This window comes from Rhipicephalus sanguineus, chromosome 2, assembly GCF_013339695.2.
Source record: "Rhipicephalus sanguineus isolate Rsan-2018 chromosome 2, BIME_Rsan_1.4, whole genome shotgun sequence".
Lineage (NCBI taxonomy): Eukaryota > Metazoa > Arthropoda > Arachnida > Ixodida > Ixodidae > Rhipicephalus > Rhipicephalus sanguineus.
The window spans coordinates 51,853,451-51,964,134 of record NC_051177.1 but is presented as its reverse complement, the minus strand read 5'-3'; the positions used below and the strand labels follow the sequence as shown (position 1 = coordinate 51,964,134).

At 47.8% G+C, this 110,684-nt stretch overlaps 3 protein-coding genes across 4 annotated transcripts in view; all 3 read left to right on the top strand.

Moving 5' to 3' along the window:
- Positions 1-2,564: 2,564 nt before the first annotated feature.
- On the top strand, positions 2,565-65,421 carry LOC119381581 (kelch-like protein 41). The gene is made up of 12 exons (XM_049412831.1): positions 2,565-2,835; positions 8,614-8,820; positions 15,281-15,489; positions 21,432-21,775; positions 25,745-25,940; positions 27,155-27,354; positions 28,372-28,482; positions 30,277-30,468; positions 31,158-31,280; positions 60,785-60,907; positions 61,165-61,308; positions 65,317-65,421. Exons 1-12 carry the CDS (start codon positions 2,608-2,610, stop codon positions 65,352-65,354), a joined length of 2,115 nt encoding a protein of 704 aa, XP_049268788.1. The 5' UTR covers positions 2,565-2,607; the 3' UTR covers positions 65,355-65,421.
- Positions 65,422-70,743: 5,322 nt separating this feature from the next.
- Positions 70,744-91,286, top strand: LOC119381579 (kelch-like protein 10). The gene is made up of 11 exons (XM_037649354.2): positions 70,744-71,079; positions 72,792-72,998; positions 73,953-74,161; positions 75,519-75,868; positions 80,524-80,719; positions 82,580-82,779; positions 85,213-85,323; positions 87,642-87,833; positions 88,678-88,800; positions 89,023-89,166; positions 90,472-91,286. The coding sequence occupies exons 1-11, from the start codon at positions 70,852-70,854 to the stop codon at positions 90,507-90,509; spliced, it is 1,998 nt and encodes a 665-aa protein (XP_037505282.1). The 5' UTR covers positions 70,744-70,851; the 3' UTR covers positions 90,510-91,286.
- An 11,596-nt stretch (positions 91,287-102,882) lies between these two features.
- Positions 102,883-110,684, top strand: part of LOC119382947 (beta-galactosidase-like) — a 25,290-nt gene continuing 17,488 nt past the window's right edge. For both annotated transcript variants that reach the window (XM_037650884.2, XM_037650883.2), the window contains exons 1-5: positions 102,883-103,035; positions 103,713-103,863; positions 104,686-104,749; positions 106,328-106,422; positions 108,696-108,879. In XM_037650884.2, coding sequence (XP_037506812.1) covers positions 102,917-103,035; positions 103,713-103,863; positions 104,686-104,749; positions 106,328-106,422; positions 108,696-108,879 — 613 coding nt within the window. In that variant the 5' untranslated portion in view covers positions 102,883-102,916. The remainder of the gene's footprint in view (positions 103,036-103,712; positions 103,864-104,685; positions 104,750-106,327; positions 106,423-108,695; positions 108,880-110,684) is intronic.

Sequence of the window (110,684 nt, the reverse complement as noted above, 5' to 3'; positions counted from 1 at the left end):
CTACCCCTTTCCACATAGTTGTTAGGATTACAAAATAAATAAAAAAATATATATACATATATAAAGTCCTACAAGTTCAAGAACTCAGCCATCGCAAATATTAGTGTCTTCAAAAAAACGCTGGAGCACTTTCATTGCTTTGCGGTTATTTGGCTTCTTATTCTTGACAGTTTCTCCCTTAATGCTCGCCATAACCGTTAAAAACCACGGCGGAAAGACGCGGTCAGCGCGGCGGGCGCGCTTTGGCTCCCGTTTCTTGCCTATGGCAAGATGCCCGCCATCTTGCCTATGGCTCGCCTATGGCAAGATGGCCCATTGGTAAGCATAGGCGGCCTCCACTCCAGCAAGTTTTATTTAAACCTCCTTGGTGAGTGGCACATCGTGAGCGCGGTGAAGTTGAATGCGAGACATCGTAGCCACGTGATGACGTAAACTTTAGTTCTTCGTGCGTGTGTGCATAGCCTGTGCGATTAAGCTGATAGAATAATCGTGCCGCTCGCTGGCGTTGCGCCGTGAGCACTGCTCCGCCGCAAGAGCAAACACGGTGGGCGGACCCGATCTTCGCCTCGGGCGTCTGTCAATCAAATTGATTGACGTGCGAACTCAGGCACAAACTCGTTAATTCTGAAAAGGCCCCAGTTCAACTCGGGAATGTCACAGTGCCGGTGTGCCTGCCAAGCGTTTCATGCAGTGGACGCTACTCAGCAGCTTCTTTGCATATAAAATAATTTGGTCAGCTTGCACTACTTGTGCAAGGCTGGGGCCATCGGAGGAGCTTGTGGTCACCTAGCTTCTTCGTGCTTATTACGTGGCTCGTCTTCAGTATGCTTGGCCTGCTTCGGAGTAATGACCGTGTCAGTTCGGTCTCAATATTTGTGCTAGTGATTAGCTAGGCCTTAATTAATATGGCAGTGAATAGTTATGTCTTAATTCGTTATGTTTTAGTTAACACGCTATTAATTATTCGGATTTAATTATCAAGGTCCTCATTAGCACGAATGTACTTAATATAATGCTAGAGTGATCATAATTACCGCGTACTTGGCGAGGAAGTTTCTAATTAGCTTGTTTTGAATTAGCGTGCTCCTAATTAGCGTCATGTTAACTAGCGTGACCCTAATTAGCTCGGTCTTAACTAACATGATACTGAAAAGTCTTGTATTGATTGTTAATGTTTCAATTACCACGACATTATTAACTCAGGTTTCATTCGCAAGGTCCTGAATAGTACAGAGGTAATTAGCATAATCCTAATTAGCACTATATTAACATGATCTCGGTGAGGAAGGTCTTGATTATCTTGGTTTTAAATACACGCACCCTCGGTGCGTGTATACATACATACACCCTCGGCGATTAGCGACGACGCGTTTAGACAACGTGCCGTTGCTGGATCTAATCGCGGAGGCCGCGGCCGATAGCCTCAACACCGGCGGCGTCACGGTAGGTGACGCAGCAATGCAGTTTTTCGTCGCTCCGCCACGCGCTGCAGATCCCGCAAAATTTTGCGGCCGACAGTACATTGACAGCATGTCGCCGAGCGTGCGGTTAAAGCGTTCAGTTAGGCCATTCGTCTGCGGGTGGTAAGCAGTAGTTTTGCGGTGAACAGCATGGCACTCTTTCAGAATGGCTTCCACGACTTCCGATAAGAAGATACGGCCTCGATCGCTGAGAAGCTCTTGGGGTGGACCGTGACGCAGTATGAATCTGTGTAGTAGGAAGGAGGCAACATCGCGCGCTGTAGCCGCTGGGAGGGCGGCGGTTTCGGCGTATCGCGTTAGATGGTCAACAGCGACGATGGCCCAGCGGTTACCAGCCGAAGTCAGAGGAAGGGGTCCATACAAATCGATGCCCACGCGCCCAAACGGACGGTTAGGGCAAGGTAATGGTTGTAGTCCTGCTGGCGACACGTGCGTTGCAGGTTTTCGGCGTTGGCAATCGAGGCAGGAGCGAACGAACTTCCGAACTTCCCAGCACCTCCACCAATTTGTTAAGCGGTTTATTGGACGGGACTCGGCGACAATTCGCTATGGCGACAGTCCAGGCCAAAACACGGGCTCCGAGAGCGAGCGGCGTTTACGAGAGGACGACCCACTAGGAGCCGCTGGAGAACGCAACCGTTTAACAGTACCAATTGCTTCGCCACACCTCGTTCAAAAGGGGGTGTCGCCAGAGCTCGGAAAGATCCCGAGTTTCGCCAAACTAAGGCCATCCTGCATAGCACCCCTGGGTGACACAAGGAAATTTCCTTGCTTATTCATTGATCAGCATTAATTCTCTGGTACTTTGAAGAACGATTTATTTTTTCAGTCATGTATTTGGTGTATTTACTTATTTATTTACTTGTTTACTTGTCAATAAGATTACGGTATTCTATTTTTTTGTGTGACTTTTCCTTTTCCCTGCCTTTATCCTAATATTTTCGTTTACATTACCCGCCGGCTTCTTGGCCAATCCCCCGTACTGGGTACGAGCCACGAATCAAGGCACAAGCGAGCGAGCAAGCAAGCGCGAGCGGTGCGTGCATCGCGTGCAGCACACGCGAGAGTTTCTGGGCCCGGCGCTGCAGCTAGCCGGCATCCCGGGAGCAGAACAGCCGCCGCCGCCATGTTCTCCGGCAGCGTGCTGCTGCCTGGCGGCGATGCAACGGGCGACTGCACGCTGCGCACCTTGGATGGCGGCTCGTTCGAGGCGCAGCGTGCTTACCTGTCCACCGTCAGCCCGTACTTCGCGGCGGTGTTCCGCGAGCAGTTCGGCGCCCAGAGGGACGTCGTCGTCAGCGGGGTCAGCGCCGCTGTGCTCGACGCTCTCCTGACGTTCCAGTACACAGACCAGGTAGGCAACTTCCCGAGTTAGCCATTAAAGCGGCAGCTTCGAGAGTGCGCTAACTCGCGTTCACTTTGCCTGAAGCTTCATTCAGTTCTAAGTATGGCATGCTTTTAGCTCCCGTTGTCGGTGGCCTTCAATGACCTCTAGCCAAAACCCAATGCCGTTATCCGGGCACTTAAAGCGAGACATACGGGCTCTCAAACGAGATCATCCGGGCACCGTTGCGAAATCGGAACAAAGCCTAAAAGTTAAAGAATGCGATCTTTGGCAGTCAAGCCTTCGTACGGAACCGCATTACATATGCTAAGTAAGGTCCAAATGAATTGGAAAAAAATATCGCTTCAGAGTTATTAGCGCTTATCCACACTATTACTGAAGCTGTAACTTCTTCTACGCTGCGATTTTTTTACTGCACCTACGTATAGAAATTACTGAAAGGGATTCCTAAGTAAACAAGACACACGGGTGGACTTTTAATGTCACAAAAACAGTCGTACTGTTGAAAAGACGGAACAAGATATTCGTAGTATTAGCGAAAAAAAAATACAGAATAAAAATACAGGCAATTTAAGCTATGATCCAAATATTAATTCATGGATAGTGCAAACTTACGTAATTTGGGAACACAAAGCGACAGAGCTAGGGTTGTCACAGGGCTGCGATGACGCCTCGACAGTGATTCGTTTGAAAACTGCATGACTATGGGAAAGAAAAATCCTACCCGAGTGCGTCTCTTCTGGCGAAATTATTTAAACTGCTCAATGTGATAACATTCTTGGGCCCTGTAACCAAGTTTTTAATGTGATAGCATTCTTGGGCCCTGTAACGAAGTTTTTAAATGCGAAGCATTTCTTAGCGAACCTATGGCGCTTTGAGCGTTTCTATCTATCTATCTATCTATCTATCTATCTATCCGCCTACGTCTGGGTGCTCTCATGATCGCCTCCTTAACTTGGTGTAGACCAAAACTGGCATGGGAGGGTAAGATGATTTGACGAATATGAAGGTCGGGTCATGAGATGAATAACGTGAAAATCATGTGAAGTAAGTCATCGAACCCTTTTCTCCAGACACGTGTGGCACATACCCGTTTTCCACGGGCCGCTATGTACCGGTATGCGTCACAGGTGATTGAGAGTTTGTCTGCCCAGGAACGGCGAGAACAGACATTGGGAATTTAAGTTCGAGAGCGTTAAGAAAAACCGACATCATCAGCGTTGACCCGACGAATGGAAAGAATAAAGATTAGGGTCCGAGCAGGAATCGAACCCAAGCATTCTGCGTGGCAGTAAGGTATTCTACCACAGAGCTAGGATAGGTCTATAAACTAGTTTGGGAAAACAGCCTATGCAGGCGTAATGTCTGTGCAACGTCACTTGTGTTTGTGGTGTTGGCTATCTAATTTTATAACAAAGCAATAAACAATACATATGTACTCCTACGATATAGGCGTCATATCAGATTAACGTCTGTGATTCCAGTGTTGGCTCCGCGTTGCAGTCTGATAAACATTACAGTTGTATTCCTATGATTCAGCAAGCTATATTGAAACATTGCTCGATCCCGGATGACTACATTAACGAAAGTTTGATTGCACCATAAAGTGCACTTAGTTTTGATAATAGTAACGTATGTACTCTTACGCGAGGGCTGACGTTACGTCGCACCATAGTTACTCAACAGTGTTTACACGCCTGGTAAGCCGATGTGCACACAGCTACTAGACTTACAAAAACACGTCGATCCACCTCGTAACGCTTCGCTCAAAGCCCTAAATTACAGAATAGAAGTACTTGCTGAAGGCTTCTCATGAAATCGATTCCCACAACGCGCCTAGTCTGACGAAAAATTTTTCTCGTTAGTGGAGCTGAAACACCCTTCCCTACATGCTTCGCCCGTCCGCAGTTTTTGTCGTTGTCTGACTGTTTGCTAGCTGAAAAGCCGACAGCGGCAAAAAGCCACATTTACTGAACTGTGTACGTACAGTTCCGTCCACTCTTAGGGTGAACACGGCTCAGCGTGGCCGCGCTCTGCGGAGCGCCAGTGCATCCAGCCAACGCCGGTGCTGGCACGCCCGTGATCGCTTCCCTGTAGTACAGCAAGAGGAGCACGTTCCCAAGCGTCTGCGCCGTTTCGTTTCGATGCGCAGAGCGCGGCCATGCTGATCCGTGTTCACCCTAAGAGTGGACGACACTGTACATGTACGTGCATGTACAGGGGTGGTCAAAAGTTCCCAGGCCGCAACGCCCGGCCGCGGAGCAGCGGCTCGCTGTTATCGGGGCGCTGTGATCGCAATCACGCCTTGGCGCACGCTGGCGTCGAGCGTGTGCGTGGGGGGAGGGGGGATGCATCTCTCTCTCCTTTCCTCGCTCTCCTTGATAAGAAACCGACGTATAAACTTGGTGCGTCATGTTCTCTCACCCACGGCTCTTCGATGCTTTACTACCGTGCAGCGTGTAGCGAGGCGGCAGTCTTCCGGAAAACTGACGCATCATGATTGCGGCCACATTTAGCTAGACACCATATACATTACCGTGGTTTTGGGCTTCTTGGAAAATATCGTGCGTTTAACTTTCCATTTTCACTGCGGTGGCTCTCTCAGCCGTCTGTGCAGGCCAATTCGCTGCATACGAACACGGTCGGAGCCTTATCAAGGAGAGCAACAAAGAGAGAGGAATACCCCCCCCCCCTCACCACCACGCACACGCTGGACACCAGCGTGCGCCAAGGCGTGATTGTGATGACAGCGCCCCGATAGCAGCGAGCCGCTGCTCCGCGGCCGGGCGTTGCGGCCTGGGAATTTTTGACCACCCCTGTACGTGCATGTGTGCCTACACAGATGAGCTGGTGGTTGACTTTTTATTGTGCACAACTACCCAGTAGAACGATCAACGGTATATTAATATCCTCAGCGCAAGAGGTAATCAATGGCGCAATACTTTTAAAAAGACCCTCTCAATGCATCTATTCCCAGAGTTTGTGACGCAGTAGCAAGGGGAACTTTGGTGTAAGCAAAAACATGCGGCAGGGGTGTTCGTTGTATTTGCTGTTATGTAGATGGCGAGAGTGGAAAGAGCGCTAGAGAGTAGCAACGGTGGTTTTAATTGGTTACACAATCGTGCCGGCCTTGTGATAAAGCAACAACTCCGGAGCTTGCTTCATGCGGCCGATATTATGCTGTTCGCTGACAAGCAAGGGAATGAAAATACCGTGTCTGGTTGATATAGGGAACCAGCGCTGGAGTTTCCGCGGCCGCCCTGGTGGCCAAAGCGCGCATACTCCAGCCGCTCCCGCGGACGAGAGTGGCGACTGGTTGAGGCGATGCGGGCGCGTATCGCCGAAACAAAACAAGAGGATGCTGGCGGTACTGTTGCGCATTCAACTGCCACAATACGTAGAAATGGGGGAGGACGTATCCTTCTATGTTTTTCCTTCTAAAACGTATGAATATGAACGGATGCGGCGTTGCATCCCGGCAGTCAGGCGAGCACAGTATGTTCTGCTCTTGCTCTACTGCCTAGTGGCGTCGGGCTGGTTTCTAAACCGAATTGCGCGTGTCTGCTAGATTTATTCGATAGTAAGGGCCACCAGTGGAAACCGGGGCCAACGAGAGGAATTTAATCGGTGTTTTGTCGTAAAAAAACGTACATATTATGCAGGATGCAACACATGTAACAATTTTTTCATCTGACCACCACCAAGTTCATTTCTGATGCCACCGCGTGCAATGAATGATACGATAGGCAGGTAGTCTGCATCATTTGCAAACAGTTACGCAGAAGGAAAGCTGTCTGTCTACGAGATGTGTACGGGGGCACGTTCGCGCCGAAGCCGCTGCAAAGTTATAAGAAATACGCCCGCGATGGATGCCTCCGTTGAACTTTACTTGTGCTACAGACAGAGTTGTCACGAACAAATCAGCGGACTACTCGAAGCTTAGCTTACTGGAGTCAGCCGATGCGGTAAAGCTTCTTTGTTTATTGGCTGCCGCGGCGAAGTGCCATCGCAATTATATGCCTCGCTAGAAAAGGGTCAAATATCTTGGATCTTTACTCGCCGTTTAATTCGCCTAACGTACTGTGTTAGTTTTTTCGCTTGCCTGTGCCTGCTTAGAATAAACGTGTTTGATCAACATCGACACTTGCTATAGCGTTTTACGTGCCAAACAAGGTATGATTATGAGGCACGCCAAAGTGTGGGAATCAGGATTATTTTTGACAACCTGGGGTTCTTTAATGTGCACATAAATCTCAGTACGCGGGTGTTCTTTGTATTTCAACCCCATCGAAATGCGGCCACCGTGGCCGGGAATCTGTCCCGCGCCCTCGAGCATAACAGCGCGACACCATACATGCTATGCTAGCACGGTGGTTTGCTTGATCAACGTCCGCGTGCATACATACTGCGGGCTGGGCATACATACCACGGCAGAAAAACGTTGACGCAGATACTCCTTGCCTCTTATTTTTTTTTTTTTTACTGCAGTAGTGGGCAGCTGGTATCGACGCAGCACGTACTTATCAATGGAGGCTGTGAGCCTGCACTAGCTTGACACAAATCCCAGGGCGTAATCAGAAAATGGTGACGACGGAGTCGCCACCAAGGCACAGCACTGTCTCTTTGACGCCGTATGCACAGACGTAGTCTGCTCTGTAGGACTTGTCTTCGTTTTCCAATGCTTTCTTGAGAAAGTAGCCTTCAGACAAAGTTATTTTTTTTCTAAACCATAGAGCAGTATCATTGGCGCAATGGCTGCTCGAGCTGTTCGCGCCAAAATGAAGCACGGGAACGGCACACGCGCGTGCGCTCACCGCGGTACAGTGCGGCCGGTCGTTTGAGTGCGAGCGGCATTGCCTCCGAGATTAGCCGGCGGCGCGGAGGCCATGCGAGCGGCTGAGTTATGTCGCGACTCCCCGCCAGGCGCCCTTTTTCGGCGCGCCACCTATCCAGCGCTGGTCTCCCATATGCGGGCAAGAAAGTGGAGCGCTAGGACTATTTTTAGTCGGATAAACTGCGCATTCATGGCGTTCAGTGATAGCACTAATTCACGTGTTATCAATGCAAGGCCACGAGATATCCCAGGTAAGAGGATACAAGTATGTCAGAGTGTGGTTAAGTAAGGGAATACCTAAATGGAGGCGCGCGAAAAACCCGACACAGGTACGCGAAAAAAACATCATTCCATATATTTTCCGTATCATTTTTGGGGTAAATTCATGAATTCTATGTATCACTGTATATTTCCATAAATATCTAAAATGGCGTTATTTGGATGGCGTAGGGAAGGTTTGAGGGTGGACCTCATGGGTATTTCTCTAAGAGCAACCTTAGTAGTCATACTATGTAATTCGGATGTCGCGAAATCCTGCGCATGCCTAGTAATGCTATATAACATATTCGTAAATGCGGATGGCAGCAGGTCTACCGAGACTGCTTGAGCCATCTTATTTTTTTTTTCATTTTCGAAAGCATGCTTTTGTATCAATACATGAGTGTGCAAAATGCACGAACTGATCTGATTCGTACAGAAATTCCAGAAAGCATTCATGAGTTGGCCCATAAATCCAAGGATCGAGGTTGCGTGGTCGGCCAGGTCTGAGCCATGTCGCTCGGAGGTGGCGAAGACGGCTTAAGCGAAGACCCGATCAAATCCAAAGCGAGTGTATCACTGTCTAAATGTTGATTCTGGGGTCACAAGATGACCACGATTTACCGTAGAAGCCGCGGTACTGTTGCAACCCGAGTCACATTTGTGATGACGACTCTGCGTCCCAACTCTTGCAGCTATGCGTGAATGCTCACAACATCCTGGAGGTACTGCGGGCGGCCGACATGCTCCTGCTGGAAGAAGCTCGAAAACAGTGTCTAATGCTGCTGCTGAAGACGATGGGGATCAACAACTGTCTGGGCCTGGCCACCCTCACACGCCAGTACTACTTCCCGAACTTCTCGGATACCGTGTTCGCCTTCTTGCGCGGGAACTTTGATGAGGTGAGCGTTTGGGAGCCGTGGAATAATGTACAGTTAAGAGCAACGTCAATTTAGTTTAAAATGGCAAGGAGTTAGTTCGAGCAGATACTATATTATCGAATCATGATAAATGACTATGTGCAGCAAAAATAATTACTTATCAGCTGCCGTTACAGTTAAACAAACTGTATTTCGCAGGTATTAATGTAACAAACGTCCCACTTTCTCAACTTCGCCAATATCTTAGCTCCCATGATCTTTAAGAGCTCTTCCTCAAATTTCGTGCCAGGAAGAGAAAAAGAGCACCACTGTTATGCATAAATTTTGTATTTAGTGTATTTGTAATTTAGGTAGTCTGAATTTTCATCTGTGCTTGTATGCGTTTTGCTGCCGTTTGCAGTGTGTTTAATTTATGTATTCTCTATTTTGGTTAGTGTTGTGTACTTTCACCATATCTTGTGTTCTGTTGTCTCTGTTTAATATAGGGTGTTGAAGACTTAATCAACCGGATAGTCGCTTTTCTTCTCACCCTCTCTATCAACTTTGTATTGGTGAAATTAAAACTATTATTATTATTATTATTATTATTATTATTATTATTATTATTATTATTATTATTATTATTATTATTATTATTATTATTATTATTATTATTGTTGTTGTTGTTGTTGTTGTTGTTGTTGTTGTTGTTGTTATTATTATTATTATTCATTTGACAGAAAGATAGTTATCGTTTAGAAAGTAGACTATTCAGTGGTTGGTACTTCGTGATTCTTGGTGGTTTGTTATTCAGCGTACGGTAGACACTGCCTGACCTACCAAAAGTTATGATAAGATACAGCGCAGTTTGCCTGCTACCAGTTGTTTCCTACCAGTCCACGTATGTGGGCGTGGGTTCGTACCCCACTTCTGACTCCATGTTTCGTGCCGTTCGCGCAAAGAATACAATCCAGCCAAGTGCCAGTCAACAAAGAACAACGTTGCTTTATTTGCTCAGCTGTTTACGCGTTGTAGGCAGGAGAGGGAACACGTTTATTATAGCTTTCTGAGGGTTTGTTTGTTGATTCCACCTTTAGTGGGCGTGCGCCAAAACGCTTCGTTGCAAAACATACTTACATGAACGCTTATCTTTATCAAGAACGATACACCGATGGTAGTTGCAACGTGCCTTTATTGCGAATCGTTTACTTAGACGGCAGACCTCAAGGTCATGCAAAATAACTTGGTCATTGCAAATCACGTATTTCACGCAATTTTTATTCCAGAAATTATTTTGTAACGAAAAGAAAATGAAGTTCCTAAAGTAGCAACCTTTATTACAGTCGTCATGCCAAATAGATAAAAGGTTACCAAGCCCAGAATTCCGCCCCCTCTTTGCGAGTAAGAAGCTTTGATGTATTATCTGGTCAAGACGATTTTTCTCAGATCGACCTCCACGGTGGTACACTGGTAACGGTACTCTGCTCATGACCCGAAGCTCACGGGTTCGATCCTAGCCGCGGCGGTCGCATTTCGATGGAGGCGAATTGCTACAGGCCCGTCTATTGTACGATGCCAATGCACATAAAGAGCACCCGATGGTCGAAATTTCCGGAGCCCTCTACTACGGCATACCTCACATTTGTATCGGGGTTTCGGCAAGTAAAATCCCAGATGTTATCATATTACTAACGCGACAGCGTTAAACTGCTCGTTTCGCAGAAATTGCGGTGTCTGGGTCGGCGTCGCCGTCAGTGTCGCCGTTAGTGTCACCGTCGGTGACGGCGTCGGTGACGGCGTCGTTGACGGCGTCGGTGACGGCGCCGTTGGTTGTGAGCGAAAAATCTTGTCCGTGACCGAAAAAATTGGGAAAGATGCAAATAAGATAAATAATACAAATCCCAGGTTTGAGTGAGAATTGTATCCAAGCCGTCTGCGTGCCAAGCAGGTGTTCTACCACGGAGCCACGCTATTCTTGAAACTTCTTCGAAAAAAAAGAACACTATATTAATGTCTGCCATGTTGTACCGTTCTAAATCCATGAATGTCATGTAGTGGAAGGAGTATCTTTAGCGCATATAAAAATTGGGGGACGCTTAAGCTTCGCCTTTAAGAGTTGAACGCGATAGCGATATCCTGGCCCTGCACTTCGAACATTACGAGTGTTTAACAGAGTGCGCGCAATAAGGTGTGTGGCTTATGTAATGGCTAGCATGCTTTAAACCAGGAGCAATTATGCGCGAGAAACTTTTTTCGAAGCTGCGATGCACCCACTACGTGGTCTTAAGGGAATACGCGCAGTAATGTGTGTGCCTTTTGTAATGGGTGGCTGTCTTTAAACCACGAAGTCGTTATGACATTGACATGGTGTGACGCCCGATGGCAATGTACGCTTGTACCACGCAATATTACTGCGATATTACATCTCGTATTGTGACAACTGTATACAGGACGCGTATTTTTGGGAAGCATGAAAGTTGCTTTCAGTGCAGCTCCAAGCAGATGCGTGGCTGTGTGGTAGAACGCCTTCTTGCCACGCAGACGGCCTGGGTTCAATTCTCACTCGGGCCCAACATTTTTATTATTTATTTTATTTGCAGTTTTTTCTATTTTTTCGGTCACGGACAAGATGATGATTTTTCGCTCACAACCAACGGTGCCGGCGCCGACGCCGATGGCGGAATTTCTGCGATACGAGCTCTTTAACGCTATCGCGTCAATATTGCTTGGAAGAAGCGTAGAGTCGTGCCAGGCGCATGGATGGATGGATGGATGCTATGAGCGTCCCTTTTATAACGGGGCGGTGACAAGTGTGCCACCAGGCTCGACAAAAAAAAAACTTTACTCTTTTTCTTAGCGTTAGCATATGTCTTTGTTTCAATTAAGACTATTTTACTCCAGAAGAAAATAAAACTTAAGTTTTCAGCTCCGTTCTCTGCCCTTTACGGCAGAATGTCCTTATTTTTTCCAATATTTATTTTTGTCCTTTCTCTCTAGTTTTCTGCCACCAATACTCTAACCGTCTCTTACTTATTTCAATCGCTGGTGTGTTCAGCTTTCCATTGTCTCTAAAACCCAAGGCGTCATGTAGGCTCGTGCCCAAACGTACACCTGGGTGGATGTCTCCACATTCAATCAGAACATGCTCCGCCGTTTCCTGATCTTCTCCGCTGCACGTGCATTGTTCTTCTTCTTTACTGAATCTCCCTTTATAACTACCCGTTCTAAGGCAACCCGATCTCGCTTCAAACAGTAAAGCGCTTCCCATTGAACTGTCGTAAAATGCCTCCCTCCTTATTTCATTTTTGCCCTTTCGGTAGTTACTCAAAGCCGGTTTTTTCTCCATAGCTGCCATCCAGTAAATCCTCTCCGCCTCTCTGACTTTTCGCTTAACGCTCTTTGTTGACATACGGCTTACACTACCAGCCGTATATTTACTAGTGAGCCTCCTAGTTCTTTCTCTCCACTGTGTGTCCACGCTCTTCCTATACAAGAAAAACATGTGAACTGCGCAACGAATGGGCGTTTTAAAGGCCCACCCATTAAAAAGCGCCGAGACATATTTAATCATCATCAGCTGCAAAAGCATCAACAAAGGGAACAGCTGCGTAGGATCGCGTGTTGCCTTACGAACGCGTAGTGGCCCCTTCGCTGATTCTCAAAATGAATAACTATGGTGTAGTAACAACTGTACTTGCAGTAGGCATTCTAGGATGCTTTGAAATGGCCAATGTTACGCGCACAGTCGTTCGTTTCCTGACGGCACGGTTGAGGCATGCGCCGAGAACCGAAGCGAAGCTAGCACTTGAGAAGGCGATGCACACGGGGACCGATTAAGCCATCGCATTCTACTTTTGAAGGCGAAGCTCAAGCGTCCACTAAGTTCTTTTTTTCTTAAGATCTGTATTCCCCACCCAACCTAACCCCTTTTCGGAAGTTTAGTGTTAATAACTCATCTACAGTCCTGGCACCAACTCTCTAGTTATGACCTACCCGAAGCTGCTTTTATGCGCGATTGCAAATTTTCTTGCAGTTTGCTTTTACTAGAATATGGTGACACATTCTTGACTTTCTCCAGATCGCCCTATTTAATGTTTACGGAACACAAGGTACGCGAAGGATATGCATATACTTGCTAATGAGTTCTAGTCGGTGGCCATTAATATTTTCTGTAGTACGTACCCACCGCCTCTGTTCAGGAATGGGCAAACGTTTGAAACCCGTCAAAGAATTGTGCACGCAGTTTTCAGCATTTCAGTGAACGAAACCTCTTTAAGACAACCGGAAGTTCACAAAATGTTAACAGAACACCAGAGCGTTGATGCTTGAAAAGACAAATCCGGTGTACGAAGGGCTGAGAGACGAACCATATACTTTATAAATTTATTTCTTGCAAGAATATTGCCAATTTCTTGTTTCCACACTCACTCCACACACTTCGGTAGCCTTCCACGAACATTCCAGAAGCAACATTCACGTCACGGTGAAACTGACGTCAATATAATCACTCCATTGGAGAGAACCTTGCCTAATCATCGCCTATTGATCGGCGAACTCGTTCACGTCTGTCCTGGAGTGATAGCGTAAACCCCGTGAGCCTATTGTTTGCGTCGAAAGCTTTCTTAACTTTTTTTTGTCCTAGAAACGTCCGAGATATTGCTGCGGCGGTGCTCGAATAAACTAGCACATGTTTGTTGTTACATTTTATCAAGGCAGCTTTGTGTCGCTGTGGTTGTTGTTGTTGTTGTTGTTGTTGTTGTTGTTGTTGTTGTTGTTGTTGTTGTTGTTGTTGTTGTTGTTGTTGTTGTTGTTGTTGTTGTTGTTGTTGTTGTTGTTGTTGTTGTTGTTGTTGTTGTTGTTGTTGTTGTTGTTGTTGTTGTTGTTCAGTGCATCTGGTTGGCCCAACACCCTTTATTACAACGCCTTACTTAGGGCCACAGCTATAGATTGATTCACAACACCTTGCAACTCCGAGTGAAGGCTTAGGACGTTCTTCAAAAGTTCGAATGGGTTGATGATTGTGATGACGATGGTAATCATCGTCCCGAAGAAAGTAATCCGCAGTCGCTCTGGTTGCATGGGTAGCGAATGTGGAGCGATCTGTGTGTAGTATTTTATCGGATTGATATGTACGCGAGCACTTCTTTTGTTTTTGCATTTCACCTGCGCGACGGTCGCTGACTGGAATCGAACACGCGATCTCTTCACAAGAGCAATTAAATAAAGACAGAGTCGGACGCACCTTTCTCTATATTGTTAAGCATTTTTGTAAAAGCCGTTAGATTTCCTTCAATGTAATTCCGAAAAAAAGCCCGCAGAAGGTGCGTTTCGGCACAACATCGAGGCCAATACCAATCGAACTGACACCACCCTGTTTAGTTCGCGCATTCGCGAATTAGTGCTTGCACGGGGCTTTCGAGGACATGATGCTGACGCTGCCATGATCGAGGTGATAGTTCGATATCAGTGTGAGCGTATGAGCTTGCGCAGGAGAGGGCAAATTGGAGATCATTGGAAGGTACTTTCGTCCTGCAGCGAGCATGAGAGAGGCTGACCATGATAATGACGAACCCTATAGAAAGTAATCCACGGTCGCTCTGGTTGCATGGGTGGCTATTGTGGAGCGGTCTGCGCGTCTTGCCGGTCGCAGCATTGCGAAGCGTGCGGCAGATGGGAAACCTTCCATACATCACGTATCCCAGTAATGTATCGTGTATTGTATAAAGCCACTGCTGTACCATAAAAAAATTGTTAAAATCATTGTATGGAGAATTGAGACAATGTTGACGTTACGGCGGCGGATTGCCAGCACTATTCAACAATATCCATCACTTAGCCAGCATTTGCCACTACTAACGAGTGCTGGTAGTACGTAGATGAACACGGTAGTTGAAGCCACGGGACTGAGGGAGATCAATAACGTATGCTGTCGGGCTAGTTGATGCATAGCTGGTAAGAAAATCGTTGGCGCAAAACAAGAACGAGGACGAAGAAGTAACACGGACAAGTGCACTTGTCCGTGTTACTTCTTCGTCCTCGTTTTGCGCCAACGATTTTCTAACCAACTGAGGGAGATGCTTTGCCATATTGTCCTACCGTCGAGATCGGCCCATACTTAAATAATTGTTGGGGTTTTCCATCCCAAAACCACGATATGATTATGAGGGACACCGTAGCGGAGGGCTCCGGAAACTTTGACATCCATCTCATGTTCTTTAACGTGCTCCTAAATCTAAGTACACAGGCCTCAAGCATGTCGACTTCATTGAAATGCGGCTCGGTCAGGACCGAACCCGCGACCTTCGGGTCGGCACTCGAGCACCACAACCACTACACCACCGTGGCGGGTGATCAGCCCATACGTGTCAGAAATCGTACGCCGTGTATCCCGTCACAGAACGTAGATGTAAGCAGCCAGAAAAGACAACGTCTCGCTGTACGCTTCTATTGTTGCACGCTCATCCATCGCTTCTGCACACTGAAACCCTGACGGTGAATGCAGATCTGGCAGCGCAGCGAGGAGTTCCCGGACACGCCCGCATGGCTCATGTATGATCTCCTCTCGTCGCCGGAGCTGAATGTTGAGCGCGAAGAGAACGTGCTTCACGCCATAGCAAAATGGTGGACGTCAGGCTCATCAGCCGCAGCGCCCGACGCCAACGTGTTGCTGCAGCTGCTTCAGTGTGTGCGCATTGGCCGATGCGGCAAAGAGTGAGTTGGCCTTATCGCTTCGCGACACCTAATCAATTGATAATTTACTTGATCCGGTTCAGTATAAACAAGCGTCGTTATATATATATGCGTGGTATGAACTCTTCATTCATTCATTCATTCATTCATTCATTCATTCATTCATTCATTCATTCATTCATTCATTCATTCATTCATTCATTTCACAATATTACGAGTCTTAGAGTTGCAAACGGACAGCATGCACGTAGTACACGCAACGTGCGCCCGTCTCAAGCAAAAGCAGAGAAAGAAAAGAGCGCTTGGTGAAAGCCTACGCATTGAAAGTGAGTTCTGCGGAATCCCGCAGTGTGACGAAAGGGTAATTATCCCTTTCATAACCCTTCTGCCACCGTGCGGAATTCCCTGGAACTCGTTTGCAACATTCCGTGTCCATGTGCTTCGAGTTGTCTAATTCGCCCTCGCGCTGCGAATATCTAGCGTACCCGGAAAGGCGTTGGTCCTGGGTTCGATCCCCGGACCAGGACGAACTTTTCTTCAACTAGAAGCTTTCCTTTCTCAAAAATCCTTATGGATTTCCTTGTGGCTTCGTGCTGCAAACAGGTGGTTGTCAATTATTCCTTTCATAAAGCCTATGCAGCGTTCACCGCCTTCATTTAAACGGTTAAAGTAGTAGTAATAACAATAGTAAGCTTGCCCTTTCTTTAGTTACCTATGCAGTTTCTTCTTGGTACCTTATGATGTCAACGGAGTAACGCATGAACGTCACGTGACAAAGATCACTTGAAATCATCTTCCTCGTGCACGAACCGATCGGCACGCACCATGGCTGTATGGAAATGTCATTTCCATGCAGCCTTTGCCGTGCCGTGTTGGCCCGCCTGCTCTTCTCTGAAGCCTTGTTTGCATCGCATGCGTAATCGAAAGGGTTTGACCTCGTTTGGCGTGTTTTCTACTGCACGTACGCCCGATACGACCCGCAGGGTAGACGCAAATGCTGATAAGCGGAAGGTAACGTTTTTTTCAAGATAAAGGCACTTACATAGAGTGCGTGCCTTCTACATATGCAGGCAGTAGGATGGATGATTACTTTCTTTTTCTTCAGGTAGTTTTCTGAAGTTTACAGAATGCGGCCTTGTAAGCTCGTATTCGTGCATCAACATGTGTATATATGTAATTATTTGGCGACGTTATTCTCCGCGCCTCCACCACCATCAATGCTGCAGATTAAAACGACCTCTTGACAGCCATACTTTGCTCGCATGAAGGTAGATACGTGGCCTCCGAGATGGGCTCCGGATGCGCTGCGAGCAGCCGGAGCCAATCTCGGATGCCGCGCTAGATGTATCGTTGTACCTATGTATACCATCATCGATCATGAAGTACAGTTGTCCGTTGTACCGCTACCTGGTTTATCTACAGTAACTTATAGCGCGACAAGACAATAGAAAAACGACAGGACACAGAACCATTGTTTACTATTTAACCATAAATATAAACGTATTTCTGTGGCAGCTAAAGTGAGAGCTCGGTATTGTTTCGAGTGATTCAGACTGGATGCTCAGAATCACAAGATTGAGAAACAGGCGACACGAGAGCAAGCTCCTAACTTTCAGGTGCAACTTGGCAATCACGATGTACAATGAACTAGCCCAAGTGTGCCTTGTTAAAATAATAAAAAAATACATTCAAAACGAGGATACCTAAACAAGCATCGATAATCAAAACGATCTCGTCAAGCCATGTTTATACGCTCTAACCACTAAGCCACATGCGTCCTTTTTTTTCTCCGGTGCAGCATTTAACATAACGAGTAAGAACATACTCGCTAACTTTCGAGCTTAGCATCGTGGCTTAGGGGTTAATGGCCGTGAGAAAGCAGTACCACTCCAAGGTTTTTTTTTTTTCTTTTTTTTGCAAGCTTGGAGTGCTTCGATGACACGTTTAAAAATGGTTGAGTAAACCTGGGAGAATACTGCCAGCACACATGGTTCTCCTATTACGTTAAGGAAATGTCTAGAAATTGTATTACGCCATTCTGAGGCAACTCTTCGGTTAACTCTATAACCCTCTTCCGTTTATTTAAATTGCAAATTGTTTGCTCACTAAGACAAGTGGGGATTCAAATTCGTCAGCACTACAAAAAAAATCAAGTAGTCGTCCGCGTAACGAAATACCTTGGTAAATTAAATTACCTAAGGTGCCCTCCTTGTGCCTGTGAGCCTTACGGAGATATAAATCGCTAAAGATTCGAGCAACCTTGGCTTTCCAAATTTCTGCTTTCTGCACAAAAATGCCTCCGCAACCAACCAGCGTCGACTTCAAATACTTTGAAAGTATTTCTAGAAGAGACCCCGTAGAAACACCACGTTTATCTGTGAAAACCGTTTCCCGCAGTTGTCCATTAATACAGTCCAACACACTTTTACAGCCCATCATGCGGCAGGGAGTCATAAAGGTCATCAATGCCCATACTAGAAACGTTACATCCGTCTGGATTCCCCTCTGTCAGAAACTGAAGTAAAGCCTGGGAATTACGCATACGAAGAGGATTTGAGAACTAACTTTAGTGATGTCGAGCAGTTCTGCAGGTAGCTAGCTGCATCAAAATACAGACAGTCAAATACAACGAGAGCGGTTTTCTTCCGGAACTAAATAGTTATACAGCGCGGCAGGCTTAAAACGTTGACAGCTTTTAGGTGAGGCTTAAAGCAGAATTTTGGACCTAAGGCTAGGGTTTGACTCATCTAAGACAACTTGATTGTCTACTTGACTGACGCTCACGAAGTTTAACCATCCGCAAGAATTCCGAGTGTTGGTCAGGTGTTCTCAACCAGTCGGCGCACAGGGGCTTCTGGCGATGTCCAAGAGAAGTTAAGCAACAGACCTTGAAGCACTCCTGGTAGAACCTAACTTGCCGCCAGGATTACGCTGAAAGAATAGAAATCCGGATGTCCGGTGGATGGTTGCAGAAAGCCGAACACAAGCTGCTGAACTTCAACAGGACACACTCCATTACTAGAAAACCAAGACATCATCCTATCACGGAGCAAGTGTACAGAGCAATTATTGAAGCCAAAGAAGCAGTATTGATAGCTTCGACGTGACTTCATGAACGCACAACATAGCTTCAACATGACGGCTTAGATGACGTCAGGGCAGTATAAACGTAACTTAAAAGAACTAGCGGTGTGCTAATATTCGAGTTTCGAATTCGAATCAAATACTACCTATAGAATAATTCGATTCGACTTTCGAATAGGTAGGATTCGAACACTGACCACTCGTTCAGAAACTCCGTTCTATCAAAAGCTCCCATCGTTTCGGCGCGCAATCAAAACGCTGCTCTGAGCGGGCGCCCGAAGATTTTCGGGCCCAGAGCACCCATGGCGATGGAGCACAAAAACGTGACCGTTGTCAGATGAGCCGTATTGCACGGTTATAGGAAAAACATGTTTGATGCCTCTGTCATAGGAATCGGTATAACACGAAAGTAAAACGTCTCTTCACAGACGTAGTTGAGCGTTTGTTGTGGATTGTTTCGCCCCGAGAGCGAAGGAATGAATGCTATAGCAACAAGTTGTAATGTTACGCGAAGAACGGCAAGCAGCTCGAAACTTGTAACGCGCTGCTCAAGCAGAAAGAACGCACGGAACGAACATACACAGGATGCGCGCGAACTGTCACAGCTCGACAGTTAAAGCGCGCTGGTCAAACACAAAGGAGGACTCACGAAACGAACGCACAAGTATACGCAGGATGAGCGCGAACTGTCACAGTTGTAACTTATTTGTTGGTGAGCAGCGCACTCCTTTCGCAAAAGCGGCCGCTGCAGTGAGCGAAGCGACCTTCATGCTTTCTGTAACTTCAGCGCAAACTTGCGGTGACAGCGCAAGACGTACAAGATAAGCGCGCGCGCAGGAGCGACCGCGCCCTGTAGAGGCGCCCGCTCATCTCAACGCGTGAGGCGGCGCGCGCCGTTCCGCCGTTCGAGCCCTTGGCGCCATCTCGCTAGTGATAACGAAAACACGCTGATGTACCGCGATCTCTGAGTACAGCCACCGGCAAATGGTGTATACAAATATAGCACGCCGTTAGTATGTCGAAGAACGTACCGTCTGTGGCGGAGTCGTTTCGCGCTGCGCGCTGGGGATCGAGGGGTCGTAAGTTCGACTCCCGGTGACGGAACTTTCTCTTCTAGTTTTTTCTTTGCCATACGTTAGTTTTTATATTTTAGAACGTCACATCTGTGACGGAAATGCGTCAGTGGAGCCGTGGTGGATCCCGGCATAAAAAACTTTCGTGTTAAAAGAAAACTATCTACCGTACCACCCTCTGTTACCCAGTAGCAGGCTAAAGTGGCGCTGCTGACTAGAATGGTGGTTCTTCTATCAACATGGTTGCACGCCCATAAAAGCTGGAAAAAGAAAAAGACTCCCGAACAAGCGCGCAACAAGGCTGTCACTACGCCGTAGCTTCCTTGATTTTTTTTTTTTGTCTTTCCGTAACTTCCGGTGCACGCTTCGATACTATTCGATAGTTGATTCGATATTCGATATTTCCGGCCACTATTCGGCACTGTTCCATTCGAATTCGATTCGAGATGAAATTTCACTGTTCGCACACCCCTAAAAGGAACTTGTTGTTAGTTGGTCACTTGTCATATTGAAGAATTCGGCGCAACTTTGCATTCACTCGAAAAACACTCACATTCACACACCCCACACACTGTGTGTGTGGGGTGTGTTAGTGGAAGCGTGTGTGAATATATGGGTGGTGTTTTTCGAGTGAATGCCAAGTTGCGCCGAATTCTTCGCTATAATCAGGCGGCGATTAACCTGATTCAGTGTGATAACGACATCGCTGGAACGTCACTGCGCCTCTGTGCATGAATAACGAAGGAACCAGCATGCGATGAACTGACAACGCTAACGTGACATCACAACATTCGCCTCCCACCATGTTGGTGCTCCAACGTGATCCTTTCAAAGACGTCAGTGCAAGCTATCTTGTTCAGATAAGTATGGTAACACGGAAAATGGCTTTAAGTACTAGAAAGGAAGCTTAGAACGAAAGTAGAAAGCTCGAAGCTGAGCTGTTTTGTACGAATAAGCTGGCGCGCAGACAGACACAAGAGATTAGAACACCAGAAATGCCGACTAACTGAAACTGCGTGCTGCCGAAATCGACATAGACTTATCTGCGCATGCGCAGACATGCATCGCTACCTGTCAAACCGGCGCGCGTGGGGGTGTAGGCTAGAGATAACTAGTCGGGCATTTCATTTCTTTCTATGCAGGTTCATCGACGGCTGGCTCACGCCTGCGCTACAACTAACCTCTAAAAAGAAATGAAATGCCTGATATAGTTCTCTCGCGTAGACCCACTCGTGTGCCGGAGTGACAGGTACCGATGCACGCCTGCGCATGCGCGCATAAGTTTTCCACCACAGCGCTCTCTTTCAGTAGTTAGTCGGCGTTTGCTTTGTTCTCTTCTCTTCTGTTCGTGTCTGCACGTCAACTTCATTTATCATGTTTCTGGTTTGGAATGTGTTTGCAGTCTTCAAATGTTATACGCATAAACTTCAGCAATCACCGTTTGGTGGTTTCTGCGGTATTCTTTATCTGGTATTTCGTTAAATGAAATAGCCACGGTGGCCAAGTGGTTATGGTGCTCGACGAAATGTGGCCGTGACCGGGATTCGATCCCGTCACGGCCGGGATCGAATCCCGGCTGTGACGGCCACATTTCCATGGAGGCCGATCTCTTGAGGTCCGTGTACTTAAATTTAAGTGCACGTTAAAGAACACCAGGTGATGGAAACTTCCGGAGCCCTCCACTACTGCGTCCCTCATAACCACATCATGGTTTTGGGGCGTAGAACACCAACAATTATTATTAACCGTCAAACGAGTAAGTTTTGTGGAAGCAGGGCTAATCGCTCGGCCTCAACTTTTGCTCAGGGCCTTGGACCAGTTTGCCACTCGGTGGCCTTTGCTGGTCGACGGAGCCCAGTACCAGGCGGCGATCGTGCAGGCCTTGAGAATAGGTCCCTGCATGTGCACGCCCAACAAGCTGCTGCGCGCACTGACTGAACCAGAAAACCCACCACAGCCGGCTCCTCCAGCAAACATGGCTCCGAATCCGGCGGTGGCAGCCGGCATGGCTGTCAACGAGGCCGGCAACCCAGTAATCGCTCAAATGGCTTTTTTCAATGCACCTGTGATGTTCGGACAGCCAAACCCGCTAATAAACCCGGCAGCAATGGCTGTACCAGCCGCGGAGCAAGAGCCCGAACCAGAATACGGTGAGCTTTCAATATATCGATGCGTGGGGTTTTGCTCGGTACATGCGTCACTGCAAGGGGAATTGGCCTATCGTGCATTGTTCCGCAACTGCCCGGAACCCTCGCCTACTCTAGTTAGTAACGTTTACGAAATACGCAGAGTCTTCACATGCATCGGGTACCCATATATTCTTGAGATGTGGTGCGGTGTGTATTGTTTATTTATTTCTAATGCGTGAAGGTGCTTTCGCTATGTCTCCAAGGAAAAGCACGACCGCTGCAGCGAGCAATGCGACCTTCGTGCTGTCGATCACATAATCGCAAGCCGAGCGGCGAGACCGCTCGCTTTGAGATACCAGCCGACATATCAAAGGTGACATATCGAGTGGCGTGCCCGCTTGCGCGCCGCGATTGCAGTGCTCCCTAATAACAGTCGAGTGCGACATGAACGTTATCGCGCGAACGTCTGTTGGCCTAGCGTCCCAGGGGCCTAGCGGCACGTTTCGGAGCAGTGAAAATCAAGATCACGCATTCTTCTCTCCCTTCTTGGTTTTTCCATGCTACAACAATCGCCCCTACGACGAACTATATACCCTTTCTATTTTAAGCTCTCCATTCGTTGCGATCAAGTGTAGGTTTCTCGTCGGCTCTTACCTCCGCGGAGGATAACAAAATTGCTGGGAAAGATCTGGTAAAGCTGGTGCTTGGCATTGCTTCGTTCGAATGGCTTGTCTCTTGCTCAGACGGGAGTGATCGCACCTTAAGGAAGAGCAAAAAGAGTGTGAATCTTGCATGATACCTCCCTCTCCTCGTGGGACGCGGCGCTGTTGTAGTTATTGGTCGGCGCGCGCGCGATAATCTTCAAATCGCGCTCGACTGTGCATGTAAAAACGACCATAGCATTTGGCCGGGTGTGTTGCTGCTTAAAACGCGACAGGGCAGCAACGATGGTGGTGGCTGTGCGATGATACACCTGTTGCTTGATAACTGCTGCGTCTGCTTGTCGCTGTCATGAACTTCGGCAAGGAAAGCATATCGTTTGTACGCGGAACGTTAGGGAGCGCTGCAATCGCGGCGCGCCAGCGGGCATGTCACGCGGTACACTTCTGTATTTCGTGGGCATCTGCAGTAAGCAGAACAACACTAATACTTCGTGGATAGAAAGTTGGCAACTCTAATCATAGTTTTCCAAACGTTTTGCCGAGCTTCGTTGCTTCAAAAGTAGGTTAACTAATCTTGCCTAATTAAGCAAAACACAAATATAGTGTCGCCTGCTCCTTTCAGTAGTCAGCAGCATGCATTTGGTCGCGTCGTCATTGAGTGCATCGGCTAATTTTAGAACACTGGCTAGCGTTAACTGGCAGGGGCGTAGGCAGAAATTTTTTTCGGGGGGAGAGGGGGGGCCACCTCCATGATCAGAAGTGGGGGCAGGCAGATGTGGTCGGGTGTCATTTTTTGCTGTGTATGCTTTGGCACAAAAAAAACTCGGCAGATCCCACGTACCGTGGCAATCTATGTTATGCGAAGCATGAGCGGGATGGTGACTGTGGCGTAATTTTTCTCATTGAGCGAAACGTTACGGAATGACGCTAGAGAAATATGGAAGTAGTATACGCACACTCATATGTTGAAGAGTAGCATATGTTGTTTTGAGTTGCGTAACGATGGCAATAGCAACATGGGTGTTACCAACACCAGGCGCGGTAAGCTGATATGTAGTGCTTATCTTCAATACTGGATAGCGCGAATCCGAACAGGACAAAGAAGGAACACAGATGCGCAGGAGAGGCGTTACTCGCAACCAAGCTTCATTCAGCATAGTTTCCCTAGATATATGCACAGCAAAGTGGCACGGGCAGGCGCACTGCACGTATGTTACAATCACAGTTACAGTTGTTATGATTATACTTGTCCGTTATGACAGACAATGCACGCACGTTGCACGAACCCGTGTGCATGTGTGGAAGGCGTTCTTGACAGTTCTTGAACAAGGTCATCATCACCGTGATCAGTGAGCACCAGCAGCTGGACTGCAGTTGTTAATCGGATCTCTCTGTGATCGCGGCTATGAAGAGTCTTAGTGAAGTGCGAGTTTCTATATAGTGCAGCTGGTGGAAATCCTGGATGCCTCTTACGTTGAATTGATATATGATGCCTCCTGTTGTGGACGTGGCAGCGAGGTCTTTTGATGCCCTGTCCACATCCAATCAGTCTTTCACGCACTATAGGGAGCAAGCGGAACATGATTGGCGGAACATGGGAGAGGCCTTTGCCCTGCAGTGGGCGTAGACAGGCTGATGATGATGATGATGATGAAGGGAGCAAGCGTTGTTGGGTCTTGATAAATCGATGTTGAAGTCACCGGTAATGATGAGAGGCCTGGTTCTCTCGGCAAATTTATTGTAAGAAGCATTGACGCCGGTTTTCGCGTAATCTACATGGTCCACGTTGCGGACATGGACGAGGGGATGGTAGCTGAGCGTCTTCCAGGGGTGTTCTGTCTTCCTCGCTTTCCTTGCGTCCGCCGCGGTGGTGTAGCGGTTAAGGTGCTCGGCTGCTGACCCGAAGGTCGCGGGTTCGATGCCGGCCGCGGTGGTCGCATTTTGATGGAGGCAAAATGATAGATGCCCGTGTTCTGTGTGACATCGGTACACACAGAACACGGGCACCATGGAGTTAAATAATACTCCATGGTCAAAATTTCCGGAGCCCTTCGCTACGTCGTCTTTCATAATCATATCGTGGTTTTGGGACATAAAACCCCAACAATTATTATTATCACTTTCCTTGCGTGTCAATGTGCCTGTTCGCGGTTACTGTGTTGGTTGAGACTCTGTATCACCTGTGGCACATACCCGCATAATATCGACTCTGGTTAACGGGTATGTGCCACACGGAACTGAGAGAAAGGGTTTCATGACGTACGCGACAGGTATTTTGCGTTATACATGTCATGACTAGTGAATCCCCTGTTATGCCAATTTTGGTATATTACAAGTTATGGAGACGACCAGAAGAGCGCCCAGACGTAGGCGGCTAGATAGATAGATAGATAGATAGATAGATAGATAGATAGATAGATAGATAGACAGATAGATAGATAGATAGATAGATAGATAGATAGATAGATAGATAGATAGATAGATAGATAGATAGATAGATAGATAGATAGATAGATAGATAGATAGATAGATAGATAGATAGATAGATAGATAGATAGATAGATAGATAGATAGATAGATAGATAGATAGATAGATAGATAGATAGATAGATAGATAGATAGATAGATAGATAGATAGATAGATAGATAGATAGATAGATAGATAGATAGATAGATAGATAGATAGATAGATAGATAGATAGATAGATAGATAGATAGATAGATAGATAGATAGATAGATAGATAGATGCGTGCAAAGTGCCTGAAGTTCGCTAAGAAATGCTTCGCATTAAAAAAAATTCGGGGGGGGGGGGGGGCAGCGTTAAGAAAAGCCTACAGCGGCGGCGTTGACCCGACGAATGGAAAGAATAAAAATTAGTATCCCAGAAGGAATCGAACCCAAGCATTCTGCGTGGCTGTAAGGTATTCTACCACAGAGCCACGCCAGGTCTTGAAGCTGCTTTGGAAAAACACCATGTGCAAGCGTAATGTCTATGCAACGCGAATTGTGGTTGTGATCCTGGCTATCTAATTTTACAAGAAAGCAACAAGAGCACCATAAAGTGCACTTAGTTTCGATAATAGTGACGTATGTACCTTAACCTGAGTGCTGACATTACGTCACATATAAGTTACCCTTTGAACGCCAGTGTTGTCGACGTGCCTGCTAAGCCCACGATGTGCACACATCTACTACACTTACAAAAACACGTCGATCCACCTCGTAACGCTTGACTGAAATCCATAAAATACAGCATAGAAGTACTCACTTACTGCTTCGCATGAAACTGATTCCCACAACGCGTGGGATCTGCCAATGTTCTTTCAGTGCCCATGGATCTGAGGCAGGCGAGCTGTGAGCAGTGCGGCCTTACGAACCCCGAGCGCTGGCTGCCACGGTTGCCGAGTGAGTTGATCGTCGTGTTCGGCGGCTGGAGTAACGGCCAGCCCCGAGCCACCATTGAGACGTACGACCCGCGTGTCAACCGGTGGTTTCAGCACAAGGACGCAGACTTTACTGCAAGGTGCGTCCGGGATCGCTCAACATTGACTGCAATGAACAATGTCACTCAATGGAGGTGGTTGACCAGTGAAGCTGCGACGCACACACACACACGCACACACCATACACCATACATAGTTGACCAAAGACGGAATTTGTCAACATGGTGAAATTCCGCGATATCCGGAATGGCACCCTCCGCCTTTTTGTTGCCACACCGCGCAAACAACCGAGACAAAGACGAAAGGAAGGAGGAGGAACAAGTCGCTGACGGCGTGCTCAGACGGCATCCGCCGTCCCTCCCGGCCGGAGCGATCTTTGAAAGGGGGGTAGCTTCGGAAACCTTCCTTTCCTCTTCTCTCTACGTCCGAGTTTTCGCACACGGACGATACCACGGAAGCCTGGATTTTAACACATATAGAGCTTCGCAAAAAAAAAAAAGACACGCAGGCCAGATACATCAAATTGGGCGATTGAGCGTCATCAACGAGCACATGTCTTACCTTAAAGGGACACTAAAGAGAAACAATGAATTGATTTAGATTGATAAAATGTGCTCGGAGAACTCTTGTGTAGTTTATTTCACCACCATAGGTTAATTATTAGAGGAGAAAACCAAGTTCAAAGTTTCATTTTTAAATTTCGCGCCGAACTTTGTAATTCGTGACGTAAAAGATTTTAAAGAGCATTTAGCGTATTTTGGCGCTACTGGCTCGACGAAATTTCCACAAACTCCTTATGTCAAGTCTCTGGCCCCCTCAGAGGACAATGTACTTCGATTTAACCGATTAGGAACTACGTAGGCCCAAGCAGGCGCCGTAAAAAATATGTGACGTCACGGCAAATGGTGCGGGAATTCCAAGGTGGCGTCGCCACCTGCATTTTCTTTTTTTGCGCGTTTTCTCGCTTATTAAGCGTCTTCTCGCAGAAAGCGTGGTGTTTTTGGTATCGTGGAAGACTACTTTACTAATGCGAGAAAAATCGTTTTGCTCTTTAGTGTCCGTTTAAGCGGTCGCGTGATAAGCCGTGGAAGGGGAGAAAACGAGACACTTTGAATTAAACCTAATCGGTCGTCTATTTCATCCGCGCATTCTATTCGCACATCCTATTCACACATCCTATTCGCAGCACATTTGTGTCATTCATGTCTTTCTACCACACTAACCACGTAAACGCTTGTGCGCTGCTCCGATGAGACGCGTATTCGTTGCCGCTGACCTGAAAAAGCACTTGCAGAGCCTACCACGGCGTGGTGCTGTTCCGGCGGCGCCTATACGTTCTGGGCGGCATGAAACTGCGCCTGTACCTGCGCTCAATCGAAAGCTACGACCTGGACCGCGGCCAGTGGAACCACCACTCGCCGATGCACGTGCCGCGGGCTTACGTGGCTGCGGCGGCGCTCGGAGAGCACATCTACGCCATGGGTGGCCACACCGGTACGTCACTTCCTGCGGTGACGCAAGTTTAGTTATTAGATAGTCCTTATAGTCTTGTCATTGACTACGTGTTACAGAAAAACACTGCGGGGGAAACAAAGCTGGCAGCGACGTCTAATGGTGCGGAGCCTAACCAGAGGCAGGCGGAGTCGATATTGCAGCGGCTTACATGTTGTTTAACTGTTGATGTGAAGAATGGGCGGACATGAAAAATCTTTGAACGGGGGTGTGCCGACGTTTCTCCAAATGGTTTTGTCTTCTTCACGGCGTCAATGCAGACATGGAGGACAAAAAAAGCACGTTGAACTTCTTTTCAAAGAAAGTTATACAGTCATAAATAAATTCGGGAGTGTTCTGTGTTACTTTCAAACAAACATTGGTATATGGAAAGCGTTATATTAAAGCGTTCTATACCTCATGTCGGACCTTATCTATGCGGACATTGTCTTACCGAATAGCCAACATGTCGGTTCGTTGGGCAGGTGTTCATTCATTACCGATTCCCCCATATGATTATGTTTCACACTAACTGTGACAAACGTATGCAAGCCTTACATGTATTAAGATATGTTCTCGAGCAGCGCTTATTGTCCCACCCAGATTACAGCACATATGAACGCGCATTTGCTTAACGTACACAAAACGAAGCTCCTTCGCATCCTCGTCTTGCTCAGACGCGGGAGGACCGCTTTCTGTAATTGTTTATGATGTCCACAATTTCGAGGATCCTTTCTTTCGGAACTCGCTCAGAGGCCTTCCTTAGTTGGGCTGTTAGGCAGCAGTAGGGCGGTAGAGTGTTAAGTACAGGCCAGAAGTAGGGGAACGTAGGATCGCAAGTGTGTACTTTCAATTCCTTTGGCCGACTAGAAGCGACACAACACAAGTGTGGCCCTCGTGTGGCCCACTCTCGAAGACACTATCAAGGTCACAAAAACTCGGAGAGGTCAGCAAGAAAGGCTTCGCTATGACGTTCCCTCATTCCACGGATATCATTCCGTTTCTCATTTTCTGACGCAGGCGTCGAGCGCACGTCAACTGTGGAGCGATACAGCGTCCGTACAAACCAGTGGACCATGGTTGCGCGTATGATGAGACGACGAAGCGACGGCGCGGCCTGTGCTTTCAAAGGTGAGAGCTTCCTTTCATATTTAGCAGTGTGGGTTTCTTGGCTTTCATGTTTCTCTATCGGCCGTTCACATCTGGTTTACGACTGAGAAAAATGTTCGGGAACCCACAACAGTGTTTGTCAATGTACGCGAATAACCAAATTCACTTCTAGAAAACTGTTAGAAGGAAGGATGTACCTACTCCTAGAATGACTGCCTGTTGGGCGTTTTGGTATGCGTTCACGATGGCGAAGCGCTAAAGAGAACGGAAACTTTTTTGGAGAACACAGCGCCTTGCCCTCTGTTCTTCAAAAGATTCCGTTCTTTTTAACGCTTCACCATCATGAAGGACGTACTCGCAGGCTTGGATCTATAACACTGAGGACAGATAGGCACCGTTTATTTCATCGCAATAGAGATCGCAGGGTACAGAGCTTTTAAACAGTGTGCTTCTGTAGCGGCAATATACGCTGACAGGAATCAGTCAATGAAAACGGGCGAAAGAGTCAAATACGTTAGCTTCGCTTTAATGAACTGCGTAAGTAGACCAAAGTACCCTAGCTCGCGTCGTGTCATGAATCTTGCATTGCTAGTTTGCCAGGCAAGCCGTGTGTTGGATTATACCGTCAGGTCGCTTTTTGTTTCTTGCTTTCTCGTTATATCTCAACAGTCTTCTTTTACCGGTAGCCCTACACTTGAAACACTCGAATTCGAAAAGGGATCTGACATAAGTCACGCACCGGATTAGATGTGCTGACGACACTTTTCGAAGCTCAGGGGACTTCGACGCAATAGCATATATGGAGTTTTCAGTTTAAATAAGGCCTGTACGTAAGCGTGAGTGATTCGTTTCTGTTCGCCTAAAGGATCTTTCCCTTTGGGGCGAAAAATATAATCGAATAAGCCAAGTGTGTCGAACAGTGCTTTTTATTCAAAGCTTTTAAGTGCATCAGCGTGATTTCCCTCATACTTCGCAAAATAATCACGTCTGTGTCGTTGTCGTGGAAACAAGATTAAACCGGTCGTGTGTTTGTATTCGTTGAAGTTATTTCAAAGTATATTAAGTATTAAGCTTGGTGGTCTTGAATCTACGTCTACCATTTACGGTTCTCGGTCGGCACGTCCGCAGAAGCCAGTACTTGGCCGTGGTAAAGGTAAAATTTGCCAGACAGGGGCGATCTTGCCATACAAACGCACGCACGAACATACATAAAGTATGACTCAAAACTACCTCCCGCGCCGAAAAAAAAAATTTCAGGCTACGTTACTGTTGCCAGGTAAACCTCAATTCCCGCTTTGCTTGCTGACAATCCTGCCTGTCGCTATTCGCCACTTTACGACTGTTGCTCTTCTGGCCTGGCGATACGTGCTCGCGGTGCGACAGAAACGACCGTGCAACTACGCGAAAAGAACGCCGCAAAACAGTGTCTGAAGCTGTAGTTTTCGTGGTGTATGCTCGTTTAAAAAAACAGCACTATATAAATAAGACTATAGGCCGCCGCGGCGGTACAATGGTTACTATACTTGGCTGCTGACTCGTAAGACGCGGGGTCGACCCCAGCCGCAGCTGCCGCATTTCGATGGAGACGAAATGCTAGAGGCCCGTGTACTTACATTTATGGGCACGTTGAAGAACCCCAGGTTGTCGAAATTCCCGGAATGCTCCACTAAAGCCTGCCTCACAACCATATTGCGGAATTGTGACACGTAAAACACCGTCAATCCTTATTAATTAGAAACACGACTACGGCGCGTAGAAAGAAGGGCACTGTACCGTCCTTTAAAACAGTCTTAACCGTGTTCACTCTGCGCGTAGGTCGGCTCTACATTAGCGGCGGCTTCAACGGCCGTAAAGTACTCGAGAGCGTGGAGGAGTACAATCCATCGCTGGACGCATGGTCACTGGTGCGACCGCTGCCCTATCCTCGCTGCAGCCACCGCATGTTCAACCACGGCGGCCGGCTATACGTCATTGGGGGCTTCGACGGACGCCGCCGGCTGCACACAGGTATGGCACTATCGCCTGCTTTCACGCTACTCCGTCATTTATAACTACCGGACCCGTACGTCACGCGAGATGGCACCCACGGGTGTCTGGGCATGGCGACATGGCGACGTTGTGTTTAAATGTAAATGCCAGCGAAGTGTACACCATTGTGACGACATTTGTGGATCTGAGCCACTTGTTAAGCCAACATTATTTATAGGGGCCCTGCAACACGTCTCCGAGTAATCATCGAATGGCTTCATTAAAGGAGTTTATTGCCTCGCGAATCGACTACCGCAAACATTTTTAGAATCCGTCAAGTACGAGCGGACTTACGGAGATTTGTCGCACGCCGTTAGCGCTTTCTCTCTTATGTCTTTAACCATCTTAAGATGCCTACAGCTACAGAAAGGCAGTTGTGAAGGCAGAGAGCAAATATCGCATCTTCTTTATTTTTGAGGACTTTCGGACGCATTTCTTGAAACACCCTTTATGTTACGCGTAGCGACTGAGCATCAGTAGCGCATGAAGCTGCTGTGGGGTGCTTTTGTAAGCAGCGCGACCACTTGTGATTTCGTGCACCCCGTTGCAACACTCCACAATATTACGCCTTCTTCCCATTCATTGCCACTATGCGAGCCACAAGAATATTATTACTAATACAGGAAGCACTCACTGTGTGCCCTCGCTCCGAATGTATTCTTTCGCAGTGCTCAAAAGCGACGAAAACCTTCCACTGAGGTGGCACAAGGCACCATCGCTGAACTGCGCCCGCAGCACGTTTGGCGTGGCGACGCTCGGAGACGTCATCTACGTCATTGGCGGCTTCAACGGTATTTATTTTTAAGGAGGAAGCTTGAAGTGTCTCGTTTAGGCGAATGCAGTGGTACAGAACCCATGAACCTGCGTCATTATTGTCATGTGACGTAATCATGCGACGTCATAACGACGTCTTAGATCGCCAGAACTTCATCGCTTGGTCAAGGAGCGGGGGGCGGGGCTGCAATCCTGGAGGTCGTGAAACACCATGTGAGGTGCAGAAAGCTTCGGTTGGGGAGGAACAACGCAATCGACATCGAACGTCAACGTGATTTAATGCGCGTCTCACATTGTGGCTCGGTATCTCTTGCATGAAGTCTGGTATAACACTTACTGTATAACACAATGCGTTACCAGGTGTGCAACATGCTTTCGCTTTCAAGTGTTTCAGAGAATGTAGCATATTGCAAACGTTATTTATTTATTTATTTATTTATTTATTTATTTATTTATTTATTTATTTATTTATTTATTTATTTATTTATTTATTTATTTATTTATTTATTTATTCCGCAATGGGTGTGGAGCATTCTCCTAAAGCTAATCGAACTGAAACATGCCATATATAAGTGACAAACGGCTAGCTTCGTAGCACTCTATGTCGATAAACTTGACAATTCATCGCGAGTTATTAGCACGAGGTCTTCCTTCTTTTTCACCGCCCTCAAACGCAGGGACGTCAATTGTGGCAAGCGTGGAGTGCTACACGCCTGGAGAAAGGCATTGGAACAAGGCCAAGCCGCTCAACGGGCCCGTCAGTGCGTTGGCTGGCTGCGTCCTCAGCGGTATCAATGTGGCGCGAAAGTTCTCGGCCCGGGGTGAGTGCTTTACATTGGAATTCAACCGAATTCCCCGTGGCGAGGGTCAATAAAGTGCAGCGCTTCCGTGGCACCTAACTCTAGAGGACAGACAGAGGGCCCTACATCACCTCCGATATTTCTTTTTTTTTAACGTTTCAAGTAAACGCGCGCACCGAGTTAAGAATGCCGTCACGATCAACGGTGCCAAATGCGGCAGCGCTACGAGCCGCGGGCGCGCCATGAGTTCCAAGAACAGAATCCCTTGTCCTCTCCGGGCCTTTTGGTATCTCCAGCGTTGGCCGTGACGTCACCATTAGCGTCTGCTCGCAGGTACGCGCGCTCGCCGCACTTTCTGCTTGTCGTGCGAAGAGGAGCACTCGGCCAGAAGAAGAGACGAGCCGATGAACGGAGCGTAGCGAGGGAAACAGCGAAGCGAGCCAGGGCCTCTTTCGGATCACAAAACGCGTATACCGCTATTACGGCACCGTTTTGCAAAATTTTCGCGCTGCGTGTTGGTTGAAGACTCGTGCAATACTGCAACGCCACAAATAAATTTCGACCTCTGGGTGGTTTAAGGGCCCCTTAACAGGTGTTGGCAATACACTGAGAGGTTGCCCTTACACCAACCGTGATCCGGGAGTACGCAGCCTAATTTGGTGCAGACTAGTTTTCCCTAACCACGAGCAATTAGATTACTGGTGGTCTTGGAAGGCCGTAGTATACTCGCTAGCATGGAAAGCTTGCCCGACCAATGCTACGGAGCGATGAATATACTAAAAGACAAATAGCGAACATCGCATGCAATTCGGGGCACCAGGAAATGGAGAGCTCATCGGAGTGATATGATTAAATGTCTTGTTAGACATGGCTGTGGCAAAATTGTCTGGATAGTGGAGCCCCAAATTTCGAACAGAATGCGAGTGTTGCAAAGAAGGAAAGTGACTCTTTCTTTAGTAAAACGAACGAATCGCTAAGCCGTTTTTCTTATTGCATGAGTTAACAAAGAAATAATACTTGAAGCTGTACATCGAAGTTTTGGGGGGCTTCCACAACTGTTATTACTCCATGCATATGTCCGTTAACAAATATTCGAGCGTGTTGAATATTCGACCATCGATGCGGATGCATGTAAATACAGAATAGCAGGCAGATATAACCGTGATTGGTGCGTGCTCAGAGCTCTGAAAGCCAAGCTTCAACGAAGACAACAAGCGTAATACTGCAAAATAATAAATTTAATACAGTTGTAACGTAATGAAAACGTATACAGATTGATATGTATTATGGAACACCGAAAGGGGGCTCCGGTGAAGCCTTGTCCCCTTAACGGAGAATACCTGCGCATGCCTATATTTGAAGTGTCGAAGTAAGATTGATTTGACATGCAGATGTAGAGCCTGAGATTTTTTGCTCTCACCCACTCTCCCTGGAGGATGAGCAAATAATCTGGCAACAATGAAATATTTAACATGTCACTGATTACTCATTTTCTCTTTTTCCTTCCATAGGGGCTTTGCTACCGCCTGCGAATCCACAGGCTTCCCCATAAGTCGCACCGGAGCAACCGTGTGTAACACGCGGCAACACAACGCGCTGGCGCTTACACGAAGCAGCGCCTGTACTTAAATTAACCTTAACTTACATGTGCCCAAAGTATTAAAGTGCAACAATAAGGCATTAGTAGGTATCGACGGAAGTTCTGATGTACTATTCGCTCTTAAAGTGTGTGTGTGTGTGTGTGTGTGTGTGTGTGTGTGTGTGTGTGTGTGTGTGTGTGTGTTATATTGTATATATATATATATATATATATATATATATATATATATATATATATATATATATATATATATATATATATATATATATATATATATAATATTAAGGTCTGCATCATTTTCTGCGAGTATTCGCTTCAGAAAGGACTGCAACAGTTGATGTCTCGTGCGGGTTCCGTACTGTGTCTCTATATGCCGTATCCGTGGTTTTATTATCGATCGACTGTCATTGCATAAATAATACGTGCGTTCGCAAATAAAACGTTTATCTGAAAGTTAGCGCTGTGTACGTATGAGAGTGTTGAATGCTGGCATTTCGTACTCCCGGGCTCATAGATATCCTCGCATTTGCTTCCACGTCGCCGCGTTTCACAGCCGCAGCGCAAATGCCAAGGAAGCTTTAATCTGAAGCAGAAACCTATTGGGTGCAGGATATCCTGCCATACGGAAAGCGTGAACGCTAGACAGGAAGGAAATGTTTGCTGGCTCGACCTCACGTTCGAATGAATATCAAATAAATCTTGTTCTGTCCTACTCGCAGGGCGTTGCCTCATTTTGTCAACTCTTCAACGGTATGCAACAAAGCAGCCATTTGTGAATTGTCTTTGCTCACCCGCCGATAGTCGTTTGCCGTCGTGGGAGAAATTTCAGGGACTCTTCGTCTGACATAAAGCGCCATACTGCTTACATGTACTGTTTATATGCGTCGCTTACATGTTGCACTGTGACGTCTGTAATGTGCAACACATGGGGCAGCATTCATAGTAGGTTAGAAAACAAGCTTCCAGGAATAAGAAAATCGACAACTGATCTAGTTGGTTGAAATGCATGGTTTAACTGAACTAAGCGCACTACAGACAAATACGAAAAGGGAAAGGCAACAGGACAAGCGTTTAGTTCAGTCGAATTAGTTCAATTAAAACATGCATTCACAGAACGATCACCGCTCAGCCGCTCAGTTGAACCATATTTGTTATTCTTCGTCGTCTGGCTCTTTTAGCAACCATATATAATATAAAGTGGCGAGTAGAAGTTCCTCACTGAAGTGTAGTAAAAAAAAAGGAAAAAAATCTTTTTGAATATCTTATTAACCGCCGGTTTCATGGCCGATCCCCCGTAGTGGGTAAGAGCCAACACAAGGAACACGCAAGCAAGCAAGTAATTGACGTAATACGAACGAAATTAATGCGGAAGGCAAAAACTTGCCGTCATAATGACCGAACCTACAACGTTCGGATTACGCGTCTCGTAGCGCGTCCGATAACGGGGCCTGTTTCGTCCTTTCCGTATGTGTCATTGCTACGCTGCAGTTGAAAATTGAAGGTATTGTCCTCTACGCATAGTTTCATAGTTCATTGGTTTCATTAGGCTGTGTATAAGAAGCCCTTCATCGATTGCCCTTCTTAAGCAAGAAAGCGGTGAGCTAGGCGAGAACGTTTTACAGCAGAGCTGTTATGCTGGAGGTTGGCCGTATGTCTTATATTGAAAATTATCATCGTCATGAACCGGCACGTGCCAAATAAGTGAGAAGGAAGCGTTACAAGTCAAGTCAATACCACAACAGGTCAAGAGAGGGTGCTACAGGTCATGTTGGTTGGTAACAACTTATTGGTAGTCCTGCAGAGCTTTAGCCGACCGGGCCTTAGGTTTCCCTAGTCAGTACCAAAAAACGTAGGTCAAAAGAGGGCGTCACTGCATCACAAATGAAGGTTTCCTTTCCCGCCAAATGGGAGCGGGAATGGGGCATCAGTAAAGTTTATTCCTCCTCCTCCTTTCCCACCATGGACGCTGAGCAGGCTGCACGCGTTTCAAAACGCCAGAGCGCGCTTGCCCGTGAACGCCAGCGCCGCCGGACTAATTCGTCTGTCCGAGCCAGCGAGGAATAGGGACTCGTAGAGCGTGAAAGGAAAAGGCTCCCTTTTCTTCGCTGGACGCCATGCCCCTAGGTCAGCCTGGAAAGCGGGTTTCCAGCCTACTACTCTTCCGGGGCTAAGGGGGAAAGGGAGAGAAGAAAAAGAAAACATGTTCTGCGCTGGGACGTGTACTACGCGCGAAAGTTCTTATACCGTAGCACGTACTCTAAAGACTAGTATCTAAACCTGTCTCGCTTAGAACTATTAATAGGCGCTTTAAACTGCGTTGGGCATTGGAGGCAGATCCACGGAAAAAGCGGAGGCGAAACGCCAGCGAGTGCGAGGAAGCCCTCATCTTCGGAAGACGAAGACGCTACCGAGTGCCTAGAAAGACAGGTGAACCCGCAGCTTCGACTCGGACAAACACACGCCAAGCGTCAACAAAGGCACGCGAATCCTCAGTTCTGCTTTGCAGTTCACGGTGTGGAACTGGCTGGATTTTAGGGGCGAAGCTCCTTAAGGCGGCACCCGTTCGTCCCTCGTAGTCGTAGTCGTAGTAGTCGTAGTGCGTAACCAGTCTTACGCTTTGACCTCCAAGGTGGTGCCGGTGGGAGATTTTTCCTGTGCGTTGTTGCACAATAAAAAATTCGCAGCGTGCGCGTTAACTAAAAGCCGAATTCTTCTGTCTCTCATTCCCCATTAGCAGCCATTGGCATGTTCCAGTAGGAAACGTTAGTAGAAGTAGAAGTGTAAGTGTTAGCTAAAATTCGACTTCTTCTGTCTCTCATTCCCATTAGCAGCCATTGTTTACCTCCAAGGTAGTGCCTGGTGAGATTTCTCCTGTGCGTGATTAAACAATAAAAATTTTGTTCAAAACGCCGTTGATTGATGAAATAAACCAACGAAAGACGCCAGATGTTTTCTAAAAGCAAAAGGAAAGAACGCCAGATGTTTCTAAAGCAAAACGAAAAGACGCCAGCTGCTTAACGAAAGACGCCAGATGTTTTCTAAAGCAATGGTTTTCTAAACAATGAAAATTCACAGCGTACATGTAAAATTAAAGTGAGCTGCAAGTCGTCATAACTCATCGAACCTTTAGTATAAACGCGCCCGATCTCACGTCGGTGATGATGTACTGGGCAGAATTCACGGAAGATTCACGGTTTACCGATGAACCTCCGCAGCTTCGCCCACTCACCATCATTCACTCCGTGGATATGCTGTGATTTTTTTCTTGGGGAGGAGGCGGGAATCGCACTTATATGCGCCCGATTCGTCAGTATTGCAGAGCGGGTAGGTTTCAATGTTCCCAAGAGTACCATCACCACCATCATCCCCATCATCTGCAGATGCCCTGCTCTTCAGCATGTACTCGAGTACCTAGAGTACACTTTCATACAAGGCACGAATATATATATATATATATATATATATATATATATATATATATATATATATATATATATATATATATATATATATATACACACGCCAATGCAGGCGATCATCAGTGGCAGTGGGTGCAGTGCGTGCAGGGGTCTCTGGAAACGGCGCTGCAGGTGGCTGGCATCTCGGAAGGGAACGGACAACGCCTCCTCGAAAAAGGAGGCGTTGGAGCAGAGCAGCGGCCGCCATGTTCTCCGGCAGAGTGCTGCTGCCCGGCGGCGAAGCGGCGGGCGACTGCACACTGCGTACCTCGGACGGCGGTTCGTTCGAGGCGCACCGCAGCTACCTCTCCAACATGAGCCCGTACTTCGCGGGAGTGTTCCGTGAGAAGTTCGGCTCGCAGAAGGACGTCTTCGTCAGCGGGGTCAGTGCCGCCGTGCTCGACACGCTCCTCACGTTCCAGTACACAAACCAGGTGGGCAACTTTCTGAGAAGTGCAGTGTTGTGTTCTGTTGGCTAGAAACGGCCTATTCCTCTTGTGGGTTGGCAACATTTCGAATGTTCTTCTATGTTAGCAACTGTGCATAGTAATTTTTTTATTAAAGCCACTTTTCGTCGCGCTCGTCAACATGAGTAGTTCGGCGTCCGTGTCTCCCTTGTTCGTGCCGGTTTCTCTGCTACGCGATACATAAGTGGCGACGAGAGTCAACGGAGAAGCCACCAAGTTCAACTGCAGCCCGCCGCTACCATTCCTTGCTACGCTAGGTTCTGCGAGCGTGCCCTGGATAGGGTGGCTAGAGATTACCCTGGATGCAGTTGAAGCGAGCAGCCCTCGTCGGAGAGGAGCTCTCGAAGAAACGCTGTAGAGCGATGCTGCTCAAAGCACTTGGCCTGGAGGGACAGCGGGTCTATTATACAGTCTAGTGCCGGACACCACGGACGCAAGCAGCAGAAAGGAGGGCAAAGAAGGCGGCACCGATGTTTTCGAAGACGCGCTTGCAGTGCTAGACAAGCATTTCGCCGCAACGGTGAACTGATGGAGCGGCACCGTTTTCGGAAACGGCGACAGCTACCGGGGGAAACCATCCAGGCTTACTCCGTTGCGTTACGTGAGTAGGCTGCATGCTGCAACTTTGGAGACGCGACGGAAAAGGCGGTGCGCGACCAAGCTCTTGGAAAGAACGGCATCGCAGCACATACGTGAGCGTCTTTTGTTTGAAGGCTCCAGTCTGACGTTCACTCGAGCGGTTGAAGTAGGCAAGCATATTGAGCAGACGCAAGGCGAACTAAAGGAGTTCAACGATGATACAGCGGTGCATCAGTTTATCAATAAGCTGGCAAGTGCGAACGCTGTTAAGGCTTCAGGTTCGTGCTACCGCTGTGGGTCGAACGCGCATCGCGCCAACGCTCCCGGAGTGCCCTGCCAGGCCGAAAGTGCAAGATGATGCAGTTTTTACTTCGGTGTGTCAGTCCGAAAACAAGCGTTGGGATGACGGCGAAAAAAGACAATCATCTGTAGTAACGAACGCTGTTACCGTTCTGACCCCGGATGCAGTGCATTGGAGTCTGCACCGACAGACTCCAGCCATGGGGAACGTGAAGTGTCCGTGCTGCCGTCAGTTCCTGGACAGGAGGACAACCTTGGTGAAGCCCAAACTGAGGATGTTGTTGTTCGAAGAGAACCGTCAGCTTGTGGTTCGAAAGATTGATGGGTTTTCCCAATCTTCTCCGAGCCAGCTCCTCAATCATCATTCACTTCGTGGATAGGACGTGATTTTAGATGCGAAGCATCTTATAGCGGAGTTCAAACCGGTGGTGGTGGTGATGGTGTGCGGCGTGACCACCCTTACTGCGCATGCGCAAACCCTCTCCACACACCTTCTCTCCACACCCCCTTCCCTCTCCACTTCCCTTTCCCCTCTCTACTCACCCTCTCCCCTCCCCCTCTCCTCTCCTCCTCTGAAACGCGGGCTCGACATGCCGAAATTCTCTCCTGCGCAAAGCCGCGATGAGCGCCAGCGCATGCGCGTTCCGTCCCCTTCTCCTCTCCTACGCTGCCCCCCTCTCGCGTGCCTGTCGACCGCGTTCCCCGCTCGCCCTGTGAGAATTAACGGCCAGGCTAGAAGGAAGACACGACGCACGTAGCGTTCTTCTTCGCGTTCCACGGCGCGAGGTCGGTAGCATGCCCAGCGAACGCCAACGGAACGCGATCGTGCAAGTGCTCCGGCCTCGCATTGCCTCATGGTCCCCTTTAGCGGGAGATGGTGTACTTTTTAAGAGATAACGTAGAGCGGTAACGCGTTCCTTTTTTGTTGGCGCAACGAGTAACGTATTTAGTGCCTTTTCTTTCGGTAACGCCTACAACACTAGTTGTAACGTACTCTAGAGCCCCAGCGGCTCACAATCCTTCAATGAACCCAATCGATTAATTTTCATTGATTATCCTGACAGTTCATTGACGCTTATCGTAGTTTTCTTCCGATACATGTATCCATTATAACTCTTAACTTCAACCAGAACTATCGCTTTCTATTTTTAGGCGACTTTAGGGCAGGGGGGGGGGGCGCCCCCTTTAATCATCTACAGTGGGGCGCCAATTCTTCCCAATACCTTTATTCAGTCGGACCTTTCAAGTCATTTTTTTAATGCACAGGGTTATGGCTACGCATGTTTTTTGACAATAATGGCGTCCAAGTACCCCTGATGTTGCATTCAAAGAACTGTTTACTTCTCACCTTTACCCCGGAAAGCAGGGGACCAATTACAGACATGCATTTGTGAGAAGCACGTAATCGCTGTTTTCATTTTTGTATCCAACTGCAGAGCTAGTTTTCTTTTGGACCTTGACCACAGGAGCAGGAAAGGGGGGGGGGGGGGGCGCTGCGGCGAAACTTGGGCCCCTCCTATGGCCACAATGCTGGCACTGTTGCGGCCACAGAGTGGTCACGCATGTGGTGACAACCCTGCATTCCAACGCGTGCAGCTATTCGTGGAGGCTAACGACATCCTGGAGGTGCTGCGGGCGGCCGACATGCTCCTGCTGGAAGCAGCTCGAGAAAAGTGTCTGACGGTGCTGCTGAATTCAATGGGTATCAACAACTGTCTGGGCCTGGCCACCTTCACGCGCCAGTACTACTTCCCGAGCTTCGAGGATGCCGTGTTCACATTTGTGCGCGGAAACTTCGACGAGGTGAGCTGTTTGGGAGGCGTAGCATAACTGACATTAAAGGGACACTAAAGAGAAAAAAGTTTTAAAGACGATAGTCTTTCTTGGGGAACTTAAACGCAGAAATTTTGGTCTGTCTGTCTGTCTTCCTGTTTGTCTGTCACCCGATTCAGCTACCCGGCCAAAGTCGAACCACTTGCCCAAGGCCCAGCCATCTTGAAGTGGTGGGTAGGTTCATACTTGTGTACATTGTCGATCAAAAAGCAAACATTACGCATATCTGAGGCGCAACATCACTAGGTAAGTATTACGTGGTGTGTTCCTTTAATAGAAAATACATAGATACGTAATTCTAAAGACCCTAGTTTCTTAAGCAGCGCTGAAAATGCGGCTGCGCTGAAAATGCGACGCTATCTAGCGCCGACGAACGCCCTCTGCCACGGAGGAAGGAAACCCTGTGCACAAGCTCGTGTTTCCCGACGTATGCCAGATGGCGCCCATATCTCACGCAGCGCTCTTCTATCGTCTTTCGACGGCATCTGCAGCGAAGCACGCAGATACGCGGCCATTTTTTTTTTATTTTCCCGCATTAGTGAAGTAGTATTTCACGATACCGAAAACGCTTGCTGCGAAAAGTCGCTTGGTAAGCAGGAGAAGCCGCTAAAAGGAAATGTGGGTGGCGACGCCACGTTGAACTTCCCGCACCACTCGCCGTGAAATCATTGATTTTGACGGCGTCTACTAAGGCCTACAAAATTCCCAATCGGTGAAAAGGAAGTACATTGTCTTCTGAAGAAGCCAAAGGCTTACCATGCCAAGTTTCAGAAAACTTAGTTGAGGGACTGGGACCAAAATACGGAAAAACTCCTCGAAATTGGTGACGTCACCATCGCAGATTTCGGCGGGAAATTTAAAAGCGTAACTTTCGAGATTCATTTTCTCACCTATTAGTAAAGGTACTGTGGTGAAATTAATGGCACTAGAGTCTTCAGAGTATAATTTATCAGTATAGACAGATTTGCTGATTCACTTTAGTGTCCCTTTAAATAGCAACGTTACCTTAGTTTAAACAAACAAAGTATTTCAGTAATATAATTGATATATTTGTCGAGAAGATATAGTTATCTGCGGACAAAGGAAACGTAACAGTTTCTTTCTTTTTTTTTCTTTGAGAAAATTGAGCGGTAATGTACGAGTCAGTTGTTCTGTATACATTGCCAAAAATCTGGGATCACCGTCACTGCAGGCATAATAAGGCTGTAGAATACCCCAGAAACCGGCCCATTTTACCGTGATGAGAAGACTCTTAACAGCATCCGCTCGGGACCGATCGAAGTGACACGATCCCTTTCAGTTCCTAGATTCTCGGGTTACTTGCACGAAACCTTTCAGTGCAACCGGATGCTATAGGATAACATGATTCTGACGCTACCATGACGGCAGCGGGGGTGATCCTGGCTTAGTTTAATATTAGAGTAAGAGTATTCCAGAGGAAGTTTTCGGCATATATATTGGTCACATAGGTGGCGTGTTATCAAACAATCTTCGCGTCTTACCTTCTGGGCATTGCTAAACGTAGTGCAGATGGTGAATCTTATATGCATCACGTATGACTGTAACGCCGTATTGTAGGAAGTCACTACTGTCCTATCAATACAATCTGTATTATAGGAAGCCACTACTGCCCTATAAATAATCCTTAGACAACTCAGATTATTCGATTAGGATTGGATGAAAACAATGTTGAAGTTGCATCAACAGATAACCAGCTGTAGCCATCATTATCCATCATTTAGCCGCGTCAGCCACTGCTAACTAGTGCTTGTAGTATGCAAGGGAACACGGTAGATAAAACGTGATTTAGTGAGACGCTCTGCTATACTGCGCTGCCTTCGAGATCGGCCCATACATGTCAAGAATCGGACGACGGAGGCCGTTACACGATGCAAATTCCAGTAGCCAGGAAAGACTTTGTCTTGCTGTGCACTTCTGTGGTCGCACGTACATCTATCCCATCTTATACGCTGAACCCGGTCGGTGAATGCAGATCTGGCAACACAGCGAGGAGTTTCCGGACACGCCTGCATGGCTCATGTATGATCTGCTCTCGTCGCCGGAGCTGAACGTTGAGCGCGAAGAGAACGTGCTTCACGCCATAGCACGATGGTGCACGTCAGGCTCGCCAGCCGCTGCGCCCTACGGTACCGCGCTGCTGGAACTGCTCCAGTGCGTCCGCATTGGCCGATGCAGCAAAGAGTGAGTTGGCCTTCTCACTTCTTGACACTTATCATTGGATCATTCGCTTGATCCGTAAATTTCTGTGATTTTCCTGTTAGTCTTTTTCTTAACACGAAAGTGTTTTATGCCGGGGTCCACCACGGCTCCACTGACGTATTTCCGTCACGGAAATGACGTTGTAAAATATAAAGACTAACAGTGGGCAAAGGAAAAAACCAGAAGAAAAAGTTCCGTCACCGGGAATCGAACTTACGACACCTCGCGTCGCAGCGCGAAACGATTCGGCCACGGACGGTGCGTTCTTCACAGTGCTAACGGCGAGCTATTTATATGCACCATTTGCCGGTGGCGGTACTCAAAGATCGCTGCTACAGCGTGTTTTCGTTATCACTAGCGAGATGGCGCGAAGGGCTCGAACAGCGTATTAGAGCGCGCTTGAAAGGTCGTCGCCGTTGCGACGAGCGCCCGCGTCGACAGGGCGTGGTCGCTCGTGCGTGCGCTTATCTCGTGATTTGTACGTCTCGCATTGAGAGCACGAAGGTCACTTGGCTCACTGCAGCGGCCGCTTTTTCGAAAAGAGCGCGGTGCTTACGCAGAAATAAGTTACAAATGTGACAGTTCGCGCTCATCCTGTGTATGTTCGTTCCGTGCTTCCTTTCTGCTTGAGCAGCGCGTTGCAAGTTTCGAGCTGCTTGCCGTTCTTCGCGTGGCATTACAATTTGTTGCTGTAGCATTCATTCCTTCGCCCTTGGGGCGAAAGAATGCGCAACAAGCGCTCAACTACGTCTGTGAACACACGTTTCACTTTCGTGTTATACCGATTCCTATGACAGAGGGATCAGCCATGTTTTTATAGGTTGACAAAGTGTTTATTTAGGTGTGGAGCAGCCTTTCAAACAAAGTAAACACGGAAACGTCGAGCATCGCAATTATAACTGCCCGACGGCTTCGCTGTATAAAGTGTAGGCCAAGAAGGAGAAGTAGCATGTCATATCTTAAGATTAAGAAGTATTTACCTCCTACACCATACGGGATTTAAATTCGTATATTTATTTAGTTACATCCCAGCCATATTTCCAAACCGACCAACAGATATGGGGTATATAGCCGAGTGACGTCGCACTACAAACATACACTAGTGACGCGGTCGCAGCGCGTAGGTGCTGACGGCTATACACACTAAACCAAAGGCGTTTTTTAGTTTGTTTGTTGTTTTCAGTGCAACATTTTAAACACCAGCAAGAACATACCCACGAAGCTTCAAGCGTAGCCTTGTGGCTTCCAGTAAAAGATCCACTTCGTTCAAAACAACTTCAGATAACGCATTTCGTCTACAGCCTCAAGTACTTCGTCGTCGTGGAGCAGCCTTTCAAACAAAGTAAACACGGAAACGTCGAGCATCGCAATTATAACTGCCCGACGGCTTCGCTGTATAAAGTGTAGGCCAAGAAGGAGAAGTAGCATGTCATATTTTAAGATTAAAAAGTATTTACCTCCTACACCATACGGGATTCGTTCCTTCCATAGAACTGGAACCTCTAAGCACCAGATGGGTCTTGAACAGAACGCCCTAAGAGAACGTCCTTTGCGCAACCCAAACGCGTTCAGGTCCACACATGCGCTTCTTACTAACTCCGTTCTTATCGCTGACTACCGGATTGACGACGTCAAGCTCAAGCGTGTAGATAAGTACAAATATCTCGGAATATTGTTTACACCTGATTTGCGATGGAATTCCCATATTGACCATGTCTGCTCGAAGGCAACTAAGGCACTACACAGTCTCCGGCGTAACCTTTATCGGGGTCCCCCTGATATAAAGTGCCTTGCTTACCAGAAAAAAATAATTATTGATTATTCCAAAATTGTATGGGAGCCTTATACTCAGTCGAACTGCAATAAAATAGCAAGGGTACAACGACTTAGCGCTAGGTTCATATTTAATAAATATCGTCGGCAATATTCTCCTTCCGAGCTCTGTGCGCAAGCGGGTCTAGAAAGTTTGGAAATTAGGACGAAGATTGAGAGACTAAAATTTATTTTCCAGTTAATTCATAATCAGTTTAAACTTACCCATACAGGTTTCTTTCAGGTTAGCACGCAGGAACATTCCAGGCATCGCCATAGTATGTACATCGTGCCCCTTGCCTCTCGCAATGACTGCTTTAGGTTCAGTTACTTCCCCCGTGTTATCGATGAATGGAATATGTTACCCGATTCCACTATCAGATGTACTTCGCTAACGTCATTTGAAGAAAGTGTCAAACGGCATTTCAGTGTATAACATTGTGGCTGCATGTAACTTTTGTTCTGCGTATATGCTTTGAACAGTCTCGCGATGCTGCCTACGCTTGTCCTTTGCTTTTGAACACGATGCATTTTACCCTGCTCTCTGCTTGTACTCTTTAGTATGCTTTTCTCATTTCTTTTTGTATATTTTCGCTGTTGTTCGTAACAACCCTGCGAAATATCACTAGAATTTTGTAGCAAATTTTGCCTGTAAACTATGTGTACCTTCCACCCTGTAACGGCCCTCTTCAGGGCTAACAGTATCAATAAATGAAAATGAAAAAATGAACACAACAAACTCTATTGGTGAATGAAGTGAGTGCAAGAAATGTCGTCGAGAAAACAGTTCTGTTCGTAAAGAAATTCTCTCCTGTGCCTTTTCCGGAGCTTCTGGTTCATAGTATGTGTGCAATGCTCAAATACTACCTGTAAATGTGTGCGTTTCACGATGTGTTCTCTTCACGATGTGCAAATGTGTGCGCTTCACTCTACTCCTTTCGTCTAACGTCCAAGCATCATGAAGCGCACACATTTACAAGTAGCGAATCCCTACGAACTCGCTCAAGCTCCTATTTTAAAGCCCAAATACTGTACCACCAGCTTCGCACAGGGATCTAACCAGAGGTCAAGAAATCGCCTTTCGCTTAATCCAAACGGAGACGTTCCCATCACCGGCCTACGTGGCCTTGTATACAGATATTTCCCCCAACCGTCCTGACTGCGGCCGATTGGCTGCATTGCAGCACCTTAAGTGGCGGTACCCCCGCTCATGCGACAAAATAGAAAGACGCCACGTCACCGAGGCAGGCATTTACCAATGCATTTCTAGCACTGCCTCGGTAGGCCAACTCGGCAGGGGACCTGCGAAGCTGTCGGGAACCTCTGGCTCCCTCCCCCGTCGCAGGCGACGCCCTCGGTGGGCTCCTAGGAGTCCCTCCCCAGGACTGTAATGAAGTTCGTCTGACTTAATGTACGCACAAACGTTGCCAGTCGTCGTTAGGTAGTTTCTGCGGTATTCTTTGTTTATTTTGGTGTAACACTAAACAAGTAAAATTTGTAGAAGCAGGGCTAATCGCGTGTCCTCAACTTTCGCTTAGGGCCCTGGAGCAGTTTGCCAGTCGGTGGCCTTCACTGGTCGACAGCGCCGAGTACCAGGCGGCGATCACGCAGGCCTTGAGATTGGGCCCCTGCATGTGCACGCCCAACAAGCTGATGCGCGCACTGACTGGACCGGAAAAGCCACCCCCGCCGACTCCTCCAGCAAACGCGGCTAAAAAGCCGGCTAGGGCTGCCGCCCTGCCTGTCAACGAGGCCGGCAACCAGTTGTTCGCTGAACTTGCCTTTGCCCACGCAGCGCAACTGCAAGCAAACGCGCTTGCAGCCGCTCAAGCAGCCGGACCAGCAGCCGGGCCAGCAGCCGGGCCAGCAGCCCCTGTACCAGCCCTGCCGAAAGCGCCCGAACCTGAAATTGGTGAGCGTTCATTTACCGATGGGTGTCTGTCTGCTCACATCAGACGTCACTGTGGAATCGGCCTACTGTGCATTTTCCCGCAACTGCCTGGAACTCTCACCTGTTCTCCTTAGTAAAGTTTACTAATTGCGCAGGTTTTTCACGTTCACTGCATGGGTACCTGTTGTTCCTAGACATGTGGTGCAGCGCATTTTGTATGTTTTAGTGCGTAAGGGCGTTTTCGCTAGGTCTCCAAGCGCGCGCGCGTGTGTGTTAATGATGCAGAACTATCGGTAAATTGACTATCGATAGCATCGGTAGTTTTTTTTTTTTTTTAACTATCGATAGTGTAGACAAACTATCGACTGTACTGCTATCGACAAACTATCGATAGTGCAATTGGTAGTACCATGGCTAATATTACTAACGATGTTACTGCCACGCGTGTTTATTGCTTTGTTTTGATATATTCGGGTTTCACCGACAAAGACTTAGCAACGCATGACGCAGACCGCGCCGTAATGTTTGAGTAGCTTCACGATTATTTGAGATCATTCTGTTAAGATTACGCGCCGGACGCGAATATAGTCAAGTTGATTCGAGAGCTCGGTGACAATTCTACCGATAGTGTTGTGAATGATGATGCTGTTGCTGGCCGGCCATATTGCCAAAATATTTGCGATAGCCCACTATTAGCTTCGCTTAATTTATGAACAATTTTTAGCAAACGAAATAATTTCCGCAGTGAAATTGGCAGAATATATTCATCTGTAAATTCACATCCAAAAGCAACCAGTTACACCTTACAATTAACAAACGTAGTTCATGATATTTTTTTTATTTTGAAATCGTAAAATGCAATATAAATTTGAAGCCGCGCACTTCCACCACATGTAACGCCTTTCTTTCCGCTACGGCTGAACAGTTTGACTGTATGATCATGTGCCAGCAAAGCACTCAGGTGAAGAACACAAACATGTGAACTTTCTTGCCCTTCAGCCGGCTCCTTCGGCTCTACCATGTACCACGCGCGCGGGGAACATGGTAGAGCGCGGTGGAACATGGTATTCTCCAATGAGTGTTTGCTGTTGATTTTATACTATAGATAGTACCATCGAATTTTTTACTATCAATAGCGCTATCGATAGCATTTTTTACCATTGACAATTCGACAGTGACACAGCTATCGATAGTATCGATAGTACCATCGCTAGTTCTGCATCACTGGACTGTGTGTGTTTGTGTGTTCATGTGTGCGTGCGTGTGGTCATGTGCGTATGTGTGTGTTCGTGTGTGTGTGTGTGCGACCCTGCCTGCCTGCGTGCGCGTGTAATAAAAAGATACCTTTAAAAACAACGTGACAGAAACAGATAAAAACGCCCACAGTGTTCTGTTGCCATTCATTGCGGCATACGAAATTGACGAGTAACAAATGTCGCATAAATTCGTTCGTGGGCGTCAACGGTTGTGAGCGAAAAGAATCGCAATTGACGCAAATAGTAAAACTATCGGGTTCCGATCAAATCGGATCAAATCGCTCACAACGAAGCGCTTGCGTGCGTTTCTATACGTGCCGACAACCGCCCATCCGCACTAGCGCGGCGACGGTGCTACTTGTTGCCCGATCTCGCGGCGAATAGCTCCACAGCTGTGTACGCTTTTCGTGATTTTGCGGGAGCGAGGAATGAGGTGAAACCGAATGTGCTGGATTGTTAAACAGGTGAAGGCATCGAAGCCGTCTGGGTCTTCTATGGCACACGTGGTACTCTCTAAATATTTCAGTGCCCATGGATCTGAAGCAGGCGTGCTGTCAGAAGTGCGGTCTTACGAACCCCGAGCGCTGGCTGCCACGGTTGCCGAATGAGGTGATCTTCATTATCGGCGGCTGGGTTAACCGCCAGCCCCGAGCCACCATCGTGACGTACGACCCGCGAGTCGACCGTTGGTTCCAGCACAAGAACGATGGCTTCAGTGCAAGGTGCGTCAGCATTCACTCAAGATTGAATTAACTGAAGGAAAACGAATACGAGACGCATTAGATTGGTCCATTGCGATTGACGAATTACCGTATAAATCGAAAGTCAAGGTGGGAGCCGACAGATGAAAATACAATGTGCGGATAGGTTGAATCAACAGTAGGTGTCGCAGACAGGCCGCCCGCCGTTTCGACCTGTCTTTGTCAAAAGGCCCCTTGTATGTCAAATCTGAGTGCAGCGCACGTGTAGACAACAGAGACAGACAGACCGACGAAAGCGTGCGATGGCTTTCAACTAAAATTTCATTGCGAAGAACAAGCGTATCAGACAAAGACAGTATGATAAAAAGCGGCCCCTTCCAAAACACGAAGCCATTATACGCAGTGCGGCCTGGAACATTATGGCGCAGCACGCGGGGTGGAATTTACAATTAATTTTCAAGGTCGGCTAGATAGAAATCGTGAAATCGCTCGCTTTTCTATCGACAAATGATGCCATAAACCCCAATTACCGCGCCATAGACACAAAGTGCACGGCCATTGGTTGATTTGAGCATCGTGAGCTGCATAGTCACAGCGGCAGCCGCGTGATGCCGCGACGTGCTCGCGCGCTCGCCCGCGATCACACTGGAAGTCGCGCGTTCGAAAAGAAAAATGGAAACAACGGGCTCAAGGTCACGACGCGCGCTGTCGTCGCTTCTTGCCCCCTTGTCGACCCCGCCCCTCCCTGTGTAGCTTTCAGCGCGCTCGCTAGTACGAAAGGAGAGAAAAAAAAGCGCCTAAAGGGGTATTCACACGAGGGAGAAATTCACGGGGGACACGGGGGGATTGCGGATCACGTGAGCGCGACCCCCCGCGCCTCTTCGGGGGACACGGGGACCTTTTTCTCGACAGGACAAACGATCCCCCGGCGGTGCGGGTTATAGCGAAATTTCGGGCTCTTGTTTGGCCACATTGTTGCACTTGCTGCTGCAGGGAGCGGCAGTGGTTGTCTAGTCTGCAGCTAGTCGTCTGCAGCTCGTCGTCAGCAAGAGTATGAAGTTGGGCATGTTGGTAATGCATAACTGATCACGTAGCGCAAAATTTGACACTGGACAAGAGAGGGACGAAGAAGAGGGCTTACTTCGAAGTGCTGGCTGGTTGGAAGTAAGCGCTCGTCGTCCCTCTCTTGTCCAGTGTCAAATTTTGCGCTACGTGATCAGATCGTCGTCAGCAGCTGGTGAAACGGGCGGTACAAGCCACCAGAGTAGTCTGGTAACACTGGTCTCTCCTTCCATTCGCCTCGTCCGTGTGAGAGACGTCAGACTCTGGAGTTTCTAAGATGTGTGGCGCCACCTGTCGGAGAAGTATTGAGTAGTGCATAGGCCGACTCTCTCGCACAGTTTGCTATGGGACCAGGTGCAACTAGCGAGTGCGAAACAACGATTGAGCTTAATATCGCGTGTGTTTGCGCATTTAGCACTCAGAACGAGAGCTGTGAATTGCTCTCCGCTAGTTGGACACGCCACCGAGCCGTCGTGAAGTGCTTGCTGGATCACTCGCCTAACGACGGCGAAAACAGCAGCAGACGAGAGCACGCTACGAAGAAACTCCGCAAAAGACGCACTCTTGCGTTGTGAATTGCCACGGACGTAAAAGACCGAATAACAACGTTCAGTTTTACCGATTTCCATAGTTGTCGTACGAAGACGAAAGGCGAGAGCGCTGGATACGGGCCGTTGCGAGCGTGTTGGGTAAGCGAAGTACCCGCGTTCTCCACAGCCGGTGGCATGAATGTGTGGCTCTGCTGTTGTTTTGCGTAGCCCTGATGCAAAACCGTGGTAACCTTGACTATGAAGCTCAGCAGAGGCTCTGACCGCGGTGCTTGTCGTGTAACACGAAGTGTGCAGCTAGAGGCAGACTGGAGATGCGTGATACTCACACCGCGACGAGTTGGTCGTCACAACACAGCGTCGCGGGCGTACGTACGTTTTGAAGGCTCAGAGTTCTGGTTCTAACTAGCTAACACCACGTGCGTCATGCAAGTAAATCGCAGAATGTTGGTCGTGACCCCCTTCAGGTTTGTTTCGCCCGTGTCCTCCGCGGTTGCCGTAGCTTTCTCGGAGGCCACGGTTTTGCCTTTGGTTGTACCCCGCGAAAGTGGACACGCACGTATCCCCATTTGCAATACATACAAACGGAAGACGACCATCAAGAGACCATTTGAGGATGCGTAATAAAACACTCCAATGCACAGGAAGCGAGATATGAATTAAGGGAGAATGCAGCTGAAAAGGCGAAAATCGCCGGAGCCATTCGCCCCTGATGAACCGAGTTTTGCACCACTGATCGTAAGATGCATAGCTAAGTAAATTGATCGTGTATGTAGGTACATTATCGCTGTGGCATACGTATATACCCGATTTTAACGCATTTAGGCTCTAGAGAACGGATGTCGGAGGGCTTGCCTCGAACTCGGTGTCGTGTGATGCTCGCTTGTACTTGCGAGTTGCAGCGCGCGGGAATAACTAAATCTTATTTTGCATTGTACTCGCAGTTCGCTTTGATCAGCTTCCTTTGTTTCTGAAGCGTGGATTGGCGGAAGAAGCTTTCCAGGTCCTTGATTTTCAGGAAACCGCGCCTCGACACCAACGAAAGAGGAGGGTTATATTGCGGCCTATGCACATTCGCTTGCGGGCGGCTCTCTTTGCACTACCCAGTTAGTGCCAGGGCTACGATGAGGGCGCTGGTGGCGGTGTTTTTCGCAGCGCCGCCTGGGCAGAGTCTGACGTCTAGTGGGGGACATTTGTGGGTGTGATGAGTGAGTGCGCGAACAATGCGAGCGTCGTGTATTCAGTGTGTGTCTTGGTGTTGGTGGCGCAAGGGCTCGAAACGCGGTGGGTGACGCTATAGAAGCACCGCGCAACGGACACGTGCGACACATCAAAGAGGAAGACGTCGGCGGGGCATGGCACGTGTGGCCGCCGCCAATAGGAAGATGGCACGGCAGACGGGTGAGAAGAGGAAGAGGAGGAGATAGAAGGCAGCCAGTCTGACTCGGACAGCTCGGACGAGACGCTGGTGTCAGGGTCTGTGCCGTCGGGTTTCGGACTCGAGCACAAAGGGCCCGACAGCGTCTGCCTCCAGACGTCCTCGGAGATGGGCAATCCTGGAAATTGGTCGTTCCCATCGTCCGAGCAGTGGATCCGGGCAGCTGAGCCACCGTGGAGCGCAGAAATCACCGTCCCGGCTGCCGAGAGGACTCCTGCTGCCAGTTGCTAGCCACGGGACGAGCCCGGGTGCCTGCCGCCAGATTCCACGCTCGGTACGTGGGCAGGAAGGTGGCCAGCCGCTTTGCCAAGGCCGCACCCTCCGGTAACCTCTGCGCCGACTCGACCCATCGTCCGCTCCACGAGCGCCGTCGCCGTCAACGTGTCAGCAACGACTCCGCCGCCCGTGCATAACCTGCATAACAGTGGGGAATTCTTTTCCCCTGCCTTTCCGAGGTAGTGGTTCTACCAATGGAGCTAACCGGGAAGCTTCCACGTTGGTCAGACAAGAGCTCTGAGGAACACCCGTACGGCGAAAGAGCAAGACGGGACAAAGCGCTTTGCCCCGTCTTGCTCTTTCGTCGTCCGTGTGTCCTTCCTGGTTAGCTTCCTGGCGAAGGGAGGGTCAATTATACTTTGTGTGTGCCTGCGTGCGTTTGTATGTGTGCGTGCATACATACACATGCGAAACAAAATTTTCGGGGAGGTTTCAACACCCTCTCCCTGGATACGCCAGTGAATCATTCGTATTTAAAGAGTTCTGTACAATCAAAGATTCTGCTTATCTGTTCCTTATTAGTTAAAAAGATCCCACTGCAGTTTTTTACTATGGGACCGCCTTCTGCATATTGTATAGATGCTGAAGCACACAGGCTAATAAAACAAGCGTATTTATTAAGGGCGAACCTGTGTCCACAACTCAAAGGGACTGCGGTCGTAAAACTGCGAGTCAGTCGAACACCAAAGATGTCGTTCAGCTGTTCTCCTCTTCTTTTTCCCCCGAGAGGCACACGAGCGCGTGGCGCATGCGAGCCGCGTCCGGCCAGGTGCTCGTGCCACGATAGTCGCTGCACGGCACTACGATACGGCGCGCAGTGCCCGGTGTGCATGTTGACGGGCGCGCTATTTGAATGCGGCCAATACGTCGCGGCAATATTAACATCGTGTATTCTTCTTAATCATCACAATAAACTGATTCCGGTTCTCTATTTGTGGTTTTATAGTTAAACTTGTTTGATATTATATGCAAACATAGTTTGATATTAATTGCAAAAATGGCTGTTCAATATCCTAAACCACTCCAACGGTGTTCGATTCGCTTCTGGTACTATTTTATTAGTATACGAGTTTGTCTCAAAAATTGCTATTTGCACACCCATAAAACTTGTGCTTAAAACCACCTCTCGTCCGGCACATTTATGTAGTTCACGCTCACAGGCGTGCGCGCGTAGGGGCATCAAGAGGGGAGGGGGCGCAGCCCCCTCCTCTAATCGCCTAAGAGGGGCTCAAAGTCTGCCGCATGTATACTTTCACTCAGTCGGACCCGTTCCGTGATTGTTTAAAGAGCAGGGTTATGGCTATGCAGGTTTCTGACAATGACTGCTGAAGTACCCTGATGTTTGTCGGGATCGGAGGCGCGCCCGAAGCCTCTGCGCGGACGTTCCGCCATTTCTGCTAATCCATTTATTCTCCCGTTCACACCGCTCTCCCGCGACGGCAAGTGGCGCCAACTTTAGCCATGCGCCGGTTCTCGTAGTGGCGCGCAGCGCCACCACGATTGTTACTTTCGTGTTACTCTCGTGGTGGCGCTGCGCGCGTTCTCGGAGCCGCGAGATTTGGCGTGAACCGAGACGCGCGCGCGATATACGCGCTACGCGCGGGTCGGGATCTGGCTCTCTCTCCTCCGGCGGCGCACGGTAAGCGCGTGTTTCCCTATGTCCGACGGCCCCTTTGCGAATCGCCGGATTGCATCCTGCTTACGGTGCCTTGGCACCCTCGGAGGGCGCGTTTGCCTTTCTGATATAGCTCTGGTTCCGTACGATAAGCCAAAGCCTGGCGCTCGTGCGGGGTCGTACTACGCTGAGCCGCACTGGCCGGAGGCACACGCGTAAGATTTGCCCTAGCTTTCGCGACCAGGCCCAATGGTCATCGCGAGAGTGCGCAGCATGGTCGCGAGGGACCTTTTCCCGAGCGGCGTGTCAAAGCTCGCCTGCCAGCTGCGACGTGCTTGCGGTTCCCCTTTGTATACCGTCCGCGCGCGGAAGCCCTTTGCTTTCCCGCTTCCTGGGAGCGGACGTTGTGCGGTCTGTCGGGATGCCGCCAAAGGCAATAAAGTGCTTGTATTGTTGTTAGATCGAACACCGTGGCGCTCGGCGCCTTTGCTAGCTGAGCGCGCGCTACACCTGTGCAGGCGACGGCGGACGCGGCCCTGTGGCTCGCTAAGCCTTAACCTTCGGTGGTCTCGACCCCGGAGAGTACCGAGGCTACCACATGTTACGTTCCAAGAACTGTTTCCTTCTTATTATGTACTCCCGGAGAGCCAGGGTCCAAAGGCAGGCCACTCTGAGAAGCACGACATCGCTTCAGTTTCCTTTTCTTTCTTTTTTTTCATCCATCGTGAAGCACGTGGGCTTGTCATTTGGACCTAGGATCAACAAATAAATGTGTGTGTTTGAGGTGGTTGCGATGTAACCTTTGTCCCCCCCCCCCCTCCTCCAATGGGGAACCCTGCCTATCTTCTCTCCTATGTTCAAGCACTACCGCACTAACTACGTAAACGCTCGAGCGCTGCTCGGATGAGGCACGTGTACGTTCTCCTCTGATCTGTATAAAACGCGTGCAGAGCGTACCACGGCGTGGTGCTGTTACGGCGTCGCATCTACGTAATGGGCGGTCTCAAGCTGCGCGCCTACCTGCGCACCATTGATAGCTACGACCTGGACAGTGGCAAGTGGACCCATCACTCGCCGATGAACGTGCCGCGGGCCTACGTGGCAGCGGCGGCGCTCGGAGAGTACGTCTACGCTATGGGCGGCCACACCGGTACGCCACTTCTGCGGCAACGCTTGTTTGCTCATTAGACAGTCGTTAGTGTTGTCCGTAGACTGCTTACCGTTGCCGGACTACGGTTTGCCCAAAAACAGTACGAGGGCAACAACGCTGGCAGTGAAGTCTTATGAAGGCATGAGTGCCTGATCGTGTGTTACATGAGCGCGCTCTGGTGTCCCTCGATACTATTTCCTAACGTATCTTTGCCATGTACAAATTTTATGCTCTCGCGCATCTATTTGGCGCATACGCATATTCCTTCAATAAAATATTGTTTTTCTGCGTCTATGCATTGTATGTCCCGTTGCCTCAACGAGCGCCTCCGGAAACATGCGAGGTCTCTGTACACAGGGCGAGGCAGCAACTTGGTGATCCATGCTTCATCGTGCGTCTGCGCGCCGGTATTTTTGAAATGCCAGCGATTCTTAGCCGATACAGGGACCAAGAACGCGTGAAATAGTTCTTTTGAAGAAAGAACATATTCAAATGAAATAGTTGAGGCGTGTCTTATCGTATGTTACGTGTGCGTGCTGTGGTGTTCCTCGATACTAACTCCTTACGTGTCGTTACAGCGGACAAATTTTATGCATTTCAGTATCTCTTTTGCGTAAATATATTCCCGCAATAAAATTTTTAGTCTGGTTCTCGTCTCATCGTCTCGCGCTTCTCAGAACTAACTCTCACTGACCATCGGTCATCTGTCCTGCGCATTATATAAACCAACGCATTGGGTGGCTAGCCTAGTTCCGTTGCCGACCTATTCTGCTGTCTTCCGATCGCGCTCTGCGTTGTCCTTACCAGTTTCTGTGTTATTTCAAGCTTCAGCCCTATATATCAGTACTCGCAGGATGGAATGACTGTACACTTTTTTTACTTTAGAGACAGCGATAAATTACCCTTCGTTATTCGGGAATACCTGCCGTGTGTGCCAACCCGTCATTATTCGTCAGTGAATTCGTGACAGGACCTGCTAAGGCCTTACTGCTACAGATGACGAGGGTGTGGTCGTGTCATCGCAGGGAGTACAGGTAGGAAATGTATCCTTAAAGCTAATATCTTTTACAAGGATTAACAGGTTATAGCATATCCAACACGTCCTTCATGCAATGTACACAAGCGAAGCTCCGTTGCATCTTCACCTTTCACTCAATGCTCAGATGCGCTTGAACCGACCTGTCCTCCTGCACCTTCTGTGGCAGGCTATGACGCCCACAACGTCGACGACCATTCCTGAGCGAAGTTGTCTCAGAAGTCTTCTTTAGCGAGGTTATAACAGGAAGTGAATAGCTGAGTGGTAGAAAGTTAAACAAAAGCCCGAAAGGAACGCAAAGCCGTAAGTGTGTACCCTTAAGTCCCTGGACCAACTGGATGCGGCTTAACAGAAGTATAAGGCAACACCTGTCTTAACTATTGCAAGCGAATCTAAGCCTGCTGTATATATGGTGTGACTTATTCGGGAAGATAGCACCACCACCACCCACGGTCACAAAAACGCGGAGAGACCAGCACAGAAAACCTCGCTTTAATGCCCCCCTCGTGTCACAGATCTCATTGCGTTTCTTATTTTCCGACGCAGGCGTTGAGCGCACGCCCACCGCGGAGCGTTTCTGCCCCCGTACAAACCAGTGGACTATGGTTGCGCGTATGATGAGAAGGCGAAGCGACGCCGCTGTGTGTGCTTTCAAAGGTGAGCGCTTCTTTTGATATTTCACTATCGGCCGTTAGGATGTGGCTTACGACTGAGAAAGATGTTCCGCTAAAACCAACGGTGACTGTTCTTGTTGAATAGATAGAACAGGAGAAACGGTGCGAACAACACGACAAGACCAAGGCATATACTGCCTCGTGTGCGATAAAGCATCGGTTGTAAGTCAGCGCTTAGTCCGTCTTTGTCTTGTCCTGTTGTTCGCGATGTTGCTTGTTTTCTACGGACATAAACGGCCCATTTAAGCACTCTGCTATAGAAAGCGAATAGCTGAACTCGCTTCAAGGGAACTGATGTGATCATTTAGTCAGAGGCTTGCACTTGCAGCGGTGAGAATACTTAGGCATGGTTTATTTCATCTCAGTATATCGCAAATAACAGATCCGTTAAGCAGTATGCGTATGTAGCGGTAGCTTAGGTTGACAGGAACACCATGAAACGGGCGAAAGATCCAAATACATCAATTTGGCTTTAGTACAACTGGTTAATTAGTGCAGAGTACCCTAGCTCGTATGGTGTCATAGATCCCACACTGCCTGGCAAGCCGTGTGTTGGTTTATACCGTCAGGTCGCTTCTTGATTCTTGCTTTCTCGTTGAATCTTCAATATTATTTGCCAGGTAGCGCTACATTTTAAACACTTGAATTCGATCAGCGATGTGATATAAGTCACGTTGTAAGATTAGATGTGCTGACGACACCTTTGGGAGCTCAGGTGGCTTATATATATATATATATATATATATATATATATATATATATATATATATATATATATATATATATATATATATATATATATATATATATATATATATATATTAAGCAAGTGTGCTGCACAATAATTTTTTGTTCAATGCTTTCAAGTCCGTTTGTTTGGTTTCCGTTAGAGTTCGTAACGTATTCATTCGCTGCTGTAGCAGCAAGATGAAACATGTCGTATGTTTGTATTTATTGACATTACTTCAAAGTAGAATAACTGTTACGCTTTGTGCTCTGGAAATTACGTCTGACATTTACGGTCGCTTGGCCGGCAGACGCAAGTACTTGGCGCTCGTAAAAGGCAGACTTTGCCAGGTAAACTACGATTTCCACTTTACTTGCTGACAAGCTCGCCTGTAACTATTTGTGTCTCATGCGATATCGCTTCCGACTTGGTGTTACGTGGCCACGCTGCTACTGAAGTGACCGCGCAACTACGTGAAAAGAATGCTACTATACAATGCTCAAAGCCGTAGTTTTCCTAGTGTATACACTTTTTGACACACCGCAGTAATAATGCAATGCGTAGAACGAAGGGCACTGTATACCGTCCTTCAAACCGGCCTTCGACCATCTTCACTGTGCGCGTAGGTCGGCTGTATATTAGCGGCGGCTACAACGGCCGCCAGCTGCTCCAGAGCGTGGAGGAGTACAATCCGTCGCTGGACTCCTGGTCGCTGGTGCGACCCCTACCCTATGCCAGCTGCAGCCACCGCATGATCGGGCTTGGCGGTCGGCTCTACGTCATTGGAGGCTTCGACGGACGCCGTCGGCTGTACACAGGTCTGGTACAAGAGCCTGCTTCAACGCTAGTCCATAATTTCTAACTAACGTTCCCACATGTTATATTACAGAGCGCCCACGAGGATCGGGGCATGGCGACGCGGTATTTATGTGTAAATGCTAGTGAAGCGTACGCTGTTGTGACACTTATGGATCAGAAGGTAGAAGTTCAACTTATGATGGAAGCTTGAAGACTAGAAATCATTGAACACGGGTTGTCACTAGAGCCAACGTTTCGACAAGTGGACTTGTTACCTTCAAGGCAGCGCCTGTCTACCTTAGCGCATCTATGTGTACCCTCTTTCCCAACCAAAACAAAAGAGGAGGAGAGGGCGAGTGAGGCTTGCCCTCTCCTCCTCTTCCTGGCCTCTATTATGCCACTTCCAGTCGGTCTGGGGACTGAACAGGAGGAGAGGGCAAGTGCGCACTCGTCTCGTCGACTCCAGCGACACCCCCTGTTCAAGGATTTTTTTTGTTTCTGGATCAGAGTTACTTGTTAGGTAAACATTCTTCGTAAAGGGACAGCGTAAAATAAGGAGATGAGCGAGCTACAAGAGCACACATTACGTACTGCCCGCATGTTTTGCCTGTCGGTTGTCCAGTCTTTCGCGCTGTTCCTTTCGGAAAATGGCATTATAGTCATTGCACGCGATGCATACAGATATGGAAGTTGGCTAAGAGGTGTTGGTACACATGTGTACCGCTGTCCTCAGGTGGTATCAAATGAAAAACAATTTTGAACAGGAACATTCTTTATAAATTCAAGGGGGCTGTTTACGTTTAGAATTGTTTCAAGCATTCAGTGCGCAGCGGAACTTGGTATTTCCTTCACAGATAGCTGCTGCGCAATATGGCTAGCACACGCGAAAGCGACTTGCGACAGGTACAGTAAAACCTCGGTGATACGATCACGGCTCGTACGAATTTCGGGGTCATACGAATTTTTCTGTGGTCCCGGCTAAGGCTCATTAGCATGCAATGTATTGGAGTACGGTTGTTGCGAACCGATTTTTACACCGCGACGTTTGATACGAACGTACGCTAACGCACAGGTGCGAACAGGTGCTGCCCGCGCTGTCGGGGAAGGCACGGCAGTCACGCGCGGGAGCGGCCATGCGCGCTGCGCGAATCAGCGGTGCGTCGTTGCCTCCGAGATAGTGCGCGAGAATTTTGGAGGCTTTTATGCGCCTTCGAGTTTAGATTACAGGTGACGTTGACGTCATGTTTTTTTTTTTTCCCGACGCGTTGACGCGTGCTCCTGTACTCGAGGCAGCAGCGTCTTTGTACTGTGTTAACACGTGACTGCCATGTCGATGCAAGCGATGTCCACGAAATCAGGCATTCTATGAAACAAGACAAACTTGGGCTTCGGGTCCGTCATGAAGTCTCATGAAAGGTGGACGAGGACCCAAAGAGACGAAGCGGACGGTCTTGTCGAAGGAGCTAGGCCTCGCAACGTACGCAGACATTTGCCAACTCTCCGATTTGCACGGGAGACTCCCTAATTTTGAGCAAATCTCCCGATTGTGCGGGCGTGGCCGTAAATCTCCCGAAAAGCACCCCCAACACCACCGGGATAAGAAAATAAAAGCACCAAAGGACAGCGATTTTAAAAATGTCTTTCCTTCATTTATCGCGTGCAAAGCGCTTCTTGAGTCACTTTCGCCGCAGTACTCTAGTGTCATGCAGAAAGGCGTAGTAAGATTAGGAAGGGGCTGCCAGCGGTTACGGGTCAAAACACATATGGTACATTAATTACACACGCGCGCATGCGCCGTATATTTACGAGTACAAGTATGATTGCTGACGTCTAAAAACTTTACTGGCAATCATTCAGAGCTGTTCATAACGTCGCTACGGCCCTGAGAAACACTGAATCAAAACCTATGCCAACTTTCTTTTGTCGCACACTAATTTTCCATGTTTTCTGGTGATACGAATTTCGGATGATACGAATATTTTAGGTCACCCTGCGAGATTCGTATCCCCGAGGTTTTACTGTATATATATCAAAAGTGGACTGCGATTGACGCCGCATCTGGAAGTAAAACCTGCGCTACAATAAAAATGAAAATACTGCATATGTGCAATTGTACCGGTGCGATAGCTGTCCTATTAGGGCTAATACCACCAGCCAAAATCAAGCCCGAGAATGGTTCTTTGAAGAAAACTCAATAATAAGCGCAGCGAAAATCTCTTTCTGTGTTGCAAGTGAGTCACTTGGCTCTGTTTGGTAAACAGGTAAAATGGGACACTTCACAGGCATGTTGAAGCAATGTTTCCAAGGCGCTCATTTAGGCCACTGTAGCGCATAGTGAGCAGTAATCAAGGCAAGCGCAATATTCAACTTGCTGTCCGTTCCACGTGTCGTAGCGAAGTAAAAACTCATAATTGCCTTCTTCAATGCCTCAGTAGATGATACCACCAGTAAGAGTGGCGACAATTTGGACCGTTTTTTTTTTATTGTGAGTGTTGGAAACGCAGTAAAAAAGTGGTATACATTTGTACAACTGCGAAAGGTTAAGCACCATTTAGATAGCTGTAGTTTGCTAGCAACTTACCAAACTTTAACTTCTTCTCATAATGTTATTATTATCTGTGCCATAAGCAAACGCTGTCAAGCAACGTTCCGAGTGGTCCAGTGCTATCGGCGTCAGATGAAACCCGAACAGCGGCAAGCATACTTATCTGAACAAGATAGTTTGCACTGACGTCTTTGAACAGATCACGTTGGAGCACCAACACGGTGGGAGGCGAACGTTGTGATGTCACGTTAGCGTTGTCAGTCCATCGCATGCTGATTCCTTTATTAATTAATGCACAGAGGCCCAATAACGTTCCAGCGATGTCGTTATTATACTGAAGCAGTTTAAACGCCACGTGATTATACTCATAGGCGTGCGCAGAGGGGGGGGGGGGGGGGCAGGGGACGCCGCCCGCTCCTCTTGTCACCTAAGAAGAGGGGGGGGGGGCGCAAAGTCTGCCCTATACATTGACTTAATAGGGAGGGGGGGGCGCGGTGATGAACCTTCGACCCCCTTGAAGGGGAACCCTGCGCACGCCTATGATTATACTGCCTTGACATCGTCTAAGCCGCCATGTTGAAGCAGTGTTGCGCGTCTATGACGTAACGTGCAAGCTATCTATATTTCATTTTAAGCCTTGTTCCCATTTACTGTACTGTTCGAGACACAACAGTGTTATAACTCAAACAGGAAGCACTCATTGCGTACCGTCGCGCCCCATGTGTTCTTGCGCAGTGCTCCGAAGCGACGAAAGCCTTCCACTCAAATGGCACAAGGCACCTCCACTGACCTGCGCCCGCAGCACGTGCGCCGTGGCGACGCTTGGAGGTGTCATCTATGTCATTGGCGGCTTCAACGGTATTTATTTATTTATTTACCTATTTATTTTTATTTATTTATTTATTTATTTATTTATTTATTTATTTATTTATTTATTTATTTATTTATTTATTTATATTACTCCTCAAAGTGCGTGAAACATTTTCTTAAGGCCAGTCGCATTAAACCATGCGAAATACAAATGGCAGATGGGTAGCTTTACAGCACTCTCTATTGACATAGCGAGCTATTATTAGCTCGAGGTCTTCCTTCTTTTTGGCCGCCCTCAAACGCAGGGACGGCAATTGTGGCGGACGTGGAGTGCTACACGCCGGGAGACACGAGCTGGAAGAAGGCCAAGCCACTCAAAGTGCCTGTTACCGGGATGTCTGCGGTCGTTCTCAGCGGTATCAATGTGACGCGAAAGTTCTCCGCCCGGGGTGAGTGCTTGACATTGGAATTCAACCGAATTCTCCTTGGCGAGGGTCAATACCGTGCAGCGTTTCCGTGGCGCCTAACTCTAGGGATAGATAAAGTAATGTTAACGGCTGTGGACAGCACATTGAGAGGTCGACCTTGCACCAATCGGGATCTGTGTGTACGCAGTCTAATTCGCTGCAAACAGTTTTAAGGCGAAAGCCTGAGACGCCTCATGAAACGAGAAAATCGACCGTTGGCGTTGGCGCTAACACGAGTAATGCAAAAAGCATCACGTGATGACGCCACCATAGGGAACCCAAGCTCAAGTTTGCGGCACGACGACAGCGCCGCGCTGCGGCTCCGGAGAGAAGCTCTGGTGCAACTGGGTGCATGCGCGGCCGGCTCAGCCTGTTTGTCGGCAGCGGGTATACGCGCGCGCGCGCGTTCTCAGTCGGTGCGGGGAACTGGGGCGCCGTGCCGACAGCTTGGCACGCTGATCCGAGAGGCTTGCAGTGCGAAGCTGCAGTTCCACGTTGGCAGAAGCGACACCGCGGAAGCGCAAGCGAGGTCCGAAGTATTGCTGTGTCGTGGCCTGCCACAAATGTGCAGACAACACCAAGAAGGCACGTGATTCACGTGTGACACTGTATCGGTTCCCGGGCATGTCGCACGAGAAATAAAGGCGGCAAGCGTGGATAGCTGACAGCGCTGTCTCGCCTTCTATTTTGGCTGTGTGAGTTCATCGCTTTTATTCGTTTCGACTACATGAATCAGTACGTAACTCGGCGCATGCACGCAGCGACTACAATAATGATTACTCGTTGTCTTCTCGCATTGTGGAAGTCCAGTTACGGGTGAAGGTGAAACAACATTGTGTTTTGACTCCCCGTGTTCGTGAGACCTGCCCGTCGTTGTTGAACGTTCACGCTCGCGTTATACCAAGCGTTGCGCAGTTGGTTGAATTCAATTGAACTCGGCACATTGTCAGAAGTTCGGCGCCTGCAATTCACGAGTCGGGAAGGCTGCTTTATCACGCCGGAACGGATGTCTGTGCATTTTCAGCAAGCTTTGACATCGTTCTGCAGGTTTGCTTTGTTTTTGTCACTTTATTAGGGTGATATTAAAACCGCTAAATATAACTGGCACTTAATACATGCTTTGCAATTGCAACCTTGAAGTAACCACCTTCTGACTTTGTGCGATTCTCTAGCCATGTTCACGCAACAGGTTTTATACGCCTGTCAAGTCGATATCATAAAAAGAGACTGCAAGCATGACGCGAGAGCCGAAAAAACGAGGCGAGCAGTTCATCTTGCTTCACAGTGATTAAAGCTCAGCTGGCTGCCTCGCGTCTTAATCGGCGGGTGATTCTCCAGCGGCACGGAGGACTTGACTCTAACCTTCTCAGGAAACAGTGCTATGGCCGTATAATTTCTTTTTTTCGCACGCCACAAACGTTTGTACACGAAAAGTGCACGGCTGCTACTGCAAGCATGCCATCAAAACAATCATATGATTCGTAGTTCGCACCGCAGAACATCGATAGCGTGCACGGCTTCATTTCGGAATGCACGTGGACCATTACGCATCTTTAACGTGACAGAATGAGACTTACCTCGAGGTATACGTCCTACACGGTGTAATCGCGACTTGGGAAATGTATTTCGCTTTGAGTCGGGCGTCGTTGTCGTCGATCGTCTGCTCTGCACCGTAAACGTGATGGACGAGCCTTTCTCCTTTTATCAAGTTCGCTTTTCGGAAGTGCCAGTCAAGCTTGAAGATCCATTTGAAGCCGCACTACAAGCGGTACATTGTGAGACGCCGAAAGTGCACCGCGAGAGCTCTGCACGTGCACGGAAGCAAGCGGCAGCGCATTGAAGAGAAGGGAAAACGCGCGTTGCTGGCACCCAGTTTGTATTTTTATGCCAGAGATGGCGCTGCCTGTCAAGAGCAGCAGCGCCACTAAGCGATGCTTGGGGAGCCTATATGACATCATCATGACCACAAGTTGCCAAAATTTGTGACGTCATCACATGTCATCGTCGCTTGGTTAAAGGAGGTGGACCCATCACGGAGGCAATGCAAAACCGGATGAGGTGAGACAGCTTGCACTGCCTCCGATCCTGGACGCAATGCAAAACCACGTTAGCCGCAGACGGCTTTCGGAAGAGGGGCGGGGAGGATCCAAAACTTGGAGGACGCTTGAGCTTCGCTTTCAAGAGCAGAACGCGATAGCGTAATCGTGACCCGTGCGCATCGGCTTCAACCGTGCCGCAAAGAAAGGAACGCTTTTGTGCGTAACATTGGCCGTTTCAAATTATCCTAGAATGCTTGCTGCAAGTACAGTTACGGAATGCTCACTACGCCATAATTATTCCTTTTACAAATTGGCGAAGTGCTCACTACGCGTTCGTAAGGTGCCACGCGTACCTGCACAGCTGCAGAAATGGGTTGGCAGCTTTAAAGCAACCACTCGTTGCGCAATTCACATGTTTTGACGCCTGGTGCGATTCTAAGATTTTGTTAAGGAGACTCAATCCTCCCACTACATGACATTCTTATAGCGTTTTTTTTACGAAGCAGTTTAAAGCACTGGCGGGGCGCTGTGGTAGAACACTGCTTGCCACTCAGTACGCCTGGGTTCACTTCTCACTCATACCGAAGATTTTTTTATTATTTTTTTATTTGCATCTATCTCGAATTTTCGCTGACGGACAACGTCAATTTTGCGCTCACAAGCAAAGACACCGACGTCGACACCTACACCCATACGTCGGCAAAATATGTGGGGCTCACTCAGACTCACTCAAGAAATATATTTTGCTCTTAGCGCTCAATCGGACTCAGACTCACCAAAGTCTTCCTCAGCTGGACTCACTCGAACTCAGGCTGACTAAAATTTGTCTCAACCGGACTCACTCGGACTCCAACTCACCAGAATATTACTCACACGGACCCACTCGGACTCAGACTCACGGCTCGATCCTGGTCTGAGTGAGCCTGTGTGAGTCGACTCATGAGTGAGTTTGTCGACCTATGCCTACACCAGAATTTCTGCGAAACGAGCTCTTTAACGCTGTCTCGTTAATACATCGACTGAGAGGGAAAAGAAGATGGCTTTCGCCTTCGAGTCATCTTAGGCGAGTGCATGAGGGACCCTTTCGGTATTTCCCTAGACCCGAGTAACTATATTATTGTGGTCTTGGGAGCCGTACACTCGCTAGCACGGAAATTTTAACCGTCCAACGGTACGGAGCGATGGATATGCTGAAAGACAAATCGAGAACCGTGAATGCAATACGTTGCGCCGGGGAATGGACAGCTCCTCGGAGTGCTATGGTTGAATGTGTTAAACTGCGGCAACAACATCACTGTCACAAAATCGTCTGGGTGGTGGGCCCAAATTTTGAATAGAATGCCAGTGTTGCAAGGAAGGAAATTGCCTTAGCAAAATAAAAGTTTCACTAAGCCAATTCTCTCTTATTCTGGCTCATGTATTAACAAAGAAAGAATACTTGAAGCTGTATAGCGAAGTTGTGGGGGCTTCGACAACCATAATTATTCTATACATACGTACATTAACAAATATTCGAGCGTGTTGAATATTTGACCACTGATGTGAATGCATGGAATTATAAAATAGTAGACTGTTTTATTCTCGTACGATCTTCGAGTATTCGCGACTTCTCAAATATAACCGGGATCGGTGCGTGCTAAAAGCTCTGAAAGCCAAGCTTCAACGAGGATAGCAAGAGAAATATTGGAAAATAATAATTTTGATAAAGTTTTAATGTAACGAAGACGTATACACACTTATAGATGTACCGAGATACCGAAAGGGGGCTCCGGTGAAACCCTGCGCATGCTTGTGCTTGAAGTGTCGAAGTAACACTGATTTCACATGCAGGTTTAGACCCTCAGATTTTTTGTTCACACCCACCTTTCCTGGGCGATGGGCAAAGAAAGGGCTAATAATGATTATTTATTTAACGTGTCACTCTTCACTCTTTTCTTCTTCCTTTTTATAGGGGCTTTGCTGCCGCCTGTGAATCCACAGGCTTCCTGACAAGTCGCACCGGAGCAACCGCGTGTATCACACGACAGCACAACACTGGCGCTTACGCGTAACAGCGCCTATACATAAATTACCTTAACTTACATGTGCTAAGGTATTTAAATGAAACAATAAGGCATTAGTAGGTATCGACAGGAGTTCTTATTTCCTTTTCCTGTTTTACGCGTTATTCATATTCCCTCTTAAGGTACAAATATATACATTTGTTTCGCTCCTTAAGGCCTGATGGCAGGCAGTCGAGTCTCATATCGAAGCCAGAAAGTCAAGGAAGTCTTAACTCGTGGAGAGCGCAAGCACATCTGCGAAGTTTAAACGGACGATTTTGCGCGAAGGGCTGCATCTTTTTCTGTGCGTATTCGCTTCATAAATGATTGCAACAGCGATGACACGTGCGTGTTATGTACTGTTTCTTTTTCTGTACTGTAGCTTTATATGCCGTCCCCTTGGTTTTATTATCGATGCGCTGTCATTGCAACAAGACGGCGAGATGGGCTACTTGGTGAACATTCGTGTTTAAAGAAACTTCTGTCCCCGTTTCTTCTGTTTTCTGTCTCCGTTTTCTTCTGTCCCCGTTCTTCTATCCCCGCTTTTCGTGCGCTTAAAAAGCTTTTGCTTTAAACATGAGCGCTGTCATTGTATAAATAGCGCGTACGATCGCAAATAAAACGTTTTGCTGTGTATGTGCTATGCTGAAAACAACACTTCTTAACATCTTGTCAGCGATAACACAGTGCAAGGGAGCGGTTGTGCACGGGACGCATAGTACCATGAGCTATGTTATTTGCATTGTTTTGTAAATCTTTGCTGATATTTTTTTCTTCATTTTGCTCTTCATACATATTTGATAATGTTCTTTGGACACGTGCGCATTTCGCCTAAGCACATCTGTGCGCTCCCTCCTGTGGTGTCTGCAGGCAACTTTGCGGCGTGAACACGTAGTTTTCTTTTAACTTCGGGAAACAGACGCCCATTTGCGTTCCCGAGCCTTTCTGGTAGTATTTATTTATTTCATTTTAATAGCAAAGCTGTTTAAGCTATCGTTAGCTTGTGCTCCGTCGTGCAAAACTCCACGGATGGTTATGCGCCAAAGCACTATAGGGCAAGCCCCACTACCGAGTAGAGCAGGGGTGAGCGTTAAACGAAAACTCTGCTCGGCGAAGTGGAGCACGTGAAAGACAAAGAGAATGAGAAAATAGAGAGAAAAAGAGAGAGAAAGTGATCGAAAGAAAGTGAAAGAAAAATAGAGAGATGGAACAAACACAAAAAGATAGAAAGACTTAGAAAGAGAAAGAAACGGACACAAAGAGTAGAGAAAAAAATTCAACCAGCTCCGCTTCGCGGACACCAATGAAGCTGGTGGCGTTCCCTTCGTCATGCTAACGCATTTCTGTTTTGCAAGTTGTTCATATATGTTGTATCACTGGTCTTTATTAAACACTCTTTGTTAAGTTTTGAGGTGGTAGTATAGTTTTCATGTATTTTGACCACACAACTCTTATACACAGGTTTACAAAGAAGCCTTCGTTTAAGATGCTCCGATAGGTTGTGTCACTGCTCCTTATTAAACAGTCTTTGTTAAGCTTAGAGGTGGTAGTATAGCCACCACCTTTTATAACCGCAAAGTATCACGTGGCAGTGGTGTTACTGGGGTAACGCGCGCGCCATTTGTTGGGCTAACTGTTGCCTTCTTCTTTTGTAGTGGAAGTTGTGTGTAGTGGTATTTAATTGCTGTGGCACGTACCCGTTTGTTGGGCTAACTGTTGCCTTCATCTTTAGTGGACAAGTGGTGAGTAGTGGGATTTACCCGATGTCTGTGGCGCATACCCGTTTGTGATGCCCACAAGCGTTACCACGGATCCCGGACATGAAAGGCTCGACCCAAGAACAGCCTCGCTGTTAAAAAACGGAGCAAGGCTGAAAGAAAAAGAAATCAATCCCGTCCCCCGTGCGCCGCCAGTCGCCACACCGAGAACGGGAAGGATCCGCACAGAGAGAAATAAACAGAAACAGGAAAATAGAGAAAGAAAGAAATAAATAAAGATAGAACGAGAAAGAGAAACACGTAGAGAAAGAAATAAAGAAATAGAAATAGACGCAACAAAGAGAAAGAAAGAGAAGAAAGAAAAATGTATAACCTAGCGCTAAGCTTCATTCTCAACGACGACTGGCTTAAGCCTGTTTCACATGACAGCGATTTTGCTCCAAGAGCGGAGTGGCTGCCGTCGCAGGAGCCCAAAATTTGCAGTGGCTTAGCTCGGCTATGCCAGCATATACGTAGCGTTAGCAAAAGTTCAGCTGATTATTATTAGCTTTCCAGATTGTCTAGGATTATTAGCCTTCTTCTGTTCATTTTTCGTACGCTGAACCGCTAATTGCTAGGCAACTACTACGGGATCCGATGAGATAAGCTTCTCGCCTCTTCTGCGCCGTTGAGCAGCATTTGCGCTCCCCTTCTCCATGGCGTTACCCACCTGCAAACGCCAGTCAGAGGCGCTATCACGCGGCTCCAGCGCTGTGTCGGACGGCGACTGCACAGCGAAGGCGAATAGATGCGCGCGCGCTGGCGCCAGTGTGTCTGTCATGGCTACGACGTCACTCCTCTCGAATGCGCAGACCAGCAGCGGCGAGTCGCGCGCGGCGGTGGCGGAGAGAGCGCGGTGTCGGAGAGCGGTGAGCCAGCTGTGTGAAATCACTTAATATTGCGCATGCGCAGCACGGCTCATGAGGATCCACGCGAAATCGGATCCGGCTAGGCAAGTGTAGCTAACGCTACAAAAAGTGAAGACAAACAAGGAAGGTCACCCAGCTGCGCTCTTCCTTCAGGCTTGGCACAACTAGTTCGAAGCTGCCATAATTTTCTGTACCTTTCCCCTTTTTCTATCCTTCTTTTTTACAGCGAAGCCGTATATGGCTAGGGAAACCAGAATTAGTCCATTCTGTGTGGTCAGAGACTCCGTATGTGCCACAGAACTCGGTCAAGCGCCCTACTCGCCACTGGTTCACTAAAAAGGAAGAAGGAAACACACGGGTGACAAACCCCAACTATTCTGTACAGGCGTAACCATTACGGTTCATCAAATTGCTTCTCAATTACTGTGGCACAATAATTACTTTGATGAACCGTCGGGATTAGCCCAGTGACAAACACCGGGGCCACACGTTTGGTCTTCGCTGGTTATAGCCACGTGAACGCGTTATTACGTACATTTTCTTGGAAGTTGGGGAAGAGTTCAAGACAAATCTCTCACCTTCTGTCATATCGGTCAGTTCACTCGAAGGTCGGACCGCCGACCGAGACGTCGAGGAATAAACTAGCGATTACCGTTCAGTTGTGAGTCATCTATTCTTCATCGTCTGGCCCGTTAAATGAACAAACATGTATATAATGCACACACAACGTGAGAAAGTGACGAGCAGCACTTTCACTGTAGTGTCGTAATTATGACATAAATGGAAGGGACGGAATGAACGTGGAAGAAAAAAGGTAACTTGCCGTCGTAGGGACCGAACCTACAAACTTCGAATAATGCGCGCGATAGCGCGGCCTGTTTTTTCGTCTTCTCCGTATGTGTCATCATTACTACACTACAGTTGAAAACTACAAGTAATGTGTAGCATCATTAGGTTAACAAAGAAGCAAGTCTTGAATCCATTCCCCTTCTTACGCAAGGAAGTGCTGAGCTAGGCGAAAACATTGATCTTAGAACAAATGGCGTCATATCCCACGCGTAGTCGTAAAAATGAAGGAAGGGAATCTTTAGGGCTCGTTTCTTTATTTGACACAACCATAATGAAAGCCAGCAGATAATGAAGCCAATGAATGTATAGGGGACGTTAACCAAACTGTTTTAAGTGTGTTCTAGTAATTCTGATTTAGATGTGAAGAAAGTAAAGCGGACGAAAAGACGACTTGCCGCCGGCAGAGACCGAACCTGCAACCTTCAGATGCAGATTCGAAGGTTGCAAGTTCGGTCCCTGGTTGGCAGAAAGTCGTCTATTCATTCGCCCGCTTTACTTTCTTCACATCTAAATCAGAATTACTAGAACACACTTAAAACAGTTTGGTTAACGTCCCCTATACATTCATTGGCTTCATTATCTGCTGGCTTTCATTATGGTTGCGTAGTAGTAAGAGATGTTATGCGAAACAGACAGTAGCGAGTTGGCTTTAGAACATCAATATTGAACCAAGTGTTACAAGGCGGGTTGGAGTCCTTGTGTCATAGAAGCGAAGCTTGGGCGAGTCGGTGGTAATCCATACTTGAAAGGCTACAACCTTCTGTCCTTTCCTCTAACGTCGTCTGTTTAGCGCTGTAGCCTGTGGAGTACTTGCGTAAATCGAGTTGCGGACCTGACGCGGGCTTACGAGATCCGTCGATTACACCGCTGTGACAAGTACGGACGGCGACACCAGGTGGCGTGACGTCACTGACTAGCCCTTTCCAAACTAACACGCCAAGGGTGACGAGGCACCTTGAACGAAGATAGGTGCACCTATCGAAACGTCAGCCAGCCTGTGTGAGGCCCTCGTTCCTGTTCATACTTTGTGTTTCCATCTGTCGGTTCCCACTACTCTGGATTTCCTAGAGGGTATGCAGCTTATAGCTAGATGTAACGTCGGCACACGTGTCCGAGCACACGTGTTCGGCACACATGTATATAGCAGCAGACATGCTTCGATAATGGAGTTCGGGTTCGTTCGGGCTGCGCTTGAGTCGTGAATCATACTTACATGCGCCCGATTTTTGGTCAATATTCCTGAGTGAATAGGTGTCAAAGTTCACAGGCATAGGTGTGCGCACAAAAAAGGAAGAAGAGGGGGGCAGCCGCCCTCCCTAATCGTCTAAAAGGAGGCGCCAAGTCTGCCCTGTACCATTGCTCAGTCGGACATATCCCGTCCTTGTTTAAAGCGCAGGGCTATAGCCACACCGGTTTTTGACGATAACGGCGGCTGAAGGTCCATGATATGTGCCGTTTACTTCGCACCTCTAACCCCTGAAAGCCGGAGGCCAAAGACGGGCCATTGTCAGAAGCGCGCTTCATCTCCATGTCTCCATCCATTGCGAAGCTTCCTTTGTCTTGGACTCGTGCTTAACCGATTGAAAGGAGGGGGCTGGAGATTGCGGTGAAACTTGCATCCCCCACTTATTGTGAAGAAGGCGCACGCCTATCATCATCGCGCCAGCAGTGCGTATCACCATCATTATCATCTACAGATGCCCTCCACTTCAGCATGTACTGTAGTGCCTAGAATATACTATTATCGCCACACTGAGGATGAGGAAGCCACCCACCTTTTGGCTGAAGCCTGGTCGCACAATAAAGTTTATTTCTCTCTTTATATATACATATACGCCAATGCAGGTGATCATCATCGGCGGCAGCGCGTGCAGTGCGTGCAGGGGTGTCTGGAACCGGCGGTGCAGTTGGCTGGCATCCCGGGAGCGGACAACGCCTCCGCTAAGAAGGAGGTGCTGGAGCGGCCGCCATGTTCTCCGGCAGAGTGCTGCTGCCCGGCGGCGACGCGGCGGGCGACTGCACGCTGCGTACCTCCGATGGCGGTTCGTTCGAGGCGCACCGCAGCTATCTTTCCAACATGAGCCCGTACTTCGCGGGACTGTTCCGCGAGCAATTCGGCTCGCACCAGGACGTCGTCGTCAGCGGGGTCAGTGCCGCCGTGCTCGACGCGCTCCTCACGTTCCAGTACACAGACCAGGTGGGGAACTTCCGGAGAAGTGCAGCTATACATTTAAGCGGCAACTTTGAGAGGACGCTGACTCGTGTCATGATTGAAGTTGGGATGTTCTATCCACAGCGAAACGCTGTAGTTTGACCAGCATGTTTTTTTTTTTTTTTACTATTTCGCTTAATCACCGGAAATGCAGCAAAATTCTATCGGATTTGTTTATTATCTGTTAATGCGATAGAACGCTTGATCTCTGTCAAAGAGCTTTTTTTTTTTTTCGTCGTGGTCTGATTGTCTGTCTGCTCGTCGAAAACCCACGACAGCGTGCGAAAAGCCGCATTTATTGAACTGCGCACGCGCGTGGTTTATACGTGCTCCCATAAGAACTACCTCTACACAGATGCGCTGGGTATTTACTCTGATCTGTACTCAGCTGCGTAGTACTACGATAAACTGTACCGTAGTGTCATCAGAGCAAAAAAAAATGCATGTAATCAAGGGTACAATCACTTTAACAACCAGGACCTCTTCATGCATCATTTCTCGGTGTTCTTAGGAGAATAGCAAGGAGTACATTGAATCGCAAACAGCTAACAGACAGTAAAGCGCAGAAAAGCAATTCCTCAATTCTTTATTGATCATTAGTAAAGAAGGAGGTTCCGGAGTTTCAAAACTGTCAGAGGGACCTCCTATTAGTATAATTTGACAATATCAGTAAATTGTACGTTATGGCCACATAGCTGTCACATAATGATAGGTAATAGAGTAGTGAGGAAATAATGAAGTAGGACATAGCAATAATGGAATGAAGCAAAAAAAAAAAACAAGGAAAGTGTTTAGAATACATGACAGTCATTTACAAGATGTTTCAGGAGTTACTTCTGCACGGGTGGCCCCGATAGTCATATACCGCAACTTCGCTGTCCCAAAATCTCGGGAGTGTCTAGCATAGATGCTAAGTAGTTTTAGCTGAATTGCCTAGTAATTACAATATACAAGAAATAAAAGTAGACGAGATAAACAACTTTCCGTCAGTTGGGACCGAAGCGCAGCCTTCGTGTTACGTTTTCGATGCATTACAAGTTCTGTTACGGTAGCAGGACGCTCCGCATGCCACTCCTATATTTCAATATATTTTCCGCATAATTATTAGGGAAAATGTTCACTTTCTATGTATAATTATGTATGTTTCCATAAATGTCGAACTTAAATAATGGCTTTATTTCGAACGGCATGCGGAACGTCTCGGGGGTTATCTTATGAGTATTTCAGCACTTGTGAACCCGGTAATTGTCTACTCTAACTGGCCTTTCCCGAAGTATTGGGAATGTCAAGTAATAGTCGTTGTGCATGCTGTTGGCAGAAAGATAGCACCGAGAGTGCTTGAGCCATTCATTTTTTTTCCAATCTCGAAAGCTTTCTCGTAGGCATAATATATAAGCTTGAGAGAAATGCACGAACAAATATGATTCGGGCAGAAAGTCTAAAAGGGAATGATGAAATGTCCCATGAATCAAACGATAAGAGTCCCGTTGTCTGCCAGGCCCGAGGCCTAGCTGTTGGTCGGAGGTGGCAAAGACTGCCTAAACGAAGACCTGAGCAAATCCACAGCAAACGTGACACTGTCACATTGCGGACTGTGGCGTCACGAAACTCATACGACGTGGCGTAGCGGTCGCGGTACGGTTTCTGCCAGAGGGGTCGCCTTTGTGTGACAACTCTCTGCACCTCAACTCGTGCAGCTATGCGTGAATGCTCACAACATCCTGGAGGTGCTGCGGGCGGCCGACATGCTCCTGCTGGAAGCAGCTCGAAAACAATGCCTGAAGCTGCTGCTGAATTCAATGGGGATCGACAACTGTCTAAGCCTGGCCGCCCTCACGCGCCAGTACTACTGCCCGAGCTTCGAGGATGCCGTGTTCACCTTCGTGCGCGGAAACTTTGACGAGGTGAGCGTAGCACAATGGACATTAAAGAGGAACGCTAACTTAGTTTAAAATGGCAAAGTGTTATTTAAAACAACCTTAATGAAAGCCAAAAGATAATGAAGCCAGGGAAGGTATAGAGGACGTTAATTGTACTGTTTTAACTGTATTGTAGTAGTTAAGTTATAAATGTGAACAAAGTAAAGTGGACGAAAAGATTTGCCGCCGGCAGGGACCAAACCTGCAACATTCGGATAACGCGCCCGATGCTCTACCAATTGAGCTACGGCGGCGGCCGTCCTCTCGTCCACTTTATCGAGTACCAAAGCTGGTAGTGATAGTCGGCGTGACTCGCAACGATGACGGCGAGTGTGGAACACTTTTTTTACCATCTGGCGTCAGCGTCACGCCAGCTGGCACAATCGGAGGCCGCAAGGCCGATCCTTGCGATAGTTCAATATTAGAGCGGGCCTATTCCAGAAGTAATCGGCGAATACATTGGTCGCATAGGCGGCGTGTTTGCGAGCCATCTACGCGTTTTGCAGGCTGGGCATGGCTATAGCGGGTGCAGATGGTGAATCTTGTATGCATCACGTGTCGCTGTAATGCACTGCGTATTGTAGGACGCCATTACTACACTATAAATAAATGTTAGACCACGCAAAGTATTCGACTGAGATTGGATGAAAGCAATGTTGCAGTTGTGTCAACAGATAATCAGCTGTAGTCAACATTATCCATCATTTAGCCAGCATGAGCCACTGCTAACGAGTGCTGATAGTATGCAAGTGAACACGGTAGTCGAAGCCACGTGACCTAGTGAAATGCTGTACTATATTGCGCTGCCTTCGAGATTGTCCCATACGTGTTGAGAAATCAGTTGGAAGCAGCCAGGAAAGACGTTGTCTTGCTGTACGCTTCTGTTGTCGCACGCGCACCCATCGCGTCTGTACGCTGAACCCCACTCGGTGAATGCAGATCTGGCAACGCAGCGAGGAGTTCCTGGACACTCCTGCATGGCTCATGTATGACCTGCTCTCGTCGCCGGAGCTGAACGTTGAGCACGAAGATAACGTGCTTCACGCCGTAGCAAAATGGTGCACGTCAGGCTCGCCTGCCTCGGTGCCCCACGGCACCGTGTTGCTACAGCTGCTTCAGTGTGTCCGCATTGGCCGATTCAGGAAAGAGTGAGTTGGCCTTCCCACTTCTTGATGCCTAATCACTAGATCATTAACTTGATCCGAAAGCTTCTGTGATTTCCCGGTCAGCTTCTTTTTTTCTTTATCTGTTGTTAACGTGTTGATTTAGGTTCTTTAAATGTGTGTATATTTTATTAGTTACCTCCCAGCCATATTTCCTGATCGACCAACCGATGTGCTATGCAGCCGAGTGACTTCACACTACAATCACACAGTAGTGACGCCATCGCAGCGCATATGTACTGACGGTTCTATCCAATATGCCCCGGGCGTTTTCGTTTTGTTTGTTTGTTGTCTTCAGTGCAACATTTAAGATCAAGAACATACCCTCTTAGCTTCAAGCTTAGCGTCGTGGCTTCCAGTAAAAGATCCCTTGCGTTACGCACGTCACGCACGTTACGTTCGTTACGCACGTCGTCCACAGCCTTGAGCACAGGCGTACGCACGGGGAGGGCAAGGAGGGGGAATGGGGGAATCACGCCCCTCACATCACCATTGGTCGGGGGGGTGGGGAGGAGAGAAGAGTCTGCCCCGTAATTTGACCGAGTCGGACCTGTCCCGGCATTGTTATAGCCACGCAGGTTTTTGACGATAATGTTGGCTGAAGGAGCACGATCTTGCATTCCAAGAACTGTTTACTTCCCATCTTTATTCCTATAAAGCCAGGGACCAAAGGCAGGCCATAGCGAGAAGCATGTCATCGCACCATTTTCATTTTCGCATCCATTGTGAAGCACGTTGTCTTTTGGACATTACCATCAGGAAGGGGGGGGGGGAGCGCTGCGATGAATCTTGGCGCCCCCCTCCTCCCCCGCCCCTAATGGGGAACCCTGCGCACGCCAATGGCCTTGAGTACTTCGTCGTCATGGAGCAGCCTTTCAAACACTCCGCAGATCTTGGGCATTTGCTCGATAAGGTAAACACGGACGCGTCGAACATCACAATCCCATACCGCCGAATGGCTTCGCCATTTACTGTGTACGCAAAGGAGGAGAAAGAGCAGGTCATGTATTAAACTCAAGAAGGATTTACCTCTTATACCACACGGGTTCTTTTCTTCCATAAAACGTAACACCTAAGCATCAGATGCTTGTGGAACAGAATGCCTCGAAAAAAAGAATCTCCTGTGCATAACTCAAACGCATTCAATTTCACACATGCGCTTTTATGTCTTCCTTTCCGGATTTTCTTGCTCGTAGGGTATGTGTAGTGCTCAAATGCATACGCATAAACCTTGGCGATCATCGTTGAATGGTTTCTGCGGTATTTTGTTTGTTTGCTGTTTCGTCAAACGAGTTAGTTTCGTAGAAGCAGGACTAATCGCTTAGCATCAACTTTCGTTTAGGGCTCTGGACCAGTTTGCCAGTCGGTGGCCTTCGCTGATCGACACAGCCGAGTACCGGGCCGCAATCTCTCAGGCCTTGAGATTAGGCCCCTGCATGTGCGCGCCCAACAAGCTGATGCGCGCATTGACTGAACCAGAAAAGCCGCCACCGCCGACTCCTCCAGCAAACGCGGCTCCGAAACCGGCCGTGGCTGGCGCCCTGGCTGTCAATGAGGCCGGCAACCAGTGGTTCGCTGAAATTGCTTTTGGCCAAGCAGCGCAAATGCAAGCAAACGCGCTTGCAGCCGGGCAAGCAGCCGGGCCAGCAGCCCCTGTAGCAGCCCCGCCGAAAGCGCCCGAACCTGAAATCGGTGAGTTTTCATTTATCGATGGGTGTCCCACTCCTCAGTGCACTGTGGAATCAGCATGTTATGCATTGTTTAGCAACTACCTAGAACTCTCGCCTACTCCACTTAGGGACGTTTACTAGTTGCGCAGGTTTTTCACATACACTGCATGGGTACCTTTTGTTTGTAGACATGGGATGCAGCGCATTGTGTGTGTTTTATTGCGTAAGCGCGCTTTGATCTCCAGGCGTGTGTGTGTGTGTGTGTGTGTGTGTGTGTGTGTGTGTGTGTGTGTGTGTGTGTGTGTGTGTGTGTGTGTGTGTGTGTGTGTGTGTGTGTGTGTGTGTGTGTGTGTGTGTGTGTGTGTGTGTGTGTGTGTGTGTTACTAAAAAGATACCTTTCTAAACTACGTGGCAGAAGCAGATGAAAACGACCACACAGTTCTGTCGCGATTAATTGTGACATACGAAGTTGACGTGTAAGTAATACGTGACCTCCATTTGTCGCTGTTATTGACCCGATAACGTTCAAAAGCCCGTGCTCGCAAAAATTCCTTTTTAGGCGGCGTCGATTGTGAGCTAATAATCGTAATTGATGCAAATAATAAAGATCGGGGGGTCAAGCCGGAATCGAACCTAGATCTTCTGCGTGGCGTTACATCCTATACCACACAGCCAGGCCTGTGCTTGAAACTGCTTTAAGAATACGGTGCATGACGGCGACGGCGACGGCAAAATTCAGCCGAGACTGTCCATATAATTGCTATCGCAATAAAAGAAAAAAAGAACTATACAGGCGTCATGTAGTGGGATGAGTATCGTTAGAAAATGTGGCATGTAGAAACGTACAAATGTTCCTTTTCTCGCGGCGCGGTTTAGGTGTCCACCGACAAGCGAATCGTGTCAAGCGAATGAGAAGACAATGCAAGCGGGGCGTTATTACGCTTTCGCCTTTCGGTCTTGATGGCGAAACTCAAGCGTCCTCCAATTTCTTAACCTTCAGTGTAGCAATATAAACGCTTCTATGACGTTCTCAGAACATGTTATTCTGAATATACTCACTGAGGGTTTTTTATTCCGACTGAAAGGGTTTCAGGAGAGAACACAACCTAACCTCGTAAATCTGTAAAGTACAGAATCAGCAGTAACCACAGGTCGGCAAACTAACTTGTGAGTCGACTCACTCGGACTCTCTCAGACTCGGATCGGGCCGCGAGTCTTGAGTCTGAGTCAGTCCGGGTAAGCAGTATTTGGTGAGTTGGAATCCGAGTGAGTCCGGTTAACAAAAATTTTTAGTGAATCGAGTCCGAGTGAGTCCGGTTGAGGAGAATATTGGTGCATCTGAACCTGAGCGAGCCCTACGCGCAAATTATATTTCTTGAATAGGTCTGAGTGTGTTTCACTTTTTTTGCCGACCTATGGTCCTATCTATTCATCTTCAGCATTACTATCAGCGTTATATCGGCTCTTGTTTATACTCCCGCCTGCTCACACATATTTTAAAGCACCAGCGTTCATACGCCACCCCAATATTTATTGATCGGAGGCGTGATTTAAGCGGGCTGGGGGGGGGGGGGGGGGAGTGCCTTGACTTCACCCCCCGCAAGCTCTTTCACGGGAAGTTCTTGACAAAAATAACTCGTGCGAGTCGTGCGAGTCGCAGCCACTGTTAACTCGTATCTGAAGGTACGAGATCAAATGTCACCACGTAGGGCACCGATTGTGTGAGATATTGGCGTTAAAGAGCATTGACACTATGATTGAAACAGCTAATTTACCCGAACGCACTCATGAGTCGACTAACTCAGGCTCACTCAGATTCAGATCGAGCCGTGAGTCTGAGTCCTAGTGAGTCCTGTTGAGAAAAAGTTGAGTCGGAGTCCGAGTGAGTCCGACTGAAGAAAAGTTTGGCGAGTGTGAGTCCGAGGGAGCCCTAAGAGCAAAATATATTTCTTGAGTGAGTCTGAGTGAACTCCAGTATTTTTTTCCCGGTCTATGGTGGTAACAGTGGAGCAAAAGGTGCTGCAAGCAAGTGCATTAAAAAAAAAAAAACTCACAGGGTCCCTTATGCATTCTCTTAAGACGACTCGAAGGCGAAAGTCATCTTCTTTTTTTCTTTTCAGTAGATGTATTGCGACGCGCACTTCTTTTTGTATTTTCATGTAACCGGTCCGTTACACATTTAACCACTGCCTTGCGCAAACCGTTCCCGAATGTCTGGGAACCTTCAACATTATTTTAAACTCTTCTGATAAGCTTGAGCGCGCAACGCGAACAGTAGAGTTTATTCTGGAACTGGCCCGGCCACCACCGATAACACTGGAACCTTCGATGCCACACGTATAAAACGCCGACGGGCTTTACTGCTGATTAGATTAGTGACGACCGACAACAATGCTTGACGCTATCAGCGTACAGCGTGCATTTCTTATGCTTTAACTTTTTATTTCTTGGGCACAAGTTCGCTCGAGCAGAAAGCTTCGTCTTGAACATGCCAAATGCTCCCTTCTTCACCGTCACGACCACGTGACAGTATTGACCTTCCCGCACTCGCCTCCGAAAGCTTTCAGCCCCTAACGTGGTTCTGCACTGCCTCCGTGATCGGCCCACCTTTGACCATGCGACGATGTCATGTGGTGGCTCATAGTGACGTCATGAGAACGTCACTATTAATGATCTGTGACGTCATGATGACGTCATGTGGTAACGTAATCAGGTGATAATGATTTCTTGTATCACTCGTGTTGATGCCGACGCCGCCGATGGTCAATTTTCGTGTTTGACGAGGCATCTAAGGATTTCGCCTTAGTAAATAAGTCTACCCTCTTCGAGTGAACCCTTTCATATGGGCCGACAAGCTGTGCCAGTGTAGCTTCAATATGTAGCGTGGTCAGATAGGCGTGGTACGTGCATCCTACCGAGTCAGTCACGTTTAGTGCGGCGTTGCATGCTCCGTTGCTCTCGTCTTACAAAGCATGCTTATTCCTATCTGCTTATTTCCTATCAAGCCAGGCTGCATCAGTGCAGAAAAAGCAATAGCACTGATGAAAACAATGATTAAAACGTGCCACATACACCAAAAAATACTTTTATTTTATTTGACTTTATTTTATTTTATTTATACAAGTACTTTCAGGGCCACGAGGGCATTATTGCAGGCGGGCAACTCGAGAAGAAATTTTCACAAAACAACATATATGTATACACACATACAAAGATGAAAATATGAGCTAATCACAGAGCGGTGGATACAGCATGGAAAAGTGGCAGTACATACAAACGAAGAAATGTACTTCAACTCAGGCATAATCATATCAAAAGAGAGAAAAAATACAAAGTGTAGAGTAATTTTATAGCTCACGGGAGACTAGAACGTAAAAGCGATTGGAACTGGGATAGTGTTTTACAACTGGATACAGCGCCCTTAGGAAGTATGTTCCAGTGCATAGAGGTGTGCGGAAAAGAATGAATTTTGAAACACAATCGTACGACAGCGCATTTCAAGTACCTTACAATCATGATCACAACGCCATAGGCGTGCGCAGGGTTCCCCATTAGGGGGGCAAAGGGTCGTCGCAGCACCCCCCCCCCCTTCTAAGTCAATGTATGGGGCAGATTTTGCGCCCCCCCCCCCTCTTAGGTGACTAGAAGGGTCAATGTACGGGGCAGATTTTGCGCCCCCCCCCCCTCTTAGGTGACTAGAAGGGTCAATGTACGGGGCAGATTTTGCGCCCCCCCTCTTAGGTGATTAGGGGGGGCGGCCGCCCCCCCTTCCCCCCCTGTGCGCACGCCTATGCACAACGCGTAGATGAGGTGAGGGGGGAATTGGTACAAGCTTTTATGAATTCCTCTGAGATCAGAGTAAGTTCCGAAAAATAGTAGTAATTTCGTTGTTAAGCGGCGCTGAGCTATAGTGTTTTCCAGCCAAGGTTGTCTTTAATTAATGAAATGCTGCTTTTATAGTTGTCATTACCAGAGACAAACGTGGCTGCGCGAGTCTGGATACGCTCAAGTTTATTCATAAGACAAGATGCGTTGGGGTCCCATGCTGCGCAAGCGTATTCAAGTATTGGGCGAACATTTGTATTATAAAGTTGTTCGTCAATGTGTTTTATGAGGTTAATCATTGATGAAGATTTTAAGTTGACATGTTCAATGTGTCTAGTCCAGGTCAGATTTTCTGAAAAATATAGCCCAAGATATTTGTAATGTTGCACCCGTGCTTCATCATCTCACTAGACGTGTTTAGCAAGTTGAAACATGTGTAAAATATATTAGTAAAACGAGTTGAAAGGACAACTGTTGGATGTTTATTCTCTATGTTGTACATAGTTCATCCTACAGTGAATTCGTCCCACTGTTTCTCTTTTCTTAATATTTTGCATCAGGTCCATTATTCAAGTGGATAGGTGCTTTGCAATAATTTAAAACGGAAAACAGCTGACATCATATCTGACGTCGTTGTGGTGTTCTCATACGCAGTCCACATCCGTTAACCATGACAAAACTGTGAATTCATCATTCGCAATAAGCTATAGTTACGCAGCTATGTACGCCTTTCGGGATGTTACGTGAGCGAGTAATGAGGTAAAACCGAATGTGCAGGAATGTTAAACAAGTGAAGGTATCGAAGCCGTCTGGGTCTTCTATGGCACACGTGGTACTCTCTAAATATTTCAGTGCCCATGGATCTGAAGCAGGCGTGCTGTCAGAAGTGCGGTCTTACGAACCCCGAGCGCTGGCTGCCGCGGTTGCCGAGTGAGGTGATCTTCATTATCGGTGGCTGGACTAACCGCCAGCCCCGAGCCACCATCGAGACGTACGACCCGCGAGTCGACCGTTGGTTTCAGCACAAGGACGACGCCTTCAGTGCAAGGTGCGTGCGGATTCCCTTAACACCTAATCAATTGAAGAAACACGCTGACAAGATTCATTAGATTGGTTGATTGCGCGTGGGTAATTACGGTATAAATCAAAAGTCAAGGTATACGAGTCGACAGACGGAAGCACAATGTGCGGATAGGTTGAAACCGCGGGCAGGGTGTCCGACGCTTCGATGGGGGGACCTATCTTTGTCTAGGGGCGCCTTGTCATCTCAAATGTAGTAAGGTTGAACTCTGAGTCAACATTCTGAAAGAATGAACCAGTCAAAAGGATGAAGCACAAAGGACTGTGTGCCACTTCTCTCCTTTGTCCTTCGTCCTTTTCACTTATTCATTCTTTCAGCATCTCAAGTATGACTGCAGCGCATGGGAAGACGACAGAGAGACAGACCGACGAAGACGAGCGCTGACCTCCATATATTTATATGACAAAGACAGTACGATAAAAAGCGGCCCCTTCCTAAACGCGAAGCCGACATGTGGAAGCACTCGAAAAACAACCAAAGCATGGACAGCCCTCTCAAGGTGAACAAGTGCACATGTGTGGACTCTAGGAAGCAGGCTACTTATCAGTTAAAGCTAATGAGGGCCTAATGACCGAATCACCTTCAGCAATTGCCGCAAATTCTCGATGAGACTTGTATTTTCGTTAGGATGCCTAGCTAATAAACCCATCTCTTCAAGGAACGGAATACAGCCACATTGTGTGCGATGCACACCAGGGAAACTATGCCACCCTTTTCGCACTTTGAAGCTATGCTCCTGCACTCGAATGTAGGCAGGCAGGCAGGCAGGCAGGCAGGCAGGCAGGCAGGCAGGCAGGCGGGCGGGCGGGCGGGCGGGCGGGCAGGCAGGCAGGCAGGCAGGCAGGCAGGCAGGCAGGCAGGCAGGCAGGCGGGCGGGTGGGCGGGTGGGCGGGCAGGCAGGCAGGCAGGCAGGCATGCAGGCAGGCGGGCGGGTGGGCGGGCGGGCAGGCGGGCAGGCAGGCGGTCGGGCGGGCAGGCGGTCATGCCTCTCACCGCGATGACATCGGCAGCCCGAGTCACCGCAGCAAGTTGCAACGCCGGGTCCCCAGACGAGAGCAGGACCTCCCAGTCCTCCCAGCTGGAGATGGCAGGCTGTCCCCGCTGGGGAGGATCAGCGCGGCAGCCGAAAAGAATATGGGAAAGGGTGGCGTGAGTTTCGCCACACAGGGAACATTCAGGGAAGTGCCACAGTAGTGGGACAGCAGCTGAAGGGAAGGAAGAGTGCGGGTCTGTAAACGTCTCCATAGGATTTGTTTGGAGTGGGTAAGGGAGGGATTTGGGGGAGGGTATGTCCGACGGTTCAAACGGGGTATTTGCATGAGCTCGGCAAAAGTGTGCGCCCGCTCCTTCGAGAAGCCCGAATCCTCGAATGTTGAGACACCTATATCTGCCAGGCCTACGCAGGACAGACCGCATGACGGGGTATCTTATACACTTCCCCTTTTGAACAGGCAGTGGACGGATAACAAAGGCTTAGGGGAAAAAAGGGAATGGGGGTTGGGGGGGGGGGATGTACACATGCTTACACAAGTTATATCATTAAGCGGACGAAAGGGGAATACAAGGGATTGTTTTTTTCTTTGTTAGACACAGCCTTAGCCGAAGAAGATGTTTCTTTTTTTTTTTACGGTATTCCTGGTCTGTGTAAATTTGCCTAGCCGGGTACATTTATTCGTCCAGTCACGACACTTTTAACGCGATAGCGTTAAAGAGCTCGTTTCGCAGAAATTTTCACGTTTTTCTACCGCACTAACTACGTAAACGCTCGAGCGCTGCTCGGATGAGGCACGTGTACGTTCTCCTCTGATCTGTATAAAACGCGCGCAGAGCGTACCACGGCGTGGTGCTGTTACGGCGTCGCATCTACATACTGGGCGGCCTCAAGCTGCGCGCCTACCTGCGCACCATTGATAGCTACGACCTGGACAGTGGCAAGTGGACCCATCACTCGCCGATGAACGTGTCGCGGGCCTACGTGGCGGCGGCGGCGCTCGGAGAGTACGTCTACGCCATGGGCGGCCACACCGGTACGCCACTTCTGCGGCAACGCTTGTTTGCTCATTAGACAGTCGTTAGTGTTGTCCGCAGACTGCTTACCGTTGCCGGACTACGGGTTGCCCAAAAACAATACGAGGCCAACAACGCTGGCAGTGAAGTCTAATAGAGGCATGAGTGCCTGATCGTGTGTTACATGTGTGCGCTCTGCTGTCCGTCGATACTATTTCCTAACGTATGTTTGCAATGTACAAATGTTATGCTTTTGCACATAAATTTTGCGCATACGTATATTCCTTCAATCAAATATTGTTTTTCTTCGTCTATGTCCCGTTGCCTCAACGAGTGCTTCCGGAAACATTCGAGGTCTCTGGACACAGGGCGAGGCAGCAACTTGGCGATTCATTATGCATCTTGCGGCTGTGATCTGCGATCTCCGAGACGGCATTTCAAACATGCCAGATTCTTAGCCGATACAGGGATCAAAGAACGCATGAAATAGTTGGGGCGTGTGCGAATCAGTGCGATACACAAGAAGGAAGCCGCCCCACGCACCCCCCACCCCTCCGTAAGCATGCCATCGCTTTGCCTAATTGATAAAGAACTTCGTTTCTTAACGGCATGAGTGTCTGATTGTGTGTTACATGTGCGCGCTGTGGTGTCCCTCGATACTAAATTCTCACGTGGCGTTGCAGTGGACGAATGTTAGGCGTTTCAGCATTTTATTATTATCTGGGGTTTAAAGGGGTGGTGCCATCAAATTTCGAGGGTATAACAAGCCTGTTGTGGGTTTCCTCTGTATGCAAGGACACTCCACACAAAGGTTCGGACACAGAAAACGTTTAGAATATATTTTAATTCACTTCCAAAGTGTACCTAAATGCCCATTCTCCCGATCGAAACCCATCGCTAGCGCGCAAACACTGACGTAGCTGTATAGGAAAGGCAACGGAAGTTGTAGTGACGTCACACCAGATCTGCTGTAGTGACGTGAGTGACCTTCGGACCTCCGCCATTTCCGCAACGTACGTACCGGCTGTAGTGAACTAGAATATATTCTTGTTCACTATAGTACCGGCAAGGCATCGGTTGCTACCTCACACGCCGAGTTTCGATCGCTTCCTGGCTAAGTGCGTCACAGCCTTGTGTGGTCATGTGACCACGCCTCCTACACTTCTACGTCACTGACCAACCTCGGCGCCCAGAAACCGAAACCGAAAGTCGTCCACATCAAAAGGCGATATTAGATTATTTAGCGAGAATACGTGAATCTTGGTGCGTGCATCATGCTTCCTGGAGCTATAGGAAACGCTTACAGCAAAGAACGCGCAAGCCACAAACATGGTGGCACCACCCCTTTAACGTCCCAAAACCACGTTAAAATTATTTCTTTAACGTGCACCTAAATCTAAGTACACGGGCCTCAAACGTTTTGGCCTCCATCGAAAATGCAGCCGCCGCGGTCGGGATCCGATCCCGCGAACCTTCAGTTTCGTGTAAATATGTTCCCGCAACAAAATCTTTAGTCTGGTTTGCATCTCGAGCTTCTCAGAACTCTCACTGACCACCGGTCATCTATCCTGCGGATTATATATCCAACGCATTGCGTGGTTGACCTCGTTCGTTTGCAGACCCATTCTGACATGTCTTCCGATCGCGCTCTGCGTAGTCCTTAACAGTTTTTCGGTTTCTTTGTTATTTCGAGCTTCTGCCCTATATGTTAGTACTCTCATTATGGAATCACTGTACACTTTTTTTTTCCTTTAGGGACAGCGATAATTTACATGTCATGATTCAGGAATACCCACCGTACGTGCCCCAGCCCGTCGTTATTCGTCCGTGAATTTCTGGCACGACCTACTACAGCCTTGCTGCTATAGGTGACGAGGGTGTGGTCGTGTCATCTCGGGGAGTACAGGCAGGAAATGTATCCTTAAAGCTAATATCTTCTACATGCATTAAAAGTTATAGTAGATCCAACACGCCCTTCATACAATGTACACAAAGCGAAGCTCCGTTGCATATTCATCTTTCACTCAACGCTTAGATGCGCTTGGACCGACGTGTCCTCCTGCACCTTCTGTGGCAGGCTATGACGCCCACAACGTCGATGACCATTCCTGAGCGAACTTGTCCCAGAAGTCTTCTTTAGCGAGGTTATAGCAGGAAGTGAATAGCTGAGTGGTAGAAAGTTAAACTAAAACCCGAAAGGAACGCAAAGCCGTAAGCGTGTACCCTTAAGTCCCTCGACCGACTGAATGCGGCTTAACAGAAATAAAGGTAACACCTGTCTTAACTACTGCAAGCGAATCTAAGCCTGCGGTATATATGGTGTGACTTATTCGAGAAGATAGCGCCACCACCAGCCACGGTCACAAAAACACGGAGAGACCAGCACAGAAAACCTCGCTTTAATGCCCCCCTCGTGTCCCGGATCTCACTGCGTTTCTTATTTTCTGACGCAGGCGTTGAGCGCACGCCCACCGCGGAGCGTTTCTGCCCCCGTACAAACCAGTGGACTATGGTTGCGCGTATGATGAGAAGGCGAAGCGACGCCGCTGTGTGTGCTTTCAAAGGTGAGCGCTTCCTTTGATATTTCACTATCGGCCGTTAGGATGTGGCTTACGACTGTGAAAAATGTTTCGCTAAAACCAACGGTGATTGTTCTTTTTGAATAGAATAGAATAGAATAGAATAGGAGAAACAGCGCTAGATGAGGACAAGACAGAGGCATATTGCCTCGTGCGCAATAAAGCATCGGCTGTATGTCAGCGCTTAACCCGTCTTTGTCTTGTCCTGTTCTTCGCGATGTTTCTCGTTTTCTGGAGACATGCATAAACGGCCCAAATAGCACTCTACAGTATAAGCGAATAGCTGAATTCGCTTCTAGAAAACGATTTAATATAACCATTTACTCGGAGGCTTGCACTTGTAGAGGTGACGATGGTTATGTATGGCTTAGTTCATCGCAACACATCGCAAGGAACAGAGCCGTTAAGCAGTATACATCTGTAGCGGTAGCATAGGTTGACAGGAACCACCACTAAACAGGCGAGAGGGCCGCATACATCAATTTCGCTTTAATACGATGCATAATTAGATCCCGTATTGCCTGTCAAGCCGTGTGCCGCCTTATATACCGGGTGTCCCCGCTATCTTTAGCCAAGGGTTAAAAAATACAATATTATAGGCAGGCGAGTGAAATCAGTTGCAAATTGCTGACAGCCACCTCACGCACTACAGACAATTTTTTGTTCTGTAATTAACCAATTTGTTAATTAGGACGATTTAACTAAAGTGCTAAATATTGACTTTAGGCTAGAAATGCTGCTTGCAAAGTTCGAGAGCGTCTTCAGAAACCCCAATTGCATTATTTGCGATAAAGAATGTCTCACGTATACCATTTTTTCCAAGCTGCAAAGAAAGCCCGCGAAATACAAAAAGAACCACGTGACTAGAGCACACGCGCGCCGCGAGAATGCTGCCCTCAGCCGTGGTCTGAGCGAACGAAATCAGCTGCGGTCGCGAATCGCCGGCTCCGTTGCAGCGGTAGGCCGATAAGTGGGCAGTGGTTTCTTGGCTCGTTACCAGCCAGTTGGCGCGCGTGACGGGGCAAGTTGTAGCGAGCGCTGGCCAAGAAACCACCTTTAACTTATCGGCCTACCGCTGCAACGGAGACGGCGAGTCGCGGCCGCAGCTGATTTCGTTCGCTCTGACCACGGCTGAGGGCAGCATTCTCGCGGCGCGCGTGTGCGCTAGTCACGTGGTTCTTTTTGTATTTCGCGGGCTTTCTTTGCAGCTTGGAAAAAATGGTATACGTGAGACTTTCTTTATTGCAAATAGTGCAATTGGGGTTTCTGAAGACGCTCTCGAACTTTGCCAGCAGAATTTCTTGCCTAAAGTCAATATTTAGCAATTTAGTTAAATCGTCCTAATTAACAAATTAGTTAATTACAAAACAAAAAAATGTCTGTAGTGCGCAAGGTGGCTGTCAGCAATTTGCAACTGATTTCACTCGCCTGCCTCTAATATTGTATTTCTTAACCCTTGGCTAAAGATAGCTGGGACACCCTGTATATACTGTCAGGTCGCTTCTTGTTTCTTGCATTCTCGTTGAATCTGCGTCAATATTAATTGCCAGATAGCGCTACATTTCACACGCTTGAATTCGATAAGTGATGTGACGTATCGGATTAGATGTGCTGATGTCGCCTTTCGACGCTCAGGCGGCGCCGAAGCAATAGCGCGAACCGAGTTTTCTTTTTAAATAAGGCCTGTACGTATAGGGTGAGTGATTTGTTTTTCTTGGCCTAAAGGGAATTTCATTCTGTGGCGAAAAAATAATCGCTTGAGCAACTGGTGATTTTTTGTTCAGTGCTTTCAAATCCGTTTGTGTGGTTTCCGTCAGAGTTCGCCACGTATTCACGCCTTTGTCGCTGCAGTATATAGAAGCAAGATGAAACCTGTTGTATGTTTGTATTTATTGAACTTACTTCAAAGTAGAATAACTATTACGCTTTGTGCTCCTGAAATTACGTCACATACTTGCGGTCGCTTGGTAGGCAGACGCGCAGACGCCAGTACTTGGTCGTCGCAAAAGGTAGACTTTGTCAGGTAAACTACGATTTCCGCTTTGCTTGCTGCTCGCCTGTCGCTGTTCGTGACTCATGCGATGGCACTTCTGGCTTGGCGGTACGTGGCCGCGCTGCTACAACAATAACCGTGCAACTAAGTGTAAATAACGCTACAATACAATATCCAAAGCTGTTGTTTTCCCTATAGTGTGTACACTTTTTAACGTAGCGGTCTAGAAATGCGACTACGATGCGTAGAACTAAGGGCACTGCATACCGTCTTTCAAACCGGTCTTCAACCGTGTTCACTGTGCGCGTAGGTCGGCTGTACATTAGCGGCGGCTACAACGGCCGCAAACTGCTCGAGAGCGTGGAGGAGTATAATCCATCGCTGGACTCGTGGTCGCTGGTGCGACCGTTGCCCTATGCCCGCTGCAGCCACCGCATGATCGGGCTCGGCGGCCGGCTATACGTCATTGGGGGCTTCGACGGACGCCGTCGGCTGTACACAGGTGTGGTACAACAGCTTGCTTCAACACTTGTCCATCATTTATAACTAGACCGGACCCTACGTCACGCGACAGACCACCCACGAGTGTCGGGTATTTAAATGTAGATGCCAGTGAAACGTAAACTAACGTGACACTTCTGGAACAGCGAAAGAAGGGGAATTAGAAGGGTGAGTTTTTCTTTGATAGACACAATATTAATGGGAACTAACAGACAGTCAAGCCCAGGAAAGTGTAGGGGACGTTATTCGTAGTAATTACGATATAAATGTGAACACGATGGACGAAAACACGACTTGCCGACGGCAGGGACCGAACCTGCAAGTTTCCAATAACGCGTCCGAGGCTCTGTATCAATTGAGCTACGGCGGCGGTCATCCTCCCGTCCACTTTATGGGGTATATCTGTGTATTTAAAGCTGAGAGTATCAGTCAGCACCGCTCGTAGCCATGACGGCGTGTGTGGAACACGCTTTTTTCTGTCTGCTGGTGTCATCTAGCACGTGCTAATTAGCATACGTAAGAACATGCCGAAATCATGACTAGCTCGGCCACGAGTCATAATTTTGAGTGATCGCGCACACACACTTGAGTGCATCTCTAGATTAAGTAGAGTGATCTAGATTACCTCATATGCATTTATATATTTGGTGTAGCGGCTGAGCTCTCGAAACTGTGATAGGGTCCTTTCTTTAAACAGTGCGAACAGTTCTAATTTTGGGCCCTCCTTTGCAATCTCTCATATTAAGGCTTGTTCCATTTACTGTACTGTTCGAGACACAACAATTTTTGGACTCCTACAGGAAGCACACATTGCGTAGCGTCGCGCCGCGTCTATTCTTGCGCAGTGCTCCAAAGCGACGAAAGCCTTCCACTGAAATGGCACAAGGCACCTCCGCTGACCTGCGCCCGCAGCACGTGCGCCGTGGCGACGCTTGGAGGTGTCATCTATGTCATTGGCGGCTTCAACGGTATTTATTTATTTATTTATTTATTTATTTATTTATTTATTTATTTATTTATTTATTTATTTATTTATTTATTTATTCCTCAAAGTGCATGAAGCGTTTTCTTAAGGCCAGTCGCATGAAAACATGCGAAACGACAAATGGGTAGCATTATAGCACTCCATATAGACATCGCGAGTTATTAGCGCGAGGTCTTCCTTCTTTTCTGGCCGCCCTCAAATGCAGGGACGGCAATTGTGGCGGACGTGGAGTGCTACACGCCGGGAGACAAGAGCTGGAAGAAGGCCAAGCCACTCAATGGGCCCGTCACCGCGATGTCTGCGGTCGTTCTCAGCGGTACCAATGTGACGCGAAAGTTCTCGGCCCGGGGTAAGTGCTTGGCAATGGAAGCAATGTGAATTCCCCGTGGCGAGGGTCGATACCGTTGCGGTGCTTCCGTGGATGGTGCCTTCCTCTAGGCATAGACAGCTTAAAGGGGCCTTGACACGGTCCCCAAGGATTTGCGGTTTTGAGCTAAAAATAGAAGAATAGGGTCTATTGTCCGTATAGATGTATGAAAAATGGTCTGTAAAAGAATATTTGAGGGCAAAATAAGCCATACAAGTCGCCGGCTAATAAACCCCACCCACCGCCGATGACCGCCATGTGTGTGACGTCATGTGCTGGATGGAGAGCAGCCGTCGTCTCCTACCAAAGTTTCAGCCGTTGCAAATCGCGCAACATCAATGCAAAGCTTAACAAATGTGAAGTAGCTCGATCACGCGCAGCTGAGCACAGAACAATATCGTTCGGCGGAGTGCAGACGCTCGCGCAGCAAGGAGCTTGTTACGTCACCGCTCGCGAGCGCGTCAGTGTTGCCCGACTCACGTGTTTATAATAATGTGCAATTATAAATAAATTACATGACAAAATGCGCTAAAATTTCGCCAGCTTGCTTGTGAACGCACAAGGATGAACCCGCATAACACAGATTATGATGAAAACTTGGCCCTTTTAATATCAACAGTTGTTGACAAAACTGTGTCTGTCGACGTACTCTTTAAATTGTTACATATGCCTCAGCTCCCCTTCCTTCTATTGAAGCAACAGCGTGACACTAGACCAGGACGAATGTGAGACAAGCCGCCGAGGTGGTAAAGTGATTGCGATGCTCGGCTGATGACCCGAACGTCGTGGTTTCGATTCCGGCCGCGGCGGCCGCGTTTTCGATGGAGGCTAAAGTGCTGGAGGCCCGTGTATAAAATTTAGGTGTTCGTTAAAGAACCCCACGTGATCGAAATTTCCAGAGTTCTCCACTACGACATGCCTCATAATCATATCGTATTTTTCTGGCACGTAAAACCAGAGCAAAATCAATCAATCAATCAATCAAAAAACTTTATTATTCACATGAAGATGACACATCATTTCTGTTATAAAGGCAGGGCCCCGTAACTCGGGGACAAAAAGAGCGCCGAAAGCGAGCATCTCTCCCTCGTGTTCGTCTACTTTCGCGCTGTTACTTCAGTATTATGAACAACCAATTAGTCTGACCTAAAAACAGGTTCCATAAATATGCCATGCTCCTGGCTTGGAATGAGATTAGTTTTAATCCCCCTGAACTTCCTTTACGGATGCGTAGAAATAACATCCATTTGACATGTCACTCTTCATTGTTCTTTCTTTCTTCCATAGGAGCCTTGCTGCCGCCTGTGACACCACAGGCTTCCTGACACGTCGAACCGTAGCAAGAGCATCTAACACGCCGCAGCACAACACCACCGCTCACACGAAATAGCGGCTGCAGATAACTTATTTTATTTATGACGCGCTTAAAATTTTGAGACGAAACGGTTATCTATTAGTGCGTATGGAGCGTTAATTCTTTAGTTCCCTGCCCTAGAAGAACGGTCATAAATCTTTACTATGCACCCCATCCAACTTTACTGCCCTCGACTTTCGCTCGTTCTATACGTCAGCATCCAGGATGCTAGAGTGCGTAAGCGTACAACCTACTATGGTGCCTTCATTGAAACTGATAGTATTCCTCGTACACTGAGAAAGGAATCCTCACGCAAAGTGGCTTCCAGTTCGGGCGTCTGAAAACCCCTGTAGCCGGCAGTAGCATTATTTTATTCTCATAACACTAGCGAGTCCGGTAAAAGCTATGGCCTGACTGCGTCTAAGAGAACTTTTAAAAAAAGTTTGTCGTTCAGAAGAGCGTCAAAGCGCTGCCACCATTTGGTAGGTACCACTATGTGGTAGGTATTTGGTAGCATGCAGAACGATGACCTATACTGAACCACGATGGCGTATTGAAGAAGGCAGCTGGTAGTTTCTGAACTATGTCCCCGCCTCGCCGGTCTAAACTAGTTGGAACATCCGTGCAAAGATCAGTGTGGATTGCCGCTCCTTTTATATGGACTGGCCATGAGCCGCATGGAACATCGGCAGCAGCAAGGACCATCAGAGAAGGGCTCTTCGACGGCCTATCTTAGCACAGCACTACGAAAATCATGTCACTGCCAAAAAGGTGACGATTCCAAAACCATTCAGCGTCCTTCCCGAGTGCAAGGATGAAATGGCGATCCATCGCCGAGATGGCCTCATACACGACTCATCGAGAGTGGACAGTCGAGTAGCGCCAGAAAGTTGTGCGTAAACTTAGCGTTGACGAAACTTAAGTGTTTGCAAAATCACCAACGTGTCCCACGGCATGTGACAACGAGGTCTCAACTGGTGTCCGTAGAGGTGTGCCTACATTCAGGCACGCCTCTACGTGCCTGAATAGCAGTGACCTTAGAAGTACCGACATCGTGCACTGACACGGCGCTGCTGTGCGAGCTTCGTCAGGCCATCGTCATGAACGAAGTATCAGCCTGCGTGCCGGCTGTAAACACGTTCTCTCTCGTTATACTAATAGCCCGTTGATATTAAACGCTCACCATAGACCAGATATTACAATGTATCTTACTTCAGTGCGTTCTTTTATAAACTACAAGCATTTTTTTATACTAAACGCTCTCCATTGACCAGATTGACCAGACAATGTATCTTACTTGAACTATTTCTATCTTATTAACTAGAAGTAGACTGATTCGCAGCTTGAAACATATAAGCCCCAAACATCACACGCAACTGTTAGGCAATCCACTGGTGCAAGTCGGATGATTTACCGCTTTCCACGACTACATACGGCCGCGAGGCGCCTTCATTCAAATTGTCTTGTCACGGGAACTGCCGATCCTCTTGCTATACTATACTATACAAGGCTATGCTATGCACTGCTAGCGTGCCTGGATAGCCGGGTGGCTGCGATGCTCGTCTTTGGATAGTTGGGACGCCGATTCCAATCTCGCCTCGCCAAGAAATTTCTTTTGCCAAGAATTTGTCTATTTCTTCGTACTCGTTCTCTTGCTCATCAGACATCGGACAAATAGGCACACGTGTTCTGGGGGCGAAACATAAGAAGAATAAAAGGAAGGCGATGAAGAAGAGGCTGAAGATAGCACGTGCCGGTTCATGACAATGATAATTTTTTATCTATGACACTGTAAACATCGAGCACGACAGCTGTGCTGTAAAAAAAATTGTGCACTTTAATTACTGAATTTAGGGAGAAATTTTAGTGTGCGTAAACGACAGGAGCCTGACTGTCAAAGGATTTTTATTAAAAATCTATTTTCGAACAGAAAGCCCGCTGTATTTATACCCCGCGCGCGGAAGCTGCTCACACCCTACTGAAAAATTTGAATACAATATAGTCGAAGAAAGGCACTATGGCGAAGAGTGCCCGTCACCTTAACTGCGCTACAGTGACGACCGAACTGCATGGCGACGCACTCGCAGCATCCTTTGGGCTCAAGTTATCTGCCCGTGTCACTTGCTCGCACGTAACATGTGGTTCGGCCGCCGCGCAAGTGCATAATTGCTGCACCGTGACTATAGCTCATTTGTTAAAGTGACGTGCTCCCTCACTGCAGTAAGTTCCATTGGGAAAATCTGTAAAAGGTTGTTAGTATATGTCATTATTCGAGCCTCGTTAAAACAGTCCCTTGCACGCCGTGGAGATGGTTGACCACTGAAGCTGAAAGGGGCGGCCTCGGTGTTTATCACTGGGCTTATCACGGAACCATCCCACTCTGCGAATGTGTATGACCAGCGAAGCTGCATAGCACACGGCACAGAGGTGACACTGAATTTTTATGAAAGGTACAGGAAGGCACGGAATTTTCGAGAGATGTACAGACAGTCCCTTCTGAATGCAGCGTATGCTTGAGCAGCAGGCGCCTTTTTTCCGCGACATGCGTCATCTTGTCTGGCTTTCTGCGTGGGCTTGGCGTTTCGTGCACGATCTTGGAGCCGTTTGAGAAGCACGCGTATTTTTTACCTCATTCTCAGTTTCGAAACAGGCGGACTAGTGGTAAGTAATGAGAGAGAGAGAGAGCAAAACTTTATTATCGCATAAGTTGGGGCATCGCAAATGGTTGGGGCCCCTATTCCAGGGCTCCGCTGGCCATTGCCATCATCTTTGCCCTTTGGACCAGACAAAGCCGATCCTCAAAGGCCCAGCTGGAAAGCAGTGCCTCCCACTGTTCCTCAGTGTTGTACACGCTGTGGAGTTCATTGTGTAGTGTATACACGCCCACGTAATGTGAAACAGATTTGGTGTGGTCCCGCACCGCGGTCATATATCGCCTTTTATCTTTCACACTTTCCTTTCACACAGCTCTTGAATAGATGGATGTTATGAGCGTCCCATTTATAATGGGGCGGTGACATGTGTGACATGACGCTCGTAAAAAGACGCGCCGTTGATATGGCCGTCCCATTCGGCGCGTTTCCAATAACGTTTTAACGCAGCGAGGAGGCGGCTTTAGCCCAAACCTCGCTCACATAGCATCCATCCATATCGAGAAATAGCTCTCCGACGCTTGCCTGGCTGTCGCACCGCGTTCCCTGCTCGCCCTGTGAGAATTAACGGCCAGGCTAGAGGGAAGACACGGCGTGCGGAGCGTTTCTGTTCGCGTTTCACGAAGCTTTGGAGGAGTGCATGTTGAGTAACAGTGTTTACTACGTGCTTGTTTGTGCCATCTTTGCGCGGGATTCGCAATATGCGGTGCCCAGGTATATCTCGACAACTTCAACTACCGCAAGGGTTAAATCATGATCATGGGCGTTGGTCGTCGGTACGGGGTTGCCGCTAGGCGTCAACGTGGGTGCGTCCACATGAAGCGGTGCTATATCTGCCAAACAGCAGTAGGCATTGTACAAGCTCCCATATACCAATGCACTATAAACAATCAACTACTTCTGTGACGACACGTTTCACTGTCGTGTTATACCGATTCCTATGACGGAGGGATCAGCCATCTTTTTCTATTATCCCTGTAATATTGAAGAATTGCTGCGCACTTATAAGGTCTAAGAGCGTTAGGTCCTCTACTGCAGTGTCCGTGGAGGCTTGCTAATTTGTGAAGCCCCGAGCCGCTTTGTTTGGTAAAGAGCCTAGTCATCAGCAGACTAACATACTCGCTACCCTATGACAACATGAATCACAAGTTTGTTCAGTTTCTGTGACATATATGTTTTTGTCTGTCTGTCTGTCTGTCTGTCTGTCTGTCTGTCTGTCTGTCTGTCTGTCTGTCTGTCTGTCTGTCTGTCTGTCTGTCTGTCTGTCTGTCTGTCTGTCTGTCTGTCTGTCTGTCTGTTTGTTTGTTTGTTTGTCTGTCTGTCTGTCTGTCTGTCTGTCTGTCTGTCTGTCTGTCTGTCTGTCTGTCTGTCTGTCTGTTTGTTTGTTTGTTTGTTTGTTTGTTTGTTTGTTTGTTTGTTTGTTTGTTTGTTTGTTTGTTTGTTTGTTTGTTTGTTTGTTTGTTTGTTTGTTTGTTTGTTTGTTTGTTTGTATCCTCAACACTATGACACGTACACACTTTGCTCACGGACACTTCTTCATTTTTAGTGGAGCAGTGCTGGGTATTGGGGCTCGTCCGATTTCTGTGACACGTACCTGCGCTGGGGACAACCTGCCTGCAGACACTCGCTTCGTCTCGGCATACACAGTTTTGCTGTGAAAAAAGAAGTTGAGAAGCTCTTTCCTAAATAGGCTGCCTTCGTATTATCTTCATTCACGCTATACTATTCTAGGCAGTTGCTCGCAACGATGATGATGATGATGATGATGATGCTCCTGGGATGATTGGCACCTACCCACTCAGGGGGATCGGCCAAGAGTCGGGCGGATCATATAGTCTGAAATTTTACAGCGAAAGCTGTTATGAGATCATTTCACCGGCCGTTTTTGGCGCCGTAGTTGTCCGCCGCCGCCGCCGCCGGTGTCCGTAACCAGTATCGCTCGAAATAAAAAAAAAGAAAAAAGTTCCAGGATGGAACGAGGTTCGAACCTGGGCCCTCTGCGTGGGAGCCCAGTATTCAACCTCTGAGCCAAGCCGGTGGTTGAAACTGCTTTGCAAAAGGTCCTATACAGGCTTCATGTCGGGAAGGAACCACATTAGCATATGCAATATAGCGTGGTAGAAGAGTAAAATAAGCACCAAGCGTCGCACAACGCGAATACTGTAACCAGGCGTCACACAATGCGAATTGCGCAACGAGTAGGTTGTTGAATGCTTCCAACCCATTACAAAGGGCTCTGCCTTAATTCTTCGTCGTCATCAGGCACAGCATCAACAAAGTGCGCATAATGCCTTACATGCGTTTAGCAGGTACTACGGCTCTCCGTAGAATGACGAAAAATGGCACAGTGCCTGCTGCCCTACTTCTGAAAAATTACAATGATTTATAGCGTAGTGGGTTCCTCGCAAGTGCGCTTGTATTATTTGCCAAGGAAGCCAATAAGCGCATGATCCATTTCCTCGGGGTCTCAGTAAAATTACAATGATTTAGAGCGTAGTGGGTTCCTCGCAAGTGCACTTGTGTTGGTGGCCAAGGAAGCCCATAAGCGCATGATCCATTTCCTCGGGGTCTCAGTAAAGTTCTTCGCCCCCCCCCCCCCGTCTCTCTCCCACGTCAACGTATGTTATACAGCATGACGGGAAAGGGAAATAGTGACCGGGCGTCATCCAATGCAAATTACATAACTGGTGGGCCGTGTAACGCTTCCAACCCATTACAAAGGGCTGAGTCATAATTCTTCATCGTCATCAGTCGTCGCGTCAACAAAGTGCACATAATGCCTTACAGACGTGTGGCTGGTGCCTCGCTTCTCCGCAGAATGACGAATAATGGCTTAGTAGGTGCCTCCCAACTTCACGAAAATTGTGATTTATGGCGTAGTGGGTACCTTTCTAGTGTACTTGTATTGTAGCCCCGAGAGAGCTTACAACAGGCTCTAGAAACGCCGCTCTTCCAGCTTTCGCTGTGACTGTGCTGCGGTTTCAGCGCAGGCCTGGCGTTTTTAAGTGCTCATAGAGGGTACAGTGTCAATTATAATCAAAAGTTGTCTTTAATGAATACTGTAGTTTTAGATTAGACCGTGTTGCATAACCTGCCAAATGGCCAAAATGATTATGTCATTATGACAATTTAAAAATTATTAGCTGTTGATGTGTCGAATAAGCCGATTTGATTCGCATATGAATTTCTCGATAGCACTGCATATATTCCCGTCCGAATGCCCCGGCGCAGAAGCCCCAAATGACAACAGTATAGTTGAAGTAACTGGCAAACCAAGGTGCCGCATTACAATTTCGATTGTTCGTTTTCTGAGAGAGGAAAAACGTCGGCATTCCAGCAAGAAATGTTCGATTGTTTCTACCTCATTGCAAAAGGAACATGTAGGAGAGAGCGCCAGACCAACTCTGTGCATGTATAAATTAAGAGTTGGGATCCTACATCACAATCTTGTCATTGCTACTTCTGTCTGCCTTGTTTTACACCATTTTCTGCTCCAAGGGAACTGAAGGTGCTGAAAATCTGGTGATGAAGCGAGACTTGGAGTAAGCAATGATAAAGCGTGCTTTCTAAATCTGGCCGCAGCGACGAACGCCGTAAGTGGAGGTAGATCAAGGACTAGGCCTACAAGGGAAGCCTTTGCCAAAGTGTCCACAACTTCATTCAATACTATTCCTTTATGCCCCGGTACCCAAATTAACCGCAGGTTTCGCAAATGCTGTGGACCAAGTACGCGCAATAATGTCAGAGTATGTGATTCAGCTGGGGTTGTTAAAGCAGAACACAATGATAATGAATCTGTTACTATAGCCACTGAAGTTATGGAGACGGGAAGTTTACGCAGGGCCAAAATGACAGCTAAGACTTCAGCCAAAAATATTGGTGTATGATCAGGGAGTCTTACAGAAAAGGACCAGTCTAGTTGTGTGGAAAAAATTCCAACACCGGCCTTTTCCTCACACTGCGAAGCATCAGTTGCTATCACAACAGTCGTGCTAATCTGATTTAAGTGATCTTGAAAAAGTCCATTCAGTACATTCCAAGAGCGAGTACCCAGTTTCCGAGAACGTGGTTATCATCATCTGTAAGGGGGCCCTGAAACGAGCGCACGAGCGCTCACCTAGAAGAAAACGAGAAAGACGACCGTCACCCCGAACCGCCCTGCTGAGGTAAGGCATGTCTCGATCCGAAGTGCGCTACATTTGTGCGTGAGAAGTATTTTACTTAACACATATTCTCTTTGATAAAAAGCTGTCGAGATAACGCGAAATTTGAGGGGCGTCTTTCTTGCGCTCAGCAGAAAAAAAAAGGTGGCGTGATCAAGTTCTGGTAGTTCAGCCATCCTAGTAGTGCGAGCGTTTGCTGGAAATGCAATGTATAGCGAGCAGCGAATATTTGTATATTCCAGTACTCATGTATAAAGAAGTAAAAGTGCGTTGGTACAATTTAATATTCGCTCAACCTTCAACTTTATTTCAAACCCTAGAGAACGCGTTGAAGAAAAAAAAGAACTTCGTTTCGCCGCAGAGGTGAAGCAGTAGCATCAAATTGGAATGTTATACGAAGTAAGGCTAGCAGCTCAGTACTTCAGCATGCGACCCTGGAGTAACTCAACAAAACGCTGGTGTAAGTAAATGCGGCCGCTGCAGCGAGCGAAGCGACCTTCGTGCTTTCTATCGCTTCAACGCGAGCAGCACGTAAGGTGCTCTCAGAATAATTCGGAACACCGGACACGCAGCAGCGCGCCGGCAGAGTATGAGCGCAGAAAAGTAGTACCATGGTCTGCGCGTGCGCTGTCTCCCCAGCAAGCAACCGTTGCTTTGTATTGCACCTAGATTCGCGTTGTGTTGCTACAAAACGGTGCCCTATGTGTCCCTTAGCGTTTTGATAAGGGCGGCTTGGTGGGTGGTGTCTGTATCAAGCCACGTGTGCGCATGCACGCGCGTTGGAGCAGGATCCGTCGTGCGTGCGTGTTCGTGTGCTTGGATGACTCTTTTCTTTTGCTACTTTGCTTCCTATTTGTCATTTGATAAGATTATTTTGGGGCCCCGCCACGGTGGTCTAGTGGTTATGGCGCTCAACTGCTGACTCGAAGGTCGCGGGATCGAATCCCGGCCGCGGCGGCTGAATTTTCGATGGAGGCGAAAATGTTTGAGGCCCGTGTACTTAGATTTAGGTGCACGTTAAAGAACCCCAGGTGGTCGAAATTTCCGAAGCCCTCCACTACGGCGTCTCTCATAACCATATCGTGGTTTCGGGATATTAAACCCCAGATATTATTGAGGTTATTTCGGGTAGGCGACCGTGACTTGCGCTCGCAAAGGGCGGTGGTTTCATCAGATGCGACCGTGAGCATATCGGTGGCAAGATTGATAAAGAGATACGAATATATTTGAACCATGCCAGTGACACGACGTTCATCTTTTTCCTATCGAGGCAGCATGCTGAAAAGAGTACCGATCGATGTAATAATTGAGCTCTGGTTACAAGAGAAATCTCAGCGCGAGAAATGCCACCTCGCAGGGAAGTATGTAAGCGCGGTCAACCGCATTATCCAAGCATACAGGGATGAAGACGGCCAACTAGGAGATGCACCACGATCCGGAAGACACAAGAATGCGACCTTCTCATTATTGCTGCAGCAGTCGCCGATCTTTTTCAAAGCGCCGGCCAGGTTAACACAGCACTGAACCTGCAAGCCAGTGAGGAGACTCATTCTAAGCTCCCTCTGAGCAAAAGAAAATAGCTGTCTGCGCCAACAAATAAAGACAGGTGATCAAAATGTAAGAATACTCGCTACCAAACAGCCAGATTCCGTGATTGATTGGTGCACAAATATACGCAAACATCCTAATGTGATGCGCAAATAAAAGATTGTGGTGTCATGTCTTAAGGTGGTATCTTTTCGATGGAGGCGAAAATGCCTGAGGCCCGTGTGCTTAGATTTAGGTGCACGTCTATGAGCCCAGGTGGTCGAAATTTCCGTAGCCCTCCACTACAGCATCTCTCATAATCATTTCGTGGTTTTGGGACGTTAATCCCGAACAGTTACGATTATAGTACTCATGCAGCCACTTCGTCTGCATGACGAACAAGCCGTGTTATTTAATTTCGTGAACTGTTTTATTACCGCGATCGCCGACACACCTGTAAGGGAGCGGTCGTGTAATAGTCCAAATTGACCTCTTATTACCAAGCTAGTAGTACCACGGATCTAAAGATAACTAAACAGGAACTAATACCTCGCAGAACAGACCAACACGGTTGAAAAGAAGGCAGGGTTGGCCTTGTGGCCTTGGCGCTTCAACCGCAAGCAGTATCACATAATGGATGCAGGTAATGACGAGAACACGCCGCAAGGAATCCACAAGCCTTTATATCTATAGATTGCGGTGCGCAGTATACGATACAGGGCCTGGTCCGTCCCGCCCACCTTGTCATGATGGCACCTAGCGCTACGCTTTTGGTGCAAGACAACGCCAATCTAGATGCACTAGGGAGCTAAACTAGCTCGCTAGGGAGGCCGCGCATGCGCACACCTTGCGTGCATTTATCTGCCGGTGCGCTCCGCCGGCGAGCGGCTGCGTGCTCGGCGTTCCGAATTATTCCGGGAGCGCCTTACAGTCGAGCGCGATATGAAGGTTATCGCGCGAGCGTCGACCGGCCTAGCATCCCAGGGACCTATAGCGGCACATTTCGGAACAGTGAAAATCAAGATTACGCATTCTTCTCGCCATCGTTGGCTCTTCCATGCTACAACAGTCGTCCCTACGACGAACTCTACACCCTTTCTCTCTGTTTTACAGCGAAAGCTGTTATGAGATCATTTCACCGGCCGTTTTTGGCGCCGTAGTTGTCCGCCGCCGCCGCCGGTGTCCGTAACCAGTATCGCTCGAAATAAGAAAAAAAAACGAAATAAGAAACAATTTCCGGGATGAAACGGAATTCGAACCTGGGCCCTCTGCGTGGGAGCCCAGTATTCTACCTCAGAGCCATGCCGGTGCTTGAATCTGCTTTGCAAAAAGACCCTATACAGGCTTCATGTCGGGAAGGAACCACATTAGCATATGCAATATAGCGGGGAGAAGAGTAAAATAGGCACCAAGCGTCGCACAACGCGAATTCTGTGACCAGGCGTCACACAATGCGAATTGCGCAACGAGTAGGTTGTTGAATGCTTCCAACCCATTACAAAGGGCTCTGCCATAATTCTTCGTCGTCATCAGGCACAGCATCAACAAAGTGCGCATAATGCCTTACATGCGTTTAGCAGGTACCACGGCTCCCCGTAGAGTGACGAAAAATGGCACAGTGCCTGCTGCCCTACTTCTCAAAAATATAGTGATTTATAGCGTAGTGGGTTCCTCGCAAGTGCACTTGTATTGGTTGCCAAGGAAGCCAATAAGCGCATGATCCATTTCCTCGGGGTCTCAGTAAAATTACAATGATTTAGAGCGTAGTGGGTTCATCGCAAGTGCACTTGTATTGGTGGCCAAGGAAGCCCATAAGCGCATGACCCATTTCCTCGGGGTCTCAGTAAAGTTCTTCGCCCCCCTCCCCCGTCTCTCTCCCACGTCAACGTATGTTATACAGCATGACGGGAGAGGGAAATAGCGACCGGGCGTCATCCAATGCAAATTACATAACTGGTGGGCCGCGTAACGTTTCCAACCCATTACAAAGGGCTGAGCCATAATTCTTCATCATCATCAGTCGTCGCGTCAACAAAGTGCACATAATGCCTTACAGACGTGTGGCTGGTGCCTCGCTTCTCCGCAGAATGACGAATAATGGCTTAGTAGGTGCTTCCCAACTTCACGAAAATTGTGATTTACGGCGTAGTGGGTACCTTTCTAGTGTACTTGTATTGTAGCCCCAAGAGAGCTTACAACAGGCTCTAGAAACGCCGCTCTTCCAGCTTTCTCTGTGACTGTGCTGCGGTTTCAGCGCAGGCCTGGCGTTTTTAAGCATTCCAGTCGTTGCGATCAAATGTATTCTTCGTTGGCTCTTAGCTCCGCGGACGAAGCAAAATTCCAGGGAAAGATCTGGTAAAGCTGGTGCTTGGGACTGCTTCGTTTGAACAGCTTGTTAAGTTGAACAAAATATATCGCGTTGTCATACCAAAAAGAAAAAAAAAAGAAATGAAAATGTGCCTTCCTCAGACGGGGGTGATTGCAGCTTAAGGAACAGCAAAAAGAGTGAGTGAAGCTTGCCTGATACCTCCCTCTCCGGGAAAGGGGATTCTGCAGCCGTGGCGCTGTCGTAGTTCTTGGCCGACGCTCGCGCGATAACGCTCATATCGTGCTCGACTGTACAAAGGCATGAGCCGTCTGCTGATCTCTGTAAAGATAGTGCGCATGACAGATGCTATTGCTGAACTACCTGTAATTTGCCGTTTATTGCTCGCGCAAGATGGAGTAGATTGAAGAGCGCTAGGATAGCTCTTCGTCCTGCTGTAGACAAAAAATGACTTGTTGATGATGAGGCTCAGTTCTTTTTTTTTTTTTTTTTTTGTAGCTTGTGACGCGGCTTCTTACGAGGACACATCGACAAGATGAGGGTCAGGATTTGTCGACCCGTTATCTCGCTAAGACTAACAGCTTTCTTCAGATGGTTGGTTTTGTTTTGCGCTGTATTTTGCCTTTCCTGGATATCCATGTACAAGTCCCCGGACAGGCTTCCGCTTCCACTGCAGAAAGGCTGGTTGATATGGCTTTCATTATTTCGGGTGAGTGTATGCACGCAGTCTCAAATGCATTCCCCGCACTAATGCATAAGGGAAGTGTATGCTATATCCACTTTGTTCGCTTTAAAGGTCTCAAAATGATAAATTTACAGAAATCTGATATCATCCTTTATTACCGAGTATTTCTGTTGTGAACATGGCAGTCCAATCTGTTCATGTTTGTGTAACTTCTGCGGGGTCATTGTAGTACAGTTGACAGCCTTAAAAAATTTGGCAGACAAGTCAAGCATGTAATTGAAATTGAATGAAGACAACGCTACTTTTGTGATAGCCAACACTAGCCAAAAACAGCCATTATGCAGTTAGCCAGCACCATCTAGCAATAGCCAACACGAGTGTCCTTCAGTCGTTGTACGGCATATGGAACGAATTTGTGCACGTTGTCGTGTCACGTGTGCTGTTGCCTCGAACTCAGCAGCGCGGTGCCGTAACCACAGGCATACCGCAGGTTGTATGGTCTAAAAAGGAGTTATGTATGCACCATCGTTAATACTGGAATCCTTGTCTTGCAGCAAGCTGGTACTTTGACGCGCCTCCCTACTGAAATGTTCCGTATGCCGTTCCAATATTTCCGCGTCTTTTCGTATGAAATCCATACGAAGCCCATATGTTTTCCATACATTTCCCATGTATTTCTGTAAGAATCTTACGGAAACATATAGCATTATTGAAGTGACATAACGGAACGTCTCAGTATGGTACCGTTGCGTCATCGCAGAACTGTTTTGTTCGCGATTTCGTGCGACGTCTGGCGCGACATACCGATAACGAAAATGGGGGTGAGTGTACAAGTATTTCGTAGCCAGTGTGCCTTGCAGCAGAAATGTTGTTCTTGAGAAAATTACCGCTTGAGAAAAAGCTCCGCCCTTGCAGTGAATGGTTCCAGAGCCGGATGAAGGGCTTCAGCATGTCCGCGTTTGTTTTTTTGTTTTTCTTTTTCATAAGCCGTCCTTCACAGTAGACTACCCTGGCAAATCATTCGTGATGAACGGCCAGCGTGTCCAGATTATGTCGGGCGCCATCCACTACTTCAGGGTTCTGCCTGACCTCTGGGAGGACCGCCTCAAGACAATGCAGGCGTCCGGCTTGAACACAATAGAAACGTGAGTAACGTCTTTGTCTCACGATGGGTGTAACAATACAGACCCATCAGGTCCAGTTACGCACATCGGATTATCTTTATGTATGAAAATGCAAACAGGCTTATCAATGATATGCTTTTGTAGACGTCGCATTTCTGTCCCGTCACCTAAACAACTTGAGAAGACAGACATTTCTTGCATAATATTTCGCGGAGAGGTCAGATCTTCAAGCCTTTACTGATTACCGTCCATTCTGGTAATTGTGTCACGACAGAGAAGAGGAATCAGAGCGGCAGTGAAGTGATGTGTGGCTTTAAACCGTTCCCACGGTCGCTTCGCGCGGCGCAGCACGTGAGCGTAGCCATGACGTGCAGCGCTTCACCGCCAATAACTACAGACTGAGCGCGACGTTACTAGCGGTTGTCTACCGGATGCAGTCGTCGCCATGCGTCTCGAACTCTCTCGACCTCACCGTATACCGCAACGCGTCAGCTCGCTTTCACGAGCACTCACCTGTGGCGCAACAAGCGCCGACTGCACCAAGCTGCGAATATCTCGTTTCAATCGCCGAGTGCTGCACGCTATAGTTCGTATTTCGTCAGCTGCCGTGTTGGCTGCGGCGGCGAGCATCCCTTATTTCGTGCAAACAGAGTGATATCAGAGGTGCGTCCGTTCAGAGATTGCATGGGCCTTTGCAGCTACGTCGAGTGGAGTAGCCACGAGCCCGAAGCTGGCCAGTTCAATTTCGAAGGGCAGCAGGATCTTGTGCGCTTCCTCAAGATCGCCCACAGACTCGGCTTCATGGTCATCCTCCGGCCGGGCCCCTACATCTGCGCCGAACGCGACTTCGTGAGTAGACATACACTATGCGCATTTGAGGGAAAACATAGTCACGACTATGACAACAAACACGTGACGAGATGGATGGAAGGATCCATGCGCGCATACATGTTTTACATTAAGAGCGTTTCTTTTTTTTTTCGCTTACAGCTGTAAGAATAGACGCACGCGTACTCACTAATTGCGTCAAAATATCATGTTAGATCGACGGGGATGTTTTGATGACAGTCGCCATACATGAAAAATCTGGAGGCGACCCTAATCTTTCACTTAGGTGTCCTGTAGTGACACTCGCACGTTGGCGTTCGTGCGCCCTTGTGCATTCCTTGGGTTAAGCGTGCGTTCCACACGCTTCCGAAGCTTATCTCGGAGGCTACGTATAAGCACGTGGTTGAGGTCTGCCCCACCAAGTGCTTTACCAATCCCGGCTGCTCAGTAAAAAAAAAAGGGGGTCCGCTCTTTCAATGAACTCATTCAATTAATATTCATTAACTATCCTGGCAGCTAATTGGTATTTATCTTAAGTCGGCTTACGCTTCGAAATCAAATGTATCCAATATACCTGTTAACTTGAAAAAGAACCATCGATTTCTACCTGTTTTATTTTTTTAACTAATGTTCTGAATATTCGGGAAACCGGAAGTGCTCGATCGAAAGTTCTGGGAAAAGGAACAAGATTGCCACTCGTTGTTCGTGCCACTAAAAAAAATATCGCATAACATCGACAGTCATTCGAGATCGGTTGTGCGCGACATTTTTTGTTGTTTATTTTGTCCGACACTTTCTGAGCGGCGACTGAATTAAATTGAGAATGATTGTTTTTCATTTAAGGGAGGCCTTCCGTACTGGCTCTTACAAAATGGCTCATCGATACGGGTTCGGACCATGGACGAAAGTGAGTACGAAGGAGCTATGCATGCTCCTCCATCCTACTGGTTTTCATTTCTTTGTGTGTGTGTGTGTGTGTGTGTGTGTGTGTGTGTGTGTGTGTGTGTGTGTGTGTGTGTGTGTGTGTGTGTGTGTGTGTGTGCGTGCGTGCGTGTGTGTGTGTGTGTGCGTGTGTGCGTGTGTGTGTGTGTGTGTGTGTGTGTGTGTGTGTGTGTGTGTGTGTGTGTGTGTGTGTGTGTGTGTGTGTGTGTGTGTGTGTGTGTGTGTGTGCATGTGCGTGTGCGTGTGCGTGCGCGTGCGCGCGCGCGCGTGCTTTCTCACCATAATCAACAGCATGAAACAGTGTACAAATAACTCAATTGCATTATTATAGCGTAACCCCTAAGATTTAATTAATATTTAAGGAAATGCCTGAGGTGCCTGATCATCCGCGAAAACTGACCGTCGACTTGAGCACGCGTGATGCAAGAAGTGAAATGATGTCACAGATCGCCAGAATTTGTGGCGTCATCATGTCGTCACTATGACGTCACATAACTTTGACATCATGCGAAGACGTCATCACATGAATTCGTCGTTTCGTCAAAAGTGGGCTGATCCCGGAGGCAGTGCAAAAACACGTAATGTGCAGAAGGCTTTCGGGTGGATCTGTACAATCTACTCAGAGGAAAAACAAGATGGCTTTCGCCTTCGAGTCGTCTTAGGCGAATGCATGAGGGACCAGGTGGGACCATGTTTAAGTCCGCATGCGCTTCAGTAGAGCTTTAAAACTTGTCGTAATTGCAGCAGCTTTTGTTAGTAATACCACCCCTGAAAACGACATTTGATCTTATTATACCGAACTCACTGAGAGACGGTGAGATTAGCTTCGTCACATAAACTCCTCAGATTTTGGTTGGCATAAAAATGGCAAGACGACGTAGCGCATCTAATCGCGCGCGGTATAGCGAGCCCTTCCATAAACGCGTGAAGGCTTCAAGTTTAGAGGCAAGCTTGATTTTATAGAAAGGAACATATGAGGTTTCGACGGTTTTCCTATATGGCTAAGAGACCATGTGGCTAAAAATTAAGCCTCGCATATTGTTATGAGAATTTAGCTACTACAGTCCCAGCATAATGTCTGGCTTGGTGGTTCAAGAACTTACTGCGATATACGCACGCGTATCGTGAGCGTATCGTGTCTAATCCGTAAGCAAGTCGAAGGTTAATCTCGATACTCTCGATAGTCTTGTGGTATCTCGTCTCCAAGGTGTCAAATTCAGTAAGGCGTTAAGAATGACCTTAACTAGAAATAAAATTTGGGCCGCGATTAGCGTCGCGTATTTCATATTTAGGAACATCAGTGCAAAGATAAAACACAAGTTCCAGCTTGTTTGAAGAACGTTAGTACATGTAGGCTTCATAAGTGATCCATTGGATGCCTACACACCAAAACTGTGCAGGAAGCTTCTGCTTTTTTTTTTCCTTTCACTTTTTGTTAGCACTGTTCTTCTGAATCCTGATCGCTATGACGACGACTATAAATCTAGATCGACACTGACATCTTTAACACCAGTGTGACTTCCACGTCTTACGCTCTGTGCAGATTACATCTACTATGCTGATCGATATCTCATTAAAGTCTTTGAGAAGGTGCGCCCACTCCTCTTCAAAAACCACGGACCAATCATAATGGTACAGGTAAGTAAACTCGCACTTCTCGAAGCAGTTTTGAAACTGTTGATGTAAACTTCAAGTTTACGGTGCCGCAACCACGGTATCAATAAGCGCCCCTTATTATGAGTAAATTCGGTTCATTGATTTCTGTCCGAAAACCATTTGTGAAAATTCTGCAAACACTTGTGAAAGTTTGTTTGTTTTTTTCTAAATTAAAAGAAGAGCGTCGGTGTAGATATTTAAATCAAAATATTAAAAAAGGGTAGCCGATACCCTAGTAGATATTAAAATGAAAAAAATTCGGCAGGTACCACGCGTTGTGGGAATCGGTTTCATGCGAAGGAGTCAACGAGTACTTCTATGCTGTATTTTATGGTTTTGCGCCAAGCGTTACGAGATGGATCGACGCGTTTTTGTAAGTGTAGTAGCTGCGTGCACATCATGGGCTTACCAGGCACGTCGACAACACTGGCGTTTAAAGGGTAACTTATGGTGCGACGTAACGTCAGCCCTCACGTTAGAGTACAGGCGTCAGTATTATCGAAACTAAGTGCACTTTATGGTGCAATCATGTGAATATCATACGTTACTTTCAGTAATGTATTCCTCCGGGGTCGAGCAATGCTTCAATATAGCTTGATGAATCATAGGAATAAAAATGTAATGTTTATTCGACTGCTACAAAAGCGGAGCCAACACTAAAACCACAGACGTTAATCTGATAAGACGCCTGTACTGTAGGAGTACATATGTAGTGTTTATTGCTTTCTTGTAAGATTAGATAGCCAGCACCACAAACACAACTGACGTTTCACCGACATTATGCCTGCATAGGCTGTTTGCCCAAACCAGTTTATAGACCTGGCGTGGCTCTGTGGTAGAATACCGGATTGCCCCGCAGAATGCAGGGGTTCGATTCCTGCTAAGATCCTAAGTTTTATTCTTTCCATTCGTCATGGCAACGCTGCCAATGTCGGTTTTTCTTAACGCTCTGGCATTTAAATTACGAATGTCTGTTCTCGCCGTTCCTGGGTAGATATAAACTGTCAGTCACCTGTTCCGCATACCCGTACACTGCGGCCCGTGGTAAACGGGTATGTGCCACACGTGTCTGAAGGAAAGGGTTTGACGACGTACGTGACAGGATTTTCACGTTATTAATGTCACGACCCGACTGTCATATTCGTCAAATCCTCTTGTCATCCCATGTCAATTTTGGTGTACACCACGTTAAGGAGGCGATCACGAGAGCACCCATACGTAGGCAGATAGATAGATAGAAACGCTCAAAGTGCCAAAGGTTCACTAAGAAACTCTGCGCACTAAAAAATGGACTTGAGAAGTCACGTCATGAGGACAGACAGCAGAGGGTCAGTTAGAACATCGGAATGGATACTGCGAGATGGGAATCGCGGACAGGGTCGGCCAAGGATTAGGTGGCGCAACGAAATTTTAAAAGATCGGAGGCATAAAATGAAATCGCGTTGGAGACCGTTGGGAGAGGCCGTCGTCCTACAGTGGACATAAGACAGGCTCATGAGGATGATCATGATTCGATATGTAGTTTTACATCCTCTATTGCTTCCGGGCCGAAAAGTTTCAAGGTGGGCTGGAAGTTAGCATTCATTCATGTTCCTAACTCTGTGCACAAACAATAAACAAGCTATCATCAAATTATTCATACGTGCATATCATGGGTAACGAAGGATGGCGACCGGTTTGCAACTATTTTTCGCCTCCAGAGTTTAACAATACCCTGGGGTTTCCCGAAACATGCATGAATGTGCGGTAATATACAACGTGCGTTTACAAGTATGTTCACAAGTTTGTACAACACTGCATCGAAAAAAGATCGTCCGCATCTGTTCAAGCATCTAAAGCTGTCAAAATTTATATATGAAGTTGCGGTTCACGCGAAAGTGCTAAGAGTGTTTAACTAGGGTTTCGCAAGAGCTCTCTCGCAAATTTGTGATTTCTGTAATTACGTATTAGATGTATACTATAGGTGCAGTTTACACAACTGTGGCGCCGTTTTTCATTACCGTTTTACGAAGTTGTAAACGTCATGGTTCCGTTTTTCGTGGCTTCGCAATGTTCAGCCATCATTGTGAAAAATATTGAAATCGCTAATAAAAAATATACGCTTCCCAACGTTAACCAATGTCATTTTCCTTTGCGAAGCAACGTGCTTTATGAGATTCGCTGCAATTGAGAATCTGTATACTATAGGGCTGTGCGTAAAACGTGCAACTCACAGGTCAGTACATTTTCTCGAAACCACGGATTACTTATTTCAGCTGGAAAACGAGTACGGCACCTACGAGGCTTGCGATTTCAACTACACGCAGCACCTGAAAAACCTGACGACGACACACCTCGGACTGGACGTGGTTCTGTTTACCACGGACGGCGCTTTCGACGATAGAATGATTCAATGCGGTCGCGTCAAAGGAACGCTCACTACCGTCGACTTCGGCGCTGGTAAGAAGCTCACTATTGCGCGGAGCGCTTGCCTGCTCTCTCCTGACCGTCCGCCCTCCTGCCTATGCCTCTCTTTTAAGTCTAAAGCCTTAGATGCCTCGTCAAACGCAAAAATTGACTGTCGGTGTCGGCGTCCCGCGGCGTCGGCGTGAACACGAATGATGCAAAAAATCATCGCGTGATGACGCCACCATATGACGTCTTCATGACGTCACAGATCGCCATATTTTTCGATGACATCACGACGTCATCGCATGACATCGTCGCTTGGTCAAAGGAGGGCCGATCACGGAGGCAGTGCAAAACTAGGTGAGGTACGCGCAGGAAGCTTGCAGTGCCTCCGATCCTGGAGGCAGTGTAAAACCACGTTAGGTGCAGAAAGCTTTCGGATGGGGGCGGGGAAGGATCAAACATCGACTGAGAAGCAAAAGAAGACGGCTTTCACCTTCGAGTCGTCTTTGGCGAATGCATGAGGGACCCTGTGAGTTTTTCTTAACCCTTAGGGGCGCAACGTCCACACATGTGGGCGCAACTTGTTTTTGCCAGTTCTTTACTGTAGTGTAGCCAGAAATTTTTTCGTGGGGATCAACCACCCTTTATGTGTGTGCTTGTGCCTGTGTATGTGTGCGTAGGGGGTAGCCGATATTCTAGTAGTAGCAACACATGCAAAATTGAAAATTTTCGGCGGGGCGAGGGCGGCAGATTTGAACTCCCCCCCCCCCCCCACCCCACCCCTCCCGGTTACGCCAGTGGTTGTTTGGACCAGTGGCTAAGGAGGAGCGAGATAGGTTGCGCATAAGTTAACTTGAACTTTCTGCATAGTGAATCAGGGGCGTAGGGAGAAATTATTTTCGGAGGAGTGGGGGGCACCTCCTTGATCTGAAGTGGGGTTCGGGCAGGCAGATGTCGTCGAGCGTCATTTTAGGCTCTGTATGCCATCGTAAAAAAAAAATTCGGGGGGCGCGGGGGGGGGGGGGGGCAAGGGTCCGGTGTGCAACACCCTGGCTACGCCACTGTAGTGAACATCTCTCTGCGTATGACTGAAGTCAATCGCTTCGATGAAGGCACTACGATGATCGACGTGCCGCGTTCCCGGAACAACTTCAAAAGGTTTTATTTTTCTTTGTTCGAAATAAATAACCAGAAACAAATTGTGCACGCATTTTGTGCCTACGATTTTATTATTTTTGTGTAAAATTGCAATATGATTGACCGCAGAATAATTAAATATTTAATTACACGGTAATTACGATTCGTTACTGAAACTCGCACAAAACAACATATTACTTGTCGATGAAGTGGATGCGCTTGAAAGACGAAGAAGAGACGGGACACACACTGCGCACACACGCTGCACACACCGTGCGCAGTGTGTGTCCCGTCTCTTCTTCGTCCTCGTCTTTCAAGCGCATCCACTTCATCGACATGCAGAACCAACTGGCCCAACTAAGTGCACTGACAAACACATTACTTTTTTTTCTTTTTTTACAGCGGAAGCTGTTATGAGATCATTTCAACGGCCGTTTTTGGCGCCGTAGTTGTCCGCCGCCGGTGTCCGTAACCACTATCGCGCGAAATAAAAATAAAAAAACGAAGTAAGAAACAATTTCCGGGATGGAACGGAGTTCGAACCTGGGCCCTCTGCGTGGGAGCCCAGTATTCTACCTCAGAGCCATGCCGGTGCTTGAATCTGCTTTGCAGAAAGACCCTATGCAGGCTCCATGTTGGGAAGGAACCACATAACTATATGTAATACAGCGTGGTAGAAGAGTAAAATAACAAGCAGGTGTTGCACTACGCGAATT

Excerpts from the sequence above, each read along its gene's own strand:
- LOC119381581 (XM_049412831.1), top strand. The coding sequence starts at position 2,608 with ATGTTCTCCGGCAGCGTGCTGCTGCCTGGCGGCGATGCAACGGGCGAC. Across the intron at positions 8,821-15,280 it reads TGCGCGGGAACTTTGATGAG|ATCTGGCAGCGCAGCGAGGA; the intron begins GTGAGCGTTTGG and ends CGGTGAATGCAG. Across the intron at positions 21,776-25,744 it reads AGAGCCCGAACCAGAATACG|TGCCCATGGATCTGAGGCAG; the intron begins GTGAGCTTTCAA and ends ATGTTCTTTCAG.
- LOC119381579 (XM_037649354.2), top strand. The coding sequence starts at position 70,852 with ATGTTCTCCGGCAGAGTGCTGCTGCCCGGCGGCGACGCGGCGGGCGAC. Across the intron at positions 85,324-87,641 it reads CGCTGTGTGTGCTTTCAAAG|GTCGGCTGTACATTAGCGGC; the intron begins GTGAGCGCTTCC and ends CTGTGCGCGTAG. Across the intron at positions 87,834-88,677 it reads ACGCCGTCGGCTGTACACAG|TGCTCCAAAGCGACGAAAGC; the intron begins GTGTGGTACAAC and ends ATTCTTGCGCAG.